Here is a 118,442-nt window from a genome sequence, read left to right on the forward strand (position 1 = left end):
TGTCTGACATGTTTGGGGTTTTTTCCCCCCAGTGAATAATGTGTTAATTTTTCAATTTATGCTGCAAGTGATTTAATACAAAACCTTTTATCTTAGAAGTAAGGTTGTCAGATACATTGAGGTTGGTTCAGATACATCATTGTTTAGAGTGGACTGGACTTAATTTCACAACTATATTTTAACCTAATTCTTCCATGCCTGCTGCAAGAGTTTCCAGCCAAGTCAATGGGAGTAATCATGTGAATAACACACGCAGGTTTTGGCCTGAAAATCTCTACCACCCTCATTTGTGGGTCAAGGTTGGTCTGCTTGGGGAAAAGCACAATGCAGTGCCAACAGTGAATGGCCTTTACATGGTCCATTTCCAAGAGATACAATGATACCACCAAACCACCAGGGCTGTATGCACATAATGAAAAGTGACAATGCACTCATTTGTGAAGGATATAAAACAGCCATGGTAGTTAGGGCAACATTTGCATAATCACATTAACTTTAAGGACCTACTTTAAAATTGACCTAACAATGGCTGCCATTGTTTAAAGCCACAGCTGTCCATGCTGATCGGACAACATGCTTGGTCAACTTGTGTCGCAGCCATCTTCTTCAGGAGGACTTAAAAAGTTTGACTGAAAAAATCAGAGGCTCCAGGACATCCTGTGAATGTCTGGCCTCCCACCGTGGTTCGAGTATCAGAGAATCCACAGCTCTCAGGGCTGCACAACCGCTGCATTCTCATTGGGTCTGGTGTAATCTATGACACAGCTTTATTTTTCAGAATTGTTCATCAAGGTTGTGTGGGAAAAGACACACCGATTACTTATTGGCTGCTAAAAATATTGCAAAACATGAGTAGTCTGAGCCCTGATTATTTTAGGCTTGAGCGAGTTACTGCTTAAGATTGTTAAAAAATCAGGACTTGTACTCCAGACATGACACTTCAGTCAGATGTTTCTTCTACACACAGGGAAGACTGAACCATTTGCATCTTCATACACCTTGCACAATCAGCCCCCACCACAAAATTGCTGATATTCAGCCAAAAATGTACCTAGTGAATGTTCTTCAGTAGAAAAATATTTACATACATTATCATCACATTTCAGGGTAGTTGGTCATGTACATGGTTCTGATGAAAACCTCTACTCTTCTTAGCTAAGATTTTTTTTGTTCTGATTTTAGAAAGGCAGCCTTGTCCACTTTGAAAAACATGTTTATTTTAAACTATTTTCAGGATTCTCAGACAATGGAGGTGGTACTGGACTAGCGGGAGGAACTCAGAGTTTCAGTTACAGTGTGTCTTCTTTGAATAACACTAACCACAGGTAGGAGAATGACTAGAGCACACACTCTAGAATGGAAAACAAATAAAGAGAAATGTCGAAGAAAAAAAAAAAGTTGTAGCAAAAAACAGTTCAACCCTTTCTGAGAATGAGGTTGAGGAAAACTCGTTTTTCCTTGCCCTGGTAGGCCTAGTTAGCATAGCATGAGTCTGTGAACTTTAACTGACTTTTTGTTTTGCATTGCATATACTGTGATTAAAAACCCATTTAGGCTCCCCACTGTCATTTGGTCTCAAACCATAATAACCAGTTTAAATATTCTTATATTGGTTTCAATTAAGAAACTCTCCTGGCTTTACACTGTGGATCAGGGACTCAAAATTTTAGGCAGGAGTGTAATTTATGACTCTTATGCCTATGAGGATTCATATAAACTTGACCAAGTCTTGCCCTCTGAGCCTTTCATTCAGCACAGGAGCACCAGGGGCTCGCCTCCTTTTAGCAGCTCCCCTTCTGGGCAGGACACACCACCTCTCTGAGGGTGAGGGGCTGCACTTGGCCATCCACCACCCTGCTCTGTGCTGCAGGGGAGGATGCAATGTCACACTGGGCTCAGCTGAGCTGCCTTGGTCCCTCCTGCTGCTCAGCCTGCTGCAGGGCAAGGACGAGGCTGCCCAACAGCAGCGCAGCGCAGAGCTTGGCAAGGTGGGTGTAAAGGCAAGCTGGGAGCAATGGGAATTACTGGCTGGGAGCCAGATGTAAATATGTGCATGAGTGTGTGCACACACATAAATGTGACTGTGTAATTAAGATTAGTATTGTAATGAATATACAGAAAAGTGGGGAGTGAGGGGAGGGTGAATTAATTGCATGTCAAACCTCAGTTCTGACTCCCCTAGCTTTGAAGTACTGCACTCCCAAGCCTTAATGATCTTTTAATTTATACTTTAAATGATAATTTTTACCTTTTGATTATTCAGATGATGGGCAACATTTGACACCAATAGTTTACATTTAAGAAAAGTAATTGAAAAGATGCAAATGCCTTCACTGAACAGATATGCAGAATGTCCTTCTGTGTTAAGCACAGGTAAAGTGAACAAGCATATTAATATAGGCAAAGCTTCAGTAACCACACTTATTTATATTTTAGGCAATTACTTCATCATGAAGATCAGCATTTATTCCTCATATTCATATCTGATCATATCAAGGCCACTGGAATAGTTCAATAGCATTGCAAGAGAACAACACCTAGACCATAGATAGGAATGAGATCTCTGAAACCTCTTCAGAAATACCTATGCAGTTTCAGCACTTCTATACTGTTTCAGCACTTCAGAAACTTGAGTGCTTTGGGACTGAAAGAAAATTCAGCTTCATATCACTTAGACACACATACCTTTTCCACACAAAGGAAAGCCTCAGAGGTGAGTACTGTTAATGAAAAAAAGTAATGGTTGTGCACTACTGTTTTCTGATAGTCAGAACAAACCTTTCGCAGGGAAAGTGATATGACACCTTCATTTGATCTTATTTTAGGATTCAAAAAGCTATGGCAGTCCCTTTATGTTAAGTCAATGTCAAGAATTATTATGTAATTTCCACTTTTGAAAATGAGCATTGTGGCATTCGTAAATTCCTATGGATTTGGTTATTACTTGAACACAGGTTTGTTGCAGTGTGGTAACTAGGCATTTCATTACACAAAAAGTCTTGTGTAAGTTTCTGCAGGGATCCAAGACTGAATGATCAGGTTTCATTTCTCAGTGTGGCAAGGATATTTCATAGGAGAGACTGAAATGTGTAAAGCACAAAGGACTGAACTAGGGAATCCATTAATGTGCTCAGTAGGTGGAGTATCAAAACCCTCCTCATCATCAGACATGTCCAGTACCACCTGCCTGCCAAGAACATATCTGCATTCACACTACAAACATGTGCCTTTGGATGCCATTCCCAGCCCCTCCCCACATGCAAGCCCAGTCAACATAGGCTAAACCCAAAACTTTGCCAGGGGAAAGGCTAACAGCAAATCAACATAGTATCCAACATAGGCCTTCTCCACTGACTGGGACCATCCAAAGTTTGTGCATCCAAAAAGGAAGAAAAAAGTTCTCTTCAGGAAATCAACTTGCCTTTCAAGCTCATTTACATTTGAGGTAAAAATGTGCTCATTTGTTCAAGCAATGAGCATTCACTTTCCTGTTACTACTGTTTGCTGACAGATTAGAGTATTTCAGGTTTCAGTTCCACCATGTCTGCATTGGAGAACAATTGGAAATAACTTGAAAGTTATGTCAAATGTGAGCTCACAACAGCATAAAATTGCCTATTTACAAATAGCACTGCTAGTAAAAAATGCAGACTCTAAACATAACCTTAAAGTCGTCCTCTGTAAGACAAAATTAACTATTACTAATGCATCTGGATGTAAAATGAGGAATATGAATAGGATCATAACTGTCCCTATGAAAGAGAAGCAGTGAATCATTTATCTTAATGATGCCAATATTCTGCCACACATATGATAAAACTTCACAGCATAGATAGAAAGTTCAGAAACTCATTCAAGCACCAAGCAAATTCTTATCAGCTATCAGGAAAAGTAACTCATTTACTACAGAGTCAGTCAAGGTTTACAAGGAGAGCAATATTTTTATTAGACTACCTGATACAGCTTCTTAGATCAATGGCTGAGCTAATGCAAAGATATTACAGGCTTTGATTTTCTCTGCAGCAGAAGGCATAACCTCACTTGCACCCTTGGGCAAGCACAGGTACAGGAGCATTCCCAAATTGCATGGCACACATGGGACAAAGTGTTGTCCCATGACTGCATGTGGAAGTGGTGGTGCACAGCCAGCGCTGGCAAGAGCTCCCACGCCAAGTCAGGGTGGCACTGACACCACACATCAGAAAGGCCAAACCCCAAACAGGGGCACAGGAGCACACTGTGCCTGTACAAAAGCAGGCAAGGTCCTTCATCCAGCCACTGTCCTCCTGTGCCTCACACACACCACAGTGGTGGTGCCTGGTGCTGTAAGACAGGCGAGAACTACCTGCAAACCAGGTTAGTATTTTCTGCACTGGTGGAGAAGAGGCCAAGATGTTCTTTTTGGGGTACTGCATGCCCTGACATGTGAGATTTAGTTAATCTTTCTTAATACCAAGTGTTATTTTGTAACCAGCTACCCATGCTATACACATAAATATACACTGTTTAAAGACAGATTAGCATTAGAAGGTCATAGGCAGCTCAAAATAAAATTACACAAACCCGAGCCAGCTACCTCCTCCAAAGTCCCCATACACTTCATTGCAATATGCATGTGGGTTAATTTCAGCTGCTGTAACTCACTGATCAACTTCTGGTTTTTTCCTTTTGTTTCTTTTTTTTTAAGGCACTTTGAAGGCGTGGGCTTGTAGAGAAGTGATGTAAAACAACAACCCAGAAAACAACCTAAATTACACATCTGTTCATATCACTGAAAAAGAAGGGGAAAATGAGATGTCTTTTCCTTCTGATAGTATTTTCAAAACCCACACAAACAGTGCGTAACTCTTTAACTTTTCCAATGGATATTTTGGGGGTTTCCCCCTGCACAAAGCCCTTTCATGGAACTGTTATCATGCAAGTCTTATGTTCCACTCACATTTAAATATCTCAGATCTTACTACTGCTCTTTACCTGTCGTTTGTTTCTACCACAGCACCAATCAGAAATGTTGAGGAGAGCCTGACTGTAAGACACCGTGTAGCACAACCCCAGAAAGTTCCTGTTGTGTCAAGCAAAATTTGCTGCTAGGAGAATTATTTAATAGTAAAATATTGTTGTAAGAAAAGATCTCGGACCTTCAAAGAGTCCGCGTGTTTTCTGTTGCTCTGCAGTGAAGGCACCTCCACAGGCAGGTGGGATGACTCATTTTCATCATATAATATGACATAAATCTACATGGTTTCTGTGAGAACTTCTTTCATAGGCACACATCAAGACACACAGCCAGAGCTCCCAAGCAATCTTTTGCCTTTCTTTTGCTCATTGGAGGAGCTGCAATAGCTCCTCTATCGAGGAACTGCAGTAGTGATATTGCAGGGTGTGTACTATACAGTGGTGGTTCGTTCCCCCAGCTATGGTCAATCAGTTTGAGATTCCTTCCATGCTTTCACTGTCTCTTCCAAATTAAATAAATAAATAAATAAATAAAGGGGGTGAGAGAGATAGGAGAGAGGCAAAAAGGGGGAAAATTCTCAGCCTGTTTCTTTCTCATGGAGACCACGTGCAGCCTGCTTCCTGCTTTGCCATGTTCTGTGGCAATCACTTTGATCCCTGGGGAGGTGAGACGGAAGTTGGTCTTCACCATTTAATTTTTTTATAGATAGCAAAGTCCATCCTTCCACCTGCATCCAAAGCATTGAGGCAGCTGGCAGAACAAAGCAGGAGAGAAAAATAGTTGACCAGAATCTATCTGAAATTGCCAGCATACAGGTGCAGTCTTGTTTTTCATCTCAGTTGCAGCAGTCCCCAGTGACTGTCAATGTTTTACTGAGGCTAATTAACCCTTTTTTGCCTAGAAAGGATCAGAGAAAGAAAACAACCAACAAAAAATTCCCCAAAGCTATCCGAACTAGAACAAAATTACATGAGTAGAGAAATGCAAGGATCATTTCTAGTTCAGAACTATGCCACAAATAAAAAGGCTGATATGCAAGTAAAAAAACCCCAGCAAATCTGTGGGGAAAATTTGCATCTTTGGATTGCTGAGACAGCTCCAAGGTTAGCATGTTACTTCTAACACCTGAACCTGGTGGTAAAGATAAACAGAGAAATCACTCAAGAAGCACCGTCAAGAGTAAAGGAGCAATTGTTAAGCAAGGAATAGTAAAACTGAACAATAAACTTGGATAAGCACTGTAGACGGGAAGTCAGCAAATCTAAACAACTGAAATAAAAGATAAGACTTTGAGGATAGATAAGAATTCCCAAAGCTGCAGTTTGGCTGAGCCGTCCACATTAAACATTCCTTCAGATCCTCAAGGAGAAGTGGCAAAGGAGCCTTGTGAGCAAATTCAAGTGCAAAAGGCAGGACTGTTCCCTGCACTGTGGTGCCTCGTGCTCCTTCTCTGGCTGGTTGTTCAAGTCCTAAACTACAGGCTTCCACTGCTACCCTGAGGTGATGATCCCATAATCTCAATGTTAAGATTTTTCCATTTACATGTAGCCCAAGTTTTGCTTCTCATTTTCATCTATCATTCCTGCTATTTATACCTCCTTCCATTAAAAAGAAATTGTCCATCGTTACCATTATTATAAATATTGGCCTCCTTTTCACTCTCTAGCTAAGCAGCTGTCATTAACAAGGGTGAATTTACTTCTCTGACAGCCTCTGGGGAATCCACCTGTCAGTGAAGGGTCTGTCCAGCCCTCCAGGACCAGTGCATGAGGGAAAGGTGCAGAGAGGGAAAGGTCCTTGTTTCTTCCTTCCATCACCTGATACCTTAAAATGCCCCTCTCAAAAGGCACTGGGCTTTTCTTTTTTTCCCTTCTCCAATCCCATGCTGAGTGCATGTCTAACCTCACTAGCAATGCAGTTTCTCACCTTGGAGAAAGTTTATTTGGTCCAGGTTATTTTTTCCCCCACCATCAGTTTTTCCATAGCGACTTGAATTAGAACTAACTGTCCCTCTGATTTGTCACAAATTCTGACAGCTGCCTACCCACCACTGAAAGCTGAGTGATGGCAGGACAGAGAAGTTAAACACTCAGGCAACATCTGGGCTTGTTTTTACCTTCAGTCTTGGTGCCTCAGCTTTCCGGGTGGAGAGTTGGTAAGGATGCTCTGCAGCTGCTCTTCAGCTGTGACAAAAACCAGAGTTAGCTCTGCCAAAGCCTCTGTAGCTGTAAATAAGGCAGTCTTGGTAAACAGAGAATAATGCAGAGGTCTGGGAGGAAAGAGGGGAAAATGGGGGACAAATGCTCAGTTGTGCTTGTACAGCAGGAGTTCAGCGCCGGTGTCAGAGCTACTGATTCATTCCTGATCCACCTCAAACAGGCCGGCTCAAAACACCTCACCGGGAGTTGGGGATTTGAGCTGCAGTCACATTCCTGGCCCTCAGCGAAACCGCCCACTCTGCCCGAGGAGCAGCGCCAGGAAAGCGATGCCTGCAGACCCGAGAGCTCCAGGGCTGCCCCGGGGCTGGAGCTGCTGGAAAGCCGGGCTGTGATGCAATCCTTTGGCAATCACCGGCTGCGCCGCAGCAACACTTGCCTGGCTGTGCCTTCTACAGCCCTCGCTTTGGAGAATGAATGCCGTGTGCAGACTCAGTGAAAGGGAAAACATTTCCCTTGCCAGGAGACTGCAGCAGCAAGTCTTGCATATTCTGCTGGCCGTAAAAATAGAAAACTGTTTGGTGATGGTGATGCCCAGTTTCTTCAGACCTCTCAGTTCCTCACAAAATGTTTTCTCAAAGTCTTACCTGAATCTTCCTCGCTGCAGTTCAAGCCTATTCCTTCTTTTTCAGTCAGCAAGATCATGGAGAATAGCTTGATGTTTTCTTCTTTGTAGCAATGTTAATAGTATCAACAGATAATTACCCTCTAATGAAATGGAATGGGATTTAGAAATATCAGCCATTAGGAGCCTTCAGCTGAAAGGGAGATGAAGTGTGACAAAACCTTAAGTGTAGAATTTCAGGATTTAACTGGATTCACACTGTTAAATGGAAATTCCACAGCAAATGGAATTCTAGGCTTGCAAAACAACTTCCTCCCGTTTATAAATGGTATCACTTTGCATATATTTGAATGGTCAAACATCTATTTAGTCCCTGGAATTATTTGTTCTTTCATTAATGGAGACTAGATGAAAGCTGCAGATAACAGCTAATAGTGATTGAACATAAAGTAAAACCCCTTTTATTGTACAGGATCTGCAGCCCCAGCACCATGGCAATAATCTAATGATGCCAAAACTTGGATGCCCTTCAAGTGCTCCAGAGCAATGGGTGCTGCCAGCATGACCTGCACGAGGCACCAGCGGCTGAGGAGCCAGGCTCTGAAGCTGCGCTTTAACTCTGCGGCCCTGGCAGCGCAAGGGCAGCGCCCCGGGGCACCCTGGCAGGGCTGTGCCTGCACAGAGCTGGGCACAGGGCCAGTGCTGCTTGGGCCCAGCTCCTGGGGCTCCTGCTGCTTTGGATCCTCTGAAGTCCAGCTGCCAGAACTCAGGAGGAGGTAAACTGGAGTCCTTGTCAGGGTATTCCAGAGCAGGGAGGCCCAGCAGCTCCCATGGAATCCAGCAAGACTTGCCCAGCAGTGAAGCTCAAAAATATCTCTGTTTGCAGAAGTTCCACATTTTAAAGTTGGCAGGGGCTTGGTCTGGGTAAGGGGCGTGAGATGAAAGTTGCCCCTCCAGCACTTTGGAGCCTTCTCAGGGACAAGCGTGCAGCCCACTGTGGACAATTAAATGCACTGATTGTGTGCACTCAGCTGTGCATCAGCAACTCCTTTAGAAAAATTGTCCAGCTTCCGTCATTTGACACCAAACCCCAAATTATTTGAATGGCTAGTGCGATTATTCAATGCATGTGCCATAAAATCCACATGTACTCTATGTAGCATGAAACTAAAACACTGATGGAGAAAATACATTTTACCAGCAACCAAAAAGTGATTTCTCAGACTTGGCGTAGATCTTGTGCTTTCAGGGAGTTTGTGGGAATGGGAAAATGTAGGGAAAACAACAAAACCAAAACATGGTAACATGGTGTAGTTAATTTCCTGACTATTATTTCCCTCTTGTCCACCAAATGGTTGCATTTCAGACTACCTGATTTCCTGAACAGAAATCTTGTTAATTCTGTATTGTGGAGAAAGAGACCCCAGAAAGAAAAAATGTGAGGACATTACAGACCATTCACCAACTGAGATCACAAAAGAAGAGAAATCACCAGGGAAAAGGCCAAGTTCTTCAACAGTGAGACATTTCCAGCTGTACTACAGTATTTTAGTTTAAACATATGGCTCAGTGAATTAGTGAAATGAAGGTGCAGAGGTCAGGACCCACCAGAACTACCTCTACCTACAGTTGTCATATAAGTCTGCATGTTTTTCAAAAGCCTAAGTGGTCACAGCTTTTATTAGTCTCATTTCAAAGTAAAGATACTTCCACTTCTTAATGAGAGAGTGCTTACGGTTGAGATAAATACTGGTTTTGAAGCATGACCCTCCTATCTATGGATAGGACATTATTATCTCATGTTCTGTAAAATAAGCAGGGTCTCCTCAACTACTTTTTAATATATTTCTGGTTTGTTATCAAATCAAGAGGGTATTATATTTGCTGGGCAGGCATTCCTGTTTGTAGAGGACAGAATCTTGGGTCCTTTCCTTGCCAGCTTATCCAGCATTTATCTTTTCTCTCTGTTTTATCACTTTTGAATGCAAGAAACCTGAGGGGAGAAGTAACCTCTCTTTCCTTGCCATGGAACATACTTCAAGGCTTTCAGTTTTTCTGGCCAGACTCCCATCCCTGATTTTTGGAGCTCCAGTGGATCTTGCTCTACTATTATAGCTGCCAGCAGAGTGTATTGTGATAAGTTATAGTGTCCAACTACAGCTGAGTAATCCACCTTTACAAAGGCCTTTTCCAGAGCTTTTTGCTCTCGTGCCTGATGGTGCCAGCTCCAAAATGAAATAATCTAAATTGCCCTTCCAAGCCATAAGATTGAAAAAACATGATTTTACATAAGTACTTTAAAAATCCCCAAACCCTCAAAACTTAGTCCCACCATAAATACAGACTACTTTTAAACTACTGAGTCATAGGTATGTGACAGCTAAACTTTTAAGGCTCTGCTTGAGGACTGGACATTGTCAAGACAGTCTCACACAGATTAACTCTCAGGCTGTCCACAGGAGAAATATTAGTATCTTCAGTTAAAGACAGGGAAATTGAGGTGGAGGTTCACTTTACTCAAGGTCATGCCATAAATCACTGAAGAAGCACAATAAAAACTGAATAGCCATGGGCTCACGAGTTCTGGAGAAAGATTCAGGGTCAGGATTTTTGCTCCAGCTAGAGATTTATGACAGAGGAGATAATGAATAAAAAATTTTCACCACAGTTTTCTTCTCAAAGAATGGTTGTTATGCACCAACACTGATCTAAGTGAGTCATACAGATGCTATTTTAGAGGAAGAAAAAGACAACTAATAATAGTACACATAACAAAAAGAACGAAAGGAAATATATGATCATATATTTTAAATGGACCCAGAAATACTTTTTTTTTTCTCCATCACCCTGCTGTAAAATAAAACTAAACTTTTCCATGAAAGAGAAAAAATAATAGATGATCTTTTTAATGAAGTCGCATGAGCATAGATTGTACCAAACAGAGCTGCCTCATTTCTTGCTTTCTGTAAAAACCTTAAGCATCCCTATTGTGTCTCCCAATCCTTATCTCTTCTACACTAAAAATTCCAATCCCTTGCTCATTTTGGTAGATTTCTAAATCTCTCGTCATGCCACTGCTGTTCCCTGAACCATATTCAGCTTGTCTGCCAGCTCCAGTATGCAGTGCCCAAAACTAACGCAAAGTATTCCTGCTGAAGATTCACCAGCAAAACTTGGGAAGAAGTAATAATCTGATCTTCCACACTTCACTTCTGCTAATATCACTCAGGTGACCCTTTCTTCCAAACAGACATAGTGTGTTGATGATTCACTTAGCTTGCCTTTGAACCTGTCACCTTTCACATTTTTCTGCAATTAAATTGAAAAGCCACTTGGGATTTTTGTCTTTCGTTCCTTCTTCTTCTAACACAAATCTTACTGGCTCCAATTTTACTGATTTGCACCATTACTTCCATTTTCCAGCATGATTTCTAATTCTGATCATGTCCTACAAACAGCCTGCAAAATGCTGGTGTCACGCACACATTTTATAAATACAACTACATCATCCAGCTCATTAATGGAAATAGTGAATAGAAGTGACAGAGAACTGACCTCAGGGACCTCACTTGCAATATCTCCCTGGTATGGTAACTAAACTTGGATAACTCTTTTTTGAATGCAGCTTTTCTTTTTTAATTAGTTATGCATCAACTCCTTGTGATAGTTGACCATATATTCCCCCCCACATATATTTTTGGTAATAAAAAACATCATATAAGACATTATCAAAAATCTTACTGAAATCAAAAGTCATGTCACTTATCCTGCACTCTTATTCACTTAGACCACTTTTACTGCCCAATGAGTGAGTTGACTTGAATATCCAACATCAGTATTTTTCATAGAAAGATTTTTCCCCAAAATGGTCTTTAAATAAGCACAGAATTTTTTTGTGAAAATCTGTCAACATTTTCAATATTTCCTATGACAATGTAATCCTTTTCAAAATTTGTAAAATCACTGCTGGTATTTTTTAATAAATATTGATAAAATATAGCTAATGAATTATGTCTTTGAGTATTTACACACAAGTTTCAGATTACAGTTAATTAATCTGATTTCAGTTGAAATTCCCAAAACCAGCTGTAAATTAAACTCAGCAAGGTGGAAACAAATAGTCATTTCAACATCTTTTGATAGTGTTTTCTTGGTTTTCAGACAGCACTAAGAACCCAGACCACAGCATTTAATTTAACTTTCCAAAGCATCTCCAAATGCTTTTCTTCCTAGAGCAGACACTTTAGCACCTTAGGACAGAGGAAGCAAAAACTACCTCTACTTACACCTTTCTACTCAAAAAAGTTGTAACGATAGCGGCGAATCGGCAGCCAACCTGCCTACACAAAGAAGCCAACCTTCAAAAGGGCCGATGTAAAACAAGGCAGCTATATCAATATTTGCACAGATTTTTCCAGGAGTGAGTAAGTTCTTTGAGCCACAGGAGGCACAAGAAGTGAGTCACCCCAGGGATGGACGGCAGGGTGTCCGTCAGAGAGATAAGCGGCGCTGGATGCCCGGGCGGCTGGCACACTGCCACCCATCCCGTTTCTCCATTTCAGCTGCAGCTTTACACAGGAGGCAGGAGGCCAGCAGGGAACTGAGGGCGGCTGGGAGGGAGAATGGGAGCAGCACCACAAATTGCATGTCCTTCCAGGAGTCCTTAATCCCGTGTGACATGTGCCACTGCTCACAAATCTGCACAGAGCCAGGCCTGTTTTCCACACTGCTGCACTGTGCAGAGACTGCCAGTGCCTTGCTCAAGCACTTCTCTGCTGGTATTGCACAGGTTCAAATGGCAGCAAATTCTCTTTTCCTCTCTCTGGCTGAGTTCTTAGTCAATTTACAGGATTCAATCTGACCCTGTGAGATGTATTCATGACAAGAAACTCCAATTCACACCAGAACTCTGCAAGTGAGGTTAACCAGCATTCAGCTACTGTTGCAGGCGCAAACACATGCATCTTCAATTTGGAAGCTGTGCTGGTCTGTTGCTGGGTCCTAAGAAAGCAAGTATCTAAATTTAGCTAATTCTAGCTCTAGGAAAGTATGGCAACTGGAAAAACACTAATGGTTCAAATGAACTAGGAATAGATTTCTTCAATTACACAAATTTCCAATGTTTTACCATACATTCAAAAAAAAAAAAAAAAGGAATAAAACCACTTAAAAAAAAAGAAAAAAAAGAAAAAAAAAGATAACCCAAAACACTCACAGATGTTACAGCACTGATCTTAGTGTGGGAAACTGGTGGAGTTCAAACGACTCAATGAAGAAACCTCAGCCTCCAAAAAGACCAAACCTTGACAGCGTTTGACCAATGTCAGCCCCAATGTGCTGAACCAGTCACGCTTTCTTCTCCTTGCAAAACGTGCCCTTAGAACAAGCAACCTGAGCTAAATATTAGGTTTATCACCTTTGGTGGCAGGCCTTGTATGGAGATTTAGGCTGGAAGATATTTGAGTCTTACAGCTTTCTTCTTCTAGTTACCATGGCTCAGGAGAAATCTTTGTTGATAGTGATGTTGGTAATGGCTGTCAGCATTACTTGTTCTGTATCACCTTCCGTTTCACTGGCATGAAAAAACAATCAATGCTAAGCATAGTTAAAAGTATCAACTCTCCTGATGAAGCAAACTGAATCCAGCTGTTGCTAGATGATAGCACAAACCATCAGGAAATTGTATCTTAGACCATATCCACACAGGTTTCTTCCTCCAACACAGGACCTGACCAATGAGCAGAACCTCAGAATTATCAGACAATCTTTTTCCTTGTGAATTCAGGATACTACTCACTGGAGGCAGCCAAGTCTCTAACTCTTGTCCCACAAACTGATATCAAAAACACTGCCTCAAGTAAGTGTCAGCAAGAGCCAGGTGCCCAGGTTCCCAAACATGACTAGAAAACCCATCCTACTGTGGTGACAAAGAGTACAAAGGGCAAAATGACAGAGACACTGAACTCAAAGAGCTGCATTGAGGGCTTTTTCTGCTTTCAGAGAAAATCTAGCCCTGACTGAAAGAACAGCAAGGAAAGACAACTGCAGCTACCACTTCAACCAAGTGTGAGGCAAAAGTGCTGCCCAGAGCCTCCACCCTCCTTCCCAGTGCTGGCTCGGTGACTGGCACTCATCCCTGGGGAGCAGGCAGTCCCAGCCCTGGCCCTGCTCAGTACCAGGCCCTGAGCAGAGTGCCCTGGGTGCCCTTGCTGACTCTAAGGGCAGCCCACCTCCTTCTCATCCAAGCCTTTGGAAACAGGCAACAAATTAGAACCTTTGGGGTCTAAACTGGGAGTCCTGATTCCGGGATATTTCCCATGGAGAACAGGGCCTGCAAGGTCCAATGAAGCTGTATCTTTGGGAAGAAAGCCAGTGCAGGGCCACGTGTTGCTCCACACCTTCTGTGTGCCTGTGCACACCCACAGTGCAGCACCAAGGAAAGCCACCCTGGGATGCTCGTGGCTCTGTAGCTCTGTCTCAGTTGACAGAAGAGCCACTTTCATTCACCCTCCAATGCAACCTGGACCTGCTCAGATCTGCTCATGCTGTTGCTTAAGGAGCAGGGATGTCAGGAGCGCTTGGCCACACTGCAGAGCACATTTACTGCCCCTTCTGCCCTTTCCCTGATGTCACTTTTTTATTATGACATTATACTAAACAACAATGGGGATTAACCAACCCCGTATAAGCTTATTATAGGCTTATGCAGCCTGCTAAAGCTTGGCTTTGGATGGCATTTATTTTAATGAACCTCAGGCTGATGTCACTACTACACCCATGATTGTATATCCCCATCAAGCTCTAAAATGAATGCAGAACATAACATGAAGTTGCTTTATACAGTGTCTATACAAAGATGTCAAAATCCTGATGACATACACTGAAAAAAAAGCAGGCTGATGATACAATGGCAAAATAAAAACGTTGGGATGAAACTAAAGGAATAATTATGGTCCATAAAAAACCAGCACTGCCAAGTGAGCAAGACTTGGTGATGATAACTACTTGCATGTACTCTGCACGGCTCACCTGCAGCAATGGATATGCATAGGCTTAATTTGTGCACTTTGAAACATGCAGTGCAAGCAAGGGAGCAAACCAGCCTATTCTACTTACCAAATATGTGGGAGGGGAGAAAGAGAATTTTCTTCAAATTATACAGTTGCACAGGGCTGAATTAGCTATGTTTAGCTGTGGATTAATAGCAGGATGTTCAACATTGAAGATAACCTCCAGAAAAGATGAAATTCAGTATTTATTTTACCTGAGAACTGAGGCAATGAAGTTAGGATAAGCAGCTGAATGCAAGGACAACCTGTTCTAGTCACCTCTGTAGGAACTACAGACATTAAAAAACTGGTTTGTGATAAATCTGTACTATTTCTCTTTGCAACTCACAGAAAATTTCATTGGAACTCTTTCACTGTTATTTAATGAAACCAAGAGTCTTAAACATGGGCAGTAAAACAAATATGGACTGACCAAGAAGAAAGTTAAACCAGCACTGAGTGTCTCAGCTCCTCTTATTAACTTCATCACCAAAAGACATGGCTAGGCCTGAGCTGACTCAGAAAATGTGTGAAAAGAGGTCCCTCAGTCGAACACGTCCACGGAACTTCATTAACTCTCCTTCTGATCCCAGAACAGTAGGATCTAAGCCAATATATTCTGCAACAATTTCCTTCCCAGCTAGTGCAGGCAGAGGTACTGAGTCTGCCATGTGCACTCCAGGATGCTGGTGAATATGAATCTGGTGAAAAATTTCTACAAAACAGAAAAATAATGGTAACACTGGGCTACCTTTTCTTCTTTTTTCCTTTAATACCTGCATTTTATGTGACTACAGAGTTTTCAAACAGCTATATCATAACAGTCTGTCGCAAGTGTATTGGGTGTTTCAGTTTGCCAGACCTGTCATAATAAATTAATTACAGGATGTTGCAGAAGTGGCTGAGTTCCAGCAGCATCTTGCACAGTTTAATATAGACCTATTTCCCCATTTCGATGTATTTGTGGTTAGATAAATCCTCAGAAAATTTACAGCTGCTACACACTAGTTTATTATACTCCCTGCCTTTGCAGGAGATATAAATGCAAGAAAAATTTGAAGTCTGCTCAGAGCATAGATTTTACTGATATTGCTTTACCGGTGTGGAAACATTTTTTCCGCTAAAAGTGGCATCTGCAGCTTCTGCTGATTGTTTGCATTTGAGCATTACACAGGACTTGTAAACTTGCTTGTCACAGCCAAACACGGCGAAAATTCATTTGGCTTGACAAAGTCCTCACAAACAATCAGGTGGACGACGTTTTGTATGAAATACAGAGCTGACATCTTCATCTATGACTGCAAGAGAGAAAATGTTTTCCAGCCTCTAAAGCTAGTATACGCAAGTTGCAGCCATGATGTTGTGGCTCAAATCCTGTTCCTTGCTGATTTTGCTGGAGCTTTGAATATAGGGGTCCATCTACTCTGAGCAGCTTGCAGGATTGGGACTCTACATAAACATCCCAGTGCTGGTAAACAAACCCTTCTGAAGGGAAGGGCAGCGAGCAACCTGCACACAACAGATGAACAGAAGACAAAACTCTTGTCAAAACCACTATGAGCAGAACACATCTACATGTAAGAAAGGGATCCTATGGCATTAAATGTTTGAAAGAGCAGCTTGATTCTTGAAGTTCCAATCTCTGCTGCAGCTGTTCTGCACCAGATGAAGAGGCTGGAGAGGACTGAATTAAGGCAGAGGCGCCTATCACAACAGACAACTTTAAAGGTGCCTCCTGAAAACCTGTACCAGAAATCAGGGAATAAAAGCTTCATCTCTCCTAACAGCTCTGCAAGTCATAGACTACGTGGAACTCTGTAGGTTGCAGCTCAGAGTTGGAAGACCAGAGAGCTAAGAGTTACTGGGGGGACACAGGATGTTGTTCATGGGTCCCGAGAGTTCATCCTGGAAGTTTCTGTAAATGGCACGAAACAAATGTTTTAAAAAGTGAAGTGGTTAAATATCTGAATTTCTAAAGTCTAAAAAACATGACTGAAGCAACCAAAGCTCTGCTATAACACACCTACATGCTATCTTCTGTTCCTTCTTCTGAAGTTGCAATTTCTAATTGCCACATTTTTGCAAGTCTCCCCCAAGCAGCAGCTTTCTTCTGAAGTTGCTTATTTCCCCCTCTCAGACCTCCTCTTGTTTCTATTCCCTACATGCAGCAGTTTTGTTCCTAAAGCATGTATGCTAAACTCCAAGCAATAAACCCCCTTGACTGAACTAACACAGTATATTTTTACAAGTGCAGGTGTACTTAAAAAAAGTCAATTTGTTTGCAATATTCTGTATAGGCACTAGACAGAATGCTAAGGGGAAAACCCTGGAGTACCAATCTTTACATGAATCCCTCCACTAGTCAGAAAATATTTCTATCCCCTCCCAATTTCCACATCCATAAAATAGGTTGCACTGCATACATACTAATTTCATACATGCTGGAACAGGATCATTAAAAAACCCCATCACTCTTTGTGTTTACCAAACAAGTGTTTTTGCTCTAGTCTGTTCCCGCCTTCAACGAAGTATTTCCTATTCACCTGAGTAATTAGAGCAGAAGGATGTAGTGAATGAAGTGCCTCATTATCAAGTTTGCATCCACGGTCCCTGCAGAATGACTACCATGCCGGCTATTTTTCATAGCTGTCTGCTTTTGCTTGCAGTGGGCCATTGTTAACCCTAAATGATCCTGACATTCAATTCTCCATCAGACAATTGCGTCCAGCCGGCAGATTTAGTTCACTAGTCAACAGAGACTTTCGGTTGTCATGTTCCTCTGTGTTCTCATTAGCCCTTGTTTGACTGTGATCCATCCCCTACTGCCTTCTGAATTAAGTGATGCTACAAATACACTTATTATGTTTTATGATGTCTGCTCCTCAAATTATTTTAAGGAAAAAAACTAAATGCAATTTGAAGGCTATTGGGAAACACAGGAAAAACACGGCCGCACATTTTCTTCTGTGTTGCTGATTTACACACAGTTCTCAATATCTCTGCCCTATCATAAAAACATAATAGCCACTCTACGGTGTAACCACACACACAAAACCTACAAACACCAGAACAATGAAAAACCCATGATGCTGCTATTGCCAGGCAGCTATGAATGTCTAATATTCACACTTTTTAAAGCAACATTTTATCTAGTTTCTTCCAGCAGTGAACTCTTGTCACCCTCTAAGGAAGTCTCACAGAGACTTTTATAACTCTTGCATTTTAATTCACACATCGTGGCTCAGGGAACAATTTTGCAGGACACCGTAATGCTTCATCTAATAAAAAAAGGAAAATTCAGTAGGCAATATGAATCCTTCTGGAATTCTCTTCTTCCACTGAAATTTAAGTCCTCTAAGTACTTAAGCAATACTCAGCAAATATACATGATATTCACTGTAAAGTGATTTTAGAAAATATGTAGATTGCATTAACACAGAAACAAGAAGCATTATATAAAGTTTTTTAATAAAATACTTCCTTTTAAACCCTTAAAGAGTTTAAAAGTTTTATCCTTTTTTTGTAAATTTAAAATCCCAACAGCAATGTCTGAAGCATAAAAACTCTGCTAATACCAAAAAGCAGTTCTTCTAAAAATGAATGCATCAACCATGTTTTTGAACAAAAGCTAAAAGCTGTCTTTGCCATTGTGCCATGCTCATAATTTGTTAAAGAGATTTTAGGGTGAAGGCTCTAATTTTAATACTGAAGGATCATAAACCTTTTTAAATTTCAGATATTTTTGTTCCTTTTCTGTGAAATGAATGCAGAAAACTAGCACCACAGTGACACTGTGTATAAAGGAAAAGCAGTCTCTAACCAACCATGTGGCAGGGAAGAAAAAAAAATTATAGAAGCAAAACAAAAGCTACTGCAATTACAAGAAAACATCATGAAAAGTTTATTTTCAACTCCTGCATTTTCATGTTTGGCTCTTATCTGATTCCTTCTGCTTAATTGTTATTTGGAACTGTGCCTTGGAAGACACTACTGCTGCCTCTCCTCTCAATTTGGAAAGTGTGGCAAAGCAGCTCTATTCAGCTTCAGAGCAGTGAACATAATTGGAGCCCTAGTTCGCAAGCATGAAAGGAGGTGCTGTGCCTTTGATTAGAACTACCATCTCTCCGTGGTGTTTATCTGAAGTGTTATTTCTGTCTTCAGTGTCGACAATGGCAAATTAACATTTTACAATGCTTTCCAATGAGCTCCCAGATCTTGGCTACTGCTCAGCTCTCCCTGATGTGGAGCCTGATGTCACGCTCTGCCCTTGTTTTAAATGTGACCTAGGACATTTTAAGAAATGTAAGATGTGGAGATGTTTCCCCATTATAAAATCTCTAAATGCCACATGTCACACAGGATGATGAGCTGGAACACACTGCAGGGACATAAGAGGTGGGGAGCCTGGACAGAATCAGGCAGCCCCAGGAGTGAGGTAATTTTACACCACCTCTGACTGAGGGAAGAGACATTACTAAGTTTCCAGTACACACACGCAAGCCCCATTTAGGGCAAGGCTCCATGCACACACTCCAGGCAGAGGAAAGTTAGGACTGCTGGCAAATAGCAACCACCAGTGGGGTAAAAAGAGAGGATTTGCTGCTGTGCTTTACTCAAAAGAAAAAAGTTTACAGATTTTTCTGGCTTCAAAACATGTGCAAGGAAGATATTACAATATACAGCAACTAGTCCTCTGCATCTGGGTGCATTTCACACATCAGTGCCCAGCATTGTTATTTTCACTTCTTTTTTTAATGGAATCAAGTGCCCTGTCTACTAAATAAGGGCTTTCTAATTTTATGTTATTTATTGCTTCAGAGGGGGAGGAGAAAGAATTTCCTAGCAGAGTAAAAATAAACTGGACATCATCAGCCAGAAAAAATACCAACACTAACTGATAGAAAGTGTTTTGTTTAATATAAAACATAAATTATTTAACATCGTAGATAATTAGTGAAGTCATTAGTAAAAGTTCAAAAAATAATACTCAAGTAAAAAAATAGAGTAATGATGCTTACAAGTGAATAAGGACTACAAGTAAAACAAACAACACAGTTGGATATGAAATATTTCATTCAGACAGAAGAAAGTGTATTTGGCATGACTGTTGCCAAAGCAGCCAGGAACTCTGACAAAACTGCAATGAATCTTTACTATGTGCAGCACACCTCATTTGAAAAATAAAACTGCCTGGAATTTGCAACACTAATTAATTTTTATAGGAACAAGTAGTCCTACTAAAGACAGTGTAGTTGCATAGGTAGTTACTCCATAACTCCCTTCAGAGCTGCAAAATGCAGTCCAAACACGTATTTGATGTCAGGAAAATATTTTTTGAAAGCTTGTGTTTTCAGGTACACCTTAATGTCAGCACTCCTTTGGTATTTTACCATTCTGAACACTCTTCTATTTAACTTACAGCACACTTTAAAATGCTACTTTAATAACTTATGTAGTGATTGGGCATGTTTTGCTCTAGATCACACTTTTTCACTTGATTCTTTGCTTGCCATGGATTGATCTACAGCCTACACAAACGCCTAAGTTTAATCAGATATCAAATTAGGAAACATTGTATTTGACAGTTTCAGTTCTTTTCCAGTCCAGTGAGGAGCTGAACCTTCAAGTTCTGTTGAGTTCAAGGAAGGCAGGGCAAAAGTCATCCAAAACAGGTTTGCACTATTGATAAGTCAGAACTGGTACCATTTTGCATATTTAAGTATTTTAATTTATTTGTTTGTTGTTAATCCTGGAAGAGAGATCATAATTGCAGCCTTCAACGCGTGTAATGAACATCGCCCCAGCATTCAGAAATAAATTACGCCTCTGCGTCATGGTGCTCCAGCTCAAAGGCAATATTTGTCCTTCCACTCGTGCTTAAGTTTGAGCCTCTTGCTGCCTTTTTCTTCTTCTTCTTCAATTCCACCCCACGGGATGCAGGTGCGTTTTCAACACCATTAGTTGTAACTGATGACAGAGGAGTATCGACGCTCATTAAGTTGGGCTGATTTTCTCTCTCATTCCTTTGTATCCTTTTTTTCTTTTTCTTTGTACCTCTAGAGGAAGGTGGATATAAAAAGAGTAAAAGAAACACAAAGTTAGCCCAAATTTAGAGCTTTTTCCACCTACAGCTGATGTGTTACAGCAATTGTCTGCCTGTCCTCTTGAGCACAATGCTGAAACAACTACAAAAACTACTGTTCCACAGCAGAACAAAGACAGAAAAAACATGAAGACAAAATATGAGACCACTCCACTAGTCTACTTTTTATCATAGCATTGCTTTGAAAAGAACTGCTCATGATCTTAAAAATCAGCTCATCTTGATCAACAGACAAGAGATGTAATTAAAAAATACAAATTACCAGTCTCCTCCTCTCATAAAAGCAATTGCACTTGTTTTTTTTCCACTTTCCTAAGCTCAGACACCAAAATACTTACAATTAAATAGAGATTCCTGGTTTATTTATGCAACAAGAATAAGACACATAGTCAAAGTGCCTAAGATTAGTTTTTCCATTTTAATATACCTGAACAAGGACAGAGTCAGAAATGGCTTTAATGTCTATTTCTGCTTATCAGCCTTCATACAGTGCCAAAAGGATTGGTCAAGCTCCTGTATTCCAGTTGATGCCTCTAACTGGTCTTGCACATGATGGCAGGGATTATGCAGATGTTACACCACTTTTATCACAAATTCCCACTCTTGGCAGAAGTTGTAACTTTAACTATAAATATGTTATGTATTTAGGTTGACGGACCTTTCAAAGGAAGGTACTGTCTTTGCTCAAGATTTGTATTGTGCCTAGCACAAAAGGGTCTTGGTTTATGACCTGAACTGTTTAATGCTGCTGAAACACGTAAGCAAAGGGATGAATCAAGACTGAAGAAGGTGTGTCTTTTTCACAAAAATGGTGCTACAAGTGCTGCACTGTTAATGATACTGTCCTAACATATCAGATTTTATAGATGAAAATGTTTACACATCAGCCTTGCTAATGAACTGATGAATATCTGCCTGTAGTTGGAACTTTTTTTAATGCTAAACTGTATACTCATGAATATGTGGATTGCTGCAGCTCTAGTACTGGAACATCCTAAGGAAAAGGTTTGAGTGTCTAAGAACCTCTGTGTCAGGATTCCTAGAACAATTTGAGGAAATACTGCTGTATGAGGAAACTAGGGTACAGAGTCATAATTATCCAGTGTTGTAAGTGCCAATGTACCAAACCCAGTGTTCAGCTGGGTCTTGTGTAAATTTATGCAGAGCACTACCTAGTGCAGCTCAAGGAAACCATACAATGGGAACACACCTAAGGACATACTGGCTGTGCTGACAAGTAGCAGCTAATCATTACTATTCAAAGGGTAGGTTGCTATGCTATTTCCAATATAAAGCTACTCTAATTTTGAGAAGCGGTTTTCATCTTTTTATTATTTGAACATCAGATGTGATGATGTATCAAAACTTAGATTAAAATCACTTAGCATAATTTCACTATTTCTTCTAGAGCTTGCAGAAGACACATGAACTGCTTGCTAAGATAAAGGTCTACTACCATCTTGTATAAAATTTGTTTTACTATTGCAAAACCTTATTTTCCACCCAGAAATTCTCAAAAGACAGACATTTCATATGGATACTGTTCTAATAAGCAAACCAGTAAACATTCATTTGGCTTAGCAACTTGTGCAGGTATTAAAGTTTCAATTCTCCATACTTCAAGTGTGTACTTGACAACCTCTTGATTCTTAGGAATTATGCAGTAAATTAATTTCATATCATATATATCAATGTGACATGAATCTTAAGTGTATTTTCAGAGAAAACAGGAAAATAGCAGCATGTTTTAGGTGTAGCAACTATTTAAGTACGATTGGACTGGATCTCAAGTCACGTTGATATTGCTGTTGGATGCTGAAATATAAACTTTTTCCAGTTAGGATGGCAACACTTGCATGTATGTAAACTTTTAGGGATATTTCAAGACACATGTACTGCAGTGACCAAGAAAACTAGAGTCCTGGCAGGTACTGACAGTTTTTCACACTAGTGGCATCAGCAGTGTCAGAGGATTCTTTTCTAGCTTCAAAATAAGGCATCAGCTTGTAGTCTTTTCTGAAAAAAACCTGGTCCGTGTGGTCACTGCTGTGAAGTGCTATGTCATGGAGCATGCATGATTTCAGACTGGAATCTCCATGATGCTCCTGCTCCCTATGGTTCAGAATGAGGGAGCATATTCCAGTGATTCAAGCACGTATGTGTCTTCTCTCACCTTTTTGAAATGTAACTGAAGTAATTTTTGGGCTCTATTCCTTAGGTGTGATATCTTCTCAGGATAGCCCTAGTTTCCATTAAAATGAAAATGTGTATTTGGTATGACCCAAAATTTTTGAATCTTCTTAAATTATTTGTGATTCCACATTTTAAATCTGTGGTCCCACATTTTTCAGTGGATGCTCTGGAAAGGAGGTCACTCAAAATAATTTTTTCCTTAAGTCCTACCAGTGGAGTTGAGTTATCCCAAATTTTTGATACTGACTTCTAACAAACTGTGTCAACCGTCACAGTAACTGTGCTTTTAAGGCATTTCCTTCCTTAATGTATATACTACTAGAATAGTTGTGTCCAAAATTCAACACTGAATTCTGTCAATGTGTAGTTGCACAGCTCACTCCTCATTGTGCTTGAAGGTTAAACTTTCCACTCACAATTTATTTTCAAATCAAGATACAGTTAGAGATACACAATTCAGATTTTGTATCTACTAATAATCTACATAATCTAAATAATCTACATAATTCTGTAAATGCAGATACATACCTGAAAAGGCAGGTTCAAATGAGGTATGTATCTGCATTTACAGCATAATGTAGATTATTTATATGACGAGGGAATCAGTCTGGAAAATGATCAGTGAAATAACTTTGCTTAGGTGACAGGTACAATGGCAAACATGGGAGTATTTTCAGATATCAATTTTTGAAGCAAAAATGGTTGCAAAAGCTAAAGATATTGTGGAAGCTCCCATTCAAAATGCTGAGATCTTATCTGCTTACAGCTTTCCCGCAACAAAGCGCTACGATTTTTAAGAAATGCAAGTGCCATCATCAAAGGTGCTGCTGGCATCTTTTTAGAATGTGAAAGCCTTTTGGAATCTACATTAATTAACTTTTAGAAGGTGTAAAAATAGCTTTCAGTCTGCAGCAATAAATCCTAATACATAGCTAAGGGATGCCAGTGAGCAACCCTGTATCCCTGAGTTTTGATTGCCATGTACATTATAGTCCTTGCTCTTCTGGGGATGTGCATATGGATGTGAACTATTATTTCGGGTGTGAAGCACTCTCCCACTGTTCACCCTAAAGTTAACTTCTTATTTTGCTTGAAAAAAAAAAAATCAACCCTTCCAACATTACTCAGTTTTCAAACAACAGTTTTAGGAATAACACTGCAAATTGTTTTAAGCATTTCTTGCTTACTGTGTTGCAGGTGAGTCTCTATCTGTGTCATGTTTGGAGGCAAATTTCAGGTCCCCTGACTTACTGGTGACTGGTGACATCTGTAAAAAGAGACAATAAAAGCAGGAAGGTAAAAAGACGACAGACAACAGGGCCAACATGTGCATAGAAAACCCACCAGCTTCCTGAATAAGGAGAGAATATACCTCGTTTGAAAAAGAATGTCTATCGGCCATAAAATGTTAACTCCTGTGCGGTTACAAACAAGGAAACAGTGCCCTGCTACAGAAAAAAAAGGCTGCTTGCAAATAAAAGACAGTTTTCAGCTATGTGTAGAAACAAGAGGTTATGAATCTGCTTGAAGCCAGCTTAAAACACACATTGCTTTAAAAGAATTGTTGTTTGTGCTTCTACAAGTAAAAAAAGCAGAATGCTATAAAGCCTTCTTATTGCATAGTTTTCACAAAAAACCCTGTATTTTTTAATCCCGCAAGTTTCATTATTCAGAAGCAATTCAAATCACTCCAGGTTACTTTGTAGTTCAAGGCTAAAAAGATTCCCCAAATCTGGAAAAGTAGATTCTCTCACTTCCAAAGTAGTTAGAGGGTCTCTGTACAACTTGCTCCCTCAACAAATAAACCTAATTCTAACAGGTCTCAAACCTAATGGAAGAATTCCCATAAGGAAATGTGAATGCCCTTCCTGAGTCTTCAGGGACAGATTATTTTATTAGTTTAATATTATTTTTCTGCTGACTTAGAATAAACAGGATCAAGCTCCCATTGACTCACTGAATTCATAGATTTACACAGCACACAACAACCATGTTCAAACATTAGTCATTAGAATTAGTCTGCTGTAAAAACACAGATTGCTGGATTAGTTTAGACAAAAGTCAGCCTATTAGAATACAGTAATGTAGCACTGGCAGGGCTAGGAAGAAAAATCATCTACTTCACACACAAAATCCTTCTTAATACAGTAATAAACTTGAGACTAAGTCAATGGTAAAAGTAAACACAAAAGAAGGAAATATAATACCACTGATATGAAAAATACAAGGGAGCGTTGAAAAGGCAATGACTCCAAGTAATTAATACTTCCTTCAGCATTTATAACCTTGTGGTTCCTTGCCATACATACAATCATTAGTTCATTCTGCTCCCAGTGAAAACAAAATATTTTCCAGAAAATCCTGTGTGAATGATGTTGAACCATTTTACCCACATTTTTGAGCAAATATTACAGAATCTTCTCACTATACAATTACTATAATCAAACATGAACCATTCCAAAGAACTGTAGAATTTCCTGAAGTGTTGCTACAGAAGAGTGACCTCTTATAAAAAAAACACTAAGATTTTTAATACTTTCAGACACCTGAACACAGAAAATTATCCTTGTTTTACAGTTAGAAGCTTAAAGTATCCACTAAATTAGGCTGCTTAACCGAAAATTCTTATGATCTGTTTTAAAAAGAACTCATCACATAGCCTTTCCTATATTAAAGCACAGCTTTTTAGTATGAGTACCAAGGAAAGAAGAGCACACAATTGGAGGCTTTCAGATAGCTGTTCATCTCACATGGCAACTCATGAGAATTCCTAGGTCTGCGGAGACAGACTCCCAACACTCCACAGTACTGTTTATGACTGTTTTTTTACTTCGTTCCTACAAACTTTCAAGCATGTAACAAAGGAGGAACTAGCTACTAGATCTTTATGAATCAACCAGACATCTCTGCCACTACCTCCTTTTGTCTGTCCCACACACCTTTGTGTCCCTCTCAGTCTACTCCTTGACCTTTTTTTCCCATCCTAGTGATGTAAGAAGTAGCAGTACTGAAGAAACAAGGGGATCAGTGGCAGATGCAAGGAGGCAGTGCAGGAGCTGGTGAAACAAGGGGATGAAGCATCAGGAGGAAGAAGTGGAGGCTGGGAAAACACGCGGATCTTTGGCAAAGGATGTGTGGTAACACACATTGGGAACTCACTAAGGACATGTCAATGTCAGGAGCAAACCAGGGAAGGCTGGAATATGGAGGAGCTGAGGAGGCTGTTGATCTCATCTTTGTCCATTTCTAAACCTCTCAACCACTTGTTATGCATGGGCAGATCTCCCAGGAAGCTCCAAAGAGCTCTGCACTGTTGTCACTGCCTCTGTACTAAGATGCAGTAAAGCTGGTGCTTGAACAGGCATGGTGTGAGCCAGACACTCCTCCAGATCACAGAGCTTAAATATTAATATAGCATTATTAGGGCAGTGTTTGCTTTAAAGAAAAACATCCTAATGTTTCAGACACTTCTGAATATTTTTCTGTTCACAAGAACAAATGCTGAACAAAAAATGTACAAAAAATGAGCTTATTTGTACAGTGTCACTAATGGTGTTCAATTTTGTTGCCATGCTCTAATTCTCCCCCCATTTGTGAGATATAGCCCACCAGAAGAAGAGAACATTAGTTCATGTCAATTGTAGAAGCTTGGCTTTTCCAAAGGGTTTTTTTGCTTTAAGATCATAGAAGTGAAATTTGTAAAAAAGTACGTATTTTCCTTTTCTAAAGGGCTTGCTTGCTTTACAGCTCTTTCATTTCATACTTAACATTCTCTCTTGCTGCTACATAAGAAGCAACCAAAGCAATATAAATAAAGGTAAAATACACAAAAGCATATCAAGTTCCTGATCTCTGCTATAGAATCCACAGCAGTAAATCAAGCACTAAATCCTTCCTCTGCAACTTGTGGGAGCAATCAGGTATTTCAGAACACACTTTCTAAAAGAACCTGAAGCAGAGGGCATCTAAAGGAAATACTAAGGACATAGTCCCATCCCAAATCTATGTTTTTGGTGGTGCTTTCCTCTAGGCTGTGCAGAGCTGTCCCTAAGATTGGTCTGCAGAGATTCTCTGGCAGACTAGGAGGTAGATGGACAGAATAGAGTGGTGCAGCAGGGAATCTATTCAGATGACTCAAGCCATGGCAGTAAATGAATTTGCTCTACAGCCTACAGAGGAACTCTCCCATAGAAGCAGTTTCTACAGAACTTCATCTAATTAAAAACTCATTGGATCACAGATGGCAAGAATGAACATGTCTCTGTGCCTTTTCATGCTCGCCTTTAGGACGCTACACTCAGTACTAATCCTGTATCTTGTTTTCTATGATGCAGTCCGTGGATAAAAGATTCACAGCCACGTATTTAACTACCCAAAACTATGCCAATGCCTGCTGTCAAAACTGTTCTAACAAGTCAAGTTCAGGAGAAATGTGACACCACACCTCACCCATCATTTTCTTCCCTGCTATTATGCATCCATCCCCACATTTCCCCATTAAATGAACAACTGGCAGAGACCTTTGCTACCAGAATTACATATATTTCTTTTGCCGTGACCTTCCTATTTAAAATGCAATTAACTTACAATTACTTTCCCCCCCCTTTAGTGTTTTTAAAGCACAAGCCTTTGTAAATAAGACTGACAATATTCTGGCCCTTATATCTAACAGTATTAACTTACTTGTGAGAATCTAGAAGAACCATGGCTCAGTATACAAGACAGACATTGGCATGAATTTCTTTTTTTTGCATAAAAGGAAAAGTCTGTTGGGTGAAAACCAGAGTTTTCAGTAGTCATGGCTTAACGCCAACAAATACTGCATCTCAGAAATCAAATCTACTACATGAGTTTTTGAGGGACAACAAAAGGAGGAGGAGGAAGAGTGGAGACAAGATCCTTCAGATTGAAGCGGTATGGTTTAGAACACCTGTTTTCAGTCTTAACAATCTGGCCTCTGGGAATTTTTATGGGAATTTATATTCACAGCTTTGCATTAACATTTGCATTAAAAAGTTCAATTCTCTTCAGCAAGGGCCTAAGAGGACCCAAGGAGAAAAATGGGTAAGGGAGAAGTTCAGGTTGCTCCTGAGATATGCATCACTTAACAGCATTTTTGGTTCTGCTTGACCAACTCAGTGGCTCAGCCTGATTCTTCCTATCTTTAAACAGACTGGTCACCTACAGTAAACATCTATGCACGAAGTTCCTCCTTCTCTTTTTTCCCCCAACAGGTATTGATTTGCTCATAAACCTTCTCCTTCAATGACTCAAGTAGTACTATAGTCACAGGTGTAAGTATTTTTGAGACAGAACACATAGCTAGCAGCTTACAAACAAAGTAGCACCACACATTCATAAGAGACAGTAATTCAACTTGCACATGCAGCTGATATGCTGGAGGGAAGGGATGCCATCCAGAGGCACCTTGAGAGCTGGCTCTATGCAAACCTCATGAAGTTCAACAAAGTACAAAGCCCTATACCTGGGTTGTGGCAATCCCAGAAACACCTACAGGCTGGGCAGAGAAGTGACTGAGCGCAGCCTTGTGCAGAAGGATTTGGGGGCGATGCCTGATGACAAACTCAACATGAGCCAGCCATGTGCGCTCACAGCCCAGAAGGCCAAACAAATCCTGGGCTGTATCCAAAGGAGTGTGGTCAGCAGGTCACAGGAGGTGATCTGGATTCTCTACCCTGCTCTTGTGAGACCCCACCTGGAGTGCTGTGCCCAGTTCTGGACATGGAACTGGTGGAGTAAGTCCAGAGGAAGGTTACAAAGTTGATTAGAGAACTGGAGCACCATCACTACAAAGACAGCCTGAGAAAGTTTGGGCTGTTCAGCCAGGAGAAAAGAAGGTAGTGTGGAGAATGTGTGGAGACCTCATAACCTTTCAGTGTCTCAAGGCCTACAGAGAACCTGGAGAGGGACTCTTTTTCTGTGTCCTGATTTCAGCCAGGGCAGGGTTAAATTTTGTGCAATAGCTGAGAGGGGCACAGCCAGGACCTAGATGTGATAAGACCTCATATCATTGCCAGGTGTGGGGGAAAAAGGACTCTCTTGGAGAAGGCTGTTCCTTCCAGTCTGAAACTTGGTGAGGAGAAGCCATCTGGCACTAATTTATTGTAGCAGGCTCCACAGAGAGCATCTTTGGATGTGAATCACTCTTTCTTTTGTACACTTTTGTTATTAACATTGCTGATGTTACTGTTCATTTTCTTATCTCACTGCTGTTTACAGTAAATTCTTCTTATCGCAACCCATGATCTTCACCTTTTGTGCCTCCAATTCTCAGCTTCATTCTGGTGCAGTGGAAAGGGGGAAGGAAGCGGGAGCAAGAGCGTGCTGTGTGGATTGGGAAAGCCTCAGTGGGGGCACTGAACGGGCCCCCACAACAGCCTGTAAAGACAGGACAAGGAATAGTGGGTATACATGGAGAGAGGGGAAGTTTAGGTTACGTATTAGGAAGAAATTTTTTACTGTGAGGGTGGAGAAACACTGGAACAGGTTGCCCAAAAAAGCTGTGGATGCCCCAACCCTGCAAGTGTTCAAAGCCAGGTCAGATAAAGCCTTGAGCAACTTGGTCTAGTGGGAGGTGTCCATGCCCATGACAGAGGGGGTTGGGACTGGATGATCCTTAGGGTCCATTCCAACCCCTTCACATTCTATAATTCTATCTCAAACAGTACAAATTACATTTTAAAGGAAAAACAGGGTACTAAGAAATAGGAAACTAAAGAACTCAAAAGCTAAAATATGTTAATATTGGGTAAAGATTTAAAAAATGGCCCATTCCTTATAGATGGTGCCACAGCAACTTTTCCTTCAGATGAATGATTTCTTAAAGAATAACCAAAGTAATTACTACTTCAAAAATAGGATTTATAAAGAAATATCTATTTTATAATGCCATTAAACAATATATGTGGAAGACTACACAGTAGCTTTGCAGATTGATTCTAGAAAAGCAGTTTCTTTCAGACCAGATGTCAATACCTGCAGAAAGAGAGATCTGTAATCATATTAGCTAGGAATGAAGCCCAGAATTATGAACTTCACTACAATACATTGTACTTCAATTGAAAATCACTTTTTTTCTGCTATCTCCCTGAACCTTGAAAATGAACAGACTTCATGATGCGTCAAAAGTCTTCAGCTCTACTCACTGCGAGAGTTTCATTGTATTAATTCCTTACTATTTCCCTCATTAGCATAATCACATCTTCCTATTTCCCCCTCCTCTTCCTAAAAGATAATCAGTCTCTGAAGTGTTCCTCAGTTACCTGAAGAAAGGTAACCTTAATGGAGAAAATAGAAACAATACAAACAATAAAAGTGTTTATGAAACTAACAGAAAAACTTCTAGCTATTATTTTTGAAATATGGAACAAGCTTTTCATACTTTCTAAATTTTCAGATTCAATAAATAAATTTTAAGTCCACAAAATCACCTTCATGTAAACAGCTCAAGCCCAGGGGAAAAGCATCAATTGCTTGGCAGTTTAGTTTCAGACACACTGGGCTAAGTATTCACAAAGTCTGGCAAGGACCTCCTCTAGGGGAAGAAGAGTGAGACCATGAATTATTTATGTGAACAGTGATAATCCCTAACTTTGTTTAAATGTACATGGAATCAAGTTTTGATGACCTTTGGGTAGATTATTCAAATCGTGCAATAATAATGTGGTTCTTGCCAGTAAGCCTTTTCTTTTTTTTCTATTTACATCTTCACATCATTTTCCAAAGATAAATATACCAGAAAAAATACTTTATTACACTTTTAATGGAAGCTTTGAATTTACTATTTTGTCTATTACTACTTCCTACTATTCTCATGTAACATGGCATTGCATATTTAATATTCAGAATCCAGCTACATGTATTTCATGTAGTGAGTGGCAGGCCATTGAATTATAAAACATGTTCACAAAATCTTATAGCCAGCAGAAAACTTCTGGGAAAAAAAAAAAAGATACTCCATAGACTTTGAAATGTTTCTCATTGGCCAAAATTTTGCAAAACCCACACTATGGTTTCTAATAGAACCCTATCTGAATTGCTGTCCTTTCCACCTTCATCTTAAGGAACCCAAAAACAAGACATTAACTGGAGCAGCCAGTTGATAAATCCATCTCTATTTCTTGGAATTCTTCATCAGTGCAGTGAGAACTTCACTCCATGAAATTTCAATTGGCAGTTTACATGCATGTTGTAATTAAAGATGATTATGACCTAATTTTGTGGCTCAGGAGTTAAGTAACTCCTAAGGCAGGAAAACAAGGTTTGCATAAAATTATTGTTATGAATGCAAAACTGATGGTAGAAAGTATTTTGAAAGAAAGTTCTTTGAACTAAAGCTTTTCTAGAAATTATTTGCAAAGCTTAATATTGGATCTTAAGTATTACACCCTCTTCTAATGTTAATAATTCCACTTTATTCACTCATAAAGCCCTGACGATTAGCTAGATATGCATTTGTAATATCTGCAGTTTTAAAACTATTCTTAATTAGACTATCACGTATTCTCAGTAGTTAAAACCATAGTCATAGTCAATATTTTAAGTGCCTTATTTAGTCTTGAACAGTACCAAAATCTCACAAGTAATTGCTAGGATGATTTTCACAGTAACTGTTTTGCAGTCTTAACAGTGTTAAACATTTGAGTAATCCTCAAAAAAACCCAGAAAGAACAATAGATATAGCAGACCTAGGTATAACTAAGTATTTGGGAAAACATGCTTGTGTCCAAAAAAAACCCAACTAAAATATTAATTTATATTTTACTGCTTGTGTCAACAACTTAAGCAACAACCTAATTACTCAATAAATATTTTTGGATTAAAAAAATAAAAGCTTTTCTGCCAAAGCAAGGAAAAAAAAAATCCCAAACCAAACAAAACCCCAACAAAATGCAGGGTTTTACTAAATTTTTCTTATCTCCCATATAAAGGAAATTGGCATTTCCCTTCATCAGGTCTTATACTGAAAAAAAGTGAAAGGATTAGGAAGAAAAGTTGCTGTGTCACTGCTGCAAGACAGGAACTGCCATAACTGATGAGCCCCCTCAGTGGTCATCTTAGCAGTTTTGTCTCAGAAGTCTCTGGTATTGCCTAAAGCCAAAGCCCTGTAAAACTTTCATTCATTCTGGCAAACAGCTGAATGAGAAGTTGTTTCTTCCGTGCAGAATTCTGCAGCTTTTGTAAACCTATTACATTTCAAGGCATCGCAAGTATTACAGAGATTTGATTCATCATTGGTTAAAGTCACTATCCTCTTGATGGTTTATACAGTGTTGATGTGACTTGAAATTTAAAAAAAATCCACCAAATCGTTTTTCCCAGTCATTCCAATGCTTTTGAAATCTCAGCCATTTCCTCAGCCTAAAATGTGTTATTAAAGCAATTAATCCCTAAGCACACACATTTAAGTGTCTTGTAGGAGTTGAGTTCAGCAGGGCAACTAAGCATGGCATAAACAAAAATTTCCTTCTACCAATAGTAGATGTGTTCCATTCCAGCTTAATGCTCCCTGATCTTGTTTAACAGCAGAAGGAAAGAAAAGTGAAAGAAAGAAGAGTGCATTGACTTCACATCGGGTATTACCTTGTATGCCCTCTCCAGTGTTCATTCTTTGCTAGTTTAATCTCATATGTATATTCCCTTATATCATTTTTTCTAGGACCTGTTTCACAATTTCCCTCTAGACTCTGTATGATTTTGTACTACCATTGGCTGCTGTGCAAGGTAAAAGCAATGTATTTGCTTGGTTTTGGACTGATACTGTACATTTGATTCATTATGTCTTTCTTGTAGACTACTACAAAATTCCAACTAATTATTAAATATGTAGTTAATTTAACTCAAGGTACAAGCAGAATTCAATTTAAGAGCATTTTAATTAAATAATATTAAAACTCAGCATTATTAAAACAAGTACTACCAGTAATAAAAAAACTAGTGTTAGAAAAATATGTCAGCCATAGACACTTGAGAAATTCTAAGCAATTGAAACTAATCAAATGTTGCTTCTCACAAAGCTGAATAACAAATATGGGTTGCAAATGTTAGTAACAGTAGCTGGTGTACATAAAAGTATTGTGATACAGTAAATTGACTAAATTCCTACCAGATTAAAACAGAAAAACATATATGGATAACAATGACCAAGTCTAATAAAAATAGGTATAACAACGCTTCTCTCTCTCTTCTAATTCCAGTCTACCTTTACAGAAGTATCTGGAAGTAGAGCACCCTTGCATTTCCTGGACAATGGTTTGCCTAGGAATTTCTCAGGTACAGAGATGTAAAGGATACTTCAGATTAATTGCTACTACTACTAGTGATTTTTCAAGTATAGTTAGGAACAAAACACCAAGTAATTCCATTTATAGCAGCTGGCTCCAAGAAGACAGCCAGCTTCAACAAGATTGCCAAGTGAGTAATCTCAATAATTTCTTAAATGCTATCTCTATATTCACCTACTAAAAACAGAAGCTGCACAAAAAAGGTCAACAGAAATAGTCTTGAGTGTTTTAACCTTGAACACTGCAATGCCTTTTCCAGCCTAAATAATTCTATGATTGTATACACCATGGAGCAAAGATTAGATGAATCATTTGAGAAGTCCCCAAAAGTCGTAACTAAGCAACACCGAATATGCTTGGAGTCTTGCAAATCAGATACAAAATATTAGATTCAATTTTAGGAAAGTACATGTTCAAATAATTTGAAAGAAATCTGAGCAATACTTTTAAAGTAGTTGTGTTAGTACCATCTCAGTAAATGAAAATGAAAGTTGTGGAAAGTACACTTATTAAGGACACAAACATTTTGATATAAAAATTTCTTAAATTCTAACAGTTGGTGAACTAATTTTTAATTACTTTTTTTCTTAGAAGATATCCCATGTTTTACGACAATCATTAGTTTTATTTCACAGAAGGGAAACATAAGCATGAAAAGTTTCTAATCCTCTGAAGAAGAGAGAGTTAATTGGCCTGCTTTGCATATAGTGGAATCTCTAAAATTCAGGGAAAAAAAAGCCCAGTCCATAAAAATCAAATGTCCATTTCTTTTCCTGGACTAAAACCCAGGTCCTGTTTCTTTTTCTTCTGTACATATTGTATATTCTGACTAACCAAAATCACAGAAAGAGGAATGCTTATGCACACATAACCTCTGTAAATCTGGAGTCAATGGGAGATTTGCCACCCATTAGAACAGTGGAAGTAAGCAGGATATTTAATTGCCACACAATGGAACAGCTGATTCCACACAAGATAAATATTAAACTACTATTGGAAGTACACCTACTTGCCTGGAATGAGATCTACACATAAGAATTTTTTACATAAAAGATCAAAAATTAATACAGTCTATATGGCACACAAAATACAACCTACCTCTAGTTACAGAATCCTTACTTCTCAAATTATTACCTTATCTTGTGTCAGAAAACCTTCCTCTGCTTCTGTTGGTCCTTCTGGTAGGAGAGGAGCAGAATCTGGTATTAATCCTGAAGGTTGTTCTTCATATTCTTCTGAAAAGAGGAACCATAATTCTCCATTATTAGAGCTATGAAAGAATTTGTGAACCACCATGACATTACAATCTAGCCAAAACCAGGATGTGAACAAAACCAGGTGAAAAATGTCTGAAGGCAAATGTATGAGAATTTATCCCTTAAACCTTTATTTATACTAGCAAGTTTAGATTTAAATGTGATGTATATATTGGTTACTGTAGAAAACAATTCAAACATTTACCTAAGAACAAAGTCCATACTGTTAAGAAGCAGTGGATACTTAACAAAAGTATCTTACATATTTCTTTTGATTCAATAAGATGATCATCAACTGCAATAGCTAATTATTTACCAGAGATTTTTTTTCACAATTGTACAGCTGCCTCAAATATTTTGTTTAGGTTTTGTCTTTCTTTGTTTTTCAGAACACTTTTTAAAGGCCCTCACTGAAGACTCTTCCTTCACGCTTCTCTCTGGGTTATCTAACAAGGAGGAAAGGCAGGGCAAAGTGCACAGGATGTACAAGGAGAAAACAATAGGGAAGGGCATAGTAAATCTAACTTTAATTGACCCCATCAAGTGAGCACTGTGTTATGTGCAAGTGTTTTTTAGGAAAGAGGCTTAAATACTAGATTTCACTTTAAAGACATAGGGAGGAACTAAAAAATGGGGAAAACCATCTTGAGAAATGTTGGGTTAAAAGATTTCTAAATACCAGTATAACTGATAGTTTGATAGTTTAGGAAGGCAAATGAATTTCTTGTAGTGTGCAACCACAAGCTGTGTCCACAAGCTGAATATTTACACCAGCACAATGAGCATCTTTACAGCAGTGGACTAAGTAGGATGCTTCCTATATTATTTGTTCAAATTCATCTAGGTTTGTCTGTATCAGTTTAATCAAAACTGTTTTAATGAAAAGCACCCTGGTAGCAACTTCAATGCTCAAATGTGAGATTTAACCATTACTGTTCTTTTAAAACTTCATACTGAAATCCAGATATTTGGGAACTGAACATTCTCCATTAGAGCAGGAGGAAAATTAAGAGTTTGTACAAAAGCTAGATTTAATGGAAATTGCCTAAGAAAAAACCCCAAGACGTTTGCAAAATGTTCTGATGTGTCCTAAAACATTGCCAAGCTGGGGCCTGAAAGAGGTGGCTCTGTGTTAGAGGAGACAAGGGATCAATCCAGCTGACAGATAATTAAGTCAGTAATAAGCTGACTTATTCCATAAGCTGAAAGTGCAATGGTTAGCTAACTTAATACAATTTTTGCACCACAATAAGTCATCATTATGCCACGTGTGTACTACATAAATTCCTATCTTCGGAACAATAAGCAGAACAGCACGGTAAAATCTTGGAGCATCAGTTAAACCCACACCGGTATACCAGGAAGACAGCAGTAAACTTACTTTCACCAGCCACATAATTAGCTGGAAAATAGCCTTGCTGTCCATTTGCTAGGCTGCCAAACCACCAGTTATCATTATCTTTGTATAACACTTGGATAATGTCACTGCGATGGATGGTTAGCTCATCTGATCGATGCGCTGTGTAGTCATAAAGAGCCACTACCTAAAAGAGAGATAAGAACACCACAGCTTTATCACAACCATGCCACAGAGAAAAAAGCGCAACATCCACTTCCTCTTGCAGAAAAGCAGCTGAAACCAAAGCTGCACTTTGGTAAAAGCTGAGGCTGCCTCAAGTTTTGCTAATGGGATCAGGGGTGGTGGGAAAGCAGCAGGAGAGGCAAGATAAAGGACTGTGGGATTGCAGAAATGGTTAAGAACATTCAATTCACTAAGATTAGCTTCAAAACAGCAGCTGTTAGTTTTATAAGCAATTTGCTTGTGAAGCAAAAGGGAAAAAAAAACTTCATACAGTCACTTTCTCAGAATTGTTACACCACCTTCAGATCCCATTCTCTGTGTGCTCATGAAGCATATGTGTTTGAATAAATACTTCAACAGTATGACAGCTTTATCCAAGGAAAAATTTAATACAAAAAGACATTGCAAAGTTTTGCTTTGATCACTCCATTTTTTCTTTTTTCTTTTCTCTTTTCTATTTTTCATTTGTTTTGTTTAGCAATAAGCATTTGGATATACAATTTTATAAATATCTGCAAAAAATACATTTATATTCCATTTCACATAATAAATCTATTTGACAGTGAAATTCAGTGCAGCTATACTTTTATGAAAAAAAGTACTAACAGTCATCAGGACCATAGATACTACATATAATAAACTACTAGAAGCCTGCTTTCTACCCTGAATATGAAAATATCAAGTACAATGTCTTATTTATTTCCTATGCCTTATGAACAAAAATATGTCCTAGTAAACTCTGAGCAGAGAAGCATGAAAGGAAAACAAATGAACTGAAAGAATAACGGAATTGCTCACTTCCCTCATCGTAAGTGAAGAGCAAAATTATGACCTATTTTACACACAGAATGCTGCTTCCCTACCTACAATCTTCACCTCATATTCCTCTAATAAACTGTAAGTAGAGGTCAGAAACAGGGATCATTAGGAGTAATAGGAGGGGTAATGGGATTGAAGGAGACAGCAAAGTTATGATGATACAGACAGGAAAAAGCCCTTATTTTTTTATTACTCATGCATGCAGAGTAATGACTGCTGAGTTAAGACTGCTGAATTCCACAGTGCTATTTATACTTGTATTTCTGCATTGAGCAGGATCACCTGTGAGTTGCGTGTGTAGAAATATAGCCAATGTCACTTGTATTTCCATAATTCCATGTCACCAATTAAAGAGATTAAATCAGTTATGAATGGGAAAAGATGGAAGTGATTCTACCATTGTAAATTTTATGTGGCAATTTGTGAGCTGGTCAGCACTAAAGAATTAGTATCAGCATAGTTTTCAGTAGACTGGAAATTTACCTAAATATGCATTCAGTAGTCCTGAATTTACATAAAGAAGCTAAACCATGGAATGTGTTTTATCATAACTCTCCTCCCTGCATTAGGAAAGCTAACAGTAATTTCAAGTGATATTGGCAGAAATATGAACTGTAGAACAGAACCAAGCTAAACCACACTAATGAGCACCATGACCATGTCCAGTAAGAGGTGCTCTAACAGTTCCCACTTCAGTTAAGTGACAACCTCATGAAAACCATGAGGTCACTTAAGGTAAAAAAACCCAAAACCCAAAACTCAAAATGGAATGTAGGAATGCAACACTAATTACTTGGCAGCATGAAAAACAATGAAAGGCAGAGCAAGAACTACTTTTTTTTGCTGGGTCTTCTGCAAGATACTTCTGGTGCAAATGCTGTATTTTTTTTTAAAAAAATTACAAAAATTCAGTCACGTGGAAACTGCCACAAACAGTTCAAACCAATCAAGTCTGTCTCTCAGAAATAAGAAATTAATATACCAATGTGTCCTATAATACAACTGGCTTAGTAAGCCTGGCAATTGAAATAAAATGTGGAATTGCCATTATATTCTCTGTCAAAATATGATCAGAAAAATGACCATAACAGGATATAAGAAATGCACCTCAGAACCAAAGAAGAATTTATACCACAAACAATTATACCTAAAGCAGTGGTCTTTTTTCTGGACTTCTTTCTTTAAATTTCTGGACAAATTTAAAGATTTGTCAAGTTCTATTTGGGTCAATGTCCAAGCAAAAAGTAAAAAAAAAAATCTATATTCAACAAAATTTTATTATATTGTTTTTCAAGACTGATTAACCCAGAAGTAATGTAGTAATATAGTTATGAACATCTTTGTAAGAATTAAAAAATCTACAGTAGAAAAAAAAATGTCCTCAGGATCATGCTAAAAGAAAGACATGCTTTTGAAAGCAGATACAATATAACAGGTACAAAAGATATTGCAAAAAATTACATAATACTTACTGTCTCTTGCCCGGGTGGACAACTGTTTCCTCCTCCCACTCCCAGTGCAGCCAGACTGTCCTCACTCTAGAAGAATAAGTTGTTTTAAATTTTAATATGAAGCATTTTGCTAAACTATGATTGCATTTTCATTTTTCCTGTAAGACAGTAAGAATTATCTACAACAAAATGCTTTTTTCAAAAATGAAAAAGCAGTAGTGATGTTAAGCAAAACTGAGTAATATTGGCTATTGGCTGGTAGATGTTTAGAAAAAGATATTAAATTTTTCAAGTATGTACACTGCACTAAAGACACAACTGGACTGAAGACTGTGCAGTCCAAGCTTGTTTGCATTGCAAACACTACAGCAGATATTTAAGAAGTTGTTGCAGTGGACTTTACCTCTGAACCAGTATGCAAAAATGTCACTTCCATATAATGGAGAATTTTAGGTTGGTCTTATTAACAGTACTTTAATTCTAATTGTTCTATCCTCACCACTTGCTCTTCAGACTTTCAATGAATTCAAAAGAATAGTAGGTATATATTGCAATAATGAGGATAGCCTGTACCTTAAAACAATTTGATTTCTGTAAAATAATCGAATGCTTAAGCTAAAAGATTTAGAGTAGAAAAATTATGAAAATTAGCAGAGGAGCAACAGACTAGGGGAAAAAAAGGAAGAGGTGGAAATCCTTTGCTGGTGTTACTTAATTTTTTTTCAATGGTCTTCTAAACAAAGGGGAAACCAATTTCCCCTTTGTTTCGTGTGCATCACAGTATACACACTACCATACAGTATAGAATATTACACAGCAATTAAAATATTTTAGAAGTGGTAAATGTGTGCTTTGTGAAGTAAACATTTCCACCTCTAACAGATATATTGCATTATAACCATTTAAATCTGAAAATTTTAATCCAACATACTTTATCTCTTTCATATTTTACAGCCACTCCTACATATATCTTTTGCATGAACTTCTTTCTCTTCTTCTGCTTTTAAAAAATCTATCTATAATGCATTGTTCTTTTTATTTTCAGTGTTTGTAGTTTTTTAAAATTTTTTTATTAAGGTGGTCCAAGGAACATCATTACAAATTACAGAGAAAATCCTTGCAAATCCTCAGTAGAATAAATGCCATTCCTGAGAATGGATTCTTGCCCTCAATGTGGTTTCCATAATTTAGCTGGGCTTATCCCATATGGGAAAGAAATCACTGACTATCCTGAACTCCATCCAGTCTCCAGATTGTTTTGGTACTGCCACACTAGTTACAGACACACACAGCAGTTACAGATGAACTCAGTACAAAAGCAGTTGCACTCAGCTCTCATCATCTACCAGAACATCTAAGCCTACCACCTAAAGAGTTCTGAATAATTATGTACATGCACAGAAGGAAAAAAAAAAAAGTGTAACTGCCTGATTTGATAAACAAATTTTGAACAAAGACTGGTGGAGCTGCAGTTCAGAGTACACTGCTTGTTCAGTGGTCTATTAGTAGTCAGCACTGTTGTACAGGTTTCAGTTAATTCTCATTTTCAAGGTTAAGAGAACTGTGCAGGCAATGTGCTTAGCCTGTGGGATGGGAGTGCCTCCTGTTGCTCAAAAATGATTCATCAGAATTATTAGCAGTATTATTTAGGTATCTAGCTCGGGTACTCATATTGCCCCATTATTGTGTCTCAATCTGTCTCTCTCTCATTTTTTAATAAAGTATTTATGTGGCTCTCAAACACTGGAGAACAGCTTGAAGAGAGCAAGCTGTGTGGAAATAACAAGCTAACATCTATGAGTCACCCTGAGACTATGCTGAATGTTCTCAGACACTGCCTTGAACTTTTAAGGCAACAACAATGCAAAGAGGTGCCTCCTGAAGAGGTGCTCTGGGTACGTCACTGGCTGCACACACCTCTACCTCCAGCTGTCAAGGGCAATTGCCATGGCTGCTACCACACACACAGCAACTGCAAGGCTGCCTCTGCTGGGCCCTGCCATCCTCCAGTAGTGCCAAGTACCAGGTACACCACAAGGAACATCCAACAAAAACTAGTGCCCTTTCAGCTTAGAAATATCGTTTTTTAAATGCTGGGTCACACGATTAGGGCACATTTTCAGGATTTTGAAAAAAGCAACAGGCATATTGAATGGTATGAATACATCATTCTTAATACAATATTAATGCCTCCTTTTTTTCCTGCAGGATGGAAACTAGCTAATCCTTTTCTTGCACTGGAACAGATGTGGGGCTATAGCTTTGTCCTGTGGAGTTGGTCTTTTTGGGAGGCAGACCATCTGTGAGAAACAGAAACAAAATGCTTGCTAAAAAAGTGTGCCATGTCACACTGACTGTGGTTGAACAAAGCTATTAGGAGCTTTCAGCATTAAGGAACATCCTCAGAGGAAGACAAATAGACCCATCAGTTGATGCAGAGTTCTACACCATGGAGTATCACACTGGTTATCCACGACTAACCCTCTTAGATACCCTTGACATTTCTAACTCAAAACTAAACAAAGATGTTTCAACATGCTGATACAAAAGAGACCATTGCATATGAGAGCAACCTGATACATTGTTTTACCAAGTTTTATAGATTCCTGATAATAGCTCTAATTAAAATGTTTATGACTACTTTTTAATGGGTCAGTTTCAGTGATTGCTCAAATGGAGGTTTTGCTTTTTGATGCAGATGTATAGTGGCATACGTACAGAATTTGAGCATTAGATAGTGCTCATTCCCTTAGGAGAAGGAGCACTGAGAAAGAACAAGTGATATCTTATTGCTGCCTTTTCTGTAAAAACGTCAGGATTTCATTTCAAGTACTGAACCAATATACTTCAATTATCACAATATCAAAATTTAAAGAAAAAGGAATTATTCATATAGTTTCATATGCTTCTTCCTTATAGGTAAACATATTCTTCACTGTAACAGAATAAACATACAGACTAAATTCAACCTCTAATTAGCCATTAACTCTTAATTGTAGCACATGGAAAATAAGCTTTTCTAAGATTAATTTTAGGCAGACCCGACACATACTGGGGTGAACCTCACTACGCACACACGGCCAAAGTCATGCACCCTCCTTTTCCCATCAGTGACAGACTCAGGGACATGAAGAAGGACAAACATCTATTGCCTGGATGCTTCCCAGTAGCACTGCTTCCCTCCACTCCACCCCCCCACAGCTGCCAAGAGTCTAAGAGAAACTGGGAATATTACTCATGCAAACACTCCAGAAAAGATGTAAGGAATGTGTGTTACAGCTTCTCTTGTGTGTTCAGTAAATCTGAGCCTCAGTGTGTAATAGCCAACCTTCTGAGGCTGCTACCTTTAGCAGATTTCTTTTGTTGCTGCTTTTGGGTTTTGGTGGTTTCTTGATTAGTTTTTTTTTTAAAGGAGAAAAAATAAGAAATTAACTTCTAGAGCCTGATTGAAAACCCTTGGTTGGCTTAAAAGTTAATATGCAAAACATTTAAAAATTCTACAGAATAAATCTGAGATTTTACTGTTGCTCCATTGTCTTTTTCCTTAATATTCTAAAAGTTACAGATTTACTTAATTGTCTCCTCCCCTAAGAACACTATGCAATCTCTTTACTAAGTGAAGTTTTAAATTAAATGCTATGTAAGATGAGACTTAGAAGAAAACAGCTGGATACTGTTAGCACTTTTGTATTTTGTTCTCACTCTCTGATCCTAGCTCAGGACAACTAACTACAAATTTAGTCTATGAGAAACAGAAATACAAATACTAGTATTAGTAGCTAAATTAAAATTATGCTAGAAGTATCAATTGGGAAGAATGATAAACTCTTCTTCAGTCATAATTAATGTGTCCATAGACACTGTAAAGTTACTTCCTTAGGCTTCAGATAACTACAGTCCTGATTTGATTACCACCTTTTAATATTTAATAAGCATGGGAATCTATAATTCTGCCTAGAGGAAGAAAGGACCAAAACTGCACCAGGCTGCACTTTATTAATATCTGCAAAGTACAAACAGAAATCAGAAATGCAAACACAGCTGCTGCAGAAAAACTTACAAGGATTACAAAAAAAAGACAGAAAAAACAGAAAAAGACCAATTCAAAAACATGTTAAATACTCCAACTCCTAAAATGATTCAAAACCTCCTCAACTATTTCACCATTTCTAAAAATTCTAGTTTTTTATTTTAATTACTCAGTTAACCTGCATTTATATATTTTAATGTGTTTATAATAGAAGAAGTAAAAAATATATTCAAAACCTTAATTTAGCCCTCCCAAAAAAAAACTATTTTAGATTAGCTGCTACCTAGCATTTCACAAAACAGTTGGTCCTGCAAAAGTTTATCAAGCCTGCTGTGATGGAGAACACTACAGTACTGGTTGAACAATATATATTTTTCCCTAAAAATTACATATGATGGCTAAATATTTGAAAACAGGAAAACAGGAATCATTTAGCAACTAACATAACACCAACATAAAACCATGCTTTCAAAATTTCTGGGTGAATCCTACGTATCTAAGCTTTCCACAACTATCTCAACAGATTCTCTTAAAATAGGTACGTCCAAAAAAAATCCTAAAGCAATCCAAACCAAACCCCAAACTGAAATTGTAAAACAGATATAAATGACCCAAGGTAATTTATGTCCACTTATTGCATTTCTCTCAAGAATTAAAATTAGTGCAATTACAACAGAATATTAAACCATGCCATTCTGTCCATGGGAGTAGGAGGATTAACGTCTCCAGTAAAACAGGCCCAGCTTCATGGAGACACAAAGGCACTCAGTATTCAGAAGCACCACTGCTTCTTTCTTCACTAGTTTCTCCATACATTTTGTGTTTAATACAGGTTCATCAAATGTATAGTTGCAATTATTGACATTTACAGATTCTGTTGGATTTTTATTATGGTGATCAGGAAGCCAGAAATAAATGAAATAACGAATATAATTAGAAGAAGCTTACTGTAAATATTTAAGAGATAAGCAATGAAGCATACAGAGGATAGCTGTGATTTAACTTGTTACAAAAAGATGAAGTATGAGTAAACAATGAAAACATGGTGCTGCAATGAGAATTTAATTCCAAGTTATTGTCTTTGCTTTTCTCTCAGCTACTCATCAACGCTTGTTTTTTTAGTAGAAAAACAAAAAATGTATGAGTGTGATCTTATTTATTTATTTCTAAACAACAAAAATTAAGTAATGAAAAAATATAAAGCTTTTGATTTGCAGATATCTGATCTCACTACCAGCTGGTCACAGCATAAGCTAATTTGGCCATGTAGACAATTGATTTGAAGACATCTCTTTTTTGAATAAAGACAGGATAAAAAAACACCTCTCTACAAGAGAGAACTTGTGAATAGTGACATTTGATAGTTAAACATCAATTTAAAAAAAATGCAAAGAGAGAATTCCTTACCTTCTGTAGTCTACCCAATAGTGTTCGACTAAGAGGATTTCCTACTGGGCTGAAGCACCCTGTGAAAAGAAAAAGCTGTGAATTTTCTGCTTGTTATCCTTTTCCATCGAATAAACCATTTTATTTTAAAATCATTATGTTAGCAGGGTGTGTTTGACAAAATTCTAATGAAAAGCAGCAGCATCTTTCAGTCACAACTATGCATCCTTCAGTCAGGAACAGTTGGAGGGTTTATTTAACTAACAGACCTGACACAAGGTTAACTAATCCAATATTTCCATTCAAATGATTTGGAGAAGTAGCTCAAGCTATGTCCACATGCCACCTCGTGCTCAAAGCTGACACTATTATCTAGGCTGTATTGCTTTTCTCTTCATTGAAATTCCAAGTAATGCATACAAAGTTTTCCAACAGAAATGATCACAAAAACTCACAAAGGAATTACTTCCTTATTTTATCTGAAAGAATAACTATTCCTATTCAGTGTTTCCCTTTGATCATCTGAGTTCCTATCACAACACATCTTGCTGTTTATTTTATTCACTCTCTACATAGCACACTTGAACAAGTACTTGTAAATTCTTTTCTTTTCAGACTATTATGTTAACTACTAAGCTCAGGAAAATCCTTTCATCATCTATGGATTTATCTTTTTGTTATTGGTCTCCTCGGCTGTATACTTAAGAAAACATCTTAAAAAGAAAAGATACAAAAAAATCGGAAAATCGTTGAACATGACAGTGAAAAATGCTACCGCTTCACTGGAGAACAGTTTCTCAAGTACAGAAATGCCAGGCAACATAGAGTTAAGCTCACTGGATTTTCTCTGTGAGACACTAGCTTTGAAACAAATTTTGTTTTTAAAGAAAAATAAGTTCTGAAAACTCATTTTCATTTGCCACACCAAAAACCTGCTTTTGAGGAGTCTAGTATCTGAATAAAGAGGACTTTTCAGATTCACATTCCCATGTACTGGCAGAGCTCCACAAGGAAACTTGCACAACTCCACCTACAGTATATTTTCTAAAGCCTAGTGGTTTTGACTTTCACAGGAGATTTACTCATAAATGTTTAATCATTAAGATATTTAGATATTTCTAACTAGAATAAAAGCTGCAAGCTCAAATAATGATAGTCAAACCATGCTCCTGCAAATCTGCATGTGACTAATCTACTTGTGAGAAATCCTAAATACATGCAATAATGGATTATTCAGCTTCATGTATGAATTAAAAACATCTTGATCTTAATAATTTTGGAAAATCTTGTATAAATTCTGAAATACTTTATTTTGAAAGGTTTACTTTGCTTTTATTACTTTTTCCCATCTCTTTTAAGAAGAAGAATGAGATGAGAACGTAAACCATTTTCTGAATTTAACCCATACTTAAAAGACAGTAGTCCTGAAGGCAACGTTTTTTCAAACAAGCTATTTGCTAAAACATTTGTTCAGCACTAACCAAAACTCAGTGGGGATATTACTCCTATTAATGTTATCTACACACTCTCTAAGTCAGAAAACCAGATGCTACAGAGATGATACTACATATGGATATACTATCACATACACATGTTGTATCAAGTCTTTGAGCAAAAAACAAACAAACTGAAAACCAATAAAATGTCTGCATGATAAATTTTTCTTTTAGACAGACAATCCAAGCATGGGAGTGTTGTGCCAACTCACACAAACCCATATTAAGATAAAAGATATATAAAATATTTGATAAAAACAACTGTTTGTCTGGAAAAACATTCAAGTTTTAATTAAAAACAACATTAATCTGCATTTTTATCTGTAACATCATTGACCTTCATATTTTTCTAAGGAAAACATGCATTACTTCCAAGTGCTCCTGGACTGTATGTTTATGCACATCAGTACTCCTGTGCAGCCTCCATATTCAGTTGTTTATCAGGTGAAAACTGTGTGGTTAGACTGCTATTCCCAATTCAGCCCCAATAAAGGGCAGCACAGACCTGCTATGCTGCAAGTGTAGGACAGACAGATGTGTTACTCAAAGATATAAGGAGCGCTGTATGGAATTCTAGAAGCTGGCACTGGTTCAGACTCAGTGTTTTCCATTACTAGAGACAAACCAAATAGAAAATTCTTATTACTTTGCTTGAGGTATAAACAGATCACAGCACACCTGGTCACAAATATTCTATGATCATGCCTATTGCTTACTCCAAAGTAGATTTTAGGGCTATCTGTTACTTGATTTTAATTATCAAGCATCCATTTTTGTAGCCCCTACATTCAAAACAGTCATATTAAAAACTGCCAAGCAAACAAAACAAATCCAAACCAAGAAAAAAATCCTGTTCACATCTTCAAAACAGCAGCAACAGTCTTCAAAACAGATGTGAACAAAACGAGCTTCATTCAGCAGGTAAGGGAATATCCATCCCTTCTTTCCCAAGTGAAGCAGTAGAATTTTAAAGCAATGTTCCACAGCTCTGGGCTTGATATGGTTCCATGCTTGATGAAGCATGTAAATGACATCAAGCAGGTGTGACTAACAGCCTCAGAGTGCTTGCTTTGGTTCTCTCCCATCCATGCTGTACATGGTTTTTAACTACTATATTGAAACTGAGGTCTGCATTCCAGAAGCACATTTCCTCTTGATCTAAAAATTAAGTTTACAGGACACCGTGACCAGCTGGGACTCTCGCTTAGTCTGAGCTCATGGAAAGGTCATTTAATCCTGTGTAAGGTCAAGCCCAAAACAGCCCCAACACCTAGGGTAATCTGGACTGTCCTGTCTTAAGGTTGCCTCAGAATCACTAATGGGGAAGCATTTTAATTGATGCAGATACTTTACTTGTTCTCTCCAACAATCTTTTTTCTTATCTGCTGTCTTCCTATTTAAAACATACGCATCTTGAGAAGCTAATCTTCCCAATGAAAGTATCAATATTTGAATAACTGCATTTCCTATTACTCTGCATTGATTCTTCAGTGGTTTCCTTTACATGGAATTTTACATGAGAAGATCATACTACTTCTAGAAGAACTTACTGCTAATGTCTAGCTGCAAATCAGGCATCTCAAAACAACAGATGCTAATCCCTAACCTCAAATGATCAGAATTTTCACATCAACACAATTAAACAGCAGGACAGCTCTTCTTTAGGGTCCACATAACCCTATTGTTACAATTATGGCGTGAGCCTATCAAAGAACTGGTTTGAAAACAAGTGTATCTGCCTGCCTTGAGAGGAGTCTGAAGCCGTGCTAGTTTCCTATACAATTTGAACAGAGAATTGAAAGTGTACCCTCAGTTCCCCTCGGTCACTTCTGGCAATTTATTCTTTGCCAGTATAACTGCAGCCTAAGAGGAAAGGAGACAGAAGTTGTCCTGTCCAAAATGTGTCTGTAATACCAAATCTCAGTCTTATTGCATGCTTTCACTGAAAAGTTACCTTCTGCTCTAGATCACCTCACATCAGTAAGGTGTGTTCACTACTAAATAGACTTGACTTATATAGAAATTGATATGACAGCAGCAACAGTGCCCCTGAATAGAACTTGTAATAATTAAGAAGACTTCCTTTAAAATAACAGCATCTTTAGTGATTTTGTTTTAAACTAATAGCATGAGAAGCAGAGAAGGGAAAGAAGTCTTTCTAAGCAACCACATAATTCCACTATTATCCTACTAGACTGTCTGCAATCACCCAATGTGAAACGTTTTTGAGAAAAAATGCTGTTTTAAAAAAGGCCAGGAGAACATTTGTTACAAAAGAACTCCTGTTTTAATGAACTTTTCAAAAGAAGGCTTTTTCTCACTTTCTGAAATGTTCTTAATAAATTAATTTTGTAATTACTAAAGGTATTTGAGCATAATAAATCTCTAAGGCTTCCAGTCACACAGGATCTATAGCTAATGAAATCATCCAAAAGTTCACCCTGGAAAATTCCCAGAAAATCCCAGAGCAAAGCACAAATATATATCTAAGAAAACTGAAATATATTAATATTCAGACATTTCTGTGACAAACACCTCTAAAGCATGCAGAGAGAGAGAAAAAAAATCTTACCTACTCTAGCCACATACTATTCTGTTTTTAACTGAGTTTTATTTAGGTTTATACTAATTGCTAATGTCTCAAAACCCACAAAAAATCCTGGAAGACATGAAAATAAACAATGCCTCTAGGAAATGGTATTTCTTATTGCAGACATTCTTATGAATTATATCATGGTCTCTTGCAACACAGTGTAGTTAAAATACATCCAATTAAATAACAAACACTGGGAAAAAAGTCAAGCCAGAAATGAGATGAATATGTGTTGATCAGCTCACTCCTCTTCCTACTCATCTTCTGAGACTTTAAAACTGTTTCCAGTAACGAGAAACATGTTTTCAGCACAGTCACCTAGTGCAGTATGACCAAAAGTATGGCCTTTGCAATGAAAGGATCTTTTAGCATGCAATATAATCTCTACTTTAGGTTCCAAAGGTTTCAAAGGAAAGTTTTGAGGTTTTTAAAGTAAAAGCTTTCACCTATTTCTGAAATTTCATTTTACAAACTATGTGTAATGTATGGAAATGAAGATAATTTTGTAATGACCTAAATATATATTAATCTTCCCTCAAAGACTTTATCCTCAAACCAATTACACTCTAATAGATCAAACATTATATAAATATAGAATTAAATATATAGAACATTAAATAATACAGAATTCATTATATAAAAAGATTGTTTATATATTGGGTAAGAACCTGTTTTCCTTTATTTAAACACATGATCACAAATACATTTAAAACCCACCACAAACATTTTCAGATGCAGTTCACACAAAATGAAAGAAGTGGAGGCACCTACTTAACACAAGCATACCTTTTCATTTTACCAGCAAAGCAGATGTTTCACCAATATCCATTGCTTTAGGTGAAAACCCACTTCCAACTCTGTTCTACTTAACTTTGTCTAGCACCTATGATTTTGAAGATATTCCAGACTCAACAGCAGAATTGATAGGACCAAAGTGCATTGAAAACTGTTTTAGTGAAGTTTAATCTGTATCACAGTGACAGGACAAGAAGAAATGGTCTCAAACTGCATAAGGGGAGGCTCAGGCTAGACATCAGGAAGAATTTCCTCATGAAAGGGGCTGTTTAGTATTAGAATGGGCTGTCCAGGGAGGTGGTGGAGTCACCATCCCCAGAAGTGTTCAAGAAACTACTGGATGTGACACTTAGTGCCATGCTCTAGTTGATAAGGTGACCCTTGGTAAAGCTTCAACTCAGTGATCTTGTAGGCCTTTTCCAACCTAAACAATGCTGTGATTCTGTGATCTTGCAAGCCACTTAAAATGCATGTGCTTAAAACAGGCAGCTCTCACGTGCTGTATATACAAAGGTGTTGTGATGGCAACATTACTGAATGCAAAGGTCTTCTATGAACACCAATAAGATCCTTGCAGAGTATTCTGCACTGACAGAAGTCTACCCAGTGTCACCCCATGCCGTTATTAGCACTCTCCTTGCCTCTTCCCCACCTTTTTCTTCTATCAAAGCATCCAGAACATGTTGAACTATATCCTAACTGTCATTCTCATTTTTTAAGTGAGGTTCCAATTTATTAAACTAAATCTCTTCACTTAAAACCAAAACCCAAAATCTATAGGGCAAATAGAATCCATCTCTGTTTACTGTCACACTTTTTATAAGTTATATAAACATCTGTTTATTTATTTTGCCCATTGGATATGAGAGCTGTTTACATACTATATACACTTCAGTAAAATGAGAGACAAAAAAGCTCTGGCAACTCTATTGCTGCCAGAGGTCACTCCTCCAGTTAGTGGAGACTGATCTAGATGGCAGGCATAAAAAAAACCCAAATCCACCCCACCTTACCCTTTCCACATTCAGCTGAAACAGCTGTGCTGATAGGTGGAAAAGGATGGCTTATTTTTGTTTCCCTTCCCCATCCCTAATAATACAATGAAAACTTGAAAATAAACAAAATAATCTTGGGAAATTATGTCAATAGATCAGGCTTTGTTTGCCATTCAAAATCTACACTGTATAGAAAAGAACGTACAGAAGGATATGCTTTCAATGAAAAAGTAAGTAATGTTTACCTTTTCAACCAACTGTTTACTAACAGTTGGTTGAAAAGGTAAAGAGTTGAAAAGGAAAAGTGGTATGAAGAGTTATCTAGAAAAAACCTCTAGGGAGTTACACAATTCAGGACCATGCAGCTCCATACATTGTGCTGCAGCTTCTTTAACACAGCATGTGATTTCCCAGTGGATGCCTTAGCTGCAGCTACTAGGAGAACTGGGTTCCCAAACCATGAGCAAGTCACAGTTTTCCTGAAGTGAGAGACACAACTGCTCTAGTGTGCTTTAACACAGTAACTTCCTTATCTAAGGATTGAGACAGTTATCCCTAATGCATCTGGTTGTTTGATTCCACACCTCAAGTGACCAGGTAGTTTGTCCTTGCAGCAGAGTTAAGTAAACACTGGAGCAGTGGAACAAGGCAAGGCTTAAATTCACACCTGTAGATTCACAGAGAGATACCTTTGCTGTAACATCAACCAATTCCAATCCTCATATAAGAGACCTCAAAATCAGACAGCACTAACATGAAAACACTGTGCTTCTGGCAGTGCCAGATCCCACAACATAATTATATCTCCCATCAGCCAAAAGAATGCATAGAGATATTCATTCAAGGTTAGCCATCATTTTCATTCCTGGTTCAAGGTACACAAGGGCATATACACGTGTTTGCTCTGAGAATAATCCTCCATGAGGAGGACTATAGAAATAATCTGTCTGTCACTGGCTTTGGGTTTCATTTGAAAACATTTATTCTGTACTTAGGCACAATGAAGAGGTAGAATTTGGCCCCTATTTACAAAAAGCATAATGAAGTAAAAACTATTGCATCACAAAAACAATTAAAAAATCCAACTTTTTAATTAGAGATTAAAATCAAATACATTTAGCAGCCTCCACACCCACCTAATTATTTCTGAGTAATCTTATCAAACCATCATCTTACATTTTTCTTGCAAATGTTAAGTTTCTACAGTACCATATATAAACAATGCAAGTAGCAGCACGTGTCGCAAGCACTCTTTTGAAGTAAAGAACATTTACTGAATTCATGCTAATCAGGAACGTGCTAATTTACGACAACTTCTAACATTACATCACAATAGCAGTGGATATCACTGAAAATGAGCACAAGTTATAGTATCCAGTTGTTTCTTTCTACAACTTGGAGAACAGAAGGTGATTCTACAGCAAACATCAATAAGCCTCCAGAGATAACATCAGCTTTGTGAAATCAGATTGGCAGCATAATTTACAAGCTTTAGATAGCAGATAAAAAAGATGTAAGGAAAATGCAGACTATGACGCATTCTTTGTATTAATAAGAGTTATTTTTCTTCTAGTGCTGCAGATATCCTGAGAAAGTCATTATTAGTTTTGCTAAGCCCACCTGGACTATTTAAAAGCAAACAAACTATAACAAAATAGAAAAGAAACTTATTTTGCATTCTATTACATGCAGTTTGTGGTGCTCCCTGTCAAAAAATACTTCACAAAATATAAAAACTGCAGTCCCTTGGAGTTGTAGATGCCCAACACTGAAGTAGCAACCTTCACTTTTGGGCTTAATAATATTTTTGCCTCTGCTTTAAATTACCCTCCCTGAATCAGAGGAAATGGAGCTCTTAAACAGGCTTTATTATTATTATTGCTTTCTAAAAATATGTAGAACAGTTAAATTTAATTTATTAATACAGTTAAAAAGAATTTAAATCTATCTGCATACAGTTAAATAGAATTTAACTCTATCTGCAACTATCAAAGTCAAGTATCTTACCACCTCATAACTCTACTTGTGTCTTTAAAAAAATCATACTTAACTACAGATAAAAGACAAAGAATGAAAATTATGCAAGGAAGGAAAACAAAGAAACTTTTTCACATGGCTCTTCCCACAACAGGAATTCAGCAATGGCTAGTTACTGAGAGTTACTTAAATCAAATTAGTTTGCCATTCTACAAGTGGAAAGCCGTAAGAAAATATGCTTAGGATACCACAAATATCTTTCAAAATTAACCATTAACACATTTTTGCAATGCAAAGCTAAGTAAAAACAACCAGTTACTGCATAAATTACTGAATTTCTATATTACCCAGTAAGCTTCACAATGTCAAATCACATCTTGACTGGAAAAAAACCTAAAAAAAATTTCAAATCCTCTAAATGCTTATGTAGCATTTTCCTAACATTTGCATTCAAGGTAAAATAGTATCACCAACATCATGTGCAACATATTGGAAAAAATAAGTCAGCTTGATATTTCAAGTCCTTATCATGACCAGAATAGCCACTACTTTCTCTATGACATTAGCACTTTCAGCCAGTACTGAGTATTAATTCTGACAAAGTATTACCGGAAAATTCTACGAAATGGCCAAACAATTCACACATTATCAAACCTGAAAAATGCATGACCATTGGCAAACACTGTATCAGGAAACCATTATGTAAGATTTTTAATTTTGCCTCAAATCAAGAGTAAGGAAAAAAGTTCACAGCAAACATACTTCTATGTTCAGAAATAGATCATCTCTTTAAAATACACCCCCAAGTTTACTTTCTATTTTGTAGCTCAGAAATTAGACTGGTCAGATATTTCATGGAAATATGTGTGTGGTGAAACCAAGCTACTCCATGAGAATTTTCCCACATGCACACTTTTTGAGTTTTCAGAAAATTTATGAACAAACTACTTTTAGAAGGTTTTTCTACATATCAGTGAATAGAACATGTATGAATAAGTAAGCCCTTTCTAATTGGTATCCAATTGAATAGGAAAATAAAATAATGGCCCGTTACTATTTTAGTAACAAAAATCTGAATATACTTCCTTGTAAACAACATATAAAAAAGCACTTGAGACTAATATTGATATAATCTGTTGCAGAGGAAAATATACTGAAATGTTATGCCCAACATTAAAGCAACACATTGGAGATCCAGCTGGGCATAGATTTTTAATATATTGATTTTTCAGTTTCCTTTACCTACAAGGTTTGCCAAGTTTTTTTTAGAATACAACAGCAACCTGTTACTGCTTTTACAGCAGTGGATTTTTAGAATGTTTGGGTCTTAGATGGGGATGTGCAAAAAAAACAAAACAACCATGGAAAATGTTTGCATTGAATATAAGTAGGCAGCAATACTCCCTTTAATTTACAACAGCAGTACCTGATCTGAGGAGAGACAAACGAAGGCAAATCAAGACAGGCAGATTCATAAAGATTCATAAAGTTGTGCCCAGCTTTAAGCTAAGACCACATTTCTAAAACTCTGGATTATCCTGGAGGGAACAGAATTCTCTACAAGGTTCAATCAGGAACACAAAATACTACAGCTGGGATTAGAAGACAGTAAAACTTTTCACTATCTCAGTGGCAAGCGAGAAAGTAGAAGTAACAGTCCTATCCAGTACATTAGTACCTTGTTTGTATAGGAATTTTGCAAGCAAGACTATTTACACAGCAAATCTAAAGATGTAAACACAAATAATATTGAAAATTAAATTCTGAATGAAGAAGTAGCATTTGACTAAATATTTTTTACAGTCTTATAAAATACAATATAAGTGTTTAATACAATACCACATCATCACATAGGTAGTGCCAAACTGTTAAAAACTACAGTACTTTAACACTTAAGCCTAATTTTATGACTCACCCTCTCTGGTTTGACTACCAGTTGCAGCTAAAATCCCTACTGACTATGCTCATACAGCACCTCCAATAAGCCAAAATCCGCACAAAACCAGTAAGTGCTAAGTTTTCATAGTCATCAGTAAGAGGGAGGTCTGAATATTCAAGGACAGGAAATTCTTCTCCATAGCCTTTTCTAAAAGGAACCACCCATTTCTATGCATTATGAATGATATCTGAGTTTCTTTAAAACTGACTTCATTGCCAACTGCTACAAACATTTGCTTCTTCAAAAGGACCATACAACTGAAAAACACAGAAAATTGTCTAGCAACACTCTTAAGTTTGGAAATCTCAAAGTACATCCTTTAATAGCCTTATTCAGTGAACCTTCCTAGATGGTTTTTGCACACGTTTACGTGCCAATTATTAACTCAAGAATGGTGATACAGACAACCCTGGACACACCTTGTTCTCTCTGAGTGATTACTGGAACTTACTCTGAAAATTGTTTTGGTAAGAAAAGCTGATTTGCAGGAAGAGTCTTAATTGAAACCACATTTTCAACTGCTGAAGATCCTTTACATGTGTGTGTAGTAAACAAAGATGGAAGTTTCCTTTATGTTCTGTACCAGAAGGAAAACAATTTTCCAATCAAGTACTGTTATCAAGGTACACTTGATGTGGTATGTTATAGATGTGCATTAGGTGGGCACTACACCCCAAATCTTGCAAGTAACAGTAGAACAACTATATTTCTTCTCCTCTTGTTGCTGTTTTTATGCAGAAGCAGCCAAATTAGAAGCAAATACAATTTGGCAGAACATACATTATATTAGATTGATCTGCTGGACACAAAACGTGAAAAGTTGCCACCAATTAATCAATATATATATTCAGAACTTGTGTTTTAAAGTATTTCAAAAATGAAAAATTCCAAGAATATGCTTGGAATCTTTATAGGCAAGAAACGCCTGCTTGGTTTTAGCTAGGGCCCAGCTCACAACAGAAGTTCTTCAACTAGCAGCATGCATAACTGTTACAACATTCTCCCGGAACAAGCAGAAGAGGTGACACACCTCATGGACACCTCCTCTGTATAGAGACAGTCACAACCCTCCCCCCCCCCCCCACCTTTAAGGATAGGCTCCTGCTTTTTTACTACAGATGTGAACTCTGCTTAGATGTGATTATCCATTAATGAAAACTCAAAGATGCAAGGAGTAGGAAAATGAAGCCTATTCAAGGTCTTCACCTGAAAAATCCAACACCTCACAAAGTGAATCTTACTATGCTCTGTAGGTGCATAGTGACAACCAGAAGTTGGTGAACAAATTCTCATGACATTTCAAATTGCCACTAGGCAATTTGTCACACTGAAAGATGCTAAACACATATTTTGAAAGAAGCTCCAATTTTCTGTATGTTATTATTTGGCATATTAGCTGCAGCAGTGTGCTTCCTTTGACCAGTCAGGCTCTGAAAGGATTGCAGAAAGACCTGTATCAACATATGCCACTGCAACAGCCTTCAGCTAGTCTGTAAAAAACCCCAATCAATGAGGCACCAGAAGCTAGCACAGATGGACAGCTGGAGTAGAGATTGACAGGACAGGAAAAGGGGATGTGCAATCTTGAATCATGTGGGGATGCAGTATGCTGGAGTCAATCTTTAGATGAGATAGAGTGTCACATGGTCAAATAAGAGCCTTCTGCAAAGGGACTGTCCAGCAAGCCAGAACAGAGCCCTGGGTCAAGTGAGCAGGGGAGACACTAAAAGAGTTTTTTTGAATTTGCCTGTTTGTCACTTGAATCTTTTTCTTTGCCTGAGGAAGTAAAAACTGAAGAAACTAAATCTTAATTGTGAGAGGAAAACATGAGAAAGGAACCTCTGCAATCCTTCAATGCATGCCATAAGAATGCAAAAAACACCCAAATACAAGTTTTCAGAAGCAGAGTATTAAGAGAATTCTAAGACTTCATTTGAGGCCAACAAGGAACAAGTCACTGCTCCTTACAGCCTCCAGTGAGCAAGAAAGCAAGCTAACAATGAGTATGCAGGCTCCATGAAGCTCTCATTTCATCTGGACCAAGGCAGCACAATCCAGCTCTGTATATAACAGCAAACTACTGTGTGACAACAGCAATGTCTGAGTTACACACCTATCGAAGCCCTCACTTCTCTGCACCTGCCCTCTGCCTTCTTAACGCTTTCCCAAGCCACCATCCTCTATCATTACTTTCTACAGGATCAACATGATCCACATCAAACTACAATGACCAAACTGCATCAGTACCACAATCTACTGCAGAGCATACTACAGACCACATACACCCAAAGTTAACTTAAAAGGTGTTATGGTAATAGAATTAATCATGTCAGGGAGGTTTGTTCTCACTGAAATCGGGGCTTCAGTAACAAGAGTAACAAGGGGCATATGAATCCATAGAAGTTTAATTGCTTCACACATAAAAATCTATCAACAAAATTAGCAAAGGCTTTTTTAAAGCAGTTGAAAAAGTATGCACATGTACCAAAATGGGATGGATAATGTATGTTTAAAACATAGATTTTTTTTTTAATTTTTTTTTTTTAATGCACTTTGGATTTGCTAATTTGTCAAAATCAGCAATTAAATCGAAGTACTTTGGTCTCCTCTTGGGAGATGGAGCTGTCTCCCTCCTGTGCACCATGGCTGCTACTGGGGTTTTGCATTCTCCTCCCAGCTCCTCTGGAAACAGAAGGATTGGAGCAATACAAGCAGGGATCAATTTCCCTATTTTATTCACTCCTGTACTGCTGTACAGACAGCATCCTTGCTGATGTGAGCTTTCTGCTGGACAAGAAGACTGATACTTTACTGCACAGTCCTTGGCAGAAGGATTGTTTCCCTCCCCATGACCAACTGAAATTTTATTCAAGCATGTTGTTGTCTTGTGGCTCAACAGCCCAAAATTACAGACAAGCTCAGAGTGAAAACAGTTAACAGGACCTCTCTACTTAGGAATTAATTAGATTCAGTTGTTTTAGGATCCACATAACCGAGAAAGTAAGGGCACACTTAGGCCAAATCTCTTTTGGCAGAGACTCACCACAGTACTACGTCACACCCTGATTTTGCAATCTATATCCATTGCTGCCAAGCAGAGAGTAATGCTTCATTTAATCCACACCCTTGTATAATTTGGCTGAGAATACTTCCTTTAGCCTGAAGGCTCAGCAGTAATTACCCTAACATACACCAATTTCAAGTAAATATAAATGGTGTTCTTTAGATAAAGTTTTTGGAATCTTCAAAGATTGCTGTTATTGTGCATGGTATTTAGTGTAATTTTTAGAGAAATGTTTTAATTAACTTACCTAGAAGAAATATGAGAAAGAACATATAAAAGAGGAACATGTGTATCTTTGATCTCAGTATAAACAATTCTAGCAAGTTTAACTAGAAAATACAAACTCTTATGACATTTATAACATCTTATCAATCAGATAGAAGAAACTGGATAAGCAACCTTTTACAATAGAAGAACTAGATTGTCATTACTGTTAATGGTTATGTCTCTGTGTCATTACTATTCTATTGGAACATTTATGTGGTTAGATGAATCTATTTATACAACTTATGTTTTCAAATTAAAAAATCATTTCTACTATTCATTTTTTAAATGTAAACACCCAACTCTTCTATCGTAAGACAAGATCCTGTATTTGCACCTTGAGCCAGAACTCTGACATTGTCCAATGATGTGGGCAGCACAGCAGGGTCACAGAGCTCTGAGGAAGCTCCTACTGCAGAATGGCCTGAGCTGCCTGTAAGCCATGATGAAAGCACAGGCGTGTCCTGATACTCTTGATTTTTATTTACTGCCAAAGTCAGCTGTAAGCTGGAACATCATGAGCCTTTGTAATCTATTTGCACTGAAGAAACTGAGTCACAGCTACTTCAAAATGTAAATGGTATAGCCAAATAGGTTATAAAAGAAGGAGGTATAAAAAAATAACATCTTGTGATAGATATTCCTATTGTTTCAAAAGAAAACTTGCTTTGAGAAAAATTTCTGTAAGCTCTATTTTTCAGTTCTTCCATAGCGTTATAAGCAAATAATAATGAAAAAAGTTTTACCTTCTTTCTTTCTCCCTTCTCTTACACATTTCCTTTAAGTCAAAGTGAGAGGTATAAATATCTTAAAATGAATGATCATCTTCCCCAGGGGAGTTCCCATTCAAATTAACAGACATATATAAAAAAGCACTTTAGACTTAATGCTCTTCTGCTTATGGTAAAAATACTTTAAGCAAACATCAGTGTAATTACATCAGTTGACACTTGCTGAGAGCTGATCTGTGGTGTTGAGCTGGTGATTTCTCTCTACTGAGTCCTCCTACCATTTTTAAAAAAAAAAAGAGAAAATCTGTTAACTGGATCTTAAACTTAATTCACTGTAATACTTAGTGACTATGCAGTAATCTTTAGTTAAAACAAAGGCTTATAATGACTGTAAAGGTATGTTTATCTTTGGTTAATAGGAGGAAAAAATCCCACAACAGAATAATATACTCAAAAACCAAGGGACTAAAATAAGTCAAGTTTACCCACTTAGAAAGTGCCAGTATTCTGCATTATTGCTATCTGTTATTACAGATGAAGTGGTGGTGGGGATGTTTAAATAATTCAGTTTCCAAAAGAAAGAAAACATACATACTTGATCCAGCCACAGAGTTAAAATCAATTACATCCTACAAATCACAGAAAATGTGAGAATTCTTCAAAGTAGCAATAACATATTTATTGCAATAACAGAAAGCAACTCACGTTTCTACATTTAAGAATGTAAAAGAAAATACTAGGTAAAATTCTTAATTTTTTGGCATCAGTATCCCATTAGAATAATTAAATGAAAAGGATCATATTTTTAAAAAATCCATCCCCATAAAAATATGAAGAACAGTTCTCTTGAGAATTTTTTAATTTCTGAAAAGTGTGTCAGGCAGAATTAGTTCTTCAGATATGTGACAGAGCAGGAAGACAACAAACTGCGTAAGACCATAGAAATATAACTGCAAAGTGAGAGACAAGAACTAGGCACTTATTTCTTTCATCTTGATGCACATTCCCCTTTTTCAAACACATGACACAATCTACTAGCAGCAGATTTCAGCTTGCAGGAAGCTAACCACTCCACAAGCATTTATTCTCATCGCTTCCTATGTTGGCAGCACCTCTATAGCATACACTGAAAGTGTTCTGCACTTCTGTTCAGCCCCAGACTCCATGGGTAGCAGAGTGCTACCAAAACATATTTTGCCCACAGGACTGTCTGATCAAGGCCACTAGGAATATCCCTTAGTGAAGGGGGAACTTGCATTTCTTCCTCTGTAGAAGAGGGAGGGAGAAATATTAGTAAGAATGAACGGAAAAGATAAACAGATCAGGCAAACAATGAAAAGGCTACTAAACAATTTTGCACAGGCCTCATAACATCACTTCATTATTTTCTCAATCAATAACACAAAAAAAGGCCTGCAGATTCACCAACGCTAATGAAATTGAGAAACTTTGTGAAATTATTATACATTACCTACTTCCCTTTTGTAAGTTTTTTCATAAATAAAAAATAAAGTTAGTTCCCTATAATGACCTATAGCAGATTGTACCACACTCACACCACTTTCAATTAATAGTGTGGGTTCTGAACTATTTTTAGGTGTGTATTTGGTTCTCTTCACCATAACATTTCTGCCCCAATTTTAAGAAGATGTGGGGATAAAAAGAAAAATGTCAATGGAACTTAGACATTATGACAAATTGCTACAGCATTTCCATAGCTCTGATCTGTGCAGCCCTGCTAGCTTAATTGCTTTCACCATCACAGAAAATCTAAATGAAGCTGCTGGGCAAGCTAATGAGCAGCATACATTACAATTCAACAAGGAAAAGATATACCCAATATTCTTTCAAAACAAAATTGAGTTCTTTTCTTGTGTTTATATTCTTGGCAAGAAGTCTTTTACACATACTCAAGATATTTCTCTTAAAAACTGGATAGGAAGATATTTCACTCCTATGTTAAAATACAGTATTAACACTAATATGCTAGGAACAAAAAAAGTATGTTTTCAGTGATCCATGTGCCATTCAATTTGCCTGCATGGACTGGATCCCAGTAACAGATTTCTCCAAAGGGCACTCCCTCTAAACAAAAATATTCCCCCACCCTAAAATTACATATTTTCAGCACAGTAGTGCAGGGAAGATGGCAATGGTGCCACCTGTACCACATGGCTTCTTTTAGTCATCTCCTGTCTTTCAATCACCTCTTTCATGAGGTACTACAAATACTGTACTTCATCTTATACTTGGACTCTAGAGTTCACATACATGCACTCTTCTAATAATATATACTCTTGTTGTTTTTTAGTATCTGTTTGGAATATTTTGTTGATGATTATTCTAAAATTAGAAAAAATAAGTTATTAGACTAACAAAATTGAATTGAATTGTTCATTTGATACATGTTCAATTACACCTTGTGTAAGCCTTATTTCCCCTAAGAGTTTCTCAGTAAGAGATGAAAAGAATAAGGTTACACTGAACAAGCTTTCTGCAGACATTCTTCCTTGATTGGCAAAAAATTATGTGAAAGGCATATAGCCACCAAAAAACCCAAACAAGCCCATCCAATTCCTTCAGGGCTGTTGCAGTACTGAAGGATAGATGTTACAGAGTTGGGGAGAAAGTATGAAATATTGGGGGGGATCAATGACTTAACATACTTATGAGACTGCAACTTTTGACATGTATTTCTGCAGCATCTCTGCACAATGTGCATTTTGCTACTTAGTGCAGCAAAATTGTACCTCCTTTTTCTGATTCTAAAAAAAACCCCAAGAATAAAAAATGTATTTTAAGAACATTTAACTGATGCATTAATATTTCTGATATCTTTATGTAGAAATCTATTTCACCATCTGCTTGGGATTGAAAGAAGCAGTTTTAAATAGTCTATCAAATGTTACAGAGAACTTAAATATGAAGTCAGTTTTGTTAATTTTTTTAGAGAGCAATAAAGAGTGTTTTGAAGCTTTCCCTTTATATAGGTGGAAAACACCTTTGACTGTCAGTTGTGTTAATGGAGAGAAAATTTCTAATTGTTCTCAACCCTGCCAAAATGTTGTGTTTTTTGTTTTTGAGATTTTCTTTAAAGATACAAGAACCATCACGTTTCTAGCACATACGTAATTAATTTTTAAGAGCAAGTTTAATTAACTGGTTTTATTGAAGTCCAAATTTCAGTGAACAGATCTGTGTAGTATTTATAGTCAAGCTTCAATCTCCCACATAATTAACAATTAGGGTCACTGTTAATTACAATGACTTGAAACCTAAAACTTATTTTAGAAAGCATGTCCTGAACATTATGGTAGTTACTGAAGAATCACTGTTGAATAAAGCCCAAAGATGCCAGATATTTCTTTCATGGCATGCCACAGACCTCCAAAACAGTGTGTCATAGGAAGGTGATTTCACTGTCCAAAGATACTCAGTCTTAAGGAGGAAAGGCAAACAGAATTTTCCAGAGGGGATTTTAATGTCTGTGAGCTAGAATGAGCAATTGAAAATCTGGAGTTTTTGTGACTTCTCTATTTGTTAAAAAAATAACAACTAGGAAATGGGTCATCCTGGAAGAAGTTATGAAAGAGGAGGATATGAGAAGAAAGAGACAGGAATGTTTAAGACAAAGTTCTGGATAATGCTACAATATAGTGCTGCAGAACAGCACTACAGGCTAGGTATGATAAAACTGGCACTAAGCATGAGCATAGCCAGGGCCATACAGCACAGGCAAGGTAAAACCTCAATTCTGACTATCAAAGACAGATCTCAATCAAATTGCATTACCAAGGAAGAAAAAAAAAAAAAAGGAAAGCAAAGGAAGAAGAAAAGAAGTTCAGCAACCTTAAATATTACATACCTCTAGGGACAGATTCCTTAAAGTACTAAACACCCATAAGACTTTGTGAATCTAAACTACAAATGTAAAACCCAAAGGGGATGACTTTCTCCAAAGACAAACATCTAGCTGACTTTTCAAAGTTACTGACATTGTTATGAGCACAGGTACAACTATACTGAGGCAGACACAAAAATTATTCTGATGTGGTAAAATGAGTCACAATCCTGATGAAAACATTCAGCAAACAGGCCGTCATGACAGACAGTAAGAAAACCTAAGTTCCATGCCTTTCCCTCAAATTTAAAACAATGTGAGAGGAGGGCACACAACACACATTTTTTTTAACTAATTCTGTTAAATCTGATGAAATGTCTCTAATGAAGTGCTTTATATGTAACGCATAAAAATAAGTGGATCCATGTTGTACTTGCTTTGTGGCTCTTATTTGCTAATTACTATTTGACAAAATTAATTATGTTTTTCTAGTAATTCTAACCATGCTCTTGACCAAACTCTCTCTTGCACAGCACTGCACAGAATCAATGGGAAAGCAGTAGGTGTTGTTAACTTTGCATTTGGCAAGACTTTCAACACTGTCCCCCATAACATTCCCACAGATGAACAGCTCAGGTGTGCACTGTGTAAAACAGACAGTGCAGCAGACTGGAAGTTGGCTGAGTTGGAGAGTTTAGAGGCTTGTAACCACTCACATGGAACATAACTGGAGACTTTAGACCAGTGGTGCACTCCACAGGTCAGTACTGGTGTCCACACTTGAACTTCTCCTTTAATGACCTGGATGACAGGACCAAGTGCATCCTCAATGAATTTGCAGATAATAAAAATCTGGGAGGAGGAGCTGATACAGCAGAGGAACATGCTGCCATTCAGAGGTGCCTTGACAATGCACACAAATGGGCCAACAAGAACCTCTGGAAGCTCAACAATGGGAAATGCCAAGTCCTGAACTAGGGGAGAAATAATCCCATGTACCAAAGCAGACTGAAATATACAAAATATAATTTAAACATAATTAAAAATCCCTTCATGTGAGAACAGTCAAATATTGTGATAGGTTGTCCAGAGATGTTTTAGAGTCTCCATCCTTAGAGATATTCAAAACCCAAATGGATACAGTCACTGAGCTCTAGGTGAGTCCACTTTAAGGAGGAGGGTTGGGCTCCATGGTCAATAATATCATGATCTTGTCTTTACTCATCTCACATAAAGAATATTCTGTCATTGAGAAAGATACTGAAGCTTTCTATCAGATAATTAAACAATTAATTACTTCATTTAGAGCAAACTGGTTGGAAACAAAGGCAGTCCTGCCTTGGCATCCATGAGCTAACTATTCTTGAAGGAAGTGGGGAAATAGAATAAATAGCAGAATAAGGCTGGGGCTTTGTTAAAATCTATAAATCTGTGAAATTATGCACTTGAAGAAAAGCCAAAACACATGATATGTCAAGGTATACAGAACCCATTTGTCAAAATGAACACACATGTTTAAAAGCCATAGCAGTGAATATTATTTTTATTTGAAGTATTATATTACAAAGTCACAAATAGCTAATTCTGCAAATGTATCTGGATATGAAAAGATTTAAATGTCAGGAAAGATCTGCTGTAGTACTGCTACTGCCCATATAGCACATAGATAGAAACACTGCTTTTCCACTGCTTCCTACCTCAGGCAAGACTGAGACAATTAAACTGTCTTTTAAAAAGAAAGGGCTGCATATATTCAGGCTGCTACACTCCCCATACTACAACATATCAGCTACCTCCTTACCAAACTATTTGAGCATGCACATACACCAGTTGAGTGGTTAAATATACTGCTAACAGAGCTTTACACGTGTAAATGGGAATTCTGCATTTTGCTTTAAGAAGCACTAAATGCACAGTAAAGGGTGACAGAACTGAACTGTCAACATAACCTTCAGGAATATGGAACCATCTGCTGGATCTCTAGTACAGGCAATTGTTAACAATGCAACATCCCAATTAAAATAAGTACAAAATGAAAATATATTTTGTATATAAAACCAACACAGAAAATAAAGGTTCTGTCCTCACAGCACAATCAATAAATCAATAGAAACATTTAAGTACAGATTATCTATTATTCAAAAGCAAAATTTATCTGGCAGTTAGGACCTGTGAACACCAGCACTTATCTTCACAGTTTATAACCAATGGGGTATGATGAAATAGATAAGTAAATCTTTTTCATGTCTTACTGAAAACAAGTCTACCACAATAGAACAACCCGGAGGCCCACAAAACGACAGAGAAGTAATTCACAATTTTAAAACATTTTCTTACAGAAAAACCTGTTTTACTTGTGGCCCATTAGTATTTTTATGGTTGCTTTCCCTTAAAAATCTTCCTGTTCGCATGGCTTCTTCTTTACTATATTTCCTATTTTACTATGCTTCCCTGGTATAAATACTTTCCTGGACCTGTGGATCATCTTGGAAGTATAAATCAGCTCTGGAAACAAAAACACTGAGAGTGTTCATACACAGCTATAACATACACCTATGTTCCCTCATGCTACTTAGGAAGTCCCCATCAACATTTTTATCTGTGCTTCTGCATAAAGTAAAATTCAAGAAAATAAAATTTCTTGGTTTGAGCAATACTAGGAATAGCCATGTAGAACAACTTAAAAGCATACGTTCTTGTTCTTCAAAGGGTTAGTCCACTTACATTAAGTATTCACAATATGTAAGCATATGTGTTCTACTGCCTCTGTGAGATTTACACACAGTGGAAATAACATGCAACCATTAGCAACAGATGAATATTATTATGGCTCCAAGCTCTTTTGTTTAGGTAGACAATAAAAATACTGAAGTTAATTGGTGTATGGCCATTTGCATTGTGAATTAGTGACTAAAAGTGATTCTCAGACTAGGGGTCCATCTTTTAGACCATGCTAAGGACCATTTCCCCAGCTGCTCAGAAAAAGTAATCATAACTTCATTTGCGAAAAAAATTGTCTGCCTTTAGGAGATAATTCTATATAATTATAGAGATTATTCCTATCTTTACTATCTACATTTTAAATCTCTATTACGTGTTTTTATTTCATTATATATTCCACCCTCCCTCTGGAATTCTTTTTACTCCTCTCAAGGATACAAAACAAAAACACTTTGAAATTAAGGTGCCAATTTTCTGTCTTATTTTACAGGTGCCCAAAAAAAATGGCATGAAATATAAATTGTTATTAAATACTGTGATTATCAATGAAACAGATATTACTAGCAAAGTAAGCATCACAAATGTACATAATTGCATTGCTTACCTTTTTCTCCAAATCTTTCAATATAAAACATCTTTAGGAAAAAAAAATCTATAAATAGATTAAAAAACAACTGCAAATAGACTATCAAGCAGTAAGGTTTTGTAGTAGTATATATGCTTTTAAATTCTATTCTTTTTGAGTGCCCGTGTTTAAGATACTTCAGTAAGCATTAAAATATTATCAAAATATTAAATTAAGAAAATTTGGCAATCTCATCCTCTTCTATGAATTTACAGCACTAATAAATAGGTGTACAGCTTATATAAAGAAAAATTTTACAAAGAAACATGCATCAGCATTGGACTATATCACATTGGACTTAAACAGTATCACATATAACAAAACTGGGTTAGTCCCTGAAAGAGCTGCACAGCAAAATTTTTAAAGGCAGAAAATAAAAAAATCCTCATAGAAGTTATCACCCCTTCTGTACAAAAAGTGAAGAAATAAAGAAACTTACCACTTTCAGCAGTGAAAGAATACAGAGGATTCAGTGGAAGACTCAGAGCACCCGACAGCCTTAGCTTGGAGTGCGGTGACAGAGATGATGGTGCAGGAAGCAAGAGATTTGAGTTTGCCTGTAATAGGAAGACAAATCAGAAAGTGAAGTGTAATTTCCTAGGTCACTTACTGATGCAATAGCTAGAAGAGAAATATGTGTTTACTATGAATAACTATTAAATTCCAGGAAAAAAAATTAAAGCTCAAGTCGACGAAGACTAACAACTTCAATATTTATTTTTTCTTAGTATTTGGACATACAGACTGGGAAAAATTACTGGCACAGCAACAAACTCAATTGTGTGTTTATATATGAATACTAACTCTCAAGCAGTGCAAACAGTGAAACAGAATTGTCTGAACCAGCATTTTGTTGCATCTTCGTGTATAAGCATAAGACGTGTATATGCTCATAAACTTATAAGTGTAAAATAATTTCTCATTTTTGAGTACTCAAACTACACTACATCCATGAAGAGATACTCACCACTATATGAAAAAAAATCTTAAACCAATCCTAGCCCAGAACTGATTTCTGTAAAGCAATAAACACTAAAATCCCAGGCACTTCCTACATGTAAATCACACATAATATAATTCCAGTCCTAATCTCCATAGCAACAAAGATAATGTAGTTAAAATCCATTTTCCTATGGACTTTATATATATATACATACACACACATACAACTATTACAAAACAAAAGCCCTTCCCAAACTTTACTCTTGTAATATTATCCAATACAGTCTATGAAAAAAAAAATTAATGATCTCAAGTTTTTGGTTGATCCAACTGAGAATTTTACTGTTTGTTAAATATATTTTCATTGCCTTAGTACACTAAAGCCAAGGCAGAAGAAAAACAGGCCTTGAATAAAATATTTGTAGCTTTCCTCAAGCAAGGTATTCATACACTAAAATTAATGAGAGTTATTTACATAACATAATTCTTGACCCTTTTAAAAGTCAAGCCTATTTCATCATATAGAATAAAAGCATATGGTTACTCAATCCAACTAAAATCTAATCTAAACTCTAGATCAGAACCTTAAACATAAGTGGTGGGCCAGTGATATCTTGCAAATTTTCAAACTACTGCATTGTAAATTCTGTTTAAAGAAAGGAGACACTCACCGATTCACTTGGGTTTAACTATCTCAAAAATGACCTATTTTATATAACTATTCTTTCTGTAATTCAATAATTATTATTCAATTCAATAATGCACACTATTTGGGTATTGGCAAATTACCTGAAATGTAGGTAATTTAGCAATAAAAATGTGTGTTGAATTACTTGACTGGGCCAGAGGGTATCTGCCACCCAATCCTCTGCACCACTACACCTGACCATCTTAATGTGTCTAGTTTTTGTGCAGGAATATGGATTTCATTCTAATGTGGATAGTTTATAGCAAAAATTATCTTTGACTAACAAGCAATCTTGCAGCAAAAGTGCACAACTGTAATGACTATACTCCAAAGCTAACAGAAAGAAAAGTAAGATAGAAATCAGATTAATTCATTGAACATGATTTCAAAAAAGCATTAAACCTACTAGATTTTACCACAGTGTACAAATTCAAATGAATGCTAGTAAGCAGTAGCTGGGAAATGTTATCAGAATGGAGGCCTGTTTTTCTGAACAACTGCAACAATAAAATCAATCTGCTTTTCTTACATTTACATATGCAAGCAAGGTTCATTAATATAAAGTTTTCTCTTATACAAAAGAATGGTGGAAAGCCATTAGCTTACATATTTACTCAAACACAGAAAAAATAATCTGTTCTGCAAATGTTTTGATCTCAGCTTCCAGTATTTCATCTTCTTTAATCCACTGTAAACTCTAGGGAGAGCCTTTTTCCCTAGATAAATGAGAAGATCTCCCCTTTGCATGAATTTCTTGCTAAGGGCACACTACACCACAAGACAAACAGAGGCTTTCCAATCAAATACTTTAATGGAACTCTCTTTCAAATTTACTATCAAAAGTTAGATTTCAGATAACACCAGGAAATGAAGACAGGTTGAATATACTGGCCTTTGGAAATCAAGTTTAACAGGACAGAACAAACTATTGAAAACTAACACTTAATAGATGCCTCCCCAGTTCATCCTGGAAGGAAGAATTATGAAGCTAAGCTTGTCTTGATTCTGGTCCTTGAACAAATTATATCAGGGATTTGGAACTCTATGTAAATTATTCCTGTACAACACTTAATTCACTTCTCTTTATTTTCCTGCTGTATTATGCAAACACTCTCACTATACGTGCCAAATAGTGTGCTTTGAAATCAAATGCAACAAGACACACAGAAGAGAGGGCTGAATGTGCAGTCCTGAGGATTTAAGAAAATCACCTCTTCTAAAACGCAGCCTAAGTTCCATTAGAGTACTTCCTTTCTGTCCAAGGCCTTAAAAACAAGAGGAAAACCTTTTTAATAAAAGAGATATTAAAAATTAAGTTTTAAGTAGTCTTACAGGAAGTGATTTATACCTCCTCTTGATGGCAGTGAAGCTGAATTCAGGTGAGCAATAAAAGACTGCCCATCCAAAGCAGAGCTTTAATGACCTTTCTGCCACTAGCTCTTAAGTATTATTTAAATCTCTAAGAGGCCCAAGGAGGAAAAAAAAGTCACAACATTGTAACAGAAATGGGAAGCACTCACCTAATAAGTGAGGAATTGTGATTCAAGCACAACTGCTTCCAGGTGAAGTACCCTATTCTATGAAAAATAATTCTCCTACAACAGGCAGACATAAGACTATTCACAGAACAAAATTACTTTTTTTTTAAATACAGGCTGTGGGAAATCATTGCTAAATATCTTCACAACAAAGAGCAAAGCTGGCTAAGATAGCCAACCATGAATTTACTTATTTTTCACAACAGGCTCTGCTTTCTTCATGCATGAACCACAGCTTTATCAGAGACACAGTTTACTACTACTGAAGATTGAGTAAAACTAAGAGTTAAAACATTCTTATTGTTTCCATCACAATAAAGAAACCTATGTAATTTTTGCCAGGCTTAAAGAAAGATGATTTGCATTTTCTTTTCTGTGTTAGGGCAGCTCTATGCAAATTATGCAAATACACACTTTCAGTGAAACTAGTTTTCACATTAAAAGTGAATTGCATGAGACAAAAAATAGAATGCTCTAAGACTTGACAATGTGGCAAAAGCATGTATTGAGAGATAAAGCAGCCAACATGTAATTGATTCCAAGACTAGTACTACAGAGTATTTACAGATGCTATTTGTAAATGCCACAAAGGTGTCAGACATCTAAAAGGCGAATTTCAGAGCTAGAATACTACACCTTCAAAGAAAGCTCTTCTCTCCATACCTACACAACATATCTCATCCCCTTGTTATGGACAGTTACAAACTGTTTTTTTTTTACTGCTAGATGGAAGGGAAACTAAAAAAACAAATAGTAACATTGAATGAAAAACTCTTATAAGCAGTTCCAAGAGCCAGAGATGAGTTAAATGTTTTCCTATCAAAAACTTCCATTAACAGAATCATGCATTAGTATTAGTTCCTTGAGGTAAAGACAAATAACTGCTGCAAAGATTCACTACTCTGTAATTTCTCTATTTGGAAATGAAGCTAATTCTGCATTCTGGTTTCATACAGAAATTAATTTTTACATTTGTATCAAAATGTCTTAGCTTATGTGAATTGCTAAAGCTTTAGCACAATAATCAACTCTTGGTTCTAATTTCTGGGCTAAGAATGGCAATGCTGCAGAAAAGAAGAAACTTCATAATTTCTTAAGGTTCATGGTTAGGTAAAAAGAAGAAAAACAGAAATAAAAAAAAATATTGGTTCTAACAGGACCTGGAAAGGGGGCATGGTCATAAGACAAAGAACGCCAATCTTATACGGGATCAGAGTACTCTCTATCTAGCTTAAACCGAACATAATGTATTGACAGTACATTTTCCAATCCATATCTAAGTCACAGAACTCTAAACTCTACACTTTAAAGTTAGCTTTAAATCCAGTAGCTGTTAAGTTTTAAAGTTCTGAAGTAAGTTTTAAATTCAGTATGCTGTTATGTTGACACATGTGAAAACCAGAGACACCCACATTGGCAGATTTGCTATTTGTCTGTTCCAGCACATTTGTCTCATAAAACATGACTCCAGGTGTGACCTTAGGCCAGGTCTACAAGGTGTGCTGCCACCATGCTTGTCCCAACATGCTACTTCCCGCATGTCTGTCACAAGGGCATGCAAACATGACCCAAAGACCAGGATTACTCTGCACTGGGGTGGCCTCACCTTGAATGCCTTGTGCAGTTTCAGGTGCCACAACATAAGAAAGACATTAAACTATTAGAGTGTCCAAAGGACAGAAACAAAGATGGTGAAGGGCCAGGAGGAGAAGCTGTACCAGGAGTGGCTGAGGTCACTTGGTCTGTTCAGCCTGAGAAGGGGAGACCTCAGTGCAGTTACAGGCTCCTCATGAGGGGAAGAGAAGGTGCAGACACTGATCTCTTCTCTGTGGTGGCCAGTGACAGGGCCCAAGGGAATGGCCTCAAGTTGTGTCAGGGGAAGTTTAGGTTGAATATGAGGAAAAATTTTTTCACTCAGAGGGTGGTTGGGCACTGGAACAGGCTTCCTGGAGAAGTGGTCACATCACCAGCCTGACAGAGTTCTGGAAGTGTCTGCACAATGTTCTTGGGCACATGGTGTGACTCGGGGTTGGTGCTGTGCAGTGCCAGGAGGTGGACTTGATCTCTGGAGGTTCCTTCCAACTCAACATATTCTATGATTCTGTGAAGTACATACAAGGTAACACACCTGTGTTCTCATTTGGATTTTTAATGTTCCAACTCAACCACAGTGCAGCAAGTCGCCCTACGTGTGGTTTCGTCTTTCTCCATTTTCACTCGTCTGTTCCCAGAAATATTAGCACGTTCTCACACATGTGGCTGAGTGGCAACTTTTAAGAGTTTTACTTTGACAAATGCTTTAGCAAACCATTCATGTGAGTGTGCAACTCTGATAAGCCTTCCACCAAAGCGAGTACTTACATACATGCATCATTTTTCATATGGGAAAGGGAATTGCATACACATTAAAAACTAATTCCCAATCACAAAATAATAGAAATTTGAAGTTTTATGTTGTATATTTTACTCTGGGGCTGTCCAAAATGTGATAATCAGGCAGGCAATACTGCAGCCACATGCAATAAATTATCCCATCCCTGCTTGAAAAGTATCTACCGCTGTCATCGGAGTCTCATGTTGGATCACTGAAAAGATTAGCATCAAGACTCCTTTCAAAGAAATCTCCTCCCCCATATCTCAGTGGGTCATAAAGTCCTGCAAGGAAGCACTCTCAGTGTTCATAATCACTACTACTAGGTGACCAATATCAAACTGGATGTGCATTCTTTCAACCACCATCCTGTACTGTCTGGAAACTCACACAGGGAGAAGACTGATGAATTTTTGGACATCTCCCACATGGGTAGGGGGCTTGGAGGATGCTGTCAAAAACACTGATCATTACTCTGCTCACAGTGGACTTACTCATCCCAAACTAGTCAATGGAAATCTAGTGTTACAAAACTCCAGTGGCTGAAAGTTATTCTTTCAAACACAGTTGTAGGCTTATCTATTTTATCTAGTCACACAGGAACATGGAACTTGTAGATGCTTCTGCTAAACCAGATTTGTCTTCCACAGTCCAGAACTACTGGTTAATCTGGGACTAAAGAGTTGCAATGATAAAGGCTCTCATAAATTCTCTAACCCCATCATTTTCTTCATATGGCCAGACATCCAGAACAGTAAAAATTTATCCTGGACTATCTTCCTGGAATACTTGTCCCAGACACAAGGCTACATGCTCCATTCTCTCCATGTTGTGCCTTTCTCTGATAAACAACTTGACAGCACCAGCACTCCCTTTGTAGGTGAGCAGACCAGAATGAGCAGAAAGTAGAAACGAGGTTTGCTACCTTGTGTCAGGCCACATGTAATTGAAAGGTAGAAGCAGCATACTAGTGTTATCCATGAGAGCTATCGTGTGCTGTTTCATGAAGGGGTTCACTGGGAGTTCACGGTTCAGAAATCTGTGGTCTGTGTGAAGGTCTATGGGATAGCTTTCTTCCAGACAGTTTCAAAGTTCAGGCCTAATGGGGATGCCAAAGCCAAGGAACCAGAATAAATCTAATCCAAAGTAAAACCCCTAAAGCATGATGACAGTAGTTACAGCAACCCCAGGAACAACAACTTTCATCTACTCATCTGCTTCTTTTGTGATTCACTACTTATTAATGCAGACAAAACCTAAAACTACATTAAAAAAAATCTACATGCACTCAACAGTACTTCAAAATGAAAACCAGTAAATGCAAACTCAAATGTGGTTCATGTCATTGTGAAAAGTAATTATAACTTCACAGTGCTATTCAGGAACATTCTGCATCCTTGTTGCATGCAAAATTGTCTCAAGTTGGGGAATTTAACTTAATTAAATTTATTGCCAATTACAAAAGCTTTAATTACCAATTTGAGTATTGAGAAACAAGACAAATAGTAAAACACCCAGCCAAAGAAAACACTTTTCATCCCTTTTTGTCTGTCTCCACTTCAGGCACCTCTTTTTTCTCCTTTCTAATCCCCAGTCTCCTTAATTTTGACATTACATTACACTCAGTCCCCTTGGAAAAGCAGTGGAAGTGTGGGGCAGTAGAGTGAGACTAGTGCATAGTGACTTCCTCTTTTTGACTCTTCTTTTTTCTTGCTCTTTTCAACTGCTTAATATGGATCCTCCACCACCCAACATCCTTGGGGATTGCACCTGTCCAACATGGATTCTTCCATTGTTTGCAACACAGTCAGAGATGTACCATCATCTGTGTTTTCTTTTGCATGTCCTCGTGTATCTCCTGTATTTCCCTTCAAGCCTACTCTGTTATTTCCCTAGTACTTCCATTTCTGCATTGTTTTGAGTCTCTTGCATCACCTTCCTGCCTCCTTCTGTGTCTTCTTTCAGATCACTCCTCGCATCCCTCTTCCTGTATCTTCACTTGCACCCCCTGACACGTTTTCCTTAGCATTTCTCCTCTGCTGTGGTGTTTCCTGTCTCTAGTAGGTTCTGACCTTTCTTAAGTCTGTCTTCTCAGAGGTGCCATATTCTGTCTGGTTCCAGTTTCAGTTGTGCAGTTGCTCCATACTGCCCTTCAATGAGCTGGCTTGAAACAACTGTGCCCAGCATAGGACATCCTCTTCTCTCTGCCCTGCAGCTCCCTAAAACCCCTACCATTTATGCCACATACAGTTTTTAAGGCGGATAGGAATCTCAACCATAATGATCTATGGATCCCTGGTTTTACATAAATGGACAAACAGCAATAGGCACTAGCACAAAAAAAAAAATCCCTTGTCATCAGTACTTGAAAAATGGAATTAGGTTTTTTTATGATTGCTCTTAAGAGCTACTTACAGCTGCATTAGTATAATTGACAGATGTATTCATTTCTAAAGACCAGATGCCATGACAATACATATGTGCTTTTTTAAGTATACCAGTTCCAGAATATGGGAAGACTATATACTTCTGAAAGTAATTAAATTTGACTTACCGTAACAGAATCAAGTTTTTGTTTCACCTTCTGCATTCTCATTGATGCTCTTGCAACACTGACAAACTGATCTGCTGGAGACATCACTGAGTTTTTTTGGACAGGAATTTCAGAAAAACTGCCAATGAAGTGTGGCCCCCTTGGTGCAGCTGTGGTAAGTGATGAACTAAGATCTCTTACAAGTTCAGCTTCCTGTTGAGCAACTGTAGAAATAACCAATATTAATGTCTCAGGTGAAGCCTTACATTGCCATGGGAACAAAAAAATGGAAGGATCACAGTCATTTTGCCAGCCATGTCTTCAGTCAAATACCATCAAAAACTGTACCAACAGTACTATAGGGAAAACCTGAAAGTGACATGAAAATTTCCCCTTACTACCCCATTTTCCCCCTAACTCTTCTGATCACAACATCACACTTTCAGTTATTTGGTTAAGTAATCTCTCATACAGAACTAGTATTTTTGTATTGCTTATAAACAATAGTGTTCCTCATCCAGAAATATGGGATTGGGTGGGGGGAAAGAGTGGGAAGAGAAAGGAATTTTTCAAAGGCAATAAAGTTGTAAAGCCTGCACTGAGTTCAAGCTGGTGACATTTCACATTTTTTCCAGCCTAGTTCAAGTGAGTTTATGATGCCTGAGCAGTACTTCATAAGTTGGCAGACATATTATCCAGGCAGAGGACACAATGACTGACAAGTTGACTTTTGCAATTTTTTGTACTATGGTCTCAAGCCAACAAAGGTTAGAAGAATTCTTTATGGAAGTTCTGTCCAGGACATTAATAAAACTGTTGGTGTATCTAAAACACATGCTGTCAGAGTCTTAAAAATTGTGTGACTAAAATTAGTATTACTGTATGTTTAACTCTTTCAACACTGTGGCAGTATGACTATTTTCTGAAAGAAAAAAGAGTGCTTTTAACCAAAAAAGGAACATAAAGATAGTAACCAATAATACAAAAAAAAAGACCACAATCTATGCAGCAAAGTCTCATTGTTAGCAGTTGGGCAGTCAGAAGACACAAATAACTACGACTGTGCTGCGTGGTCTTTGAATGTGTATGCCCATATTTCAAACTACTATGTTAAGTTTTTTAGACTCACTTCTCATCAAAAAATTCTGAAGAAACCCTTCACCCCCAAAAATCATATTGTTTTTTACAATACCAATATCTTAATTGAATATAGCACTGAATATTGATTGCAAAGTCATTCCACTTAATGTTTCAGTAAAAGTTAACCAATTCAACAGATAACCTACACTGAGATTTCATATGAGTAATCCTATTACTACATGTTACTTGAAAAGCCAGTACATAAAGACAGGACCAATTTTACAGATGTATGTCCCCTGCAAACATAATTAATACAAAAAAATACTGCATAATTCGTATTAACACATTAACTCCCTAGATGAAAATGTCCTTTTATGAACACAACTATCAAAAAAGCCTATGAAGGACAATCTGAATTTTATTTCATATACCAAAAATTCTAAGTTAGCATTTATTACTATCTTCTCTTCAATATAACATGGGGAATAAACGTATCTCTGACATAATGACATCACAGCTATAACAGCTACTTATCAGAAGTCTATACACTCTCATTCATTTCTATACAGCTCCTCAACATTATTTTGCAACATAGCTGGCACAAGATACTCAGATTCCAATTAAGCTACTAATTGGTTTTCCAAATAATTGTATTTTCTGGATTCATAATCTACCTTGATATTGCAAAAAGAGCTCTTATATAATGCTGCCTATATATGATAAAGTGCTGCAAAAATCACACAGTATGAAACACAAAAAAATTGAGGGACCTCTGGTGATTTTTGCTGGGCCAAAACCCTTGCTTAAAGCAGCATCACATAGAACAGGTAGTGCAGGATCATGTTAAATTCAGTTTTGGTATCTCCCAGAAAAAAAGATATGCATTAACATCTAATGACTGTTTTCTTTCCTCTCAAAGGAAGTACAAATACTAACAAATTGCTTCTAAAAATAAAATACTTACAGGTGAGTATCAAGAAAATTTGTACTGTACCTTTATAATCATAAATGTATACAAGTATTGGATGGTTTTGACCAAAGGCACAGAAAGACACCATGTGTTCATGTGGATGAAAGGCAACATCACGAAGTGGAGATGTGAAGGAGAGATCAGAATATATGGCCACCTGATCTCCTGCAGAAGTGAAGTAAGTTTATTAATGCCATGGAAAAATATTTGAAACCTTCAATACAGCAGAATAACAGCTGGTTAAATCTTGTATTACTACAATGTTTGCCACTGTAAATAAATGTTCTTCAGTCAATCTCCTGACTGAAAAGTTGTATTTTGGCATAAGACGAAGGAAATATTGCAAGCTTTTAAGTTATTCAGTAAGTCAGAAAAGTTAGTGCTGTTGCAATTGCTGCAGGAAATGCCAGAGGAGGATGCACCAGGTTAGATGAGTTCTCTCGTTCTGATAAGCACGTTCTGGAAAGGTGGCGTTCCACAGTATTTGTTTGTGCTTGCATTGTACAAAGATAGGCATCTTACTTGTGGATCTCAGCTATATAACACTGAAAACAGGAGTGAAAGTTGAGGACAGAATTATTAAAAATATAAATAAAATTAGCTCTTCAGCTGATGGCATTATAAATGCAAATACAGTGTGGCAACAAAAGTCAAAATCCAATAAAAACATACAAATAACAAAGTTCCTCCTTCCTTTTATTTTTGTAATTTTTAAAAATTTTTCAGGCAAATTATGTAGTGACGGAGATCCAAGTTAACATAGTTGGTAACATGGAAAGAAATTCAAAGCAGAACTGTTAGTTATCTGCCAGTTTCAAAATATTTACTTTTTTTATTTTAAAATACTATATAAATTACAGACAGAATATAATGTCATCAAATCCAAAATGGTATTCTGCTACTTTCTGCTCTTATTTTCATCTCTTTTACCTTCTGTACAAGAAACTCTACCCTACATTTTTGTCACATCTTTTCAGAAAAATTTTGGTAGCTATTTTTAAACTCCTTGGCTTGGGGATTAATTCACAGTGATATTTTATATACCACACACCAAAAATATTCAGTCTCTGACCACCCACCACAGAGATGAAGCAGTTCGGCACAAGAGCCTCATTCTCAAATCTAAACAACACAACAGAAAAACTTACCTGACCTAAAACATTTTTGTGCATTCCATCTTAAGATCCTCACCACGTGCAAAGAGCTGCAGTACAAAAAAAGCTGAGCCTCAGGTGCTCCAGTCATGCTGGATATTACAAATGTTACCCCTACTAATTTTCTCTAGAGAATTAAATCTCAGAGATTTAGAAGGCTGAGCTAAAGCTTCAGGATTTAAGAACATCTTATCAAAGTTTTATTCCATATCAAAAGTCTTTCAATAAACCTTAAAAAATCTTTTCCCCCTCAGCTTTGACAATTTGGCTTAAGCCCATAAAATAATTAGTTACCTGTTTCTGGATTCCAAACATAAGCCTTTCCATCTTCACTTCCTGAAAACAGGAACGTACCACATGGTGTTAAGGTGCTGTGAATCTTTTCTCTGTAATTTGTGGCACCTACGTATTTCTTTGTCGCCAAGCTAAAGAAAGTTTGCAAATATAGAAGATATATTCAGAATAGACAATGTAACTTTTTAATTCTCTGTTCCCCCTCTATTTCTCAGAAAAATCAGTACACTTTGCATCCCACATAGATATGCAAGCACACACTTTTTGCAGAGTGAAGTATTTATTTACCCTTTATTTTCCCCAACCTTCATACTGCACCTGACAGTAGAGATAAAAATGTACATCCTTGTCTTCCAGTAGAAAAAGGAAACCCTCAGATCTAGACAACAGATAGAGATGCAGTAATTTGCACTATCTCTATCCTGGGCTTTGCAAAAAAACAGGGAAATTATCACTCTTACACCAAGCTCTGTTAGAAAGGTTTTCATTATGCTTCTTGAGCTTGAATGATTAAACCTATGCAGCAGTGCTCTTCAGACTAAAGTCTCCTTGGTCAGAAACCAGCAGTAGAATCAACAAATTTCACACATAAATGCTGATTCACTATAAATGTTCGATATTATTTTTCAGCTTAGGTATCCTAATCTTTTTTCAGTGAAACACTATTGGTCAGCACGGTAATAATGATCTACTGTCAAAGTCTGTTTGCATCAAGTAAGAGAGAATCCACAAAAGGATGGAAAGAAGATAAATCAGCTTGAAAGAGGCATAGCCTGGAAAAAGATATCAAAGTTCAACTTTGGAGACGAACCCAGCAGCAGTACTACAATGCAAAATTTAAGGCAAGAAAAACAGCAATAGGCCACCATAGCCCTCAAGGACAGAAGATAGCACTATTCACATTTGTTACTGCAAAAACAATGAAAGTATGCTTGGAGAAGTACAGTGCATTTAATATTACAGGAAAATTATTTCAAACAATATTCCAAAAAAATATACCCTAGATGATTCTACAGCAATATTAGCTCAAATAAGAGCTCCTTATTAGCCCAAATAAGAGATTTAGCTGTATGAATAAGAAAGATAGTATCTCTGAGATGTCATGACAAGAGCCCTGCAAGATGTAAAACTAACCTTCATATGAAACCCTAAGGAGAGGGCTGAACTAAAACCAAATCCCTGATCACATACCTAAGTGACAGGACAGCAGTATTATCCAAAAAGATCAAAAAAGCAAGTTGAAAGAGGAAAGTTAAGAGTAACCAGCTGTCAATCAAAGTGAATTGTGTTCATCTGTGACCTCCACCCCCTCTTTTCTCATGCAGGGAATGAACAGTTAATGCTGACGTGTAAAATTATCACTGCTGGGTATCTGACCCTGTGGTTTATTGATAGACTTAAAAGTTAATGTAACTGTGGGCTGTGGTCAAAGTAGAAGTTCTGGTGGTGTCCTCTCCACCCTTATTTTCCCAGGCTCTCCCTCATTTCTTCTCTTGGGCAGCTTTCAGATAAATTTGATCAGAGAGTTGATTAAAATGAAAATTAATCATTTGTATTTGTAGGCTAATTTTTAGTCGGATCAGCTCACTGATCTGACTTACCCCAGATCAGAAGATCTCTAGAAATGATAAAAAAGAAATGCTAGGAATACACAGCCAAAGGTGTGGGAGATTGCAGGAGATTGTACGTCCCATGGATAAATTTGCTTAAAATAATTGTGAAATTGCACCCCGTATTAAACCCTTTCTTAAAGATTAATAGGCATGCCCATGTTTCCCTCTCAAAATAAAACACTCTGCACATTTTAGAAAGAGGAGCAACAGAAGAACACTGGCCTAAAAAATGACAGGTTCACCTCTCTTAATGCAGCAATTTCATCCTTTGAGTGGATAGTTCAGCTTCTAGCATGGTCATTATATTTTATCAATTACAGAAAAAGAGAAACGTGCACCATAATGCAGTAGAGTCCTCAGCTAGCTCAACATTCAATGCAGTATAATAACAGAAATGCTTAGTTTCAAAATGACCTTCCAGATCATTAACTTCAACTGTTAACACAGCACTGTCCCATCCACTACTACACCATATACCTAAGGGCCACATCTACACATCTTTTAAATATCTCCAGGGATTTTCTGTGTGGTGAGGGACGGAAAGAAACCTATGAAATTAAGGATGAAACACTTTAGAAAACTTGTTCATATCTTTAATGTGACTTTCCAGAACAGAATGTTCAAGTGCATCTTATCTACATATGTAAGTGATCGGTGAGAGACTCTGCTCACTCCCACCCAATGAAAGGACAAGAGGGAACGGACATCAATTGAAATATAGATAATTCTGTTTAAAAATAAGAAAAAAGTACTTTATTTTGAGGGTGAATGAACACACTGTACAACTTCTGTGAGCAACTAGAACATGTTGCTCACAGAAGCTGTAAAATTTTCATCCTTCAAGATATTAAAAAACAAATAGTATAAAGTTCTGACTAGCATGCTGTCGTGATTTGATTGTTGGGTTGAACTGGTCGTTCTCCAAAATCAACCTCAAGTCTATAATCTCCTTGCTTGTTATTTTCGTTTGTCATTAAAAATTCATGCTTATACCAATTAAAAATGAGAAAATCATCATAAAATGCAAAACTATCTCACAGCCTGCTTAATAAACCATAATAGGTACATCACTGCATTTTTTAGCATTTATGATGATAACCATTTCCATTTCATCATCAAAATATCCTTCCCAGAGTCTTAAAAATGCAAAACTACCAAATATTACCACTTCCAAGTTCTTTTCATGTCCAGATTGCATTTTAAAAGGGATTTCAATCTTTAGAAGACTAACATTGTATTCTTCATGCCAGTTTAGGCTCCCAAGTAATCTAGGAAATTTTAGATATTCTATTCTAAAAGACTTACTCAATATCACCAAAAGACTTACTCAATATCACCCAAAATGTAACACAGCAGTGTTTTGAAATAATTTCCTAACCCTAACATTTCTATCCTTGATTATTAGGACATTTTTTTTCTCCCCAGCTACACAACTAATACCTTTGTGGTATTTTATTTCCCCATGTAAATTTTAAAACATAAAGGAAGTACACATTAGTCACCAAAAATACCAACATTCTGAGATCCATAATTCTCAGGGTACTGTCTTTGGCATGGATTAATAAACGCCTTCCATTCGGATGCACTTCCAAGTGATTTACTGGTGTTCCTTTAATATCATTTTCTTTTATTTCCTACAGAAGGACGGAAAATTAAGAAAATTATATAACTTTGTAGTTTAACACTCATGTGTTAACACATTACTGTCCATTTTTCTCTTGCATTCCTATTTTTCTGCTCAATTCATTTTATTTCGTTAGGGAGAAGTTTGTTCCTATATTAAAGCATTACATCCGAGGCATCAACTTTTTACAACCATGAGGCAGATTCTGTTGTGACTGAATTTTCAAATTTCTGAATTTCTAAAAAAATTAAGCTGATGACAGAAATGCTGACTCAACATCAGGGCTCTAAGGTATGGACAAATGTGTTTTTTAAAGCCAGTGGTCTATTTTATTTTTGTCTCTAGAGAACAAAGCATTTACCTGTTAATACAGTGTCAAGTATTTTCATGTTTTGCATATATTAAAAAAAAATACAGGATCACAGAATTCTAGAATATCCTTAGTTGCAAGGGCCCCACTATGAACATCAAAGACAAACTCCTGGCCCTACACAGGACAGCCCCAAGAATCACACCATGTACCTTGGGAGTCCAAATACTCGTGAATTTTCTCAGGCTTGGTGGTGTGATCACTTGCCTGGGGAGCCTGTTCCAGTGCCCAACCCAATTAAGTTGCAAAACAATTTAAAAAAATTAAGTCAGTGAATCACTGAACATTGTATCAGTTCTTCTATACCAATTGTTAAAGAAAATACACCTCTGCAGTTAAAACAAAATGTAATGTATTAAAAAAATTTAATTCAAATCAGATTACTAGATTTGGAATGGTTCACATAAAAATTACAATGCTAGTTAAGAAACTTCTTTACCTTATTGACCTTCCAGTGTTGAAAAAGGTGTGGAGAACTTCCTTTGACAGGTGTATCCCAAACTATTATTAGTCCTGAACTATCTCCTGAGAACATGTGGTGTCCTGAGAAATAATGTCTTATGAGTAAAATACCACCCACAAAACAATAATACAGAAAATAAACAATATTTTGTTCTCTCCTCTTTGTGAATAGGCAAATACCCATTCTTCCCTCTCTTTTGCTAAAATATACTCATTGCAAATGTGTTTTGCTCATACTGCATGACATCACCTGATACCATAAATCTGGATGTAGTATATACATTAAATAACTGAGGTGCAGAACAGGTTTTTAATTTTTTTCATTTTTATTCGTATTCTAAAACCAGCAAAAATGCTTGCTGAGCATTTACAGCTCAACAAGCTTCACATGATAGCTCAATGCTTACTTATGCATTCATTAAGAGAACCTTGAACTAGAACAGTGTTTCCCAACACTTGTTCTTTAAACACAAATATTTATTCTTTATAAAAATACAGCTTTTCTCTTTTTAGTACCTACTCCAGTGACTAAAATGAACCATCTAACTATTAATGTCACTAATACTAGAAAAAGTCAAGCTTTAACTTACACCCATCTTCAACTCATGCTCCACTAGTAGATCTCAGTACAACCTTCACTTTCAGTTGTCAACCCACCAGTTAATATGACTCACAATGGTCCAACCCCTGTTCCTTTCTCTCCATGTTTCCTATTCTCTGTCAATATTGAAAAGTTCATCCCCTTCCCACTTTAGTTTGGAGCTAAGATTCTCACAATCTAATTACTACCACCTCATTTTCTTTATCAATTGATTTGGGTTGAAAGGGACCTTAAAAATTATCTAGTTCTGACCTCCCTGAAATAGGGAGGGACACCTTCCACTAGAACAAAGCCCATATCAACATGGCCTTGAACACCTTCAGGGACATCCACAATTTCTCTGGACAACCTGCCCCGGTGTCTCAGCATTCTCCCAGTAAATAATTTCTTCCCAAGAAGAACACACTGCCTCCATGAAGTAAACTAGTAGGACTCAAGATGGTCTTCAATTGGAAAGACAACTATTTGTAAAAGCAATATTAACTACATACCTTCTGCATCAAAACAAAGGGTGTTGATGAAACTTTTATGGCCATCAAGCTCCTGTAGCAGTTGCCCATGGATTTCTTTCACATTTGCATTCCAGATTCTAATCACTGAGTCGTAACATCCTGTCACAACCAACGAGTCAGCAACTGGGTGGTACTTGGCAGTGTAGACAAATGAAGGATGAGGGAAAACTCTCACTGCAGACGCTGCCTTCATTTCTATCTTCCACATTCTAAAAGGAAACAAAGTTAGAATTTCTACTGTACAAAGCAGTCACACACACAGATATAACTGATGCCCATATTTTAGGCTACTGGTTCTAGAGGCAAATGCTTGCAAACACTTAACAATACCTGTTTATCCCACCAATTTATTCCACCTCTATTTAATCCTTTAACATGGCACCTTCTAACATGAATTACGAAAAATTTACTACTTTACACAGTATTTGGTCTTCAAAGAAAATTAATTACTACTTACTCACTTAATGGATATATTTCTCCTTTTAAAATACTCATAAAGAATTCCATGAAATGAATTGGTTTATTTCTTTCAGGAGTTACAACCAAATTAAGCTCTTCTGGGGTATAATTCATTTAAAACAATATTACAACAAGAAAAGCCATAAAGGAACATATAGGGCCACTAAATATAAATACAATCCCAGAAAATTTTAGAACAATAATTACCAGCCACACAGTGATCATGATCTCAAGGATGTTTACATCACATAAATTCACTTCCTACTATTAATCTACTTCCTATCCTTTTCCAACCATAGATGTAAAATCAGATTTTTGTTAGTGTTTTCTATTTGATGGCAAGTGAGCCAAAGATGAGACCACAAAGAATAAAACAGTACCCAGATCACTAAATACAGGTGAGCAGCACATTACACACAGTATTCAGTTACAAAATGTTATTGAATGGTTTTAGTGGCACCCACTTCTGGTGAGGCAACCACATCTGGTGGCTGATGAAGAATTCTAAGCTTACTCAGAGGTCACTTAATTACAAAATTGCAACCCTTTAGAGTACAGCAATTATTCTGCAATTTGATGCAGAAAGGTCACAAGGAGTTTACCTATCTTTTAGAATGATTTTAATCTAAAAAAATAAAAATGTATTGCTCACAAATTATGTGGGACTAAACCCTGGGAAGGCTTGAGGATAACACAGAACACTGTATAAAGAAGAATTCACAGAAATTCATTAATTTACCTTCATGTTACCTTAGAACTCAGTATGAGATAATCCAAATAATAAACTGATAATGACTTTAAAGCAGTGGGGTATTGAGACTTTTCAAGGAGCTGAAGGCAACTCACAACAAATACAGGAACTAATAACTCATACAGTGACTGCAGTACACAGAAAAGGAGGCAGACCACTCCAGTTTCAACTTGCTGCCACAAATTCAAGAATTGAGGAACAGCTCAGCCTTCTTATAGGCAACATAAATGACTAAAATTGATATTTATCTCAATACAAAACATTCTTACATAATCCACTCCCAAATGAAAAAAAACAAGTGCTGAACTCTCAACACACTCTTTTTATACCCACATACAAGCAGAAAAAAAAAAAAACCCTGAAACAGTTCCACACATACAACGTATCATTTAACAATTCCTCTGGCATTTCAATTATGCAACTGCTTGTACCATTACTGAGCTGCATAACAGAAATAATAGATAGGGTCTGAAGGGCTTAAAAAACCTAAAAAGCTCAATGAAAACCAATGAAGTTGTTCACAATAAAACTGTACACTGTCCCAGTGATATTTCCACATGTATCTACAGCTTTGAGGGTTTTGGTTCTTAAATCCGAGCAGATCAATATTTTAACATTAACACTGTAGGGAAGTACACTGTAATTGTAGAGGATTTAAGAAACAACAGTTTCAAAATTAATTTACAGCAATTTAAGCTGAATTACTTAGTGTAAAAAACCAAAAGAACACCACCAATGTACATATATATGCAGTGTGGTAAATTTACACACATAACTTGAATCTTAAACTTTCAATTTCCTGCCTATTGTTCAAATTTGCAAACTTAATATTGCATTTATAGTATGGCAATTTCGCCAGGAACAGATTACAACTGTCTCAGTGTCTTCTCAAAATAAAAGCTCTTTTGGTTTTTTACTGCATTGTAGATTTAGACACTAGGGTTTTTGGAAAAGCTTTGGTTTCAAATACAAATACATTAGAAATAGTAAATACAAATTTACTATAATATTATATATAGTATAAGTGTACTACTTATACTATATTATATATAGTGTAAGTATATATATTATACTATATATAATATTACTATATAATTTTATATGTAGTATAAGTGATTAACCCAATCACAATTTTTATATTATTTTAGTCACACAGTAACCAAATCTTTAGTTAAAACATTCTGGATCAGTTTGTAGTAAAAACACTGAATTGGACCACATTCTTTTCAACTTCTGATGGTATCTGCCAGAACATCTCATCATACTGACCTGACAGTGCCATCAGAGGAAGCAGTAAGAAGGTATTGATTGTCTTTTGACCAACAAAGATCATACACTATGTTAAGATGACCATAAAATTCTCTCAGGAACTGTCCAGAAGGAATTTCATACACTAGGAAGCAGAAATAGAAAAATAAAAGTTCTGTAAGTATTTGCAGTCAAATAGATGTACCTACTAGAGCCAAAGTTTAGTCTAATCTTAGGCTGATTTTCTGCTAGCATACATCAACTCACTTTCTTTATCTTCTCATTTTGAGGCAACAGGATAAAATAATTGCTAGATATGAACAGATAGCAAGCATCTACTTCCACCTAGTGGTTCACGGGTGCCACAAATGTCTTACCCCTTAAGAAACACCTTATTTGCATTAAATAATTAGAACCAAATTAGGATTATGCTGGGTTTCTTTAAATTTTGACAACTAATTGACCAATCTTAGAAATATTTTAACACTGAGATAATTTTATGGGCCTGTGTAATAAAGGAATCTAGATTTACTGTTCCTTGCATTTAAACACTTATTTGTGTACAAATTTGTGCTCTCTCTAAATCTCAAAACTTTTATGCAAGGTTTAAGAACTATGCAGTTAAGCTACTGTGATGAAGCATTCAAAAATTTGAATCACAAGGAATGTTTGTACTTCAACTGAACTGGACCGTGGAAGACAGCAGCTTCCAGTATTCTGTCTGGAGATGTTAACATTCCAGTATCTGACTTTCAAAGACAGGTTAGGAAACTTCCATGAAAAGTGTGTGAGGTGGAGGCTTAAAATTTTATTTCCTTAAAAACATTATAATCAGACACTGTGTGCCTTCTGCAAATTGATTATTTCCATTAGGCCTCTTGGCAGAAATGGTGTCAATTTCATACCATTAAACTGCGTATATGTAACCATGTAGGAAAAGCCAATTCCAACCCTATCAACACAGAAAGAGCATTTTCACAAATGCTCTTTAATGCACAGAACAATCATCTAATCACAACTACAGACCAGACATTAGTTAATTAAATTTGTTTGCCTTAAGGTTGGTAAATTTGCTCTAAAAAAAAGCACAATTTAAAAATTAACTTCCCTTAATCTTTATTTCCAAATACATGGGTTATAAGCAAAAAGCCAAAATGTATTTAAACTTACAAGCAATGGGATAGCCGTTCCTTCCTGCACATGCTGCTGCCAGCGTTCTCCCGTCGTGAGAGAAGCGGATACAGAAGCAGCCCAGGTCTCCACCTCGCAGGGAAAACAGGGGCTTGTTGGGTATGCGGCAAGCCTGGCTTTTCAGGGAACAATTGGTAGGAATATTAACTACCCAATGCAGGGAACACACTCTGAGCTCCTGGCATGCAGAAGCTCTAAAAGGCTAGTAACATCTTAATGGCATTGCAAAGTAAAATTCAATATATTATAGACAGAGACAGCTCTGCAGCACAACTTAGGCCCCACGAATGTGTATCTCTTTCTACTCTATTATTGCAAACAACTAGCATGTTTAAAAAACCTAAAAAAAAAAAACCTGAAATAAATTCTTCAATCTTAAGAAATGCTTAACCATGTCTAGCATCAGTGATGTAAGCTGTGGAATTAGACTGTAAGTCAAGGTTGTTAAAGGAGACTAAGCTCACCTTTTAGTGACTAATGACGGCAGTGTGAACTCAGACACCCAACTGCAGGCACTCAAACCTTTTGTCTTCTACCAAACAATTTTAACATTCCTCACCTGTATTTAAATATCTGACTTTTAAAGACAGAACCACAGATGAAGCATCTCAAAAAACTAAACTGGTATTTTAGACCCCTTTCCTTTCTCCCAGCATATTACCTCTTTTTGACCCAATGGCTTTTTCTCCAAAACTAAATTCAAAGTTTAAGGTGAAGGGCAATATCCACAGTAGCTACATGGTTCTTCAGTGTAAGCTCTCTTTTCATAGTTTAAAAATGTCTTCAACAAACAAAAAGAAAACTCAAGAAAATATATTTCTAATCAAGCTGAAGTCTGAGAACTGGCTTCCTGACTGACTTCTCACTCTTTCAAATTCTTAGCAAATTCTGCAGACAAAAAAAACTTGACTGTTCTGGTATAAAAATAGTTAAATCAACCACATTTGCTAAGGTTAAACCTCCTCTACTATCCATGAGAATTTTGTATGTTTTTTTTAATATATTTGTTAATTATTTTAATTATTTGCTTCATAATACTTATAAAAATATTTAAATTATTTTCATTTAAAATTGAAAGAAAAATGCTTCACCTGTCCAGGCAATCTTGACCATTTAAATGGCTCCTTTTTCTCCTCTAAAGAAGGTTCACATCCTTCTCTCTGGAGCTCAGACAGTGCTGTATTACTTTGTTCCTGTTGAACAGCTGCCATAGAGTGAAAAGAAGGACCAACCTTAAGGCAAACAAAACTAAGTATCAGGGAAAAAATATTTTTAAAGTGAACAATGTAATTTCTAGAAAGGTTAAAAGGTACTTTTAATTTAAATATCTTGCATTTTTATATCTGGAATACAGAGATTGGAAAAGCTTAATACATGAAAACTGCATTGCAAAATGTCATTTAAAGTAACCAGGAGTCAGAAAGCAATCCAAGTTTCCAAAGTTGTGTCAAATCCAATGGTATCCCAATTTTTTCAAATACTCAATTATCTCTTAAAATACTTTTAAAAATCTCTTAAAAATCTCTTATTCAAATACTCAATTATCTCTTAGTAACTGTCAAGGTCAGTGAAAATTAGAATTACTCCACTGCTGTATCGTATTGTACTACTGAGAAGGTGCACATCTCAACAGCTTCCACAGACCACCCTTCATAGCACAAAAGTGAGCAGAAGGTATTATTACAGCTCTAAATACAAATGGGAAATTACATAACAGAACAATATTGTACTTGCATCAGAGAAAAGAAAACACCATATTTATCTTGAATGCTCATCTCAGCACGTACCGCTGTAAGCCTATTCTTAAAGTAGCTTTCATTTGTGAAAAGAAATACAGCTCATTACAGCTAGAGGGTGCAGGGAAGCAAAGATAAGTAACTTGCATCTTTTCTCAAAGAATTTTTACACCTGCGTGAATTCAGTGACTTAAAAATGGCATTTCTGCTAAGAAGAAGAAGAAACGTTAATCTTCAAGAAAGTTTTCAGAATGCCAGTGGCAAAATATTCAGCTGTAGGTAGAAAAGTAGGTAGAAAAGCTGTAGGTAAAAAAGTATGCCCATTTTCCAAAGATACCTATGAAGGGCTGAGTTTGAAACACCGATCTTGAGATGTAATATTCTTATTATATATTTTATATACTGCATGTAAGCACAGCTTTTATATACATGCCTACAAACACAGACTCACATGCTCTACCAAGGTACTAGTTCCTACAGAAAAGTCTGCATATTTGTAAATATATTTATATATTTAACTTACATGATCTGGCAGTTTCAGGCCTTTTACAGTTACGTATAAAGTTGATGGGTAGCGATTTCTAGGACATTTTGCCCACCAGTCATAAACCTCAACAACATTTGAATGTGACTTGGTCCTTGAAGGTGGGTAATATAATTGCAGACGAAATTTTCCACCAACATTTAGAACTCCATTTGCACCTACAAGCTGGAAGGGTGATTAAAAAGAGGAAGAAAGATGAATACAAAAGTAACTGATAATTTCTAATATCTAACTTAACAGTATAAACTCTTGAAATCACTTCCCATTGCAGAAATATACTAACTCTAAAAGTCATAATGAACTAAGCATGCATTTAATCCTCCCAGGATCAAATAATGAGGATTAAATCTTAGACGGCAGTCTAGTTTCAAAAGATGCTTCACAGCAGTAATAACTTGAAAGTGGGAAGCAACTACTACTTGCTAAAAATCAACCAAATCTCAAAGGACTGCCAAGCCAGAAACAGCTTCTTCCAAATCTGTCCTCTTTGAATGCTGCAATGAAGGGCATTGGGTAAGGCTTTGGTTCAGAGCAGAAGATACAGCAGTGTAGCAACCTCTCCAACTTCAGAGCAGACAGAGTCATCTCTGCTGAACTGAAGAATAACAGAACTGAATAACTGCCATTAACACTGGTCAGTCTTGAATGGAAACATTTCCACTCTGGCTGATACAGATAAAAGGATAATGCAGGCAGATGTAGTAAGAATGAAGAATAGGCAACTATTTTATTCATAATTATGAGCTGAAAATTTATTCTTCCTTCTGTTCAGGAGTAGGCTGTACTGAATGCCTGGATGCATAGTTCCTATCAGCTCTGGTAACAGACACAGGATAGCAGACCCCTGATTCCAGTAGATTTGGGCAGAGTTCAGAGAAATCTCTGTATTGAATTGCTACGGAGGCCCCCATCCCTTCACCTACACTTGCAGTCCATTATCTTCTCCTGTATTTCTCCCATTTCCTCTATGTTGTGGACTGCTCAATGATTGTCAATGGCTATGACACACAGGGGGAGTGTAAATAAACATTCCTCAGGGAAACTCAAGTTTGGCAGCTCTCAAAGAAGTAATTGACACATTCAAGTTTCTCTCAAAAGGGTAGAAAGGTACACGTGGGCTGGCTAAATTACCCATATCTCACATTTGGCACATTTGTATCTCAATTGCCACAGTACTTCAAACTCTGCAACTGAAAATGAAAAGCATTCTATAATTAAGCTAGTGAGTCTTTTCAAAGACTGGACAACTGAAAATGCCACTAGAATACAGAACAGCTGAGGTACAGAAATTAGTGGATTTGTCATTTTCTTCACATTCACAAAAATGCAAAGAAAACAAGCTTCTGTACTTTATGAACAAACAAAAAAAAAATCTTACACATTCTACACTTTCTTGAAAAAGACATAAAACAGGCTTTAATGTCAAGCCTGTTACTGTGTCGATTTCACGGAGTGGAAGATGAGGAAAATGGGAGAACAGCCAAGCAAACAAGGATTTTCTTCTTCCATCTCTGTTACTGAAAATATTTTAAAATGCTTTCCTCCTTAGCACTGTTAGAAATTTTCAGATAAAAAGATTTATGATTTTTTTTCTTCATTTAAATATTTACAGTACCTTTAGAAATGCCCAACAAACTTTTCGGTAACGACCTTCCTGAATTTTTACATCAGAACTGGCTCTCACTTCATGCATACTTGGAGAATCAAGGACCTAGAAGTATCAGCAGGAATAGAAATGTATTTCTAATGGATGTATGCTTTATGGTAAATAATAATAAACTACTGAAAATATTCTTGGTTGATTCATTAAATTAAACATATTTAAATTTTAAGAAATTACAAAACCAGTGTTTCTTCCACACAAGTATGAAATTAGAAATAACAGGTCCTTATGTATTTACCTGATGACTATTTATTAAGCTCCATTAAAAAAGAAGTCTAGTCTTAAAAAAAACTAATTCTTGCTCCCCTTACATCTCAATAAAAGATAAAAAACAATAATGTGTAATTTTCTTAATAATTCAGAAATCATTATGATCACAAATCTGACAGCTAAAACCAGCTGCATATTAATCTACATGCGAAATGGCAGTCAAAAAGTTAGTTTTTCTTTCTTAGCTTTATCAGTTTTGTCATTGAATCAGTCATAGAACAATATGGGTTGGAAGGAGCCTTCAAAGATCACAGAGGTCTGTGCCATGGGATGGACATCTTTCACTAGATGAGGCTGCTCAAAGCCACATTCAACCTGGCCTTGAACACTTACAGGGATGCCTATGAGTCTCCATTTTTCTGTCAGGGACCTGAATTTTCCCATATTTCACTACACCAGGAAGTTTATGTGATATACAAAAAACCCTTAGAATAATACTTTTTTCAAACTTGTATTTCATAAACCACACTGAACACAAATAGCCTTTTTTCAGTGGAATCATACTTTTGGTTCCAACATTATTTCCAAGAAGAATCTTTACATACAAATGTAATTAGTTTTTTGTTAAGCAATTAAGGACTCTTAATTCTACAAATATGTTAATTTACAAGCATCACAAAACATTAAGAAACATATGGCAATAAATTATATTCAATCTATTTGAAATAGGAAAAAAAACAAGGAACGAAAAATATTTATTGCACTAGGTTTCCATTTATATGTTAATTCTACAGAATCTCTCTGTACAAATATTGAAATGCCCAAACTAAAAATTATGTTGAATATATGACCTAAATTTTTTCCTTTAAACATAATTGTATTGGAGGACAAATTAATAATTACTTTATGAAAACTGGGACAGGAGGGCTGGATGTGTAAAATGTTAATGGAAACAATGCAATGGTTTACTCATTGGTACAATGAGGTGCACGCAGACAAATTCTACCTTTGAGTTTCTTATACTTAAACCTCTTTTCAGATTTCAAGAACGCAAAAAGCGTGATATCCACCATATCTTACCAGCCTTCCCCAGAAGTTTAGGAGCTGATTTTGGAAAAAAGCTTTGTACTCCTTGTTACTATTAAAACGAGCTCCTTTCCTATAAAAAACCCCACTCTTGGTATCTCCACTTAACTTCGTACCTTAGAGCTATGCTATTAACCCAATTTAACTGAAATAAAACAGCCAATTGAATCAAATAGATACTGTTGAAGAAACAAACCAAATGCAGAATGTGCATAAATCGGATGCAAAACATTTCATCTTACCTCAAAAAACAGGATAACCTGAGGGTTTTCATCAGTGTTTTGAATAAAATAAGTAAAACGCTCATTAAATATTACTTGCTCTTCCCACTCTGGAACTGTTGATTTAGACTTTCTAAAGTCACATGGTTGTGTCATTACAGGAAGAATGTGCTCTTTTTCTCCTGGTTCATAAGATGAATCTTCCTTCTTGCTGTTTGAAGATTTCCAAAGAATTACAATTGTTAGAGCATTTAAAAAACAACTTTGAACAAAACAGTATTTTCAATTACTGAAAGCTAAAAAACATATAAGATACTATTTGTCTGATTCTAGAAAAAATTTTCTAAACCCATAGAAAATTTAAGACAATTTGCAATGCATATAGAAAAACTACAGGCTGAAGAAAATCCTAACAATTAAGTTACTCTTAGCAAATTAATGCATGATGATCATGGTGGAGTCTACTGCTTTAGCCCCATTAAAACTTGGTTTCAGGAAAATTATGGAAAATGACAGTGGAAACAAGCAACTGAAGTAATTAAGACTATAAAGAACTAGATTTCATTTAAGGATTTTAGAAGTTCTTAATATAAAAGGCAGACATTATTTATACTACAAGAATTTTGCTTACATGTTCTTGGCTTTTACGTATTTCTGACACTTGAGAAATTTTACCTCTGGGAAGAATACAGAATGAGCTATGTTGGAAATATCACAGATTCACAGAATATGTTGAGCTGGAAGGGACCCACAAGGATCATCAAGTCCAACTCCTTGCCCTGCACAGCACCATCCCCAAGAGTCACACCACGTGCCTGAGAGCATTGTCCAAACACTTCCTGACCTGTCAGGCTTGGTGCTATGACCACTGCCCTGGGGAGCCTCAAGAGCAATACAGCAGCGCAGAGCACTTGGAAGTGCCAAAATGAAAAGAAAAATATCACCCTCATTTATGGTATGTATATATATATATATACACACACATGATCATAGGTGTAGAAACTAATGAACTACACAAGCTTAAAATACCCCCTTGTTTTCATTTTCATATTTAATTTTGTAGGGAAGAGTATACCTATTTATTGTAATCAGTGATAACAGAAACAGTTTATTAAATGTCACCTATAGTCCTTCTTCACATACAAGCCACTTCTCTGATCAACAATATGGATTTTGACCACAGGACAAGATACCAAGTGATCAATTTTAAGTTGATCCGATCGATGGATATAAACTCCCAAAACAAGATCATCGCCAAAACCAAATTTAGATTGAGTTGAAATTTCTGAATTCTTCATTTCCTCATCAGTTTCTGCAGCAACTTCCGTGATTTCTTCTAGAAATTGGAGCAAAGTAAACAAACTGTCACTAGTGGAACATAGCAACTTCTGTCCCCACTCAAAACAAAATTTACTTACAGTAAATGAATTTTCAAGATTTTAGATTGATTTATCAAATAAACATCCTCACAAATGAGCCTCAGAATTGGAAGAACAGAGGTGCAATTGAGTAACTTAAGAAATATAAGTAGCTCAAACAGCTCAATCACTTCTGCGGTACTATTATGGAGAAGTATTTCTGTAGCAGCACAAAAAAAAAGCACAGCTAAGTAGGTACAGTATTATAACATTTTGTTGGCAGACCTTTTCTGCTTTTCTTCTTAACTTTCTTGGCTTTATGTTTCTGCTTTTCCATGGTTCCCTCCAGTTTCTGTCCTTCTGATGTGAATAATCTTTCAGGTGACTGACTTTCATTGCCACCTGCTTCTGGATGATGATGCTGCAGCTCAGAAAGGGACATTGCACTGCAAGGTAATGGATCACTGTCAGCAACTGCAGTCCACTGTATATATTGATACAATTCTCACTGCCATTATTAATCCATTGAAATTCTCCAACTCATCATCTGTGTATCTTGAAGATGTAACAGCCCCCAGCCCCATTAGTGTCTTGCCTTTTTCAGTCCTCTCCCCTCTTCCTTTCCCCTAATTTCCAGACAATTGCAGAACCATTTATGGGAAGAGTTAAACAAATACCTTTTTGCTGGATCACAGCCATCACTTGTCACTAAAAAAAAATCATGCACAAAACTATCCTACGTTAGTTAAGAGTGAGTTCCATAGTAAACAAATATCAAATAGCAATGAAGAGTATTTTTTTAAAAGTTAAAAAGAATCCATGAGCTAAATATTAATCATGAAAGCCTTCTGACAAAAGATTTAGTACTATTTTTTCATAACAGAATCATCCAGTTAATCACTTAAAAAATATGAACAATATACCAGAAAGCTGCTGCCTATCTTAAAATGAAACATTTTGTGTAAGATTCACAGTTTGTCATGTTACCTTGTTTCAGCTTCACTTAAAACTGCTCGCTCTTTCTTCTTTTTCTTCTTTTTGCCCACTTCATTATTCAATGCAACTTCATGCCTTTGAACAGTGGAGGTAGATTCAGACATCTGTTCTTTAAGTTTCTTTCTCATTTTCATTTTAATTGCATTTGCCTCTTCCTCAGCCACATGCAGCTGATAGGCTTGAATTAGCTGCTCCTCCTCTTCTAATTCAGTTACATTTCTCACTTCAGTCAAGGAATTTTTGATCTTTCTATCACCTTCTTGATCAGGTACATCTGTTTGTGATTTACTTTTCGTTTTCTTCTTTGGAAAATCATTAGGCTTTTCTTCAAAACTCCCCAATTTAGCTTCATATAAATCTTCCTCCTCATTAAATTGTTCTTGTAACAGTGATTTCTTTTTCTTCCTGTTCGACTTGTTCTCTTGTTCTCTTCTTGACTGCTTGTTCTCTTCTCCACTAACAATATCATTGTTTATTTTCTTTGCAATTGATGCTTTCTCTCTTAATATATTTTTTGTAAATCTTGGGCTCTCTTCTTCAGGATTATATGTATTGTTTATAATTGCTTCATCATTCACACTTTCCTTAGACAGATCAATATTATTTCTAAAGGTATCAAGCTATAAATGAAAAGAACATAAAACATATTTTTACTAAAAATCATGTTCTAAGGATAAACACTGCACTTCATGTTATTCCTTCAGCAACATTACTCAAAGTAAAATTAAATCAAAGATCTAGTAATTTTGTTGTTTCAATCTGACAAGCAACAGATTGAAAGTTAACAGAAAATTCACACTGAAAAAAAACCATTTGGTATTTGGGCACCTCATCCTCAATGTCATACTACGTTTCCATATGAATTTTACACACATCCAGTAAAAAAAGGAAATCAACAAGTCTACTCCATAAACAGACGCCAGTGTTTTACACTGTGAAGGATGAGAAGACTACATGCACCACAAAAACAAATACTTTCATCCACTGAAAATGCAAGTTAGAGACAGATTTCAGGCTCGGGTTGTTTGCAGTCTCTTATACTGAAAGCCACTTGCCAGAATTAAATTTCAGCTGATGCATTTGTTTAAGCACATCTTGATGGTTTTATAAAAAACGCATTGTAAACTTGCCTCTCCAAGTTTCTATTTCTGGTTACTAAAGGTTATAGTGCCACTTCCCACCTCCTTGGATATGTTCAAGCTCAGGTTGGAAGGGGCTCTGAGCTTCCCAATCATGGCAGGGCACTTGGATTAGATCACCTTTCAAGTTCCTTTCAATCCAAACTATCATTCTATGATAATCCCAAAGATCACAGCAAGTAACTGAGATCTGATTCTGTCAGGTCAACACAGAGATCTCTGTTCTTTGACGTAACTTCTATAAAGTCACTGAGGTTCATTCACACTGTTGTCTTACAGAAATCTCTCTTAGAGATTCAACATGAAACATTAGGGCTTTAAAACACATCAAATGTAAAAGTTTGGAGAAAATATACATATCTGCCTACAAAGTTTTATTTACCAACACCGTCTTCCTCAAACAGAGACACTGTTCCCTCCTAGTCAGGATACAACTCTCAGTCATAGAATCATGTTTGTCTCAAACATCTGTAAAAATGGACACTATGTGTAATAAGTATAAAAAAATTGTCTTTTCATTTTGATCTTATGTGCGGATAAAGAAACCACTAACTTCATTTATTTGTAAGTCAATGATTCAAGAGGATGGGGGAAATTTCATAGAGATAACTTGAAATACAGAACAGAGTAAGGGAAATGAAAGAACTAAAGAGCAAGCTTTGTATAAACTAAGAAAAACCCCAGAACAGAATAATGTTCCTAATAGATTATCTTTTTTTCTGTGAATAACTGTAGAGTATGAGAAATGAAGATTAAAACATATTGACAATTAAAACCCAACAGTGGCCAATTGTCACAGACACATTTTATGAAAAATCCTTTCCTTAGGATTTTTTCTCCTGAGAAGTTGAGATGCCTCAGGAACAAAATGTAAACAATGATTATCTGCTGCTGTGGAATACAACTGGTGCATCTGTGATTGGTCTCATGTGGTTGTTTCTAATTAATGGCCAATCACAGTCAGCTGGCTCAGACTCTGAGTGTTACAAGCTTTTGTTATTCATTCCATTCCACTTCTTTCCTTGCTAGCTTCTGATGAAATCCTTTCTTCTTTTCTTTTAGTATAGTTTTAATATGATATATATATCACAAAATAATAAATAAACCTTCTGAAACATGGAGTCAGATCCTCATCTCTTCTCTCATCCTGGACCCCTGTGAACACCACCACAGCCAATAACTAAGGTCTTGCTGATTTTGTATTTGATAAAATATCAATCCACTAAGTGCAAGTAGTAGAATTATTTGAGAAATTCTAAACAAAAAGCCCTCATCTATGACCTGGTCAAGAGTTTCTAAAATAACTCTGATACACAAGAATAATCTCCTTAAAGGAATCTACCTGATGCAAAAGCTGGCTTGAAATACTTATTAGAACTTGTTATTTATTTTTGCCTACCAACAAAAAATCATTGATTCATAGAATCACTCAGGTTGGAAAAGACTTCTAAAATCATCAAGTCCAACCATTAACCTGGCACCACTAAACCAAGTGCCAAATACACATGCCTTTTGAACAGCTCTAGGGATAGTACCCTCACCATTCCCTTGGGCAACCAATGTCTGACTATCCTTCAATGGAAAAATTTTTCCTAATATCTAAACCTCTTCTGGTACAACTTGAGGCCATTTTCCCATAATGAAAACACACCACAATCTCAAACTACAGCAAATTTCAGGAACATTAATAGATACTGCAGGCAGCACAAAGCTGCTTCAGCAGGTCAAACATAAATTCCTCAGATAAATAGCCTGTACAATTTCAATTCAGGCCACCTTTCCCACATGCTGTAATTACATGACATAATTAAACAGAGAGGAAAGATGCAAAGAAGTTACAAAACAATGGAGTAAAAGCCAAGAGGTTCATAAAAACCTTCAGATTAGGATTCTGGCAGAGATGGGAATACCAGTATAGATTCTCTGAAACACAGGACTGAGAGATATCAACGAAGAGCAATCATCAATACATAAACACTGAACTGAATTAGAGAAAGGAGTTAGGCTGGAAAAGCAGCTCAGTAAGACAGGCCTGTCTCTGGAGTAACTCCAGAGGGCTGGTGACCCAAACCTGGCTTTCTCAGCTTAAAATATAGAACAAATAAGAAGGCTTTGTCTCACAACATCTCTGTGGCCACATTACACCAGGGCAGAGGAAGCACTCCCCCCTGGAAACAGCCTTGCTTGCACCACTGGCTTGAGAAGAGCAGGGGATGGATGCCAGCCAAGGCACACACACATGGGCTGACACTCAAGGCTCACACCACAATTAAAAAATAGCCAATCACAGGTCACATCACTGCCATTCATGCCCCAGAGGTGTCAGCAGGGACAACGCCTTTTCAAAGGACTCACTCAGCTTTTCACAAGGACTTCTCAAACACGCATGAGTGGAAGCTGGCAACGTAGACTGTTTCTCGTGTGTTTTTGAAACTTGAGTAACCTGATTTACAGAGGTACCTGAATTTCTGCCCTTAATAGCACAGGCACACATTGAAAAATTGGGGACAGACACTGCCAGCTCACTGAAGCGCTGATATGTTGTCATTATATTGGAGGGGTTCCATACTGTTGTCTCCTTATCACAAAAGTTTCATACATTCTTGGTGTTTCTCATAAGGCAGCTCCTCAGCACACTGACTCTTTCTTCTTCACAAAGCAGCCAACTGACTCCAGTTCCCTTCTCAACCAGCCACCCTACTCTTTTATAGCACTCTTCTTCTCATTGGTTACAGCTGTGGCCTCTTAAAGTCAGGCCTGTTCCTAATCTTTGATGATTGGCCCAGCTGCAATTACTTTCTACACTATCTTTATTTTCTTATATTCTATCCCCCCACACTGATATGTACTGCTTATAAAAGGCCATTAACCTACAGCAGGATTGTTACTGAATGTACTTATGATGACAGCTTGTTGGGTGGGATGTTTAAGAAAATCTTAATGTACTAGGAAACCAATTTTACTGCCATTGCTTGTGTAAGGCTATAAAATACAGACACTCAAAGATAGAAGACCTTTAATTTACATATAAGATGATGGGCTTGGAATTTTTTCACCAAATTCTAACAGAAAACATTGAGAAATTTTGTGGATCAGTTATATAGTCAACTATTGTAAATTCTTTTATTTTATACCAAGAAACAAAGGGGTAAAATCCAGTGGAAATCTCAACAATTATTCAGTGCCTTTCAGCCTACAAGCCAGATAAATCTGCTGCAGCCCTGCCTTGAACACAAAACCCAAGTTACCAATGCCTGTCCATCCCAATATTGTAATCTGATCAGATTACAGTCTAAGAAAGAAATTTTTGCCTCCATACAGTGATCTAACCTTTTCATCTGGTAGAAAGTTTTTAAACATCCTCTCCTCAACCACAGAATTTAGACTGAATGAAATAAATTCATTCATTTTCACGATGACTTTAGACAGATTAATGTACCCGGACATTGCCTGATCTGTGGCTTGCGTCATTCTAACAAGATGTAACAGGAGCCACAATTGGTAAAAAATAAATATGGTGGCTACCCTAGAAGGGACATTAGCAAATTCACTTTCTGACTGTGTCTCAATTCCTTGTTTATTCCACAGTGCCTTTAGATTTCACACCCACTGCCCCAGTAGCTATTTACTGAACAGCAAAGCAGAGCTTTCACTGGCCACAGCTGATGTGTATTTCTATCTCCATTACAAGCTCTTCATTCCTATCAGTTGTGGCTTCAAACTCATCCTGCCCTACAGACATCAACCTTTCCTCCTCCAAGCAGACTGCTTCCCTGCTGTCCAGGCAGGCTCTCCAGGCAACAGGCACACAAAGCAGAGCAGGCAAGCAGGCAGGCACTCTCCTTATCCTCACTTCTGTCATCTAAAACCAGAGCAACCCCCTGCAGTTCCAGAACTCAGGTTTCAAAGAAACAGTGGACTATAAGGGAAAAAGTCTTAATCATCTTTAGAAAAGGCTAGAGCAAAGACAAAGGAAGGAAACAGACTGGAACACTTCAAGTGGAAATAGGCTCTGAACCATTATCTGTTTTTTGATCAAAGCTGGGAGACCATTTATGGCAAGTGCATGACATGAAGCCAAACATCACTGACAAATTTCAAATTATTTCAAGATATGTGAAACTCTGCACAGTTAAATCATATGAACTGAAGAAAATGGGAACAAAACCGCCAACCTCGTCCATCTATCTACTCTTCCACTCCCACACACATTTATTTTTTACAGACAAATTACTGTTTATTTGCTGAAGCTTTTACAGAAATTTCTACTTGAATGCAACCAGCATGGAAAATACCAACCTGAGCTCCTGCAACTTTGTCACACTTTAAGGAAATACTCCAAGTGGTCAGCAATATGTTTCAATACAAGCTCTCCTCAAATCCTTAATTTTTAAGTGGCTTAATTTGTAATATTTATAGCTTCAACAAAGCCAGAAATTTGAGCTTCCACACTGATCCTAAAAATGCTTCTTAATTTGCTTGCATACCACTGAGTTTTGATTCTGGTCACTGTGAGTTTAAGTGTTTCTACATAACCCCAAAACACTAGTGTTTCACATCAGAGACTTCTGGATTGGAAACCAATTCTAAAACCAAAGCAAGCTTAAATTATTTACAAGTAAAATGTAGTTGCATATGAACATACAATTATGTGTTCAAAAATATTTATATATTACAGAATTTAAAATTCACATTTCTTAAAAAAGTAAACTTAACTGAGAAAGAACTTAGTCTTTTATCTACATATATGCCAGTAAATAAGGACAAAACCCCACCTTCTAACTCTCTGTACTATTTTTAGACATCAAGTTGATGCTTTGTATAGACTATAGACTAAATAGCATATACATCAAGGAATATAAATTTTTTAGAAGTCCATACAAAATCCAACTTCAAATTGTCAACCTAAGACCAAATAATCAAATACTTAGCAATACTAAGTTTAATGTATCTATTCTGAATATACTTAACATATATAACTACATCTAACACTTATGATATTACATGAAATACCACCCATTTGTCTTAAATGAGTATTAATGAAGGAACATTCATTTCCAGAATCTGATATGGACACAATTGTAAGAAAAAAGACTAAAAATATAAAACCTATCAGGAGGAAACTAAAAAAACGAAACATTTGTCTTCTAAACAATTTACATTCTTTCCAAATTCCAAATCTTCTAAGTCAATAATCAGGTATATACAGAACATATTCATATTGAACTTTTATTCTGCTCTTCAGGAAAAAGACTACAATATGAACCATAACACAAAGGGATTTCTGAGGCTCCTTTAATGACAGATATGCCACAAACAAAAATGTCATCTAACTAAAGTCAGGGTGATAGAATCCTTCCTAAGCTGCAAGTCACAAGCTGAGGTCAAAATCTTCAAAAAAAAAGTTAACATGTGAACAAGGAACCACTCAAGACACAAAGCTCAGCACATGCAGAAATTCACTGATTACTGAGATTTAAAAAAGTAGAAAATGGAATAATTATTATCTCTAATATTATTATGTTTTCTCATCAGTTCTCAATTCACAGCTGTATTAGACAGGTATGTCCATATTACACAGATGTAGTATTCTCAAAATTAAATACTTTCCCAGATGTAATTCTACTAGCCCTCAAACATCTAATTAACTCCCAGTAAAGTCAGTACTGAATTTAAAAAATTTTATGAAAAATTTAGGAAAAACTGTGAAAAATTTTATGAAAAGGGAATATGGAAAAGCAAGTATGGGTGGACATTAAACAAGTGCATGCCTGCATGTAACACACTCTTTTCACCACTATCATAGTCTACATCATTTTGGCATACATCCAAGTTACAGGGATGCTTTTCTGGTACATAAAGAAGAAAATAAAAGCCACACCAAAACCAATGGGTACATGCAGAAACATACTTTGCTCTTCTTTTTTTTTTTTTTTTTTTAATGCTCACATCTCCTTTCTGCAATATATTTTCCTGATCTTTTTTCTGTTAAGGAAGGCTACCAAAGCCTGCATGTGTTGTAACTCACCACAATAGTCTCTTGAGAGTCAAACTTCTTTTTCTTTGGTTTCTCTGTGTCTGCTAGGCCAGCATGGCGTCTGAAGATCTCCTCAAAGCGGACTTTGGTTTTTGCCTTCGCCTCACTTTCAACTGCAAAAAGAAATCAAGAGTATGATTTACTATCTCAATAATCACCATTGCTAAAAAAGGTGAACAGTCATACTCTAAAATTGCAAAAGATGAGAATTATTTATCAGGGAAAGTTTACCCAAAGAAATTCACTTTGTTAAGAATTTCCACTGGCAACATAACCCATGCAAGGTTAACTCAGCAGCTTTGCACAGACAGACAGACAGACACACACACACACACCAGTCTTTCACTTGTTGCTGAAGTCAGCACCATCTACCCTATCTCCTGAAGAAAGCACATTTTGAAGAGCACACACAGAATCAGCACAAAACTTGGGCTAGCCAAAGCAGAGGACAGATTTCTGCCCTCCCTCCCTGTTTATGAGCAGAGGTGACACACTGTCTTCCAGGAGAAGCAGCAGCTCTGGGTTCTTACTGGGTCTGGAAACCAGAGCAGCACCATCCTGAGACAGACGGGCAAGAGCCAGGAGCTGGCACTCTTGTCTTTCTGTGAATCATGACCCTGCCATCAGCAGCATTTCAACCCTTGAAGGACTAGGTGTTCTAGCCCCCCTCAGGTAATGTTTAATTTGTAACCAAGAATTCAAAATGCAGCCTGGAACACCACTGAAAGAGGCTGTTGAATATTCAGCTACAGCATATTTACCACTGTCATTACAACTTTTTGTAAAAGCCCCTGAATTTAAAATAAGAAAATAACACCACTTTGAAAACCAGCTATAATCATGAACTCTAAAAGGTGACAATGGAGCATTAAGGATTTATATGGGACAGAAATAACTTCTATCATTTGCACCTAGTTCTAACTATAAAATACACACAGGAAACCAAACACAAAGTATCCTTACCTGCTCGCATTTTCAGTCCTCAGTTAGAAGTGGCTCAACACAACAGCTGCTTCTTCCTCAGAATTCACCATTCTATTTAAAGTATTTAACAACTGTCATTAGCATAAGTGGTCCATAGACTTCAAGTTAGTAATTAAATCTGTGCTAATTAGTATTAGGGCTGACTGTGTTTTATTTAGAAAGAAGCATTTGTCTGAATTATTAGAAATTTTCTATCAAATCCCAGCTCTGATACCTATTATTTGAGGGCAAATAAAAAACAACATTACAGTAATTTAATTAGCTATTTGGCTATTTCTGGGTGGTAGCCAAATAATTCGAGACTGTTGTCCTCCAGCCTTCTAAAAAATCCAACAGTTTATTTAAATAATAATGACCCATGAAACCATTTATATTGAAGCCATTCTAATCAGATTCCTCTCCTGACAGTATCATTGAGGAACCTGGCTGATAGTTTTCAATACAAAGGTTAGTATCTGTCAGCAAATCTAACTTTATTACAAATCTGTAAATATTTATGTTTATATAAAGCATTTGTATTTTTATAAAGCAGACAAGCAACTACATGAAACTCATTTCTCTAAAGAAAAAAAAATTGTTAGGCTCTCCTGGTTGTGGAAAAAAGCCTGCAAATGCAATCCAAACAAAGCTTGAAGGCAAATAAAAATATCACACAGGTTTATCTTTTCATCAAGAAAATTCAGACTGCTCTACAAAAAAGTTTAATACAAAGGGCTGTTTTGTAAACAGCAGAACTAATGAAATATAGGTTCCTATGAAGGTGGGAAGTTCCCCTCAGGCTTCCATGCAAGAACTCTGGTACCTGTGTCCCCCACAGCCCACCAGGTAACAGCTCCAAGGTCTCCCTAGGAAACACCTCCTGTCAAGACATCAGTAACTCACATTCCCTGACACCCAGACTGCACTGATCCTAACAAAGTAAGGAACAGCATTAAACACTGCCAGGATGTCTGGTTGCATTATTCTCACACCATTTTGGTCCAGGCCACCTAACACTCATCCAAACTATGCCTGAAATGACACTGATGAGGTTGCAATATTTTCACTATTTAAAACATCTTCTGACTCCTACAGCAAAGCTTTACGGTCACTACTAAACCAGTAATTCTTTAAAATAACACTTCTTACAATAAATTAAAAGAGAAAACACCATTAAAAAATAAAACCGCTTTTGCAATTTATACTTGGTTAAACCTAATGGGCATTTTAAAAGTACTACAGTTACTAAGTGCTGCTTTCCAAGTAGTCAATTCACAATTGGCTAGAAAACACCTATTTTAGAAGAGTAGAAGACTAAATAAATTCAAAAAATACAGCAGATTCTATCACTTTAATCAATGACTGAGAACCACAGAAACATGGAAAAAGTATCTTATAATTAGCTGAATGATTTAAACAAGCCCTCAAAAACTAAATAGAAACAAGAAATGAAATACTGAAGGGCTCTTAAAATTCAAGCAAAAAATATGAGAGACAATATAGTACACAAAAGCAAAATTAAATAAGTGCATACCTATTCTAAGTACAGAAATTAAGTTTCTGGTCAAAGGTTAAATAAATCAGTCCACCAAAAAACCCAACCAACCAATAGGTTGGTTAAAATACTAATTTTACAGATAATTTTTTCTTATAATGGAATAAACATCTTACCAAAGGCTAGGGTTGCCTTGCATCTACAAGCACTCTCTGTAAAACGAAGAATTAGAAAAATCCACCAATGACTGCATCACTGTTTGTTTATTTATTCAGTGTCTAGCCTGTTGTGGCAATAAAACTAAGAGATAAAATCCCCTAATGACAGTGCTATTGTTCAATAGGCATTTCCAATTTAGAGCTTCATGGTCTTTGACAGGCTGCATTAAAGCAGCTATCAGGCTTGTGTAAATATAGATCATTAATCAACAAGGATAAGAACAAGGCTGTTTACTTAGTGTAATCTCACCTTAGAATAGGAGAGATTTAATTGTGTATCAAAGTTCAGCAACCACCATGCCCCAGTCTGAGTAAGCTCAGTTACCATTAATTTTGTAAAACGCGTTTTTGTCTGATCAGATTGGATCTCTTCCATGTTAGTAAACATAAGACAATCCAAGACCGACAAAAACACATATCCTGAAAGTGGCATAGTCCAGCCACCAGGAATAAACAGCAAAACAAATTCATAAAACTTCCAATCACTATACTTTCCTGAAAATAACCCAGTTTGCTCTTCTCCAATATTCTATTTGTATTTAAAAAGAGATGCTACATTAAACTCTTCATCTTTTCACAGTATTTTACAATATTCATTGAGTTGCTATATTCTGTATCTGTAATACAGGGATTTTATGCTAAACCTGCCACAAGGGTCACTACAAACAAAACCTACTTTTATTGACCACTAATAAAAGATATAAATCAAACCCATACTACAATAAACAGAACATACAGAATTTGCACTATGCAATGGGAAGTGAAAAATTTCCTACCCAATTATAACCATTTAGGAAACTGAGCTGACAAAATATAATTGCACACTTAGGATTTTCCTGAACTAAATTCCTTGTTTTTCTTTCGTCACAATAAGTGAGCTAGACTTCAGTGGCTGAAAACCAGTAGAACACCAGGCCTTTATTTCTCATCTTTTGGGTCACAGAGGCAAATCTTGGGTTTTACTAGTAGGCTTCTAGCTCAGCTAGCATGTAGGAATCATTACTCTGACATGTCAAAGAGAATTATACAGCAAAATTACATGGAGATGAATCTGTTCCTCTTCACTATTGACAAATCTGACATCAAAAAACAATCTACTTTTATTAATGAAAATTCAGTATTTAAGTCCAGAAAACTGACAGATGAGGTAAACACCAATGTAAAAACTAATAAAAGTGCAGTAGTTTTCTACCAGTTTAGATATGCCTGTAAAAACTTTACACCCATACTAATAAGAGTTTAAAAAAGGGTTTTAAAAAGCTGGTGTTACCCTCGGTTTTCTAGTAGTAACGTATCAGAAAGTTTTTGCTTCATAGGAACTGTGAGGTTGGGGTTTTTACCAGAAATTTGGCACCTTTAGTCAAGAGAAAGTTGCGAACAGACTCTGATGGCAAAATTACTGACTTCGGTTCTATGTAAGGAAATACAGAAAACTTTTATTGTTTATTAAGCTTTAAGTTTCTGCTTTATCTTAGATGCTAATTAGGAAAAAGCGTTCTCAGCAAGAGACCACCCTCAGTATTTTAATTTCCAATGTGACATTCTGCTGTGCCCGGAAGAATAGTGGTAGATTTAAAAGATATCAAGGCACGTTCCCACCACACACCAAAACTGGACCAACCGTGGGAATTATTTAGCGAGGATGTGATGCGCATCCAGATGGGCATTCCGCGTGCGAGGCAGGCTCCCCGCTGTGGGGCCAAGGTGCCAGGCATGGAGAAGCACATGGAGAAGTGTGTTCACTGCAATGCCCACGCACGTCACCCCAGCGAACTACAAAGCCCGTGAGAAGGGCAGGAGCGGGGGCGGAGCAAGGCCGATCTGGGGATTAGGGCTTCCCGCGGCACTGCCCCGTGCCGCCGCGCCGGCACCAGACAGCCGCAGCGCGCAGGCCGCCCTAGGCCGCCGCTGCCGCCGGCCCGGCACAGTCCCGCCGGGGCCACTCCGGCCACGCTCGCCGGCTGCGCCTCCCGCTCCCCGCCGGAGCGCGCCGAGCCCGCCCGCGCTCCCCGGCCCGCGCTGGCCGCCGCCCAGCCCGACCGCGCTCCCGCCCCTGCTCGCGCTCCCGCTCCCGCGCCCAGCCCCGATCCCGCTCCCCGCCCGCGCGCGCCAACGGCGGCGGTCCCGGCGCGGCCCCCGAGCGGCTGCGGCCGCGGCCAGCCCCAGGCTGAGCCCCCCGCCCCGGGGCGGGAAGGGAAGCCGGGGGAGGGAACAGCGGCGGGGAGGCGTTACCCAGCCCTACCCGCCCCCGGGGCCGCGCACTGCGACCAGCGGCGCCACACGCCCGGCGGGGCCCGGCCCGGAGCGCGGCATCGCTCACCCCGGCCATCGCTCACCCCGGCCCCGTCCGCTCCCGTGGCGGCCGCGACGTGGCCCGGCTGCGGCCGCCCCGCCTCCCCCCTTCCCTCCGCCAGTGGGCTCTTCCTCGGCCCCGCTCCCCCCTCCGCAGCGCCGCGCCGGTGGTTCCGCCCAAAACAATCCCGGCTCCCAAGGAAACGGCGGGCGCTGGGAAGCGCCGGGGAAGGAAATAAACACAAAACAAACAAACAAACAAACACCGGTGAAAAACGTTAGAAACGGGAGCCCTCCCACGGGTCCACTGTAAAAGAAAAGTGTCGAAAGTACATATTGGCTCTCAGAGCTCAGACTAACAAAAGTTGCTCGCGGAAGAATATATTCCTGGGTAATGGGCTCTGTTGGGCTCGGGAGGGCAAGTGACAAGGGCTTGGAATGCCCACAAACTTTCTGCAAATAGCAGCACAAATAGCGAGCTATGGAGAAACTCTTATTTGTTGCCTGACTTAGTCGTTGATTTAAGCAGTGTTTTGGAGGAATTTTTTTTTCCCTCTTAGGGATGATTACCTAATAAACTTAAGCATATTTGTCATATTTGAAAAGTTGTAAATTCACTTCTTCTGTGTAAAATTTGATTCAAATTGTAGGTGTCAAAGGTCTCTCATACGCTAGGAAGTTTGAGAAATAAGTGCAAGGTTTTTGATGAACGTGGTTAGTTTGTTTCAGAAGTAGAGTTGGGTAAAATTAGCCTTCAGTTGGCAGCAATTCGCAGAAACTAGAGGTGAGCAAATGCTTGTGAACCTGAGCTTGTGACATAATCCCAAGCATTGCATCCCTCAAAATTCTGTCAATGAATTACACTGGCTTCCAAAAGAATGTACCTTCTGAAACCTGGCTTCCCTGTTCCTCATGTGTTGTTAGTGACAGACACTACTATCTCTTTTTGTACTCACCTGTCCTCTGCTTTCTCAAATGCTTGCATGCCCTCAGCTGATAGGTGAGGGTATTTCTGGTTGAGTTAGGCAGGTGTCTGGGTTGCCTTGGCATAACACAAACAAACCCCAACTGCTCAGCATTCTTGTGCTTCCCTTTATCCTTAGTGTATCTCCATTCTTTTATCTCTCTGTCCTTCGTAGTACCCCAGACTCCATGAAATAATGGCCTTGAGCAACCTGGTCTCACTTTCAGGTTGGCCTTGCATTGAACAAGAGATTGGACCAGAAATCCAGATGTTCCTTCCTAACTAACTTCCTCGCAGCTGAGAGGCTCAGTTACGGCAAACTCAAAACCTGTCATTTTTAGTCCCTGACATGGAAAGCAGATTCAATATTGTCTAAATTGATCAGCAGTGATGGGCTATAAAGCCTTCTAAATAAGCCTGGCACAAGACATCAACAGGTTTTCTATTACTAGCAAAAGCTTGTGCCAAGTTTCTAGGAACACTTGTTTCAAAAGAATGTCTTTAAGATTTCTGTGACCATTACACCTTTGACACACATTAGGTATTTGTGCCATCTAAGATCTATAAGCAAGTAGTGGTCAGGGCCATATTCCGTGTCAGGGGAGAATAAATCTGACCTCTTTAGCTGACTTGTTTAGTTGGTTTTTGGGGGGTAGAGACAGATGACAATACTGAAGTTCTTACTCATAAATAATTGATAAAACAAATAAGTCTATGTTAAATTTGTTCCTTTCATCCTGGACTGGTTAAAAATCACTGTTCTGGAGTTAAGAATGTTCCAGATAGAAATCAGCTGTTGACATGCTGATGTAAAGACTTTTTCACCTCATGTTACTTCTTACGAGGTCCTATGTCTTACAGTTCTTCTGATGCACTTTGTGTAATGCAAAACATGACCTGCTGATATTAAGCAGTTTCTGAGGCTGCTAATCACACTTCCATTACAGCTAAAGATGTTGCAATGTGTATTCCTGTGTCAGTGTCACAAATATTTTTTTTTCCATTTCCTGACAGTGACATTTAAAAAAAAAAAAATTGGACTTTGTTCATTATTGCAAAAGCAATGCAAGTCAGGAGCAGCACCTAAAGAATGCAGGGGAACCTGTACAGCCCCCAAAATAACAGGATGAGTTTTGTCTGATGGCCTGTGGAACAAACCAAAGAAAATAGAGCATACTCCAAGCTCAACACATCCTGTTTGTAAGCAGAGACAAGTGTGCAATTCCTATTCTGCTGGAAGGATAAAAGCAAGGCTTTTGAAAAATATGGACATTTATGTATGGAGTTTTCAATGGCTTCAAAAGCATGCACTCCCTGTGTTCACCTGATATTTCAGTTTTAGGTGCTTGTACAGAGAAAGCTTTCCATTATCTTACATTTGGGATGTGTGGGAAGTAGAAAGGGACATGAGCTAAGGCGGCATATTATGGGTTACAGGTGAACAGTTTGTAGATACCAGATGCATTCTGAAAATCTCACAAGAATTCCAGGATGGTGAAGAATGGATCAAGGTTCTTGTCAGAACCTAACTTTCAACAGAAGGTAAAATCTGTCACATGCAGGGACAGCCTCGAGGTGTCACTCGAGTGCACAAAATAGAAACAAGATCTGGGGGGGGGTTAACTTAGAGAGTGCTAAATGTGCAGTGATATTATGGCAGAAGTTAATTGTTTAACAGATCAGTGGGTTATTTTCTCTTGACAGCAAAAGATAACCAGGTTTCTGGTATTTGGTATTCTGAGCAAACAATCTGATTGTTTGACGTAAGTTGGAGCTTGAGTTGGGGCACCTGAGAGAAGAATTTTACATATATTGATAAGAAAAAGAAGGGTCAAAAGGTTAAATTCAATAATCAACTTCTTTAATAATTAGAGAACAACTGTGCAAGATGTTCTGCATCCTGAGGATCTTGCATCCTGCATGCTGAATTTCTAGTGCTCTGAATGCAAGTCATAAGGACTAACTATACTGGAAAGCCCCAAATGTGTGGATATTGGCAGTAGAAATACCTGTAGGTGTTTATTTGGCAATCTAAATTTCTGTGGCTGCTTCTCAGAGATCTGCAAGTCTTTGAACTGAAAAGATTTCATTGTTAGTTCTGTCCTCGACCTGTCTCCTCGTCCTGAAGAGGGTGCCCTTAGTTCATGGGGGCAAGTAAGCAGTCCACTCTCAGAAAGTTTAAGAATATTCCTTATTATCATTGACTTTTTTGAGCCACATTTACCTTCTCAAAGTTCCCTCTAGAATAGGTACAAGACCAGTTATGACCACAAATTTTATTTTTGTTGTGTATTATCAACTTCTTGTGGGTGGCAGTTCTCCAAAAGCTAAAATTCCGTAATACAGAAAAGTTTTTTCTCAGTCTACTACAGTTTTTACTTGTAGGCCAAAAGCAAAAAAAATCTTACATTGAAATTCAGCAAAACATTTAAAGAAACCTAGTTTCTTCCTTTCTTGAACATGTTTTCAGTAAAATGTTTTAAGGAAATCAAGTCTTATCATATTAATGCAGAGACTTGACGCAAAGCTGGAATTATGAAGTGGCAGAATCCTATGGATCTGGTATTAACTGGGATGCAAGACTCCTAAATTTTTAATAAGTAATTTTAAGTAATTTTAAATAAGTATTTTTTGTTTTAAATTGGCTGAAGTTATTAGGAGAGTAACATGAACAGTCCCTTGTATTTCAATATGTTTAACGAACTAGAATGTCTATTTACTTTGCAACATGAGGAAAAGAAGGTAAACACATTTTATTTCACTGCCAGAAAACCAGGTTTCAGAAGCCACAGGTTCAAATTGTGTGTCCAGACAATGATGTCATGAACCCTCTGAAGACAAATTTTACTGTGTTTTCATATTAGTGTTTCTTGAGCAACATCTCCAGAGGTGTAGCTAAATCTCCACTGATGTTTTCCTGTCCTCAGAACAAAAATGCTAAGGCTTTTTGATAGCAGGTTATCATTTGGGAAACGCTTGTGTTCTCAGGAAACTTCAGGTAATTTGCCACAGGATGGCAGTGTAACAGCACGTCATTAAATCTAATTTTTGTGAAGTGTTTTGGAAGCGTTGGATATTAGAGCTAGAACTTGTCTGTAACTCAGTGCAGCATTGTTGCTTTTTAACTTTTCAAAATACAGTTTTTCCCTTTGTACTGTTAGTGCATCTTTGCATATGTTTTTATTAAATTATTTTCCTTTTGTGCTTTTTAATAGCTAAACAATAAGCTTTAATAGAGTGAAACCCATCTCCTGAATATTCCTATTGTATCCTGTGGTTAACAATACTTTATTTGTAGACTAAGTTCCACAATCTTTTTTTCAGAAAAGTACTTATTCTTTGAAATGTACTTGTTTTGTTTCAGAATGTAATTGTTGATGTGGTTCATCAGATATCTTTTCTTTCTTCTAAAGGCTTGGTTTTTTAATCAAGTCCATTTGGAGACTTTAGTTTGTAGTCCTTCTACATGTTCTTATAAATGTTTTTTTCAAAGTCTTCAAGCCTATCTTTTTAAACATTAGTGTTTATCTTTCTAGGATATTTTATTCTTCAGTATTGTATTAAGGTTCATTTCTTTCCCTGCTTTCACTGACGTATTGAGTGAGAATCACTATTGTCAGCAAACAAGTGGCCATTTTTTAACTTAGGAAATACTTTAATAGTTCTGCTGCAAATGTGGTGTTCACAAATCTTGTTCACAGTCTAGCATGAAAAACCAACCCAGTGGTGTCCTGGTGCCCAGCTCTCACTCCACCTGTGCTCAGGGTTGAGAATGCCCAGTTGTCTTAGACTGGCCTTTGCTGCAGCAGGAGGCAGTTCCCCATCCCTGCAGCTCCCAGCAGTGATGCTGCTGTCTGTCCTCATTCAGTCCCAGCTCCCACCAGCACACTTGGCCTTGCTGAGCTGTATGCAAGGGCTGCCCTTCCCACCCCGCTTGCCAGGCCCACCTTTTTAATATTTCACCTGTAAAACAAAGATAAGGATTCTTCTTTGTATGTGCATCCATAGAATATAGGGGAAAAAAAAGAACAAAACCTGTTCCTGTCTCTGAATTTCACCATAAATCTTCCAGAGGTTGCTGTACTTTCTTCCCTTTCCCGTGTCATTTAGCAACAAAATTGATGTTATGAAAATAAATGTAAGAATAGTCACTCTAATAATAGTGTAAATCATCGGCATTATTAAGAAGTGTTTTTCTCTAACATAGACAGTAATTATTGGCTTCTCTCTCACTTTTTTCTTCTCTCTTACCTTGCAATTTCTCCCTTTTTTTTGTTCAGCTTGCCACACGGTGACAGCTACTTCCTATCTTCTGGTGATCACAGCCAAAAAAAAAATGCTACAGGCGAGGTTTCTTCTGAAGTATATTAGAATGGGAAAGTCAACACACCATTTTTGCATTTAAGCAGTGGGAAAGAGAGCCCTGCTATGCCATGCAGCTTGGTCACAAAATCAGCGAGGGAGGGGGAGCAGAGACAGAATCCCACATCTAAATAAACTATATTTTGGGAAAATTCAACCTTAGTTTCACAAAATCTTGCTTGTCTGGAAAACACCTTAGGTTTGAAAGAATTCAAATCGATGTAAATCTAGGCTAACTCTCCTGCAGGGAAATGGAGAAAGAGCGCCCACAGGTTAGTCAATCCTCCCAGAGCCATGGAATCAGGCCTGGATGGTGGAAAAGGATTGCCACTAGAAGTGTCAGGAAAGTCTGGGATACTTCAGGCAGTACTGCAGTAACCAAACGAAACTGAGTGGGGAATGTTTCAGCAGCAACAAAAAACAGCAGAAACACACCTGACCCCTAGATTCTCAGTCAGTAAACAAAACTAATTCCAGAATTTTTTGCTGTTGTTCTAGTTTACTATGAATTATTTAAAAACATACCACTTCTAAACAGAATATGTGTTGACCTACCTATGAAAAAAATGTACGCCTGTCCAATAGAAATGGACCTCTAAATCTGAACAAGGACATCTAGATTTTTAAGTCTTCCTGTTGAACATCTTATAGAAAGTATCTATATCTAGTATTTAGGTATTTTATTATTGCTATAAAGAACCCTACAAAAACTCATTTTGGGATTTTTAAAAAAGCTACAGCTAAAAGCAGTAAAATATTTGCAGATTCTCTGCTTACACCTTAATAATCTTCACCAATAATTTATGGCTTCCATTCTGACCCATTCATCAATTTCTTTTGTTTGAATAGCTCTTCTGTAAGAGTCTTCCTTGACAGCACCTTTTCCTTGGATTCCTTCCAAGTCCTGAATATTGTTGCCCTCTCCAAGTTCCTGCTCTCCCCTTCAGTCTGCCCTTAGTTCTGTATCCCCACCAGCGGCATAAGAGCAGGCTGCCTTTTCCAAGCATGTGGCCCTTAGTGTGGAGTTTCTCACAGTACCCCTGGTACTCTAACCAAGGAATGCTGGAAATGGTGGTGGCTCTCCCTCATTTTTTCCTGTGTGATCATCTGAACAGGCTGGTACAGGGGACCATCTTTCAGCCTACAGCTACTTCTGCAGCCTGCTGTTGCTAGTTCCCTCACTAATCAACCAGTGGGATAAGATCAGAGAAAAACCTGAAAAATTACCTCAAAACCAGCTCCCCTTGCTCAGGTATAGTCCTCAGTGTGTCTCTGCCTCGTTCTCCTGTTGTACTACAGCCCCAAGGGCTTTTCTTGAGCTTCATGGTCAGTAAATTTGGATGCTTTCAGAACCTGTTGAGCACACACAAGGCTTGCTGCCATCTGGCACTTGCTTTCTGTCCCCCATGCACTGTTGGCTTTGAAAGTTCTGCCAGAAGTGCTGTTCTTTAAAAAAACATTGGCACCAATTCTCTGTAATAAATGGCCTGGCCCAAAAATTGTTCCTGTTTCTTTTGGTTCCTGTGAGACATTCTGCAGGTCCTGTGGGCACTGTCTAATGGAAATTTCTGGCATTTGATTCTGTCTTTTGCTAGCAGATGCTGAGCTGTGCCTGCTGGGGATCTGTCCCCCTGGGTGATGCTGCTGCCTGCAGAGGCTTTGCACAGTCTGCCTGTAAGGCACAGATCACAGCAGGACAGACATGGAACCCAACAGCCCCCGTGTCACTGAAATGTTGCTGCTGTTTCATGAAAACCAAAGGTTCTTGAGTTTAAGGTTTAAAAAAGGCTACCCTTCTTGGACACTTTTGTCACTGTACCTCTCCATGCTCTTTGGTTAGACTTGGGGTGACTGTCAAGATAGCAATGTTGATGTTATTGAGCATCACATTTGGAAATCAGGTGTCTTGCCCAGAAATCTGTGTGACTCATTAACAGCCCATCCTCTTGCTATAGGATGTTCTCAGGAGGTAAAGACTGTCAGGCCTTCACTTTGCAATATTCTGTGAATCTTCTCTGACTTGATTTCACAGTTATTTGAGTCTTTTCTCTGTGTTGTTCTGTAACTTGGGGTAGTTTTTTGGCTTTTGTGAGAATACAGTCTGGATATCTTGCATTATTTTCTGCAGCTGAGTTGCAGCTTTATCTGTTCTCTAGCAGCCTGGGAATTCTTAATTTACTCTCAGTCATCTGTCCTAATCCAGGCACCTTTTCACGTGATACTTCTGGCAAGATTTTGTGCATTTTCCAGTCTTTGATGTGCCTAAATAATAAATATTTTCTCATATTTACAGTTGAATAGTAGGACTGTGTTATTACTACTAGGACTGTGTCAATATATTGTCATAGAATGTAAGAACTTGGACCCTACAGCACTTTATCATTGGATGGGACTCTGCATGCTTGACACACAAGTACTGTTCTTCTCATTTCATCTGTCTGGGTCTGCTTTGGTGATCTGTACGTCCTTATTCTGACACATTTTCAGATCTAGTTCCACTGGATTTTTTTATTTTCCTGGGTCTTAACCCTGTAGATAACTGCAACACTTCAAAATTTTCTGAGTTCTAGAAAAGCTTTTTTTTCAAGAAGTTAAAAACTTTTAAAAAGTTAAAAATTTTAAAACTTTTTCAGAACAAGTTTAGAAAAAAGTTATTAAGATAATTCCAGTTGCTGACAGCATCATCTGTTTAATTTTTTCATACCACTTTCATCCACCTTCCACCCCACTGTTTGTGATGACTCATATTTCTACACTTTCTATGCCAAAAATAGAACATGGTATGCTACAGTCTTTGGGACACACAGGACATGTAAATGGCATATCTTTCAGAAATTTACTTTGCATTAAAATGTAATACCAGCAAGTAATAAAGCTGATCAGCAAATTTTCCATGATTTCTAATGCAAAATTTCCTGATCTCAACTTGGGAGTTTACATGAGAGTCAGGAAAAAAAGAACCAATCAATTTTTCCAATGTTGTCTTCAGCAAATGCATGCTGTGGAATCCAATGACAAGGTCTTTTTGCATAGGGACATAAAAATGATGAAAGAATAGAGGAGTTTTATACAAAATCTATTAAACTGGAACTGCCATTAACACTTTTATTAACTGTTTGTAAACAAAGATGTTATAGTAGGTTATATTCACACACATAAACACATTCACACAATATGCATACCCACACACACAAATGCAATTTGTCAGAATATTAAATTAACCTAGAGGTAGTATTCTCACCTTGCTGACATATGGTTGAAAATCTCTGTGACTCAAGTGTCTTGAACTGATCCCATTCTAAACAGCCCTGAATGGAACATTAACTGCATTTTCTGCCTTACCCTTTTAACAGTTACTTTCAATAAGATTAGACTGGTTAGAACATCCCTCCTTTATGCAAGTTAATGACCCAAGAATAAGCATGGAAATAAACCTATATGTAAGTGACAAGCAGAAAATGCACTTGGAAATTTCAATGTAAACTTTGTGTGGAAAATGGAGGTGGCTTATCCTTCTTTTCTGAAACTGTCAAAGTAAAGAACTATAAATATTCATCTTATTTCAATGACGTTTCTAGACAGTTGATTTCATTGCTGACTAGAATCAGTTAGCCAAACACTGCAGCACTGATCATGGTATAAAACTGCCCAAGTGTGTAGAAAAAGACCAGAACAGCACTTTACAAATAGCAGGCATTTCAAGGGTCTTTGGAAGCACTTGAACAACTGTTGGGTAAAACACAAAATTTCTCCATGCAGTCTGTCCTCTGCTTTTCTAACCAGAAGTGGAATAATTTTTTATTCTTTTCTTCTTTTCTTCATTTTCTCTTTCACATTCTGCTGCCAAATTTCCCTTACCCTCATCCAAGGACTCCGCAGTGACTCTAAACATTTTGAACAGAGTGGTGAAAGGGTTGAGTTGCACCATTAGGTGTCAGAGGAAGGACTGATAAGAGTTCAACAACCCTCCCCCTGCATGGGCTCCAGAGCACAGCTCACAGCTGAGTCCTGTGACTTGGAGCAGCAGAGACAGGAACTGCTAAACACAAAGAGCTGCAGCAATGACCTGGTGTGCACCAGTCTTTGAGGAGCCTGAATACAAAAAGATTCTCACTCTCTTACAGACTCTTCCAAGAAGAACAGAACTAAAAGGAAAATCAGGCATATGGGTTGCATTTCAGGCCCTGTTAAGTGCTGCTTCTTTGTCTGTGTTTTGCAGCCCCACATGTAAAGAGTGGGTAGCACTCTTTAGGCAGGGTGGTGACAGCAGTGGAATAACAAAATCAAGGAAGGACAAGTTTGGGTGCAGGACATGTGCTCCCCCTGACAGAAATGTGGAGCAGGCTACAGCAGATCACTACAGCAGTTTTGCTGAACCACCTCCCAAAGCACTGCTAGTGCTGGATGTTACAGGCAGGGATACTCAAGCAGGGCTCAAAGCTGCACAATCCCTCTGCTGTCCATAATTCTTTAGCTTAGCTGTGGTTACTCTCATGTTCTCTGTGTAGGAGATGAAGATTGATTTTACCCTCTTGTCTCACAGCAACATGATGCAGTTGTCCCTCATGTGCAAAGACTTGTAGCACACTGTGTGCTAAGTGCTGGCTGTCAGATTCCCTATGGCTTTAATGCTCTCCACACCTCTGTTAAAGGCAATTGCACAATCCCGTATTTCCAGATATTTTTTCAGCAATGCAGAAACCTCACTAATTAATTCTTTAGATCTTTCTACTATAAAGGTGACACTTAGTTTGCTCACTTCTAGCTTCTCATTTGTCTGACTTTATTCTGTTGGTTTCTTACATTTGGCAGCAGCCAGAACAAATGAACATTTTAGAGACAGAAGCTTTCACTACTGGAAAAACATCCTCTCTGTATCTCCTTATTGTCATTTTCCTTACCTGGGATCCATTAGCATCTATGGCCAGAAATCAGAGATGAGTTTATCTACCAGATCTTCTACCCTCTGTGTTCTTTCATGTGCAGAGCAAGGACAGAATTTATTTTTAACTTGGCTGCCTTTCCTTCTCCCGAACTCCTCCCTACCTTACGGTCAGCAGCATCTGCTGTTAGAAGCCATCCACATTATCCATCTGGGGTGGTTGCCCAAAGTTCCCTCTGGCTCTGTGCACCAGGGCTATGTAAGTCTCACTTTTGTTACTTTTTCTATAGGTATTTGAAAAGAAAGTAAAAATACCTTCCTTATTTCCCAGCTGCTCACGGCTCTGTGTCATGGCATTACTCTTTGGAGCAATTACATGAACTCCTTTACTTCACGCTCATCCCAGTCTTGTGCATGTGCAATATAACTCTAGACATACCTTTTGAAATTTTCCCTTCCTTTGAAGACATCTAAAGATAACAAAATCTTTCCTTTGATTCTTTCCTCTTAGCAAGTAAGTGATATCAATGATATCAGATCAGTGTCTGTTTTCTGATGTTTCCTGATTCTGAAATTTAGAGAATTTATGTTTAAGGGAATTTATTTAAAAAATTGTCCTCTGTGTTCTGACATTGTTTGCAATTACTTTTGTCGGGGTATTTTTCTGAACTTACAGTAAACCCAATTTCAAGGGTCAATTTCTATTTAAAAAGCCTCCTACTGTTGTTTATATTTTAACCACTGTGCTAACCAATGTACCCTGACTCTGAAATAAGATCTGATAAACTTCCACCTATGGGTGATCCTCACAGTGATCAAATAAATGAGAACAAACACCACAAGATTAGAACTGGAGAGAGATTTAGATACTGTGTGCATCAGTGAGGGGAAAGAGGAAAGAAGGAAAGGCACAAAAGGATAAATCAACAGTTTACAAGGATCCTGTCAAACATAATGCCTTGACAAGTCACATCCTTGTCACAAGACAACAGTGAGGAGTGCCAGTGTGACAGATGAAAGACACCTCTGTTTTGTCATTTTCTTGTGGAAAACTTACAGAATGACTGTTTTTGTACCAGGAACAATTGCTAACAATATTCTCAAGCCCAGTTTTCCAAGATCAGATCCATTTAGATAGAGAATAAGATTTCTTCAAATCTGCATTGTCATCTTTGAATGAAATGGCAATATGAGTGTTCTTTGCTTTCTTCAGAGCATTCACACCAATGTAGGTGCATTTTAATCAGATTTGAGACGATATTGAGAGAAGAACCAGAGCCAAGCCTTAAACTGGCAACAGCTCTAAGGAAGGAGTATAGTTTTTGAAGGAGTATATATAGACCTTTAACACGAGGAAAGCTTGCAAAAGAGTCTGCTGACCTGATGCATGCAAGTTTTCCCAAACTGTCCTGGACGTGTGTTAACAAACCTTTGGCTACCACAATTAGCTTCTTTGGTTTTGAAAACCAGTAGGAAAAGCTGATCTGATTAAAATGTCTAACACACAGTGTTTATTGATGAGTTTTACAAACTCAGTTAAGACTCACAGCCTTTCAAACCTCTCCATGCAGCAGAAACAGCTGCACTCACCCACTTATGCAGTTTTTTTTGTTAGACTATTACCATCAGATGTGCACCATAACACAGTGACCTAGTGACTACCTCAGTGGAAATGGGAGATACAAAAAACTGGGGAAGGTGCCAGAGATGCTGTAGAGGGCAGGGCTGAGCAGAAAACCAATTTTGCATTGGAGTAAGGAAAAGACCCACTATGTGATAATATCTGATGGGATGAAGGCACAGGGATTGGTTAGCAGATGCTGTATGTAGCCAGGGAGTCTGGGGATATAGAGCAGGAGAGATGAAAACTAGGATCTAGAGCTAGAATTGAAAATGAGGTTAAGATTGTTAAAAATGTGGAGCTAAACCAGGCTTGAATAGCTCTCAAAAGCCTGCTTGCTAGTAAAGCCTACTTGGTGTTCTGCTCCTTTGTTTTACCATTCTTTCCCAATGAGTAACTGGTCCTAAAACCTGATAAGCCTGATCCCACATGTAATTGCATTATATCCCACCCATTCTCCCTGTCACCCTTCAAATGTTTCCCTGAGCTGAGTCCAGCTCCCACTGGCTCCTCTCCTTGGCTCATCTGCTTTGTTTCCCTGGTCTAACATCAGTGGTATTCCAAGCCTCTGCAGAGCCTCCCTTGCTTTGCTCTTGTTCACAAGTTGCATTAAAACAGATTCAAGCACAGAAAACAGCCAAATAGCATAGTATTATACTACCTGACAGGAGGAAAACAGCATAAGACCACAAGCAGGATCAGCTTAAAATTTTTCACATAATCAGTAAAATATAAGCTCATGTTGTTCTCATGCTCTTGACTCTCTCACATATTTACTCCTGCACTCCTAGCTTTATCCCAAACCATCAGTAGAGTGTAACTTCTACTTAAAGCAGGCAGGATGATGTAGAAGTGGACACCCTCGTTAGTTTTTAGAAGCAACTCATGATTCTGTAAACTTTTGCCCTCCAATTGCAGAAGATTGATCCAGCAGTGTGCATTCAAGTCTGTTGTCCCCATCCAATATTCATCCTATTCATTCATTCATCAAATGTGCTAGTGTCTGCCTCTGGTGAGTCACTAGCACATCTGATTCAGTAGGTTGTTTGGAAGCAACACCACAGAGTTAACATACTAGAGAAGCCATGAAATGGTGCAGCAGTGCAACTTTTCCAAGGTAAAGGCTGCTTGGGAAATACAGAGTGAGCTGATGTTGAAATCAGGATAACACACAGATGAGCAAAGTCTGACACCCTCGCTGGGTGAGTTTGTGCATGCAGTGTCAGGTTAAATGGCTGGTAAGGAAGAACACTAAATTGCTATCTATGATTCTCAAACCTAATGTTTAAGGTTCAGAGTATC

At 37.6% G+C, this 118,442-nt stretch overlaps 1 protein-coding gene across 6 annotated transcripts; it reads right to left on the reverse strand.

The window, feature by feature from the left end:
• Window positions 1–19,682: 19,682 nt before the first annotated feature.
• Window positions 19,683–105,425, reverse strand: AHI1 (Abelson helper integration site 1). 6 transcript variants are annotated; one of them, XM_077175355.1, is made up of 26 exons: window positions 105,340–105,369; window positions 102,978–103,013; window positions 101,307–101,378; window positions 100,335–100,456; window positions 93,159–93,787; window positions 92,457–92,617; window positions 91,936–92,149; window positions 90,835–91,024; window positions 89,249–89,344; window positions 87,613–87,798; window positions 86,445–86,585; window positions 85,333–85,465; window positions 84,184–84,307; window positions 81,684–81,913; window positions 80,569–80,672; window positions 79,651–79,769; window positions 76,523–76,653; window positions 75,099–75,239; window positions 73,046–73,248; window positions 65,392–65,509; window positions 43,933–43,991; window positions 38,517–38,582; window positions 36,025–36,187; window positions 34,522–34,622; window positions 24,271–24,350; window positions 19,683–20,843 (listed from the first exon to the last, which is right to left on the reverse strand). In XM_077175355.1, exons 3-26 carry the CDS (start codon window positions 101,314–101,316, stop codon window positions 20,606–20,608), a joined length of 3,759 nt encoding a protein of 1,252 aa, XP_077031470.1. In that variant the 5' UTR covers window positions 101,317–101,378; window positions 102,978–103,013; window positions 105,340–105,369; the 3' UTR covers window positions 19,683–20,605. The 6 variants fall into 6 exon arrangements, with proteins under 6 accessions (XP_077031470.1, XP_077031467.1, XP_054485694.2 ...); XM_077175352.1 differs by lacking the exon at window positions 102,978–103,013 and having other exon boundaries at window positions 105,356–105,425; XM_054629719.2 differs by lacking the exon at window positions 102,978–103,013 and having other exon boundaries at window positions 105,340–105,411.
• Between the last annotated feature and the right edge of the window lie 13,017 nt (window positions 105,426–118,442).

Source organism: Agelaius phoeniceus, chromosome 3, assembly GCF_051311805.1.
Source record: "Agelaius phoeniceus isolate bAgePho1 chromosome 3, bAgePho1.hap1, whole genome shotgun sequence".
Taxonomy (NCBI): domain Eukaryota; kingdom Metazoa; phylum Chordata; class Aves; order Passeriformes; family Icteridae; genus Agelaius; species Agelaius phoeniceus.

Coding starts and splice junctions, on each gene's coding strand:
- AHI1 (XM_077175352.1), bottom strand. Junction 91,025..91,935: donor TATGTGAAGAAGGACTATAG/GTGACATTTAAT, acceptor ATCTTCAAACAG/CAAGAAGGAAGATTCATCTT. Junction 65,510..73,045: donor AAAAACTTGATTCTGTTACG/GTAAGTCAAATT, acceptor TTCCTATTACAG/GCAAACTCAAATCTCTTGCT.